The sequence below is a fragment of the Sus scrofa genome, chromosome 4 (assembly GCF_054392235.1).
Source record: "Sus scrofa isolate SSC_HxYL_T2T_F1_AM1 chromosome 4, Sscrofa_HxYL_maternal_Yorkshire_Landrace_v2.0, whole genome shotgun sequence".
In the NCBI taxonomy this organism is placed as follows: domain Eukaryota; kingdom Metazoa; phylum Chordata; class Mammalia; order Artiodactyla; family Suidae; genus Sus; species Sus scrofa.
In genome coordinates this window covers 57,360,650-57,504,828 of record NC_139386.1, presented here as the reverse complement: position 1 = coordinate 57,504,828, position 144,179 = coordinate 57,360,650, and the positions used below count along the sequence as shown (strand labels likewise).

Here is a 144,179-nt window from a genome sequence, read left to right as displayed (position 1 = left end):
TATAATAATACAACTAAAAAAATACATTTCAGGTAATCAAGAATTAGGGTATATATGTATAGGCAAATAAATCTTATAATTACAGCCATTAGTTATAGACACCAAGTGTGATTAGCCAAGAAATTTCTAGTGCAGATAATAGTAAGCTTTTATATTAAATAAACCTGTTTAAAAGAAAGAGGAAGTATCAACATATACAGGGTATTGATTTGGTTTTCTGGTATTCAAAATTGTGTATTTGTTATAAAATGTTTTTAATCATTTTTACTCTAAAACTCTGTCCATGCTGTTAGGATTCCTGTGGATGGTACATCAAGGCTAAGACGTTGGCAGTCACATGATAAGCGCTTAATCATGCAGTTGCTTTGGAGATTATTTTTTTTACTTTTTTTTTTTAAATTCAGTGTTTATTTCTAGGCTTTTTGAGGTATAATTGATAGATAACATTTTGTAGGTTTATGGAAGATAATATGATGACTTGATACAAAACATATTGTAAAATGATTACCATAATGACATATCTGTCATCTCACATAATTATCCCTTTTTGCTGCAGTGAGTACATTTAAGATCTACTCTCATAGCAAAATTCATGTGTACAATATTGAATTAACTTTTGTCACCACACCGAATGCAATAACTTTTATCTTATAACCTGAAGTTTGTACACTTTGACCAACATCTCCTATTTCCTTTGCCCTCCATTCTTGGCAACCATCAATCCACTTTCTATTTTTATAAGTTTAGCTCTTTAAGATTCCATATACTAGTGAAAACACACAGTATTTATCTTTCTCTGTCTGATTGATTTCACTTACTACAAAACCTTCAGGTTTCAGCAGTGCTTTCACAAATGGCAGGATTTTCTTCTTTGTATAGTTTCTTTTATTTGGGATATGTATACAAACAGATATATATGCATATATATTCCATTTTTGTAAGCTATTTATCCATCAATGGACACTTAAGTTGTCTGTGTTTTGGTGGTGTTAATAATGCTACAATGAATACATGAATAGGTGTGATATTTATTTGCATTTCTTTGATGATTAGTGGCATCCTTACAACTATCTGTTGGCAATTTGCATGTCTTTGTTATAAATATTCTATTTAGATCATTTGCCTATTTTTTTTGTCTTTTTCTTAGGGCCACACCCACAGCATATGGAGCTTCTCAGCCTAGGGGTCAAATCGGAGCTGCAGCCGCCAGTCTATGCCAGAGCCACAGCAATGCAGGATCTGAGCCACATCTGCAACCTACACCACAGCTTACAGCAACACCACATCCTTAAACCACTGGCTGAGGCCAGGGATCAAACCCACATCTTCATAGATGCTAGTCAGGTTCCTTAACCACTGAGCCACAATGGGAATGCGTTCATTTGCCTTTTTTTAACTGAATTATTTGAGGGCTATTTTTTGCTATTGAGTTACAGGAATTCCCTATATATTTTGGATATTAATCTCTGACTAGATATATGGTTTGTAAATACTTTTACCATTCTGTTGGTTGTGCTCTCATATTTTTTTTTCTTTTCAGAAGCTTTTTGGTTTGATGTGTTTCCACTTGTTTAATTTTAATTTTGATGCCTATGATTTTGGTGCCATATCCTAAAAAATCATTGCCAGGACTGATATCAAGGAGCTTCTCTCTATGTTTCCATCTAGGAGTCTTATAGTTTGAGGTCTTAGGTTTATATATATAATTCAGTTTTAGTTAATTACTTGTCTATTTATTTGTCTCTTTAGGGCTGCACCTGCACTATATGTAAGTTCCCAAGCTAGGTGTCAAATTGGAGCTATAGCTGATGGTCTATACCACAGATCCAAGTTGCATCTGTGACCTGCACCATAGCTCATGGCAATGCTGGATCCTTAACCAACTGAGTAAGGCCAGGGATAGAACCTATGTCCTCACAGATACTAGTTGTGTTCGTTACTGCTGAGCCACAACAAAAACTAGTTAATTTTTTAGAGTGGTGTAAGACAGAGTTCCAGTTTCACTCTTTTTTATTTGAAAATCCACTTATCCCCATGTTGTTTATTGAAGAGTCTATCCTTTACTTCTTGAGTATTCTTGGCTCCCTTTTCAAATATTAGCTGACTGTATATGCATGGATTTACTTTTGGACTTTTGATTATTTTCCCATTGATCTATGTATATGTTTTTATGCCAGAACCATACTCTTTTGATTATTATAGCTTTGTAATACATTTGAAATAAGGAAGCATTGTGCCCCTAGGATCCTTTCAAGATTGCTTTGGCTGCTTTTTGTTTATTTGTTTATTTGTTTCATATGAATATTAGGATTATCTTTTCTACTTTTTGCCATTAGGATAATGAAAGAGATTGCACTGAATGTATAAATGGATTTGTGTAGCATGTATATTTAACAATATCAGTTCTTCTGATCCATGAATATCAATTATCTTTCTATTTATTTCAATGTCCTTTAATCTTTCACCAATGTCATGGTTTTCAATGTATAGTTATTTTACTCACCATTAATTTATTCCTAAGTATTTACTGTTCTTTTGCAATCGTGAGAGATTGTTTTCTTTATTTCTTTTTCTTTTTCTTTTTCTATAGAATTATTTAATGCACGCTGACAGTAAAATGAATCAGCTTCTAAAGTTAAGACAAATCAGATGGGAGAGTCCTTATTTTATTGCTGTTTCCAAATATGTAGTCAACTGAGTCACTGAGATAAGAAATAAGTTTGGGTACTTTAACTTAGTGCAACTGTTCAGTTTCCCAAGGCAAAGAGCATGGTAGATTATATTTTACAAAAACAGCTTCAGCAGTATTTCTGGTCCCACGTGCTTTTCCAGAACAATGTCACTCCTTTATGAAGAGGTTCCATCTTTAGGATCTTTAGCTGCCTTTTCCTTTTTTTCAATGTGGATTTTTTTTAAGCTTTATTGAATTATAGTTGAATTACAAGGTTGTGATAATTTCTGCTGTACAGCAAAGTGATTCAGAAATATATATGTGTTTATATATGTGTATGTATACATAGATTGTGTGTGTCTGTGTATATATATATATACACATATACATTATTTTTCAGATTCTTTTCTGAATACTGGATAGAGTTCCCTGTGCTATATAGCAGCTCCATTCATTTCATATACCACGGTGCGCATATGCCAATCCCAAACCCTTCCCTCTACCTGCCTCCTTTGGTAACCATAAGTTTTTTTCAAAGTTTATGAGTCTCTTTCTATACTCCAAGTAAGTTTAATTTGTATCTTTTTGTCCTTTAGATTCCACATATAAGTGATATCATATGATGTTTTTATTTCTCAGTTTGACTTATTTCACTTAATATGATAATCTCTAGGTCCATCCATGATAATGCAAATAACATTATTTTGTTTTTTTCACTGCTAATGTATGGAAGCCCTATTGTTATTATATGTTGATTTTATATTCTGTGGGGTTTTTTTTTAATTTTCTATTAGTTCTAAAATTTTTAGTGGAGTCTTTAGGATTTTATGTACAACAAAGAAAACAGCAGAGTTAAGGAAATGAATCCTGTCCAAATTTTATGCCAAGATATTATCTTGGAGAATTCTGCTGAAGTGTTTAAAAAAATTAATCATCCCCATACTATGCAAATGATTTTGATGCACAGAAAATGGTGAAAAACTCTGAGGGGACTTAGTGGTGAGTTCACGACAGGACATGTCTGGACCATGAGTCCCCAGAACAGAGTCATACAGGTAAGTTCCATATATTTAGATGATCAATACTAACATTGAATTAGCATCTTGCCTTAGTGAATATATTCTATATAGAGGTGCAGTTCCCAGGAAAAAGCCTATTAGATGCTGCTCTCTTATATTTTTGTGATAAAAAATTGGTAAGTAAACAGCTTCAGTGAAACTAACTGCTTTTCAGTGAAAGTTATTGACCTCTACATCCACATTCCCAATGGCTGAATTATTTTTGAAATATTTAACAGAATGTGAAAATAATCCCCAGTTATCCATCAAGACCAACAATGACTGCCAGACTCTAGGTGATCTATAGATTAAGTAATAAACCCATAGATCAGAGAGTTCATGTGGAGGTTATTTCCAGACTCCAAATCTCTAAAGGAACATGACCATAGTTATAAATAAGATTAAATATATATAGCAATGTGAATGTATTCAGAGATCAGTTATTACATTAAGTATCTGAATGAGTCAACCTAAACCCCACTAGCTGCAAGTGGCTATTGAGCATTTGAAATGCAGCTAGTCTGCATTAGGATATATAATGATTTAAAACATACACCTTATTTTCAGGCTTACCATAAAAAAGAAAGAGAAAGAAAAAGAAAGGAAGAGAGGGAGGGAGAGGGGAAGAAAGGGAGGATGAAGAAGGATATAAAGACTATTTCAGTGATAGTTTATATATTGATTACATATTAAAATAGCAGTATTTTAGCTATAACAGTTCAGACAAAGTCTATTGTTAAAATTAACTTCACCTATTTACTTTTTTTTCAATAGTTATTTCCCCAATACAATTTTTTTTCTACTGTACAGTATGGTGACCCAGTTACACATACATATACACATTCTATTTTCTCACACTATCATGCTCCATCATAAGTGACTAGACATAGTTCCCAGTGCTACACAGCACGATCTCATTGCTAATCCATTCCAAAGGCAATCGTTTGTATCTATTAACTCCAAGTTCCCCAACCACCCTACTCCCTCCTCCTCCCCCTTGGCAACCACAAGTCTATTCCGCAAGTCCATGATTTTCTATTGTGTGGAAAGGTTCATTTGCACCTTATATCCCTGATATAAGTGATATCATATGATATTTGTATTTCTCTTTCTGACTTACTTCACTCAGTATGAAACTAGAACACATCCTCACACCATGCATGAAAATAAAATAAAAATGGCTTAAAACTTAAATATAAGACAAGACACCATCAAAATCCTGGAAGAGAACATAGGCAAAACATTCTCTGACATCAACCTTATGAATATTTCCTCAGGTCATTCTCCCAAAGCAACAGAAATAAGAGCAAAAATAAACCAGTGGGACCTAATCAAACTTGAAAAGCTTTTGCACAGCAAAGAAAACCAAAAAGAAAACAAAAAGATAATTTACAGAATGGGAGAAAATAGTTTAAAATGATGCACCTATTTACTTTTTAGTCAAATAAAAATGACATAAGTGACTTTCAATGTATTTCTACTGGACAGCAGAGACTTAGAGGCATTTGTCTCTAAATCAGAGATTTCCTCAGGGTTTGTCAAGTTTATCTAGCTTCTCTGCCCCCTCATCCACATCTGGTCTATGTATCCTAAATAGACTATCTTTTTAAGATTATATCTCTACTCAGATATTCAACATTAATTCTCAGGGGGTATATTGTTAGTTAAGCCAATAGAGTATGATTCATGTCAACTTTAAGCAACAACTATTTTATACCCCAGTGATAAAGTACAAATCAAACAAAATTCCAACTTAAGACTATAGAGAAAATTCAGTTAAAATCATTTTTTGAAAAAATTCTTAAAATACTAGCAAATACAATTGTGTCATATGACAAAAAAAACTATATAATATTTTCAAGTAATATTTCTATCACATTGGAAAAATGATTTTTATTAGGAAATATATTACAATTATGAAAATAATAAAAGTATTTAGTTTTATCATATTGTTAGTTATGAGAAAAATACAAAATTCAATGTATATTTCCTGATAAAGCTATAAAAATTAGAAATACATTACTTTCTTAGATAATAAAGATAATAAGCTTTATCTTAAAAAATGGTTCTAACATAATGGAAGTTGAAAAAATAGAAAATAAATGCAACAGAAATATTTTAGGATAAATAAATATTCAATAGCCGCTATATACAATTTTAATATAGAAATAACAATAGCTATCCTAAATTTTGACAATAACTCTTTCCATTCCTAAAAATAACAAAAATTTAATATATCAGAAAGATTTAAGGAGAAAGGTAAGAAAGTTTGGGTGAAACTAAGGATAAAAATTAAAAAAAATTTCCCAAGGGCTACATGTAAATATTTTCAATAAATAGAATATCAGATCTACTTATGAGTGGAAATATAGTGGAAACATATAAATTCTTTCCACAATATTTTGTAGGTTGATGGAAAATGTAATAAAAAATCCTTTAAAAAATGTTTAACCTGATTCTAAATTTCCTCTGGCAGAATAAATGCAGAAGACTATAAGAAATAAAGGTGCTATTGTAAGGAATTAAGCAGAGATTGTTCTTACTAGACATCAAAACACAAAGCCCCAGTAGTAAATTGGGTTTCTCTGGCAGATATAACTATTTTTCCTTCCAAACTTATTCTCTGACTCTTCATTAGCACTAGGAATTTTACTTAGGTACACCATTGTTCAGCTTAATTTGCATTTCACTTATCCTGTGGCTAGACTTCTCTCCTTGATTAGATGTGTCCAGTGAGTCTCAAGCAGAAGTGAAATGTAAAATTTCTGGGTTGTGCTCTTAAAAGGCCAGAATCTGAGCAGCTCTTCTTTTAAATAGTTGTCTTTCAATATGGAGCCGTTTACTAGGATGGCAGAGTAATAAAATAAGGAGCCTTCATATTCAGTATCATAGAGATGTCGTATCAGCTCTTAGATACTTATGCAAGGATTACTATATGAGAGAGCAAAACATCTCTCTTTTTAAAAAAATCACTATTACTTGGCCTTTATAACTTTGAAATAGGTTGAAGTTCTCATTGTGGTACAGAAGAAATGAATCTGGCTAGTATCTATGAGGATGTAGGTTTGATCCCTAGCCTCGCTAAGTGGGTCTTAGATCTGGCATAGCCCTGAGCTGTGGTATAGGTGACAGATACAGTTCGTATCTTGTGTTGCTGTGGCTGTGGCTTAGACCAGCTGCTGTAGCTCCAGTTTGACCCCTAGCCTGGGAACCTCCATATGATGCAGGTACAGCTCTAAAAAGCAATAAATAAATAAATGAATGAATAAATAAATAAATAAATAAATAAGAACTAGGTTAACTCAGAAGTTTAGTATATGATAAGACAGCCACAGACAAGTGGAGTAAGATGATTATTATATGAGACGGCGTATTTAAAATACGCTATTTGCTAAACAAGGAAGTTGCGTCCATATATCATAGCATAAACCAACTAAATTCAGATAGTTCAAAAGTTAAAACATAAAACAAGCAAGATAAAAGACAGTAAATATTCTTCATCTATCAAGAAAGGAAGAGGAGTTTAAATTTTAAATACATTAATATATATAAAAATTAAAATTTGTTATTAAAAATCATATGCAAAATAGAGACAGAGAAAATATAAATGTCCCAGCAATTATTATCTTTGCAGTATATAAATAGATGCACATGTTATTAAAACTCACATAAAAGGAGTCAAAATCCCTCTATAACCATCAATAGATATAAAAATCACCATTTGCAATAATTTCAAAAACATACCTTGGCCATTCTTCTATAATCTTTCTTTGGGAATAAAAATATAGTTCACATTAAGGATTATATAAAAGTATTGTTTGAACAGAAAGGAAAAGACAATTCTGGTTTTATAATTACCCAGATAACATGAAAATGGCATATCAGAAAACTAAAAAAAAAAATACAATACTAGAAATAGAACCTTAAAAGTGTTCACATTTTCAGAAAAAAAAGACAAAATGGTAATTGAGTGCTGTCTGCTGCATAAAATATATGATTTATTTTTATACAAATAAAATTGACATTCTATGTACTGCATTTTATCATTTATCATTTAGTATTCCTCTGGTTGTTTTTTAATTCCCTCATATATTAAAAATATCAACTGCATAGAAGAATATCATTATTTTCCCACCAGTGTATTAAGAGAATTCATATTTAAGCTAGGTCAATAAAGATTGTAAAATAACTTGTGCCAGAGTTATAGAATAGGAAAGCTTACCTGACTGTAGGACATTTTTTTCTATTAATATTGTCTTAAAAACAGGATATAGCTGAAGTTAATGCATTTCTAAAGTTGATATTGAAATTTTATGTTCATAATATCAGTAGCAAAATTATTCTTTGAGTAAAGTGATCAATATATTTCCAATAGGGACTTCCTGTCTTAGTGCAGTGGAAACAAATCCAACTAGGAATGAGATTGAGGGTTCGGTCCCTGGCCTCGTTCAGTGGGTTAAGGATCTGGTGTTGTGGTGAGCTGTGGTGTAGGTCGCAGATGTGGCTCGGATCTGGCATTGCTGTGGCTCTGGCGTAGGCTGGCGGCTGTGGCTCCGATTCAACCACCAGCCTCCACATGCCCTAAAAAAAAAGAAAGAAAGAAAGAAAGAAGAAAAAAGAAAAAATATATATGCATATATATATATATATATATTTCCAATAGAAAATATTTATGAAATGTCCAATGTCTTATACGCTTCAAGATCACTGTGTGGAAAAACGTTCTTTCTAACCTTAAAGCCAAACGAGAATGAATTTTATTGCTTTTAAAAAGGGACAAACAGGGTGTGCCCATTGTGGCACAGTGGTAACAAACCCAACTAATATCCATGAGGATGCAGTTTTAATCCCTGGCCTCACTCAATGGGTTCAGGATCCCACATTTCTGGGTCTGTGGTTTAGGCCTGAAGATGTAACTCTGATTCAACCGCTAGCCTGGGAACTTCCATGTGCCACAGGTGTGGCTCTAAAATAAGCAATAAATAAATAATTAATATAGTTTTTAAAGGTATAATTAAAAGAGACAAAAAATCAAAATATAATCAGAGAAGAGCAGTTTGTTTTCACTTGAAACAGATAACTAAATCAGACAAATGTTATAATTCAAGTTAGAGATTCATATATTAACACTCTTTTTAAGCAATATCTACTCCCACTCAATTGTATTTGACGAATAAATAGATGACTGAGGAAGTTCAGGAAGGAATAAGAGGTGCACAGTGGAGAAGAAAGACTGGGATTATTTTAACATCATCAGAACACTGAGAAAAGTAGAGAATTTGGCTCTATTTTTAACACTAGTAACTAGTAACTCTAGCAACTAGCCAGAGGGTGTTCTCTATGCTTTTTAGTGAGGAGGTATGGAGGTCTTGTAGAAGTAGGCAGAACCTTTTACCATTAACTTATAATGTTTTCTCGAAGGCATATAGATGAGTAACATTTTGCATCAGAACATCTCATCACTTACTGCTTGGGGGAAACCTTTTGCATTAATACAAAACATAATGTAAGTTTACTTTAGGGAGTTTCCTGGTGACCTAGTGGTTAATTGATCTGGTGCTGTAACGGCTGTGGTTTTGGTTAGTGCTGTGGTGTGGGTTTGATCCCTGACCCAGGCATTTCCACATGCCATGTTCATGGGCAAAACCAAAATTTAAAGTAAATTTCAAGCTTTATAGGATTGTCAGATGGGTAATCTGAGGACATTAATAATTCAAGAAAATATAATGACTTGGTCCAAAATTGCTTTTAAAATTACATACTTCTTGAAAAATTCTGAGTAACAAATAAATCTAGGTCAGTGTTCATTAGCAAACATTTTCTTGTATCATGCTGGTGTTGATTTCCTTGAGCATTATTCTACTAATTAGCAGCATTTCCACCTCAATGTTAATGATGTATAGAAAAATACATACATTGTTTTCTTGTCAGAAATACATTACCTATTATTTAACTTCAGCTAGTTATTTCCACTAACCAGTCTTACAAAAATCTGATATAATTTTCATTTACATACAGACTTATAAGAGCAGTTCTTAAATATTCTCCAAGGCCATAATATCAGTATAGTATCCAAACAAATGACTAAAGTTAGATAAATTAATACAAATAAAAAAATCAAACAATAACAAAATAACTCCAGGTCTCCTTTGGGACTCATTTACCCCTACTTCTTATCTTTTAGATAGGGTTTATACCCCATCTGTCTTTTCTTTCTTAAAATACAAATCTATAATGACCAAAAAAAAAAGATATTTTGCAATTAAAATAGTGCTGACTCTATAGCAAATAATTTATACTTCTTAACTATCAAATTATCTTGAGTAAGTAATTACTTGTTATATGCTTATTTCATCCATTAATATAGACTATAAAGGACTATATTGTTCCATATCACTAGAATATCTAAAGAGTGATGGATTTTATTAATTATCCTATATATGTTAATAAGATACAATACTCAGGATAGCAAAATCAAAATGGAAAATTAGTCAATATAAAAAAATGGAAAATTAGTCAATAGAAAAAAAAAAAGAACTATTATTTACCAGGCATAGAAAAAGGATCAAAAGTTTTAGCACATATTTTCAGGGAATATTTCATTAAATTCTCACAACCTCCCAATTAAATTAATCCACCAATATGTGGAGAATAAATATCTTGTCCATTATCACATAGCCAACACAAAGTAGAGCTGAGATTCAAACCTGCATTGATCAAAGTTCATACCCTCTATTCAATTATATATATATATACAGGAGAAATATCTATTTCCAAATGTATATGGAAATAGATACCAAATAAAGTACTTAAATCCTAAATAATAAATTAAATATAACATGTATGGCTAATAGTTTTTTTTAAAAGTTCTGCACTATTAAATTTATTTTGTAGGGAATTGAGTCTCATATAGACTCATAAGCACATAATTTAATTTTACCTTTAACTCATTATTTATATGTACTCAATTCTATTTTTTTAAGTTTCTTATTTGCTATAAAGAACTGTTATAAAATTCAGTCTTCTTAGATTGATAAGCACATTTCTTTTCACCTTCATTCAATGTTTGGATTACTAAGTCTTTACCACGTTCCATACAAATGTTATGATTTTTAATGGAAAAATTCTAGCTACATTTTGTTCCATTTAATTTATTATAGGCTAAGAAGGAATTTAACAACAATGGGAAAGGACATGATCTGTACATCTTTAAGTATCTTTGTGTGTCAAGTGTCCTTATTAAGAGTACTTGGCCTTATGCTCTGCTGCACCATGGGATCTGATAAATAGGATTCCATGAAAGCCATGGGAAGCCTACAATACAGACCACTTAAAAAAAAAAAAGTTCAGAGTGTCTCAAATCTCAGAAGCCAAAGCTTGGCTTAGGTATATCCATGACTGAGTATTCTAATGCACTTCATAAAACCACAGATTTTAGCATATTTTATAAATAATCAAATGGTTTTTCTCTGATGATACACACCAAATATAACATTTTATTGGATTAAGTAGTATGTATATCAAAAAATAATCTGAAAACCAAAGGATAGGCTTTGTGTGCAATAAATAGTCATTTTTTTCATGTAAAAGTCTTCAAAGGCAAACGTATATGTTAAATTTTAGATCGGGCAAGAGGTTACTTTTTTATGAGAAAATATTATTTTATATGCCCTGGGCATATTTTTTAACTTCAACAACATATATTACTACATTAACTTTCCTTAAAGTTACTCATGCATATGTAACAAATACATTGAACAAAATAAGACAAAATATTCTAGGAAATATATCATGCAATTATATAGTTTATCTCATTTTTAAATACAACTAAGTAAAGATAATTATATCATATTTAGTTTATATTCATTTAATGAGACAAACACCCGTCCATAAGAAATATATAGATAATTATTTGTCATTACACTAAATCATTAGAGATTATCACATCTCTCATCATGACTGTAACCTTGGAAATTGAATTATGGGCTTAAACTAAATTACAAAAATCTTCATCAACTAAGATTAAATGAGAGAAGAACAGAGAGTTTCAACCACTGTGAAGTGAGTTTATTCACCTAATATTTTAATTAAAAATTTGAAAAGCTACATGATAAGCCTAATAACACTCAGAAGCTACTGCCCAACCCCACAGATACTTGATATTTGTGAAAGCATTTCCACGTTGTCTGTTAACATAGCAGCTTCCATCATTAGTACTTGCACGTGACTTTTGAGTAATTCAAATGTTGGATTTTTGGGTGGGTAAGTTGGACATAACTAAATGAGAAGTCATGGAACCAAAAGGTAAAAAGAGGTCTCAAATTTCCCTACATCATAAGAAACAAAAAGACCCTTTTAAGCATTTATCAATAAATTGTTTTGGCCCTCATCCTGTGACAAAAATGGTAGATTCACATACTATTAATTATATTTATTGATAAATTAATTATATTTATTTTATTAATGGTAAATATCTAAGGAAAATACCCATACTTAGTGAGATTCAGAGTTAAAAAGAGGATCCTAATTTATATTTTTAGTTTTTTTTATCATTTTGATTTTTCTTAAACAATTTCAGCTAGAGATTATATTCCAAGAATACAAGAAGACTTATCTCTGTTTTTATTATAATTTTATTTGTATTATCAGTGTTAGTTTCTAGTGTTATATTCACTGAAAAAATTTATGACAGAATTTTTTATAATCACTAGTAAATTTTATGAAATACTTAGCTTCATAATAATTATATGGCCCTGGAGGGAGTGACCAAGATGGAGGAGAAGGAAAATGCTGTGTTTACCTCCTACCATAAGCACACCAAAACTGTAACTACTCACAGAGCAACTGGGAGATTGACCTGAATGGGAATGACCTGAAGATAAGCATAAAATTTCTACAGCTGAAAATATAAAGGAGCCACGACAAGACAGATGTGAATATCAGAGATGTCAAGACCCATAATCTGGTTAGACCATGCATGAACAGGAAGATACTTAAAATTGCAGAGGTTTTTAGCAAGCAGCAAGAGTCTGAGCCTCACATTGGACTCCACAGCCTAGGGGTCTTGTATTGGTAAGATAAGTGCCTGGATTATTTGATCTATCAAAAGATGAATGGATAAAGAAGATGTGGTGTAAATAAATGGAATACTACTCAGCTGTAAAAAATGAAATCTTGCCATTTGGGAAAACATAAATTGGCCTAGAGAGTGTTATGCTAAGTGAAATAAGTCAACAGAGAAATACAAATACGTTTAAGTATGATTTCACTTATATGTGGAATCTAAAATAAAAAAAATTGAGCAAATATACCCAAATGGAAACAGAGTCATCGACACAGAAAACAAATAAGTGCTTGCCAAAGGGGAGATATGTGGGAAGAATAGATAAATAGGTAAGGGAGATTAAGAGATACAAATTTTCAGTTATAAAATAAATTAGTCAAGTGTATGAAATTGATAAAAATCAAAATGTAATATCTTTGTATGATGAAAAATGAAGGCAGATGTATCATGGTGAATATTTTGCAATGTGCAAAAATATTGAATCACTATATTGCACACTGGGATTAACATGGTGTTGAGGGCCAGTTACCCTCCAAAATCGAACAAAAATACTTATAGAAAAAGAGAGCAGAAAAATGTTAAGAGTAAATTCTAAGTGTTGTCATCACAAGAAAAACATTGTTTTCTTTCTTTAATATTCCATTTATATGAAGCAATAGATGTTCATTAAAGCAATTGTGGTAATCATTTCATGGTGAATATAAGTCAAATTATTGCATTGTACACTTTAAACTTATATAGTGCTATATGTCAATTCTTTCTCAATAAAACTGAAAACAGAAAGATAGGTGATAAATAGTAGTATGACACTTAGCCTATTCATGTTCCATCAGAATAAAAACAAAAACTAAAATTAAACCGTTAGCTGCCACTAATAACATACAGCTCATGAATTCCTTTAAGATACCCCATAAATAGTATTTTTTTGTGTTATTTTGAAATTTGGACCCAGGTACTCAGTATTGTGAATTGTCTTTCAAATATGAATAAAGCCTAAACTTATTTTTTAGAAAAAAAAAAATATAGACACTTAAAATTAACTGGAGTGTTCTGAAAATCCTGGGGTTTGGAGATCACTATTCTGGACCCAAGACATACTGCCACTGCTTTATCCCTTCATTTATTGATAATTCATTCATTCAACAACTACATATCTTTTATGTAACAAGCATTATTCTAGGCACTGGGCAGAAGAAATGAAAAAAAAAAAAACTAAGATAATGTTCTCTCACAGAGCATTTATTCTTGTAGGGGGTATATATATACATATGTATATATATACACACACCAAATATCAAAATCCATATATATGTGTATGTATATGTATATACACACACACCAAATATCAAAATCCACAGAGAAACTAATACAAGGAAAGGATGCTAGGAATGCGAAAGAGAGTGCTATTTACATAAGAAGGCTGTGATGACTTCATTCATCAGGTGACATCTGAGCAGATCCTGAGTCAAGGAAAAGAGGGAGTTATGTGGTTCCTTGAAAATAGTGATTACATCGAGAGGGAATAAAATGCCAAGCCCTGATTGAATTTGATATGTTCTAGGAAAATCAAGAACAGTGGTCCCACCTGCCTTTGGGAGGCACTGCACTTCAGCAGAGCAGCCACCAGCACCTTCTGACCCCCGGAAGAGTTCTGTGGCCCAGAAGCACTGGGGCAAGCTCTGCCCAGCCACGGGAAGTCTGCCTTCATCACGGTGCAGACCTGCCAGTCCTGTCTGCCCTCAGGAAGTCCTTCTTTGCTTCAGAATCACCCTGCTATCCCTGCCCACTCTCAGGAGACACCCCACTGACTCAAAGAAAGCCAGGCCACACTGCCAGCCCTCAGGAAACACTCCACAGCATTGCCAGGGCAAAGCCTGCCCAGCCGCAGGCAGTGCATCTCCACCATGAAAAAGAAAATAACAAGCAAGATGAAGAAGCTCAGAAAACATTCCCAGTTAAACCAACAGGAGAATTCACCTAAAGCAGTCAACAATGAAACAGGGATTTGTAGTCTGACAGACTAGGAGTTCAAAAGGGAGATGGTGAAAATACTGAAGGAATTAAGGGAAGATACGAACAATAATTCAGACTCACTCAGAAAGGAACTAGAAAATATAAGGAGGAGCCAAGATAAACTAGAAAATTCATTTGCAGAGATATGAACTGAGCTAAGGACAGTAAAAACCAGAATGAATAATGCAGAAGAACAAATTACTGATGTGGAAGATAGAATAATGGAAATCACCCAAACAGGACAGCAGACAGAAAACCAAATGAAAAAACATGAAAGCAATATAAGAGACCTATGGAATAATATAAAGCAGGCCAATCTATGCATAATAGGAATTCCAGAAGGAGAAGAAAAAGATAGGGGGACTGAAAATATATTTGAAGAAATTATAGCTGGAAACTTCCCACATCTAAAGGATACTGATTTCAAGATACAGGAAGCACAGAGGGCCCCAAACAAGTTGAACCCAAATAGACCCACACCAAAACACATTATAATAAAAATGGCAAAAGTTAATATTAAAGAGAGGATACTGAAGGCAGCAAGAGAAAAGCAAAGTGTCAATTATAAGGGAACCTCCATAAGGCTATCAGCTGATTTCTCTACAGAAACTCTACAGGCCAGGAGGGAATGGCAAGAGATTTTTTTTTACTTTTTTTTTGTCTTTTTGTCGTTTGAGGGCCACACCGTGGCATATGGAGGTTCCCAGGCTAGGGGGTCTAACAGTACCTGGGAACCTCCCTATGCCACTGGCATGGCCCTCAAAGGACAAAAAGACAAAAAAAAAAAGTAAAAAAAAAATCTCTTGCCATTCCCTCCTGGCCTGTAGAATTTCTGTAGAGAAGAAATATTCAACCTGGAATACTCTATCCAGCAAGAGTATCATTTAAAATAGAAGGGGAAATAAATTTTTTTCCAACAAACAAAAACTAAAAGAATATAGCAATACAAAACCCATTCTAAAAGAAATATTGGAAGGGCTTCTCTAAATCAAAAAAGAAAAAAAAAGGAACTAGGATGGAGAAAACCAAATTCAGAGAGCATTCACTCAAATAAGCCAGCAAACAGATCTAATCATGAAGATGTTTAAAATAAAACAAAATTTAAAAAAAAGGGAGACATTAAATCATAAAATGTGGGCAAGGGAAATAAGGAAATAAATAGATTTTTTTAATCTTCTTTTTTAAATTCTATTATGGGAATGAAGTGTTTGAAACTACAGGACTATCAGGTTAAAACACACAATTGTAGGAAAGGGTTAACATACTTAAAAAATAGGGCAAGCACAAATCAAAACTAAACATTACATTCACAAAAAATGAAAAGAAAAACACTCAAACAGAAAATAATTGGAGACTATCCAACCAAAAAAAGAAAGGAAGAATGGATAATTATACAATCAACTGGAAAACATGGTTTAAAATGGCAATAAATAACCATCTATCAATTATCACCTTAAATGTCAAGGGACTGAATGTGCCAATCAAAAGACACAGAGTAGAAGATTGGACAAAAAAGCAAAAACATTCAATTTGCTGCCTACAAAAAACTCACCTTAGAGCGAAGAACACATACAGATTGAAAGTGAGGGGATGGGAAAAGATATTTCATGCCAACGGACAAGACAGGAAAGCAGGAGTTGTAATACTCATATCAGACAAAATGAACTTTAAAACGAAGGTCATAAAGAAAGACAAAGAAGGACGCTATTTAATGGTTAAAGGATCCATTAAAGAAGAGGATATTACAATCATCAATATATATGCCCCTAATATAGGAGCACCCAGATACCTACAACAAATACTAACAGACATAAAAGGAGAAACTGATGGGAATACAATCATAGCAGAAGACTTTAACACCCCACTCACATCAATGGACATATCCTCTAGACAGAAAACCAATAAAGCAACAGAGATTCTAAAGGAAACAATAGAAAAGTTAGACTTAATTGACATCTTCAGGACACTACATCCAAAAATATCAGAATAAACATTCTTCTCAAGTGCACATGGAACATTCTTAAGAATTGATCACATACTGGGGCACAAAGCTAACCTCAACAAATTTAGGAACATAGAAATTATTTCAAGTATCTTCTCTGAACACAATGGTATGAAACTAGAAATCAACCACAGGAAAATAAATGAGAAAAACCTACTACATGGAGACTAAAAAACATGCTACTAAAAAATGAATGGGTCAATGAGGAAATCAAAAAAGAAATTTAAAAATACCTCAAGACAAACAATAATGAAGGCACAACCTCTCAAAATCTATGGGATGCTACAAAAGCAGTGCTCAGAGGGAAATCCATAGCAATACAGGCCTTCCTCAAAAAAGAAGAAAGATCTTGAATTGATGACTTAACCCATCACCTAAATGAATTAGAAAAAGAAGAACAAGGGAGTTCCCGTCGTGGTACAGTGATTAACAAATCCGACTAGGAACCATGAGGTTGCGGGTTCGATCCCTGCCCTTGCTCAGTGGGTTAACGATCCAGCATTGCCGTGAACTATGGTGTATGTAGGTCGCAGACGCAGTTCAGATCCTGTGTTGCTGTGGCTCTGGTGTAGGCCAGCGGCTTCAGCTCCCATTAGACCCCTAGCCTGGGAACTTCCATATGCCGTGTGAGCGGCCCAGGAAATGGCAAGAAGACAAAAAAAAAAAAAAAAAGAAAAAGAAGAACAAGAAAAACCTAAAGTCAGCAGAAGGAAGGAAATTATAAAGATCAAAGAGGAAATCAATAAAGTAGAGATTCAAAAAACAATAGAGGAAATTAATAAAATCTAGAGCTGATTCTTTGAAAAGGTAAACAAAATTGACAAACCTCTGGCTTGACTCACCAAGAAGAGGAAAGAAATAACCCAAATAAACAAAACTAGAAATGAAAAAGAGAAGTCACAACAGATACTACAGAAATAAAAAAAAAAAAAAAAAAAAAAAAACAAGAGAATACTATGAACAATTACATGCCAACAAATTTGACAATCTGGAAGAGATGGACAACTTTCTAGACTCTTACAGCCTGCCAAAACTAAATCAAGAAGAAATAAACCAACTGAACAGACCAATCACTAGAAATGAAGTTGAATACCTCATAAAAAAAACTACCTACAAAAAAAAAACTCCCTACAAAAAAAAGCCCAGGACCATGTGCACAAGCAAATTCTACCAAACACATAAAGAGGATCTGGTGCCCATCCTCCTTAAACTTTTTCAAAAACTTGAGGAAGAATGAACACTCCCAATGACATTCTATGATGCACCATCACGCTAATTCCAAAACCAGACAAACATACCACCAAAAAAGAAAACTATCGGCCAATATCTTTGATGAATATAGACACAAAAATTCTCAACAAAATTTTAGCTAACTGAATCCAACAACATATAAAAAATATCTTACACCATGACCAGGTGGGATTCATCCCAGGTTCACAAGGATGGTTCAACATATGCAAATCAATCAACCTCATACACCACATTAACAAAAGAAAAGTCAAAAACCACATGATCATCTCAATAGATGCAGAAAAAGCATTTGACAAAGTCCAACATCTATTCATGATCAAAACTCTTGCCAAAGTGGGTATAGAGGGAACATTCCTGAACATAATCCACAAACCCACAGCAAATATAATACTCAATGGAGAAAAACTGAAAGCCTTCTCACTAAAATCTAGAACATGACAGGGATGCCCACTCTAACCGCTGCTATTCAACCTAGTTTTGGAAGTCCTAGCCACAGCAATTAGAGAAACAAAAGAAATAAAAGGCATCCAGATAGGAAGAGAAGAGATAAAAATGTCACTCTATGCACATGACATGATACTATACATAGAAAAGCCTAAGGACTCAACTCAAAAACTACTTGAACTGATTAAAAAATTCAGCAAGGTAGTAGGATATAAGATTAAGATTCAGAAATCAGTCACATTTCTGTATACTAACAATGAAATATTAGAAAAGGAATACAAAAATACAGTATCTTTTAACATTGCACCCCAAAATATCAAATACCTGGGAATAGACCTGGCCAAGGAGGTAAAGGACTTATATGCTGAGATCTATAAAACATTAATCAAAGAAATTAAAGAAGATGTAAAGAAATGGAAAGATATTCCATGTTCCTGGATTGGAAAAATTAATATTGACAAATGGCCATACTACCCAAATCAATCTACAGATTCAATGCAATCCCTATCCAGTTACCTATGACATTTTTCACCAATGCAATCCCTATCCAACTACCCATGACATTTTATATGGAACCATAAAAGACTGAGAATTGCCAAAGCAATTCTGAAGAACAAAATCCAATCAGGAGGCATAACTCTCCCAGACTCCAGGCAATATTACAAAGCCACAGTCATCAAGACAGTGTGGTACTGGTATCAAAACAGACAGACAGACCCATGGAACAGAATAGAGAATCCGGAAATAAACCCTGACACCTATGGTCAATTCATCTTTGACACACACACACACACACACACACATAAAATAAACACATCTTGACTAAAAAATAAAAATAAAGTCTATAGTTCATATTACATTTTCTTATTTGTGCTATATATTTCTGGGCTTCAGTAAATGCCTAATGATATGTACCCACCATTATATGATAATAAATCATCATTTCCAATTATTTCAAGTTTTAAATTTTATTTTTCTTTAGATTAGTTTTAAGAATTTATATTGGAGTTCCCTGTCATGGCTCAGTGGTTAACAAATCTGACTAGGAACCATGAGGTTGTGGGTTCGATCCCTGGCCTCACTCAGTGGGTTAAGGATCCAGCGTTGCCATGAGCTGTGCTGTAGGTCACAGCCATGGCTCGGATCCTGCTTGCTGTGGCTGTGGCGTAGGCCGGCAGCTACAGCTCCAATGAGACCCCTAGCCTGGGAACCTCCATATGCCACCGGTGCGGCCTAGAAAAGAAAAAAAAGACAAAAAGACAAACAAAAGAATTTATATTAACACACACACACTAATTATCAATAACAACACTAAAACTTTCCATTTTTATCAACCCTGAATTTTGCTCTCTATTAAAGTCTCATCAATAAGGGAAGATGTGAACTAAATAAGCCTGGCTCAAGACTGGATAGATACTTCTTTATATTGTGTCAATTGCTTGCAGGGACATACTTTGATCAGATGTCTCTAATCTTATATGCCTATATACATATACATGTGTATATATATATACACATGTGTGTGTGTGTATATATATATATATATATATTGTCTTTTTGCTTTTTGCTTCCAGCAGCATATGGAGGTTCCCAGGTTAGGGGTCTAATCAGAGGTGTAGCCGCCGGCCTACACCAGAGCCACAGCAATGTGGGATCCAAGCCACATCTGCGATCTACACCACAGCTCATGTGGCAATGTGGATCCTTAACCCACTGAGCAAGGCCAGGTATCAAACCCGCAACCTCATGGTTCCTAGCTGGATTTGTTAACCTCTGCGCCATGATGGGAACTCCAATCTATATATCTTTATGTCTATTTGTTGGAGTTCCACCCACCGGTTAGGTTGAGTACATATGCTCTAACTATAATTTATTCTCATTTCTCTTTTTTGTTTTATGTCTTTTTAGGCCTGCACCCACCCCCACATGGAGGTTCCCAGGTTAAGGTTGAATTGGAGCTGTTGTGCCTGGCCTGAGCCATGTCTGCGACCTACACTACAGTTCACAGCAACACTCCATCCTTAACCCACTGAGTGAAGCTGGGGATCAAACCTTCATCCTCATAGATACTAGTCAGATTCATTTCCCTTGAGCCAGGACAGGAACTCCTCATTCTCATTTCTTAAAACGGAGATGTTCTTGCTGTGAGTCTATTGGCTACATGAACAAAGAAGACATTAAAAAATATTCTCTGAATCTAAAACATCAGACAAAGCACAAATCTGATACTCTTCATTAAAACCGTTGTTTGCAACAAGTTCATTTTCATAATCTTGAGGCAAGCATATGGCATGTCATCCAAATAAAGGACAGATAATTAAGATGTGGAAGTCCAAAACTTAGAGAAGCTGATCCTTTCCCTAATTGGTCTCATTTATTCTGGTAAGGTCAGATATCACTGGACCCTTTGTTTTAAAAAATATGTGTGTGTATATATATATATATACACACATGTATATATTGTCTCAACTCAAATTCAAGGATCTATTATGAACAAAGACATATCTATTTTCCTATATCCTGTTTTTCTTGTAATCAATTAAAATGTATATTCAGTAAGACACTAAACAAGATATAGATGTGAAAACTAAGAATTTTTCACTGGTCAAGAATTCATTATACAAGAATATGTGTTGTTTCCATTTCAGATTATGTATGTTAATGGTTTATACCATATAAATGATTTTAATCATAAGTAGTCACAGCAATTATTAGTAAATAGAAATAAAGATTATTAGGTGTTTCTCATTATTATCACCCTTCAGCACAAACTCAAAACAGTATTAAGAAAACCAAGTCTTGTAGGCTTGAGAGTACTGATTTAAAAAATGAAAGAAAATATTTCTGCATTACTCTTTTCAAGGTATAGTACAATTTTATTGTTACTTATAAAGCCATTATGCTAAGTATTTGAGAGCATGGCTTTACATCTCAATTTAAATATATTGTCTAGTGCCCTAATTATAAGCTCTTAAGAGTTTTGAGTTTCACTTCTACAGGTGTCATGTGCCTGCTTTATTGGATGAAAGATCTCTGTGGAATGCTAGAGCGTCATCCTAGATGTAATATACAGCTTTTGTTTGGCTTTAGTCTGTTTTTGTTTGTTTGTTTTTTGTTTTGTTTTGAAGCTGCCTTGACTCAATTGCAAGGCTCTGTCTAAAGCCCATTAGTTCTGCTACTTGACCAGTCCACACTCATGACTTCCCCTGATAATGCTATCACAAACCAGACCATTATGTAATAATCCTAATTACCCCTGGATCCTGGTGTCAGATAACTAGGGTTTGCCTCTCCACCCTGGAGCCTCCAAAATTATTTAAATAGCCAATGCATAGGAAGCCTAGGAAACACAGGTAACCCAGTGTTGCTTGCCTTCCAAAGGTGCCCCTTACATCTCCAGCTAGCTGTTGCCCACTGTGTGGGCTGATTGGCAGCCTTCTCTGAGTTCTCTGCCTTTCACCTACTCAAGTGTCATGGAGTTTAGTCCTGCCATCAAAAAAATCTTTAAATCAGATTAAACACTAAGTTTTTTTCAAAAAAATTTTTCAAAATTCCAATGTGATGTTACTTCTCTTAATTTTTACTTTTATTGAAGTATAGTTGACGTACAATGTGTTAGTTTTAGGTGTATAACAAAGTGATTCAGTTTTTTTATACACACACACACACATACATATACGTATACATATGTACTCACTCTTTTCATATTCCTTTCCCGTATAGGTTATTACAAAAATAATGAATAAATTTCCCTGTGCTGTACAGTAAGTTCTTGTCAGTTATCTATTTTTATATGGAGTAGTGTGTACATGCTTATCCTAAACTCCTAATCTCCTAACTTATCCTTCTCCTCCACATTTCCCCTTTGGTAAGCTAAGTTTGATTTCAGAATTCATGAGACTGTTTCTGTTTTGTAAATAAGATTATACGTTTCACTTTTAGATATAATGTATAAGCTAGATATCTGTCTTTGTCTGACTTACTTCATTTAGTATGATAACTTCTAGGCCCATCCATGTTGCTGCAAATGGCATTATTTTATTCATTTTATGGCTGAGTAATATTCCATTGTACACATGTACCATGTCTTCTCTATCCATTCGGACGTTGATGAAAATTTATCTTGCTTCCATGTCTTGGCTATTGTAAATAGTGCAGCAATAAATATTATGGTGTATGTATCTTTTTGAATTATGGTTTTCTCCAGAGAAAAGCCCAGGTGTGGGATTACTAGATCATATGGTAGCTTTATTTTTAGTTTTTTAAGGGACGTTCCAATTTACATTCCCACCAACAGGATAGGATGGTTCCTTTATATCCATACCCTCTCTAGCTTTTATTGTTTATAGACATTTTAATGATGGCCATTCTGACTGCTGTGAGGTGATTCCTCATTTTAGTTTTGATTGTCACTTATCTAGTGCTTAGTTATTTTGAGCATCTTTTAATGTGCTTTTTGGCCATCTGTATGTCTTCTTTAGAAGAAATATCTATTTAGATCTTCTGCCTTTTTTATTGGGTACTTTGTATATTTTGGAAATTAATCCTTTGTCGGTCTCTCTCATTTTATAGGCTATTTTTTTAGGCTTCTATAAATTCTCTGCCCTTCACCTATTCAAGTGTCTTAAGGTTTTGTCCTGCCAACAAATGATCTTCAAATCTGGTGAAACACTAAAACGTCTTGCTTAAATTTTTGGACTACTGTTAATAGTGAGACTTTGGTAAAGTTATGTAATTTTTGATGTCTTTTTCACCATCTCTTCTCTGAGAGACATTAAGTAATTTCTTTCTTAAATATTTCATTCTTCTACCCTTTATGAAATCATTTTATGTTGAACAAGTACTTTCAATTTTTCTATCAAAGCAATTGTATGATTCTAATAATAGAAGGGAAAAAAAACAAATAACCATAAACTCTTGGACCATAATCAAAATTTCTTTGGAATAAAATCTTTAAAATAATGAGAATACACCACATTCATCCATGAGATAGCAGTTAATTTGCTCAAGTTTCGCTTTCATAGTCATATAAAATTAACGCCTCATAAAATAGCACCAGTTTAACCAATGACTTTGATTTGCTTCTAGGAATATTACAAAGGGACTACGAGAGTCTTTTTTCTTGTTTTTTTTTTTTTCTTTTTCTTTTTTTCTTGCTTATTAAATAAGTCTTCTGCAGATCTTCTTGTATTTTTCTTTAAAATATCTTGTGCAGGAGTTCCAGTAGTGGCTCAGCAGTAGTGAACCCAATAAATATCCATGAGGATGTGGATTCAATCCCTGGCCTCATTCAATGGATTAAGGATGCAGTGTTGCTGTGAGGTGTGGTGTAGGTCACAGATGCGGCTTGGATCCTACGTTGCTGTGGCTGTGGTGTACCAGAAGCTACAACTCTTATTCAACCCGTAGACTGGGAAATTCCATGTGCTAGATATGTGGTCTTGAAAAGACAAAAAAAAAAAAAAAAAATCTTGTGCAATATTATCATCAGCATCAAACCAACAAAGATATAGATGGTATATATGTTTGTTATTTTAAGTATTAAAACATTCAAAAAAGCTTTGACTCTTAAACCCTGGTTGATATCAGTATTTCAACAAAATTCGGTAGATGCAGCATTTGCTGTGAAGTGAATTGCAGTGAAAATAACACAAGTTTATTGAAAATTTTATTTACCCATAGTGCATATGGTTTAGGATCAACATTTTGTTAATATATCTATATATCAGTTTAGGTTTGACTTCTGCACGGTCTTTACCAATATTAACCATAGTGTAATGGTAATCTACTACCAAAGTCTGGGAAAATTTTTCAGGTAAGTATTTTACATTCAAATATATTGTTTAATATCCCCATGCCCTTCAATTTCCAAGAACTTATTACATAAAGTATTGATGAGAACTTGAATAAAATGAATATATAATTAAGAGGAGATTCTGAGCCTTAAATCAGCTTGTAGAGAAAGAACTGGCTGTATAAGTGCTGTGCAATATTTTACCTAATACTGAAGAGGTTGGGAGCCTAACATAAGAAGAATAAAACCATCTCCATGAGTAGCAGGATACCCAGTCAGAGCTCATGGATGCTCATACACTACATGCAAAAGTAAGAATGTTATATGGATAAAGGCAGTTGCGGAGCAGGAGATTAGTTCAAATTATACTTTATTTTTTCTTTGATATTTTTTAAAATAATTAACTGTAGGACATCAAAATTTGAAGTATTTTATAGAATTTGTTAAAATTTTTAGAATATATATTACTATAACAACATTTTATTTTTACTTTATAGTAAACTATTTCAATGCTTTTTAAGGAATATACAAACTAGATTGAAAAGCATTAATATTTAAGCGTCATTTACAAGTCTTTTTTTCCTGCAACCCCTCACCCAAGAAAATTATACCAGACAACATGATTTTTCTAAGGAATTCCACAGATGTCATAACACTAAGTTTTCTCACCAGCCTGTACACATTTCATCTCCTGCTTTTCCTTCTGTGAATTCATGTCATTCTCATTACTCCTACCTGATAAAATTGTAGTAATCATTTTTTGCAAAATTTAGTTTTCATCTAAAGCCTCTTTCATCCTATAAGATTAACTGCAGTATCGGTCCTTTTACCAGGCACAAGATAGGTAGTGGATAAATGCCTATAAAATCAATGAATCTACCCATTCCATGGATTTTGTTCATGTTACAAGTAGAATTAGAACATTGTATTATGATTTCAAGTATATACTTATAGTTGTCTCCAATATCTGTGCATACTGAGGGCTGAAGCTGTGACTTAAATGTTTCTGTCCTCCATGTTTATCAATGCTTAAGACAATAAGGCACTTAGTCTCAACAGATTTACTTTATAACAACTTGCATTTGTTTACTCAAAATTTCAGTGTCCCTCATCTTGATAATAGCTTTACATATAACTAAATGATCTTGTTATAAAAATCTGTAAACATCATAATATTTGATTTCAAGTTGAAAACTGACATGAGAGAAAAATTAAATTGTATTGATAACTAATCAGAGTTTGGTCAAAATATCTCTATTCTTCTCTTCTACTCAAAAACTTTGCAAATAATAGGTAAACAGCTCAGTTTATACATTATCCAGTATCAAATTCCTGTGAAAATAATCAGTAACTATCAGTTTTATAATATATGAAGCATTTTTAGCAAGTCTGTGAATGAATTAACCTGGACTGGTGAACAGTACCATATCATTACTGGCCAAACATCCTATTGAAATCATATTTTTCAAAGATAAAATTACGTCAGAATATTCTATAGATTATCTATCTAACCATTTTCCATTGATTTTTAACTCATGTTCTTCAGAGTATAGACTGCAGGAGGAAAAAAAATGTGTTTATCAGTTTATCTCATTATCTATCTCATCAAAGAATGTTGTAATTTACATTTCTCTTAATAATCTCTAGAAGATTATAACCAACTTGGATTATATTTTTTCTCTTTTCCATGTGTCTATGATGAATTTTTACTTCATTAGGTACATGCTTTCATAAAATATTTTGCATATATATTAAAACAAACACATCAAGTTTTCATTATAAATTGTTCAGTAGGAAAAATAGTATGTTTATTTTTCAACTCCAGTCTTTCAGGTCCAGTGAAATATTTAATTTGCATCAAATTAAGTGGTTTCCTATTAAAATTCATGCCATATTTCTCTAAAATATTTATAATTCCACATTTGACTTCTTGCATTATATAAGCTCTTTTTGATTTGTGTAAATACCTACTCTTCTTTTTATATTATTCTATTCAATCCACTCATGAATTTCTTCTGTCTTTCATATGTTTATCTATACAGTATACGTATATGTACATAAATCTTTTAGTTTTCTGCCTACCTTTCCTTTATAAGATCCATAATTTCAAATATCCATACTACCTCAGATCCTTTTAATATATATTTGACAGTAGGTAACCTCCAATTTGTTATTTGCAAGGTGACAGGTTTGAGCAACATAAGATATTTTAATACTTCCCATATTTCATCTGGAAAATTACTATAAACCTTATTTCGCATATGTAATCCATGTTATTCCAGAGGAGTTTATGAATATTGAGATAATTATAGACATCAACTCCTGCTGTACTGCATCACTTTTTCAATGTAGTCGAAACAATACAAGAATAAAATAAATTTTGAAACAATTTATATAAAATGTATATTTATATAAAATATAAAACAATATTTATTTATATAAAATTTATATAAATATAAAAACAATTTATACTTATATAAAACCAATATAGTCACTTCAAAATTCAATTTTGAATTAGGACTGAAAAAAATCATCACTTAATAAAATATTTAAAAGTAAGCCAAAGGACATTAGAAAAAGAAGAGATGCCATACAAATAATAAAAGATAATACTTTTCCTCCAATAATGAAATAACCTCGTTCCATTAATTAAAATGTATACAGTCTAGAGACCAGTATCTAGCTATTTGAGAATCCAAAAACTGAAGTGGCGACTGGAGAACTAGTTTGAAGAATATGATAAAAACACACCAAAGAGCACCTCTTTACTAAGGAGAGTTTTTGTATCTCATGTTCATAAGTTCTTTGCCTTAGATAGTACTGGCCATATACACTCTAATTTTGAATCTGTAGCCCAAGATTCTTTAAGGTGACCATTCCTTTTGGTAACACTTTTTTTCCCCTTAAAACTTTCAGCTTACTTAAGAATAAGCAGCCTGACACATTACAATAACTTCATTTTTAAGTAACAATTTAGTATCTTTTCCCTTATCCCAGGTTCAATTAACATTGTATATTCCATCTATTTCTTACATTTATAACCTTCTTTACTATCAAATCTATTTTTTTTTTTTGGTGTGCTTGTAAATAGATGAAGCAAGAAAAGCCTATAATAATCTCTTTTTAAACAACTGTGACCCATCCCCTCTGTTGTGTGAAATAATCTGAAAGGATGATATTAGTTCTTGGTTAGTCTTTTAATTATCTGAAAAACCTTAATTGAGGTTGTTAGCATTCCTAAAATTGACTGGCAAAAACAGCAAAACTGGATCAGTACTTACATTAATTACTAGTTAATTGATAACATAAAATATGTGTATTGGTGCTGAACAATGACATAAATTTTTTCCTTTCTTTCTCTCTTTTTTTTTTTTTTTTTTAACATTTTAGGGCCACACCCATGGCCTATGGAAGTTCCCAGGCTGGGGGTTGAATCAGAGCTGTAGCTGATGACCTACACCACAGCCACAGCCACATCAGTTCCAAGCTGCATCTGCAACAGCTAATGGCAATGCTGGATCCCTGACCCACTCGGCAAGTCCAGGTATTGAACCTGTGTCATGATTCTAGTCATTTTCGTTTCTGCTGTGCTGTGGAGGGAACCCTTGAAATAAATTGATTTCATTTGTGCTTGTACATTTTTTACTTCCTTTAGATTTTCATTTTCACAGGTTATAGTTACTATTCAGTCAATACTAATTTTAAATTTCAATGCGGTGCACTTAAAACCACTAAAATGTTGATATTTATCAGTAAATTATCTTTCATTCATGAAGCTACATAAATCGTACTATTTATACCCTGTAGGAATTAGAAAATTTTTTGGTATTCCTTACTTTCAGAGTATATTTTTGCTTTCAGATTGGTAGAATAAAACAACCATTTTTGTTTACCAGACAGAACACATTGTGACTAGGAAAATGTTGGCAATACTTTTAGTAGATGTCTAATGGGGGAAAGATTAAATCTGGTGAGTATCTGTCTCTTTAAGAGATAATTGTTTCTTTGATGTTTTTTCACCAAAAAAAGATAAAAAATATAAGAAATACAGATAAGGACAGCCTGAGAATGTAGGCGGATCTTTTCACAGTCTGGCCGAGCTTGTTGCAAATTTTCTGGGCTGCAGGGGCTCTTCCAGGGGGCTGGTGGTGCTGAGCAGCTATTCTGCGGGAGTGGGGCACCCCCTGGGGGCTTGGGCGGGTAGCAGGGCCACTGGAAACCCAAGAGGCTCCTCCCCAGGGCAGCCTGACTCAGAAAGACCATCTGAGATCTTTTCCTGACTCGGCCAGGCTTGTTGCAGCTTTTCTGGGCTGCAGGGGGTCCTGCCTGGAGCTGGCAGTCCTATGAACATCTCCTCAGAAAAGAAAATCATGGACTTGGAGAAGAGACTTGTGGCTGCCTGATGGGAGGGGGAGGGAGTGGGAGGGATCGGGAGCTTGGGCTTATCAGACACAACTTAGAATAGATTTACAAGGAGATCCTGCTGAATAGCATTGAGAACTATGTCTAGATACTCATGTTGCAACAGAACAAAGGGTGGGGGAAAAAATGTAATTGTAATGTATACATGTAAGGATAACCTGACCCCCTTGCTGTACAGTGGGAAAATAAAAAAATATATATATATTAAAAAAAAAAAGAAAAAAAGGAATACAGATAAGGAAACTTCAGAAAATTTTGGAAATAAATATGAATGATTGGGAATAAAACAGTTGTTTGATTATATTAAGGTCAGTAAATGCCTTTTGCTTTGGTGTTGCATTTTATAACCTACAAAAGCTGTTAGGAAAAATAATGTGTTGATATGTGCTTGAAAGGATTATGATACTTGAAACTTCTCTGAAAAGTATTAGACTTGTATTTTAAATGAATATTATACTTTTTAATATCTTCTAGAGCTTGGGATAAATTACTCTTTTTTTAATTCCTTGATAACTGACGATAAAAACTCATGCCAACTTATATCAAAAAGACAAAGCCAACAATTGAAGGTTGTAGACCAATGTTTTAGTATGAAATTAAATACTATACACTAAAAAAGGAAATTTCATGAGGTAATACATGTAACAAACCTTATTTTAGTAGTTATTTTGCAATATAAATATCAAATCATCACAGTGTACCTACCCCTTAACTGTACACAATGTTTGATGTCATACTTCAATAAAGATAAAAAACACACTCAAAACTTGTAATGTCACATATCAATTCTGTTTGCATTTGGTTCACCCAAGCAAATCAAGTGGCAACACTTAAAGAACATTTCACAGTGATAATAAAATTTATTACAATGCCCCTAATTTGAATTTGGTTAAAGAAACGTAGATTATATTATATTGTTATTTTGAAAGTTTTGAAACTTTGTAATCAAATAAACTAACATTTAACTACAGGTGAATTTGCTCTAATAGCAGAATATCAAATGGATTTTTTATTAACTAGAGGACATCTCATATAACCTTGCCATATTTTTCTATCATGTTCTGAAATGGATATTAAAATATGACTAGATATGTGAATGTGTTCAATTTTTAATGAAATTATGATATTTCTGCACTGTATCAATGTACATATACAGAGGCCATATTTGTTGATATCTAATGTATGCACCTATTTCTATCATAATTTTTAACTCACCATTTTTTTAAATTATTCCTTTCTTTTCTAAACTTTCCTTGGCTTGATAAAATGTTTTATTGCCTCTCCTACCTTTGAAAAAATCTTTTGCTCATTTTAAAGCTTATGATTTTCTTTACATTAGTTTTCTTTCTTTTATTAAAGAAAATATTTTTCCAGATAAATCTATTTTTAATGAAAGAGGCATATTGATGTACACATCTCTTCCTATGAATTAGATATTAGTCTCATCCTGAATTGGAAATTAGTATGGCTGAGGAGAGGTAAAAGAGGGGCTTGGAGAAAGTCATGAGGTATATGGATTTGTTTCTGTTCCATCGATCTATATGTCTGTCTTTGCACCAACACCAGACCATTTTGCTTACTGTACTTTGTAGTGTAGTCTGAAGTCTGGAAGTGTTAAAAAATCATACAAATTAACCTATAAACAAAATAGAAACATATCCAAAGACATAAAAAACAAATTTATGGTTACCCAAGGGGAGATGGGGGTGACAAATAAGGAATATGTATTAAAAAACACAAACTACTATAGATAAAATAGATGAGCAATGAGGATTTTCCTTAAAGCACAGAGAATTATATTCAATATATCCTAATAACTTATAATGGAATATGATCTGTAATAAATAAAGAAATAACTGAATCACTCTGCAATACACCTGAAACTGTAACCAAGCAGGGCCCTGTGAGATTGCTGGGCACAGAAGCCTTTAATTCCCCATTTCTTATTTTAAGGGAATAAGTTTCAGCCTCCTGGATGTTCCCTGAGTTCCAAAGGGTAGGTTCAAATAGTTGCTAATCACTGAAGGGAGTGGATACTGAGACAAGGGAGAAACAGTCTATAATCGACAGTGCAGCCTTGGGGCAGGGCCCTGGGTCCTCCTCAAGGGATACATATATATCTGAACTCTTCTGCAGAAATAAAACCCCCCAAAATGAAGGATGTTTACTAACTTGATGAAACATACTTCATTTCAGAAAAGAGGACCACCAGAACCAATCTCGGGGCTACTAAACACCAAGTTTGAAGAATGCAACTTGCACCTACACTGATCCTTATCTTCAGCCCTATTTTCCACTCTCAAACTATAAGACCATCTCCTATTCTCTTCCAAAGGAGGGCACAGTCTTTAAGGCACTATCCTTCTGTGGCCTCCTTTACCTGGCAAATCAATAAAAGCTATTTTTTCTCCTTCACCCAAAACTGTCTCCACATTTCTATTTGGCACCAGTGCACAGAGGCTGAATTTCAGCAACAGAACTAATGAAATATTATAAATCAGCTCTACCTCACTAAAAAAGAAGTCATGAAGAACATTGATCACAATCAGTGTAAATCTTTCCTGGAGGAGATTATGTTATCCTAGGCCTCAAATTTTCCTACAATGTTGGGATATAATATTCCACCAAGATTAAAAACTACTATTAGTACAATGGGACTAAAAAAATAACTAAAACAGAGCAAAAAGAATAAAAAGAGATGAACAACACAGTAAAATGCAATAGTGGGCTTATCAGACAGACATTGAAATAATTCATCATTTATAATACAAATAAAAGGTAATATTTGTATTCAGGAAAAAAATTATAATGAATTAAATAACTGAACCTAAGAGCCTAAGAGATGTAGTTTAGTTCATATTAAACACAATATAAGTAAATTAGTAAACAGGACTATATCAGAAAAAAATCTCTAGATCCTTGCAATGAGGAAAAGAGAGGTGTAAGACACAAAAAACTAAGTAACAGATAGAAAGGAAACTAAGTAACAGACAGAAAAGTTTTAAGAGAAGACCTTAAATAAACATAAAGATGCCCAAAAAGAAGAGGGAATGGGACAGAAGTGAAGTTTGAAGAAGTATTATCTGAAAAAGTTAAAAAAATGTGTAATATCAACACATATTAAAAAAAAAATCAATGAGAACCCCCCCAGAATAGTTTAAGATGTAGGCACACTGAGGCACCATAGGGTAAACATAATAAATTTCTAAAAATCAGAAACAAAACAATTCTATGCACAACAAAAAATACAAATTGCATTCAAGGAAGGAGATATGATCCTCCATAAACTTTTTAAAAAGGTTGAAGAAGAAGGAACACTCCCAAAGACATTCTAAGATGCCACCATCACCCTAATCCCAAAACCAGACAAACATACCACCAAAAAAGAAAACTATCAGCCAATATCTTTGATGAATATAGATGCAAAAATTCTCAACAAAATCTTAGCCAACCGAATCCAACAACATATCAACAAGATAATACACTATGACCAGGTAGGGTTCATCCCAGGTTCACAAGGATGGTTCAACATATGCAAATCAATCAACGTCATACACCACATTAACAAAAGTCAAAAACCACATGATCATCTCAATAGATGCAGAAAAAGTATTTGACAAAGTCCAACATCCACTCATGATCAAAACTCTTGCCAAAGTGGGTATAGAGGGAACATTCCTGAACATAATCAAAGCCATTTATGACAAACTCACAGCAAATATAATACTCAATGGAGACAAATTGAAAGCCTTCTCCCTAAAATCTAGAACATGACAGGGATGCCCACTCTTACCAAGACAGGGATGCCCACTCTCACCACTGCTATTCAACCTAGTTTTGGAAGTCCTAGCCACAGCAATTAGAGAAACAAAAGAAATAAAAGGCATCCAGATAGGAAGAGAAGAGATCAAACTGTCACTGTATGCAGATGACATGATACTATACATAGAAAACCCTAAGGACACAGCCCAAAAACTACTTGAACTGATTAAAAAATTCAGCAAGGTAGTAGGATATAAGATTAAGATTCAGAAATCAGTTGCATTTCTGTATACCAGCAATGAAATATTAGAAAAGGAATACAAAAGTATAATACCTTTTAAAATTGAACCTCAAAAAATCAAATACCTGGGAATAGACCTGGCCAAGGAGGTAAAGGACTTATATGCTGAGAACTATAAAACATTAATCAAGGAAATTAAAGAAGATGTAAAGAAATGGAAAGATATCACATGTTCCTGGATTGGAAAAATTAATATTGTAAAAATGGCCATGCTACCCAAAGCAATCTACAGAGTCAATGCAATCTCTATCAAATTACCCACGACATTTTTCACAGAACAAGAACAAACAATCCAAAAATTTATATGAAACCAAAAAAGACCCAGAATTGCCAAAGCAATCCTGAGAAACAAAATCCAATCAGGAGGCATAACTCTCCCAGACTCCAGGCAATATTACAAAGCCACAGTCATCAAGACAGTGTGGTACTGGTATCAAAACAGACAGATAGACCAATGGCACAGAATAGAGAACCCAGAAAGAAACCCAGACACCTATGGTCAATTAATCTTTGACAAGGGAGGCAAGAACATAAAATGGGAAAAAGAAAGTCTATTCAGCAAGCATTGCTGGGAAACCTGGACAGCTGCATGCAAAGCAATGAAACTAGAACACGCCCTCACACCATGCACCAAAATAAACTCAAAATAGCTGAAAGACGTAAATATATGACAGGACACCATCAAACTCCTAGAAGAGAACATAGGCAAAACACTCTCTGACATCAACATCATGAATATTTTCTCAGGTCAGTCTCCCAAAGCAACAGAAATAAGAGCAAAAATAAACCAATGGGACCTCATCAAACTGAAAAGCTTTTGCACAGCAAAGGAAACCAAAAAAAAAAAAAAAAACAAAAAGACAACTTACAGAATGGGAGAAAATCGTTTCAAATGATGCAAAGGACAAGGGCTTAAACTCTAAAATATATAATCAACTTATATAACTCAACAGCAAAAAAGCCAATCACCCAATGGAAAAATGGCCAAAAGACCTGAATAGACATTTCTCCAAAGAAGATATACAGATGGCCAACAAACACATGGAAAAATGCTCAACATCGCTGATTATTAGAGAAATGCAAATCAAAACTACCACGAGATACCACCTCACACCAGTCAGAATGACCATCATTAATAAGTCCACAAATAACAAGTGCTGGAGGGGCTGTGGAGAAAAGGGAACCCTCCTGCACTGTTGGTGGGAATGTAAACTGGTACAACCACTATGGAGAACAGTTTGGAGATACCTTAGAAATCTATCCATAGAACTTCCATATGACCCCGCAATCCCACTCTTGGGCATATGTCCGGACAAAACTCTACTTAAAAGAGACACATGAACCCGCATGTTCATTTCAGCACTATTCACAATAGCCAAGACATGGAAACAACCCAAATGTCCATCGACAGATGATTGGATTCGGAAGATGTAGTATATATACACAATGGAATACTACTCAGCCCTAAAAAAGAACGACATAATGCCATTTGCAGCAACATGGATGGAACTAGAGAATCTCATACTGAGTGAAATGAGTCAGAAAGACAAGACAATTACCATATGATATCACTTACAACTGGAATATAATATATGGCACAAATGAAATTTTCCACAGAAAAGAAAATCATGGACTTGGAAAATAGACTTGTGGCTTCCTGATGGGAGAGGGAGGAAGTGGGAGGGATCAGGAGCTTGGGGTTATTGAATACAACTTTGCATGAATTTACAAGGAGATCCTGCTGAATAGCATCTATAACTATGTCTTGATACTTATATTGCAACAGAACAAAGGGTGGGGGAAGAATATATACATGTAAGAGGAACTTAGTCCCCATGCTGTACAGTGGAAAAAAATTAATAAAACAAGAAATAAAAAGAATGATGGAGAAATGAATGTAATTTTAGAAAATTAAAAAAAAGAACTTGTCCCAAATTAGGTGAAAGTTCTTGTTGATATGTCATTCTAGGTGCTAACTTCTTGAATAAACCCCAATGATAATTAGTCTCTGGATCTTCTATCTTACTAGTTTTTTGTGACCTGGGAAATATTTTCTCTTATTGATTCTTCCCATATATAGAATATTATACTATTAAAATTATTCTATGAGTCATAAATGTGATCTATGTCTTGATGAAATAGATGTTTGGCCATCATCAGTTTTGTGGAAGTCTGGTTACACACTGGGCAATATAAGAGAAAACAAGCTTTTAAAATAGACAGGATATATGTAGCATAGCTAGTAAAATCATAGTCCAGCAGAGACACAAACATAAACAATTTGGAAACAAAGAACCAATTAAAACAATGATTAGTATAAGTAGTTATAATCCATTTTTAATGAACCATCAATTCTACAGGAATGCCAGCTGGAAAAGCTAAATTCTGGAAGGATTAGGTAGTGAGCAAACGATAAATAAATTACTGCCTGCCATATCAGTAAACAAGGGATGTCACTGGCATGAGTGATGGCAGCCACCTTCAGTGATAAATTGAGTCACTGTGCCTTGAAGGAACTCAGGAAGGAAAACAAGAATACCTGCCATCTAGCAGCCATCAGACTATAGCCACTCTAGACAATGCATCCTGAGGATGTGAAAAAACCCCAGATAGCTTAGGTTCATATCAAATGAATGATTTCAATGAGCCCATATCCTTGCATCTTCCCATACAGAGAAAATTGCTAAATTCCTTAACTTGAGATATCTAGTTTGCTTTTATCAACGGTAATATTTTTTTTCAATTGCCTGCCCTTTGTTGCAAAACTCCTGAAAATCCTAGGTTCCCCATCACTTCCTTGAAGAAGTTCTTCATGGTTACTTGAGAGGATGTCTCTCAGGGTTTAGGCCTCAGTTTTGTCTGTGGAATAAAACAGAAATCTCAGGGGGAAAAAAAAGTAATATAATTTGTCACCAACAGATCCACAATAGTTTTCAACAGACAAAAAAGTATTTTAATTGAGTGTTCAAGATGTAGGAACAAAAAAATACAATGTGTATGATAAATATATGGGTCCACCTAAAGTAATAAAACAATGCATTATACAACTCATGATTCCATGTCTGATATAGTCTATAAAGATGTATACAGTGAGCAGAGCAGGCATTCTGCACTGTTTATTTTCCAATTGGTACAAATGACGGGTCTTCACAGTTTCCAGGTATCATCTCTTTCTACTGAAGTCTAGGACTCATCTCTTTTTTTTTTTATGTATTGCCAAATGTCCCACTCTTGACTAATTTCATTTGTCTCACTACTGGCTAATCCTGTATGTTGCAATGCAAGTAAAGGCACAACAAGAAATACTACTTTTTTTCAGAACAAAGAGCATGGATGATTACTGCCATAATAAAAGTTCTGTATCCCTGTGTGTGCAGGTGTCTTCTGCTCTTCTTTACACATCCAATAGGAATTGGAGATCAGTTGGCACTATATACATATACACTCATGCTGCTTACTCTGCTATGAGTAACAAAGACTTTCATTTCTGACCCAAAGAGTTTTTTTTAAATAAATTTTATGTGAATATAGTTGACTTAAAATTTGTGTTAGTTTCAGGTATACATCAAAGTAAATCAGTTATGCATATTCACATATCTATTCCTTTTCAGATTATGTTTCCATATAGGTTATTACCTAGCATTGAAAAGGTAGGTCCTTGTAGAAATGAGAAAATTACAAATGGGAGATCCCACCAGTAAAGGCAAACATAAAACAAAAGTAGGAAATCCACAGACACATATGATATCAAAACCAGCAATCATGAGAAGAGGAGAGGATGAATAGAGAGGCTTGTTTTATTTGCCACCATCCTTGAAATAGTAACAGACTAACTTATTAACTTGAAAGTAGAATATTTGTGTTGACTCTTCTCAGATCTTAGCCATCTTCTTTTGAATTCTTTAGGACTTCATTGTGTTTCTAGAATGATACCGCTTTAAACACCTATGACACGATTTCCTTCCACCGTACCATCTGTACAGAGGGTAGGCAAAGGGTCCATGGACTTAGGGAGGAGTAGGCCTCTTGGTGCAATAATTGTGCTTTTCTTTTCAAGCACATAATACAATCAACTTGTGAGAGCACTATAGCACCATATAATTTGAAGGCAAGAGAGGAAATTGATCAGAAGAGCCTGCTGACATTGCCAAGCAACAATTCTTTTTTTTAAGATTTTTATTTTTTCTGTTATAGTTGATTTAAAATGTTCTATTAATTTCTGCTGTACAGCAAAGTGACCCAGTCACATATATGCACATTCTTTTTCTCGCACCATCTTCCATCATGTTTGCTTTGTCATTCTTGAAGACTCTCGGAAGATATAGGAATGGCCTCTCCTAACAGAATATCTGACATAAGGTGTGGAGTATGAAGAGAATTTGGTGTGATCTTCTGTGTTTCAGTGCTGGGGTCCATGGGGAAAATGATGCATTAAGCTTCTCTGACCATTTTCAGGATTTCTAAACCAGGGGTGGCACATGGGTCCGAGCATCAGTAGGCCAGTGGTGATGAATGGATTCTCACCCACAGCTCAAGCCCAAGGTTGCCTCGATCCTCCGGTCCAAGGTTCTAGACTATTGGTAGTCTAGAGCCCTGGGGATATCCTGTGTTTGACCTGAGTGAGGGTCATTGAAAATCAGTGAATCATATTGGTCTAGCAGCCCAGACTCTCCAGATTTTAGAACGAAATAGCACTTCAGCTGGCAAAAATGATATATACTCCAGGGCACCCTGTACCGACTGGATCTGGTTTTATGGGCCTGGGAAAACCTTGTAGACATGAATCCTGAAACTTGGGACATTTAATTGACCTTAGACACAGACATAGATGAGAAAGAACCCTGAAGGAGAAAAACTGAGATATGTGTTCCCTTGAGAACTGGTCCTGGCTTGAAGTGTTCCACCTGGAAGGCACTGCCAGGTCAGGTAAGTTCTAAGCAGAAAGGAAGCACTTAGACACAAAAGCCCATTGAGGCATATTTCAAGGCAAGAAACTCATATTCCTTGGTTTAAGAACAGTACTTTGAAAAAGCTAAATCCTCATTTTGTGCTGTGTGAAGTACTAAGACAACCATTAAAACTACAAGAAAAATATCAATAAATAGCATGATAGCATGTTGTTTAAAAATATTAGGTAAATATATAAAAATCAACTAAATGTCATTCAAAGTAGCTTCCTCTTAAAAGTACAAATTGGAGAACGAAATAATATGGGCTAAAGAATGTTCTTTTTCATAATTTTAGTTCATATTTTTTAAACTTTTATATGCATTTTATTAAAATATCAATTCAAAAGTTTGAATGTTCACATGAATAGTTTTTTTTTAATTGGAGTTGACTTACAATGTTGTGTTAATTTCAGGTATACACCAAAATAAATCAGCAATACATATATAAATATCCACCCTTTTTCAGATTATTTTCCCCTATAGATTATTAAAAAATATACAGTATGTCCTCTTTTCTATTTTATATAGAATATTGTGTATATGTTAATCCAAAACTCCTAATTTATCCCCACCACATGGTTGACCTTTTGTAACATACATTTGATTTCAAAATCTGTGAATTTTGAAATCTGTTTTGTAAATAAGTTCATTATATCATTTTTATTACATTCCACATATAAGTTAAATATGTGTCTTTATCTGACTTACTTCAATTAGAATGATAATTTCTAGGTGCATCCATGTTACTGAAAATGGTATTATTTCTTTTTTGTGGATGAGTAATATTCCATTGTACCACATCTTCTTTATCCATTATTCTGTCAATGTATATTTATGTTGCTTCCTTGTCTATGCTATTGCAAATAGTGTTGCAATGAACATTGGGGTGCATGTATCTTTTCAAATCATGGTTTTCTTTTGATATATGACCAGGAATAGGATTGCTGTATCATATGATAGTTCTATTTTTAGTTTTTGAAAGGACCTCCATACTGTTATCCATAGTGGCTGTACCACTTTACATTCCCACCATCACTGCAGGAGGCTTCCCTTTTCACCACACCCACTATAGCTTGTAGACGTTTCCCTGTTGGCCATTCTGCCTTGTGTGAGCTGGTACCTTATTGTAGTTTTGATTTGCATTTCTCTAATAATTAGCGATGTTGAGCATCTTCCCTTGTTCTTTTGATCACTCTCTGTCTAGAACTCTATGCATTTTTTATTGAGTTGTTTGGGGCTTTTTAGATACTGAGCTGTTTGTATATTTTGAAGATTAATCCCTTGTTGGTTGCTTCATTTGCAAAGATTTTCTCCCATTCCGTGGGTTGTTTTTTCATTTTTAAATAGTTTCCTTTGCTATGTAAAAGCTTTTAATTTTAATTAGGTCTCTTTTATTTTTTTATTTTCATTATTCAAGTAGGTGCATCCAAAATATATATTGCTCTGATTTATGTGAAAGAGGGTTCTGCCTATATATTCCTCCAGGATTTTTACAGTATCCAGTCTTTTGTTTAGGTCTTTAATCCATTTTTAGTTTATTTTTGTGTATGATGATAGAGAATTTCTAATTTCATTCTTGTATATGTAGCTGACCAGTTTTCCCAGCACCACTTATTGAAGAGACTATCTTTTCTCCATTTTATATTCTTGCCTCCTTTGTCATAGATTAGGTCTGCAGGTTTATCTCTGAACTTTCTACCCTGTTCCACTGATCTATATGCACATAAATACAATCTTAATTATTAACTGGTAGATATTCTTAAGCATAAGAGAGAAAATTTTTTGTCTTGCTTAATTGTCTTATTTTTAAAAGGAAAAAGTGAAATATTTCTGAGGTAGTATGTGAATCTGTATTTTTAAAAGGAAGGAAAGATTATAAGAGTTGCTTATAATGGCCATATTAAAAATGAATAAGCTTTATTTCAAAAACAATTGAAATAAACATGTGCAGATTTCATTGTGTCCAAATGTAAGATGACTCTACCAATTTTAAATTAATATTTAATAGGTCAATAATCAATAGATGTGCAAGAGGTGAGAAAACAGAGAGGAGAATTAACGGGAAGTCCAAGTTTGTAATACCCTATAATAAGAGAGTATGTTTATTTTTTGAGTAATACAAACTTTAACTGACATGAAACTTTTTAATGTAATTTGGAAGAGTTAAAGAAAATCTTTGGATAAATTAGAAGTTTTGAAAATGATAAGATGTATCTCACTTTACAAGGTATTTTTATTGTTATTCACAAAGGTCATTTTATTTGTGAAACATTCATATAACTAGCCTTCTCAATATCTTTCTTAGTTTTTATGCTCCATAAAATCTCTGCCATATTTTAAATCCCTTAAAACTGATCTGGCTTTGGTAAGAATCCATTATTTTGTACTTCTACTTTTTTTGCCAACTTTAATCTTGTTTTCATTACTAGAATCTAAATGGCCTATTTTTATTTTGTTTTCTTCTTTATACATTTCTTGCTTCAGTAATCTCCTTTCTCTTTTTTAATGGTCATCACTTCTAGGCAGATGACTCCCACAAGTATATTTAAAGCCTGAATAAAATCCCTGGTACACAAAAAAGTGTTCAATAATACCGTAGAATAAATAAAAATTTTTAATGAATTCAAATTACTGAGGTCTCTGCTGAGAGTTAATTCAAAATAACATATATGCCATAGGTAGAATCGATTCTGAGTGAATCATTTTCTTTATATCACAAAAGCTCTTTTTTATTTTATTTTTTTATCTATTTATTTTTTGGTCATTTTTAGGGATGCACCCTCAGAATATGGGGGTTCCCAGGCTAGGGGTTGAACCAGAGCTGTAGCCACCAGCCTACACTACAGCCACAGAAATGCTGGATCCTTAACCCACTGAGCAAGGCCAGGGATTGAACCCACATCCTCATGGATACTAGTCAGGTTCATTAACTGCTGAGCCACAATGGGAACTCCAGGCACTTTTTAAAAAGATTATTTTCTGTAACATTAAATTTGTCAATACTACTTCCTCTGATTTTGGGGGAATTGTTATAAAAATTAATTTGATTAAAAATTAACTATTACCATAGAAATGAGTAATAAAAGGGTATAGATATTTCTCACTGTTTTTCAGAATAAGAATTTTTCATTGCTTGAATTATCTGACTCGTAAAAAAAATGAAAGATATGTATTTATACTTTCATTTTTTAATATGTAGTAACCAGGTACTTAAAGAGGAATTACTTTTCAAAATTTGCAAAATTTAAGTGACAAAAACAAAATGAAGACTACCGTTAATTTTTCTTTTTTAACTATACCATACTGCTTCCTCTGATCTATAAAGAACAAGTTTCAAAAAGATTATTACATGAATAATGTACTAATTATCATTTTAAACTGTGAAATTTAATTACCAAATGTAATTAAAGACATATATTATTTTTGCCAATTTTTATCCTTATAATTAATTGCAAATTAGATATTTAATGTATAAATTATGTGAAAATTATGAAGCTCATTCTTCAATGCCTTTTCTTCTAAGAAAATCTCTGAATATTGATTAACTAAACATATCAATGAAATCTGTGATGGAAAATAAAAATCAAATAACTAACATTCATAGAAAAGTTAAACCACAAATCTATTTGTTGAGATCTATAAGCTGCTAAAAAGGAATGCATTCATCAGGATAGGTTAATATCTATAACATACAGTTCCAACTTCACAGTAGCTTCACTAATGTTGCAAGGTAGATTAGAAAGAATTTCAGCTCCTTGCAGTCAAGGGCAAGATACTTCCATCTTCTGGCACCACCAGTTTGTACATGGCCTCTAAACTGAACCATAAAATGGAAGAGAAAATAGCAGGCAAATGTAGACTCGGTCAGTACATGAATCAGAGGAGGAAATGGGTTTGACTAAGCACCAGCAGTCTGTCCTTCTACACTGGGGCAACCACATATACTCTTCATTCTTTGTTCCATTTATACAGCCCATTCACTCCTCCACAAGGGAGAAAACCTAAAATGGTTTAGGTAGCTGCACTTGGCCATGGCCCAAGATCTATCTCTGGGAGATTTTTCAGTTTACTACTAAGTAAAAAGTTTACTACTAAGTCAGAATGTGATACCTCTTTGTCTGATCAAACTACAATCTAAAGAGCCCCCATCAATTCTAATTATGTACAATGTACAAAGGGATAGGATAACTGATATAAAAAACTTCCACTTGGGAGTTCCCGTCTTCGCTCAGTGGCTAACGAATCCAACTAGGAACCATGAGGTTGAGGGTTCGATCCCTGGCCTTGCTCAGCGGGTTATGGATCCGGCGTTGCTGAGACCTGTGGTGTAGGTTGCAGATGCTGCTCCGATTCCGCGTTGCTGTGGCTGCAGTGCAGGCCGACGGCTATGGCTCTGATTAGACCCCTAGCCTGGGAACCTCCATATGCCGCAGGAGTGGCCCAAGAAATGGCAAAAAGACAAAAACAAAACAAAACGAAAAAACTTCCACTTAGAGAGAAGGCAATGGTAATTGCTGGGATCTTGAGAGGTGAGCATCAGGTCCCTGACCTGGTGGGGAAGTGGGGTCCCCTGATTAGTTCTGATTCTACTCTTAGAAGGGAATACTTCTTTTTCATTTTTTTCATGAATCCTAGCACTGATATTTAGGGAAATGAGTGAGCCTTCCTTGATCAATTTTGAAATGGTTCTTGGGTGGTGTAGATTTTTTTTAAATCATTGGATTTTATATGGAATGATTGACCAGTGGGGACCTGCCATATAGCTCAGAGAACTCTACCCAATATCCTGTGATAATTCATATGGGAAAAGAATCTGAAAGAGATTGGCTGTGTGTATATGCATAACTGAATCACTTCGTTGTGCAGCAGAAATTATCACAACTTTGTAAATAAAATATTCTTCAGTAAGACTTCAAAAATGAAAGAAAAAAAAATATCAGAACTTTAGCAATTGAACTCATAGTTCCTTAACAACATAATTCCCCCAAGTGCTTAAGGGGCTTCCAATCTATTTGTTTCTAGTCAGTTTTCAGTGTTCAAATTCTAGTCAGTTCTCAGTTCTCTGCATCATTTCATTGCATCCTTGCCCAATATTTATCTCTATTAGCTTAATGGCTGCTACCTTGAGGCTATCTAGTTTGAGCGGAAAACTGAAAATCTGGATTTTAATAGGCCTTTGCTGTTTTCTCAAACTTATTTCCTTTTCCTTTGCTTAAAAACACACAAATTTTCTAAGACTTTAATGCCACAAATTCCCATGCTACTTTATCCTCTGGTTTCCTTTCTCTTTATTATTGCACTGTGTCTAACAGTCTCAGAACTTATCTCCTTCTTGCCAAATATAGCTAATAATTGTCAACACACACAACAACATTAATTCTTTTCAACCACTCCCCCTAGAGCTCCTGGCATGGGCTTTCTTCCAAATTGTTGCAGGTGATGTTGTCACAAAGAGTTTTGCCTCAATATAACATGGATTATTGATTTTCCAGCTTTTAAAATCAGTTTTTTTCTAGAAGTTTGAAGTTACTAGATGCAAACTGTTAAATTTAGAATGGATAAACAATAAGGTGCTACTGTATAGCACAGGGAAATATACCCAATCTCCTGGGATAGACCATGCTGGAAAATAATATAAAAAATGCATATACATATATATATATATATATATATATATATATATGACTGAGTCACTTTCATGTACAGCAGCAATTATAAATCAACCATATTTTACTGAAAAAATATATAAATTAAAAAATAAAATCAGTTTCTTCTCTCACATTTCTGATCACAGTTAATGTCATGCAGTCAATCTTTTTGTTACAGTAAGACGCTATTTCTAGTATCAAAATTCCATCAGTCAGGGTATGTTAAACATCTACAGTAACTCCTAAACCTCATTGGCTCAGCCAGTAACTTGCTCATGCAACAAATCACTGTGCTTGGCAGGGGAGTTCTGCTCCTACAGTCATTTAGATATCCCAGCTCCTTCTATCCTGTAGAACCACTATCTTTAATATGCGATGCTCAAGATCATTATAGGATGTGAAGAGAACAGTGCACAGCAGATTTTCATGGGTCAGGCCTGGGTTCAATTTTGCCAACATTTTATTAGTCAGTACTCTGTCCTATGACCCCAATATTATTTAGGAGGAATGGGCAAGATGACTGATGTTTGTGCATGGGAATAAAAAGAAAAAATTGTATACCAATGAACAATAGGAAACATTTCCATGAAGGAATCTTAGAATCTGTTTCATATTAGGTATTAAAAAGTCATTTGGTGACTTCAGTAGATAAAATAAAAAAAAAAATTCAGGAGTTTCCTTTGTGGCTTAGAGGGTTAAAGATCAAGTGTTGTCAGTGCTGTGCCTCTGGTTACAGCTGTGGTATGGGTTCACTCTCTGGCCCAGGAACTTCCACATGCTATGGGCACAGCCAAAAAAAGTACAAAAAATATCAAAAAATCTTTAAAAAAATAAATAAATAGAATCAGGAATTTTATAAGTTGTACCTTGTCACTTTCGTAAATTTATTTACTTGGAGGTTCTATAAAGTATGTCTTCTTCCTAGCTTGCCTTTTCTTATTGGGCATTTTAGCAGTGCTACCAGGACCCTCTGGAATTCAGGTCAGAGTACTCTGGCATTCTGTAGGACTGAATTCTAGCATTACCTGTGTGACTTGTCTTTTAGGATTCCCTTTCTGAGTAAAAGGTACAACAGTCCACTCAAATGCCTAAGAGAAAATTAGTGTCTTTTTTCTTGCCCTTTCTGTTTATATATGTCAAATCTTATTAATTATTAGGTCCTTTTAAAAATATTATAATTAATTTACAATGTTCTGTCAATTTCTGCTGTACATCAAAATGACCAAATTATGCATGTACATATATATCTATATATATATGTCTATACATTCTTTTTTCTCACATAATCCTCCATCATGTCCCATCACAAGTCACTGGATATTGTTCCCTGTACTATACAGCAGGATTTCATTGCTTATTCACTCCTTGCATGTACTAATACTACACTCCCAGCCCATCTAGTTCTTTCCCCCCTCCCCTTGGCAACCAGAAGTCTCTATATCCATGTGTTTGCTTCTTTTCTGTAGATAGGATCTTTTGTGCCATATATTAGATACCAGATATAAGTGATATCATATGGTAGTTATCTTTCTCTTTCTGACTTACCTCATTTAATATAAAAATCTCTAGTTGCATCCATGTTGCTGCAAAGGGCATTATTTCATTTTTTTTTTTTTTAATGGCTGAGTAGTGTTCCATTGTGTATATGTACCATGTCTTCTTAATACATTCATCTGTCTATTGACACTTAGGTTGTTTTAATGTCTTGACTACTGTGAAAACTGCTGCAATGAACATAAGGGTGCATGTTATCTTTTTGAGTGAAAGCTTTGGACTTTATTATTCCTCACTAATAGCACTTGAAAAGACTGACTTTTCTTATCCTTAGTGCTATATCCTCCAAAGTAATTTCTATGAGTTCAGCCTCCACTCCTTATTAAATAGGCAAATAGGATCACAAAACTCCTCTGCCTCAAGTTGAATAATATACTATTTAACACAACATTCACATTGTTTTCATGTGGCCAGACCCTAATGCCCTTTTTCTTTTTCATTATCACTCCCCAAATTATGTTCCAACCTCTGACTATTGTTTCTGGAGATTGACTTTCCTGACTCTTCCTTTTTTTATGCCCACAGAAACATTTCTTTTTCCATATTTCTATACTGTATTTTCCTTGTCTTCTTGTTTGTCTCCTCAATAAAACTTGCCAGATCCTTAGGAACAACAGCAGTGTTTTGTTTATCCTTTCATTGCAAATCCTTAATATATTCCCAAGCACACTGAAGACACTCAGTATTCTTTTCTGAATGATTGAATGGAAACAGATAATAGCTCCTAAGCACTTTCTATCTCACCCCTATGAGTCACCCAAGTAGTACAGGGACTAGTGGACACCTTCCTAACACAGGAGTCTATAAACATACTCAAAATGCACTGAATGCACTGTTGCCTTATTCACATAGCACAGAAATAAGATTTAAGTACTCTAGAGTCTCAGGAGTGTTTTAAAGTATATATTTGGACATCATACTAGGAAGTATCTCTATTAGTGTGTGACAAATATCTGCTGAAATAGAAACTACATGCCAGTATCTGTTGGCAGCAGAGAGACACTTTTATTTTCCTTTATCTATCTTTACTGAAAAGAGGGGATTGAGATGGGAGATCTTCAATAGCTTGAAAGAAAACAGATTTCTCTGTCTTCCTTTTTTTCTCTTCTCCCTAAAAATTATTGGTGCAAATTATTAAAAATAATTTAATTTTATATAATTATTTAATTTTTAAAAATTATTAGAGGCTAGGAGCATGTGGAATATGCAACTCTGGGTATTACACATGGTAGGCATGCAGCCTACATTTCTGGAGGAGAGGTATATTAATAAAGAAATATTATAGCAAAAAAAAAAAAAAAAAAAAAACAACAAAAAAAGCAATGATTCTGAGGTTAGTTCTCAAGATTCCTTCTGGCTAGTCTTGTTTCATGCAAGTTCCTGAATCCACACTTACTATCAACACAAACCAGGAGAAAAAATAATACAAAGCCAAAGCACAAATTAAGGTTCATTAATTCAGCAAGTGAGTTAGAATTAGTAGAGTCAAATAAGCATCACAGGTGATTTTAATGTAGTTGATTTAAATTGTATTTTAAATATACTGGTGTCACATACACAGCATAGGAATGGAGTTATACCTGTGGAAATGCAATATCTTAATTACTATTTTCTTTGCCTTTGGGAAAATACACATATAACTACACCTTAAATGCCCTTTTAGGCTTATCTTTATTTGTGGCTTGGAAGTATTCTAAGTAAATTGATTACAAAACACTTTATGAGCAACCGTATATAGGTTATGATTCTTTATCGACAGATCCGAGTTAGCTATTTTTCCACCAAAATCTGCCACGGAGGAAAGGCACGTTTCTCATTTAACTTGGACAAAAGATTTAGATTTTGTCTCAACAAAGACTAAGAAGGGGTCGTAATTATACCAAATAAAATCTCTTGCCCCACAAAGGCCAGCTTCAGAGAAGCAGAGCTAAGTAGGACCAATTAATATTATCTTCTCTATCAACCAATATAGAGCAAGTTACACTTCTTATCAGCCAGGGATTCTGAGGTACTGATTATGAATTGCCTTTTCTTTTTCTTACTTTATCTAAATGGGACAATTCGATCATTTTGTTTCTCCTTTTTAGTAAGACAGCAGACAAAAAAGGAGTAAAACATGTTCTTCCTTACCTTTTTTCAATTTCACACAGAAAATTATGTATATCTATTAAATATTATTTTTCAGAGTCTCAAATTAAGGTGTGAATCACCAAGACAAGGATCCATTAGTTACCAAATACCTCATTATAATTTTTTTTATTCTTCTCCCTTTAGTAAGTTAAAATGGGATAATAAATTAACAAGTGCCTGAATTAATACATGGTTAATTATCAAGCATGAGATCTGCAGATCAAATTACCCTTGGTAAGTATTTACTGGTGAAATATGAGTGTGGATTTGCAGTCAGTTCCTTTATTCACAATTTCATCTTTTCTGAGCTAAATGAAAAGAAATTGTAAAGTTTACTTACAAGCACATGAATTCCAATAAGTTATGTTAATGTTCAACATTTTTTCCTTGATCCTTAAAAAAGCTTTGAATAATTCATACAATTAAATGAAGGTGAAGTGAATGAGCAGTCTCAAGTCTGTTTTCCTACTTCATTCATTTATTCTTCAAACATTTCTTGAGAAATTTCTATGTGGCAAACGTGATAGCAGATTTAGTGGTACAGGGATCAACCAGGTATGGATTATCTTCATGAGATTTCAGTTCAGTGAATACTCACCATGAAACAGTGAATGAAATGAAGTTAAATAAGTAATACAAGAAGCACTTTTGAATTCCTTCTTTTTCTAGTTTCTATGGTGAGGTTTTAATATATTTTAATTGAATTTTTATACAGATAAATATAGGTTCACACACAGTTGTAAAAAATATTACAGAGAGTTCTCTTGTACAATTTGCCCAGTTCCTCCGAGGGTAATAATTTACACATTCGCAGTATATTACAACCAGTATACTGAGATTAATATAATCCATCAATGTTACACAGATTTCAACAATTTCACTTACACTCATTGTGTGTTAATTAAATTTCATAGAATTTAATCCCAATTTTAGGTTCATATAGATTCTAAACAATGGTAATAGCACAAGGATCCTTCCTATTACCCTTTGTCACTTCATCCACTTCCCACCCACCCTCCATCCATTCCTAGCAAACAAAAATCTGTTTACCACATCTATAATTTTGTCATTACAAGGACATTATATAATGGAATCCTTTCACATAGCATGCTTCCCTTGAGAGCCTTCCGAGTTTTGTGTTATTTCCTTTCAATTGCAGATTGATGTTATGGATATACCACAGTTTCCTTAACCATCCACCAGTTTTAGGATATTTAGATTAAGTATTGGTCTATTACAAACAACATAAACAAGAAAAAAAAAACTTCTACAAACATTCCTGTGTAGGATTTTTTTGGGCAAAAATGTCTGTATTTCTAGGATAAATACCTAAGATTACAATTTGATTACTAAGTGTGTTTACTTTTTTGAAAGAAACTGTCAATTTTCAAGTGGCTTCATCATTTAATAGTCCCAATACCAATGTATGAGTGACCAGTTTCTCTGCATCACCACTAGCATTTGGCACTGCCGTTATTTTTTATTCTTGCTATTCTGATAGATTTGAAGTGATACCTCATTGCAGTTCTGTTTGCATTTTCCTTTTTACTAATAATATTAAAAATTTTTTTTGGTATGCTCATTTAGTCTTCTTCAGTTAAATGTCTGTGTATGTATTTTACTCTTTGCTAACTGAATATTTTGGTGTTAAATTTTGAGAGCGAAAAAAAAAAAAAAAATGGAGTTCCTGTCGTGGCGCAGTGGTTAACGAATCTGACTAGGAACCATGAGGTTGAGGGTTCGATCCCTGCCCTTGCTCAGTGGGTTAAGGATCTGGCATTGCTGTGAGCTGTGGTATAGGTCGCAGACGCGGATGGGATCTCGTGTTGCTGTGGCTCTGGCATAGGCTGGCAGCTACAGCTCCGATTAGACCCCTAGCCTGGGAACCTCCATATGCCTCTTGGAGCGGCCCAAGAAATGGCAAAAAGACAAAAAGAAGAAAAAAAGTTTTAGAGTTTTCGTAAATTTTTGTGGATTTTCTAAATAAACAATCACATCATCCAGATAATTTAATTTCCTTTTCAGTCTACATGCCTTTTATTTTATTTATGCCCTACTGAAGTGGCTATTTGGATAAAAGTTTGAATAAAAGTGTTGAGAGCGGACCTTCTTTGTTCCTGACCTTAGGAGGAAAGCATTCAACTGTCACCCTTAAGTATAATATTAGCTGCAGGGATATTCTTTTTAATGCTTTTTCTTGAGTCGAGGTTCTTTTATTTGGGGTGCTGGAATTTGTCCAATGATTTTCTATATTGAATAATAAAATCATATGATCTTTCTTCCTTGTCTTATTAGTACAATAGATTAATTTGACTTTTGAATGTTGAACAATCATTGCATTCTTGATCATCTGTATTATTCTCTTTATACATTGCTACATTCTGTTTCCTAATATATTTCTGAGGATTTTCCATGTAATTTCAAAAGAGATACTGTTTTGTTTGGTTTTTGTACTGCTTTTGTCTGGTCTTAATAATTCTTCCCTCCTAAAATGGTTTGGTAAATTTTCCATCCTCTTCTATTTTCTGGAAGACATTGTATACATTGTAAATTCTATTTTAAAAGTTAGCTAGTTTGGGCCATCAAATCCAACTGAATCTGAGATTTTTTAGGGAATATTTACATTACAGATTACATTTTTTTATGGTTGTAGGACTACTTTATTGCCTTTATCATCTTTATTGAGTTTTGGTATTTTGCAGACTTTGAGAAATTGTCCATTTTTTCTGTTATCAAGTTTAAGAGTATCAAATTGTTCCCAGTATACCCTTGCTATTATTGTAACGACTTATGGATTTGTAGTTACATCTTATATTTCACACTTAATATTGGTAATTTATGTCACTGACTATCACATCTTCTCTTTATTTTTGTCAGTCTTGACAGAGTCATCAATTGTGTTGATTTTTCTAAAAGAATTAGATTTTTGTTTTATCAATACCTCTATTTTATTATTTTCACTTTTATTGATTTTTTTATCTTTATCATTTTCTTGTTTCTACTTGCCCTGGATGTATCTTACTCTTCCTTTTCTAGTTTTTTTTTTTTTTTGAAGTAGAAGTATATTATTGATTTGAAATTTTTATTTATTTCTAGTGAAAGCATTTATTGCTATAGATTTCCCTCTTTAGAACCACTTTAGCTACATTCAATATTATTTTTTATTTCATTTTTTAAAGTTTCTGTGGTTTAAATTTTCTGTGAGATTTTTGTTCACAGATTGATAATTTTGCAGTGCATTATTTAATTTCTAATATTTTTGAAATTTTCCTATTGTGTTACATTATTGATTTGTACTTTGATTTAGTAAATAAGAAATGAACAGATGATGACATAAGATAAAGGGGAAAATACCATATTTTTCTCTCTATCCTTCCCCAGATGTTTGTATTACTCTTTTTAACTAACATTGGCAGTAGTTAATTTGATTATAATTTTAGGAAAATGAAGTAGGAACATGAAGTAAATTGGCTCTGGAATCCCTAAGACTGATAATTATTTTACAGGTGAAGTTTTTGAAATTTCTGAATGTTAAGAAATAAAATTTCAGTTTTCATAAAGAAAATGCTTTTATTCTTAGAACAGTAATTCTGAATACAAAAGATTTTTATTGTTATCCTGAAAGGGATAAGATAATAGAAAGTAAGTACAAATAAAGCTCAGATTATTCTCAATTCATGAAAAATAAACTGCTCTTGACAAAAAGTATACATTCTATAGAATTATCCTTAAGTTTGCTTAAATTTTAAACCCAGGAAAAGCATAAAATTAGTCCTTAAGTGGAAGTCTATTAGTTAAATAGTTAAATTTGTAGTTGGATATTTTTTAACAGAATCTACTGATTGTTATTTGTTACAGCTGCAAGATCTAGCAAAGGCTCTTAGGGCATGAAATATGATAGAAGCCAGCAATATGTAATTTATATAGAAAATATTTCTGGACAAGACAAGTAGAAGGATGTTTACAGAGGTGATCTTGCATGACAGTAATATATCTTAAAGTGTTTTAGATTCACAGCAATTTCTTCTCATTTCAAATACTCCATTTTTACTCTAGTGCTTATTTTAAAACATCATCAAGCTTTTCAGTGCTTAAAAAAGCTAAAGAATACTAAGGTAAGACTGTAACACTTCAGAATACATTATTTTTTAGCCAGATGTGTTATCAACATAGTACCAACAAAATAATGTCCAAATGAAATTTTGCTTCTATGTTGTGAGGTGAATGCTGCAAATGAATTCTAGAGAAATATGACCTATTTACAATAAGAATTAATACATTAATCAAGGAATAATTAACTTAAATTTGCATCAAGGGGCTTGGAAAGTACTCAGATACTCTATATGAATAAGCCTCTGTTATGTAACCTACTGAATTCATACCATTTCCCTGAAATATAAGGAGAACATTTTATTTTTAAATGCTGTTTTGCATATAGCACGTATTTTAAAAACATATATTGATTTTAAGGTATTTTTCTTTATTCTAAAATAGATATCTTCTCCCCATCTTATTATTTGTTGGCCTGAAAAATAGATGGAAAAATTTTATCTCAAGGTCAAACACACAGCTTCAATTTTTTAAAATACTACCTCATGTTGTTATTACTACTATAGATTTGTGCTTTTTTTTGTAACTGAAAGAAATTTGAATGACAATTATAATCAGCCTCAAAAGGATTTTATAGCAAATAGCTATTGAACCTGCCATAATTTGATGGTATTGGAAGACGACAGAGATGTGGTGTGGCCAATGATTGGCAGCGATAAATGGCAGCTCCTGGCCAGGCATTCCATCATGTCAAGAACTCCTGCAGAAAGTAGGCAACAAAATCAACAATCACTTTTACATGTTCAGTACTTTATCATTCAAAGACATCTCTCAAAGTACCTTACAAGACTGTACAATGACTCAGAGAAACAGCTGGCAATGCCAAGTAGGCAAACGAAAGCTAAATAGGAGGGGTGGGGGGAGTAATACATATGGATTTGATTGAGGAGGGCAGAACACCTTTGATTTGGAGGAAAAGATGTTAACTAGTCAAGACCTGAAGTCCCATCATGGGATGTTTGCTCAATGATCATTTCGGTTGAACTATACAAATAACACAGTTCTTAGGTTTAGCAGAGATAGCCCAGAAAAACAAGCAGAAGAAAAAATTTTATTACTCGTTTTTTTCTGGGGTTTTTTTGTGTTTTTTTAGGTGAGAGAGAAGGTAAAAGAAAATAAGTCACCTAGAAAATTTTATAACCACTTTAAATTGGTTATTCTGGAACAAAAGCTGGAGATTTTAAAGATAACAAACAAAACAAGAGTAAAAACCATGGCCTATGCCCTTATTTACATGTAGAGATAAAATAAGATGGCTAAGGGCATCTATTAAAGTACATATTCCCCCCAGAAGGTATTTAGTAATTATACATTTTACTGGTGACAAAGAATATACTTCTGTTTTCATAGTTCCAAATTAAGAAACTTAAATTCAAAGCTATCCAAAAGAGCAAATCAATGGCTCAGCCTTTAGACTTTTTGTGCTTGCTTTAGTGCAAGATTTCTCAATCTAGCTGCTATTGACATTTGAGACAAACCATTGTTGAGTGGGGGAGTTGAAAACTTCCCTATAGATTGTAGGATGTTTAGCAAAATCTCTGGCCTTTTCCCATTAGATGCCAGTAATAAAAACTGTCTGGAGATATTGTCAAATAGTTTTGGGGAGGAAAAGGGGCTGCAACATTTCCCTCTGTTGAGAAACCACTGCTTTATTGTCCTAGGAGATTTGTTTTGTTGAGTTATCTCTTCTGACATCCGGATCATAAGAGTTGCTGCTGACTTTGCCAAGTCTTTAATATGGACAATTTTATCAGCACATTTAACTTCTCTAACACCACGCTATGATTGCCAACTTCCCAGTGTGCTGCCTCACCTGGACATCAGGACTGCAAAGGCGAAATTAACATTTCCATTGTTGATTATGGATTCCCCAAGGACAACCTGGGCCTTGGCACATAGGACTTAAGCAATAGCTATAAGTAGGTATTCAGTGAATTAATTACCTTCTTTGTCATATGTAATGAATTCCAGTACAAAAATTAAGAACATAGAATGGACAAAATAGTTTGTAAATGTAGGATGTATGTATTTGTTTTATATAGAGAAATTCCTTAAGGCTCTGATAAGCAGCACAGCAACTAAAAGGTAATGCATGGTTATGTAAAGGCTGAGTATAATGGCTAAATTTATCATCTCTGCTTCCTAAGCATAAACATCATATTATCCTCCTGAGGCAAGGAGGTATTAACTCAGGCCTCCAAAATTAAATAATTTCAATAAAAATAGATTGGTCATACTCATGCCATTAGAGAATGTAGGAGTATACTGTTATAGTCATATTAACCTCTTTTATAGTGAAACTCAAAGCATCACTGTGGGGCCAGTCAAATCATTTTATCAAGATTATAAAACATGGTCCAGAGGGAAGTGTTATCAGTTTAATGTAAGCTTGCAAGTAAAAAATTATAGAACTATATGTCTTCTGTGAGGCCTTAATTTCTTTGGTTTGTTTAGGGATAAGAAAAAAAAAAAAAAAGAATGAATAGCACACTTTTTCTCTTATAAAAATGTAAAGAACAACTACACAATATAATGCTTTATTTTGAAATTGGACTTCCATTACAGTTAACCGCTATGAACGCTTTATTTTTCTATAGACCTATTTTCCTTGGGTTGAATGAAATTTTAAGATAAGAAAGGATTTTTTGTGTGTCTTTTGATGGTAACTGAAAAAGATTTCTCTGGTACAGTATATTCTCTCAAGGATTACCCTCTTTATCCTAGCTTAACTTTAGGCAGGTAAATTTATGCCGTTTATTTTTTTGTACCTTCTGATAGTTCTTCAAAGGTTGTGTGGCTAACCCATATCATTAGAACAATGTATTTTCCCTGTAATATTTGTGGGCTATCTCTTACCATTTTTATTGTATTTATCTTTATCTTTTTTTGGGTTAATTGAAAAACTGCCTTAGGCTGGCTAAAACAAGCATTCTATCTTTAAAATAAAATTGTTTAGCATTAAATAATTTACTAATTTGTTTTTCTCTTAATTTTTACTTAGTCAGTAGTTACTTAACTCCAAAAAGCATCTTATGCCTTTGTACCATTTTATAGCTAAAGCATTTAGGCAGTTGTCTCTCATTTATTATATAAAAAAATTCCTTTTATTTTTTTCAAGACATAATTTATGGAACACATATGGAGATATAATGTTATTTTGTACAAAGATATATTAAATATAGCCTTTGTCTCTTAGGTGGTTATATCTACTGGTTTATCTGATAATAAACATATAAATTTAATGGCATGTATTTACTAAACATTCAAATATACCAGGCACTACTGCTAATGTTTGATATTTGTTAACAAACCTGGAGAATGTGGTAGCCACTGCAGCATTACCTTTCTCCTACATTAGAAGATAGGAATTATTAATAATGGTCATATATCATTTAGCTTTGGCCAGACAGAAAGTTTTAGCTCTTTGGTCTAATAAGGGCTCCTTGAAAGTTCATAAAAGCATCAATTAAATGCCAATAGCTGGCCTTCCATCCACAGTCTAATGGATTACCTGAAACTATTATTATCTCTATAGTCTATAGAGACTGAAATATGGGGATTCTTAGTTATTCAGAAAGTATACTGTCTATTTATGTATTCACATGTATTTCCTAAGTTTATTATCTATGCCAAGCAGATATAGTAATGTTATGTTTAAAGTGACTAGAATATGTGAATAAAAATTATGTTCAAGCAGACCACTATTAGGAAAAAAATTGTGGGAGCCACAAAAAAAGAAAAAAAAAAAAACTGGAAGCACAAAGAAGGGAGTAATGTCATGGCAGAGCCAGGGGGAACTTCACAAAAGTGGTGATATTAAACAGAGATATGAAAAATATGGATGAAATTCACTAGATGGGAAAGAGAACATGAAGATATAGAATGAATGAAATTACAATAAGTTCATGACCAGGTTTGGCAAAGAAAAGTAAAAGAGTATAGGAAGAATTATAGGGTATAAAGCCCTAAATATAGTGAACATTTAGAATGAAAAAATCATTTGAATTTTTCTGCATCAATAATGGGGAGTTATACAAAATTCCAGACAAAGAAAGTAGCTTGATCAAATCAGTGTTTTAGAAATATAAAGTGTGGTAGGTGTTCAGTTAGAAATCAAATGGGTTAGAGAAGAAAAGTAAAGAAGGCTGACAATTAAAAGGTAACACTAACATTTGTTACTTGTCCATCCAGTATTCTTGGCTCCCCCATCTTAATAACACCCTGTCATTCCACTGAGGCACCTCTCATCCCTTCTGGAACAAACAGGTGATTTATATGAAATTCCTCCCTGCCTCAGGTCCTCAGTAGACTCTGACTAGTATAAGCCCCATATTCTCTTGCATTCACTATTTCTGAGAAAGGCTATGCCCCAAGCTTAAGTTAGTAAGTACATGGTGCTTCCCTAATCTGTGATTGGTTCTTCAAGATCAACTCCAAATTACTCAGGAGTTTTGTGCAATTATTGTTTGAAGCAGGTTGTTCCCTCCCTCTTTCTCTCTCTCTCTTTTTCTCCCTCTCTCTCAGTGTGAAAAAGGAAATATACAACCTTTCACCCTAAGTATAAATCTAATTTCTAGATGAGCTCAGGGTCATGAGAACTGCTTAAGAACTGAGTTAACGGCTTCATCAGCCTATATCTGAAGTTTGACACTCTGCAAAACATTTTGTGAGCTATTTTCTTGTAAATAATAGTTCCACATAGTTTTTAAAGTATTGCCATAATCTTGAGATATGTTATGAGTTCAGAGACAAGATAGACCAATAGTGCAGAGATTCAAGTATTTAGGCCAGCTGTCTCAATATACAATAGTCAAATCTTGAGTTTGCAAATAAATATATATACAAATATTATCTTACTAACTTAAATATTTTCACTGAAGTATGACTTCTAGTGACTACACTGAATAAAGGAATACATTTCATCGAAACTTTTTAAAGTAGTGTAAGACCGAAGGACAACACCTAGACATTCATGTAACATACAAGATATATACAAACACACAGATACACATAAAATAAAGCCCAGGGCAGCCTTAAATCTATTGAATATTGTCTCTATGTTCTGTTGTTCAAGCATATCAGCACTAGTGATCTTGGCTTTGCATAAAGTTATTATTTTGATCCAAAACTACCTTTCCAATAGGCTTTTTCTTCTGAGGCTTTTAAGACACCAGTATTTTTAATTTTAGTTAAGAATGTCAAAGAGCATACACTGTACATTAAGTTCCAACTACAGAGAGCAATTTTAGAGGAGACAGGTCCAAAAATGAATAAATATAGATACAAATTGGTGACAATTATTATAATAAAAACAAAGTGTTTCAGAAAGATATCTAATTAACACAAATTTGTGATATCTTCCCTTGAACCCAACCTCAGAGATGCTACAGATGGAAAAGATGGTTCAATAGATACCAGAAATCAACTCAGAAAACTGAGAAAACCTTGGGATGCAAGAGGCAACTAAATCTTAGAGTGGAACGAATTGGATTCTAAAGTGGGGTGGACAAGGCATTCAGTGAAGGCATTCTCCCAGCATTTACCTGGATGCATGGCAGAGTATTCAGTTGTTTCTTCTGCATATGAAAGCAGTGGGGTCTGCAGACTGTGGTGGAATATCATCAAGGTACCGCTAAGGGTGGGAAGAAAACATTACATTTATACCTGATTGTTCTCAATAATTTTCTCACCCTCTCTTTCCTCCCAGGTCTAGGCCAAGTAAATCAAAAGAGAGGGACAACAATTGGAAAGTACAATGGTTTCCTAAAAGGTAAACTTCTCTGAGCAATGGCACTAACTAGAAGTTTGCTGACTCCAGATAATAAGAGTACACGCTCTTCACACCAAAATGAACTCTGCCATCGCAATAAAAAAACAAGCAGCAAACAAACAAAAACTAGAGAGCTTTCTATAATGGGAAATTATAATCATGCCAAGCAATATTAAGCGCTGGTAGGAGTCAGGAAAACAAATCAAAATGCATACACTCTTGTTGGGACTACAAACTAATGGTGCTGTATTTAGAGAGGAATCTGGAAATAATTGGTGAAATTAAGGATGTGGAAAGGAAAATCATGGACATGGAGAAAAGACTTGTGGTTGCCCAGAGGGAGGGGAGGGAGTGCAAGGGACTGGGAATTTGGGGTTAATAGATGCAAACTATTGCCTTTAGAACAGCTATACAATGAGATCCTGCTGTATAGCCCTGGGAACTATAACTAGTCACTTATGATGGAGCATAATAATGTGAGAAAAAAGGAATGTATATGTATATGTGTGACTGGGTCACCTTGCTGTACAGTAGAATATTGACAGAACGCTCTAAACCAGCTATACTGGAAAAAAAAAATAATTATTAAAAAAATAAAAGAAAAAAAAAGGATGTGTATATCCTGTGAAATAGCATCTTACTCATTATTTCAAACACATCGCAATCGACAAATGTATGAGGTGTTCATCATTATTACAATTTTTATAGCACCAAAAAAGTTGTAGATGTGTATATATATATATATATATATACATATATTTTATTTACTTATTTGCTTAATGCTTAGCTCCTAGGTTACCTACACACCTAAGAGATTAGAGATTAGATAGATAAAAGTAAAGCCTTAGAATTACATATGGAACCATCAATATGGTTATGTTTAAAAGTAACTTTTAAAGAAGAACGTACATTTGAGTAGCTGAATAGAGTAGCACCTTACCATTTAAATAAATTTAAAACATACAAACAGCATCTTATGTATTTTAAAAGATATATTGCAGTTGAATTGGCAGGACATATCATCCATATATTGAAATGGACATTCATAAGGGGGGAAAGGAATAAAAGTTGGCATAGATAGATGATGATAAGAACAATAAAATATCGTGTCACGTATGATTACATCAACTGTGTGCACTTAAGCCCAAAGAATCAAGCTAAAAGCAAAATCAAAACCAAAGCTTAAGGTAAAGCCCAAGATCTTTGGGAAGTAGTTATTGCGATATCCTTGCAATATAGGGAAGGGTTTACTGAATTCTTGGATTTTCTTCCGAATGAGCAGGAAAAATCTACATGACTTTAATCAAACAGAGAAATATTATGTGCTAAGGACTGAATCACAGGAACTAACATATCTGACTTTCAGCTAGGTGTTTAGTGAAGGCAGTACTGCAATGCAATATTCTAACCATCTGAAGTTAACAATGACGGCATGCTCAAGGGCATGGTCCCAGTAGGACTGCCTGCACTCACACAACAGTTAGAAGCTCAGGGGTCCAGAGGCCATTCATACTTCTGACCAACTGGCTACAGATTCACTGCTTCCCTGACCCTTTCAAGTTTGATAATTCTCTAAAATGACACACAGAGCTCAGGAAAAGTGCTATACTTGCAATTACTTTTATAATAGAGTACCAATCAATACCAGTCAGCGAGTGATAAGTATTTCTAAGAAGAATTGTGATATGAGTGGCTTACTGGAAGTTGGAATAGACTGGGGAGACTGGTGACATACCTCCCAGTGAGTAGAATTAAAGTTAGTACAATTATAGTGAGATAAAATGTACTAACAAGAGGCATCAAAAGAAGAGATTGGCAGTTCCTGGCGTGGCGCAGCAGAAACGAATCCCACTAGAGACCATGAGGTTGCCTTGATCTGTGGTTTAAGGTCACAGACACGGCTCGGATCTGGCGTTGCTATAGTTGTGGTATAGGCCAGCAGCTACAGCTCCAATTAGACCCTTAGCCTGGGAACCTCCACATGTTGCTGGTGTGGCCCTAAAAAGAAAAAAAGACAAAAAAAAAAAAAGAGAAGAGGTTGAATACTAGAGACATTTAAGGAAAAGAATCAGAAATTCAAGACACTCTGATTTAAGGATAATACTGAATTTCCATTGCTTAGGGACCATTCGACTTCACATCGAAGTGCAGGTTTGTTCTAAAAAGAAGTTTACGGAGGTCCACTTGTGGCACAGCAGGTTAAGGACCTGATGTTGTCACTGAAGTGGCCAAGGTAGCTGCTGGGTTGCCGGTTTCATTCCTGGCCCAGGAACTTCCGCATACTGTGTCTGTGGCCAAAAAAATAAAGCAGTTTATGCATAGGTCATAAAAGTATTTGTTCCATAAGTATATGAGCAAAGTTAAACACTTTGCACTAGTGATTTAGAAAATATGCTTGGACTTTGGAGTGTTACCTTGCCAAAAGAGTTTTGCTATAGGAATATCTGGGCAAAGGGCAGTACATTTAACAATGATTTTTTTTTCCCTGTGTGATTAGGACACTGCTGAGGGAGCCTCCTCTTGGCATTCTGCTTCCTATTCAGACAGCTTTAGCTTCTCTCTGTTGCCTGCTTCTGCAGAGGGACAGGCTTTATGGGTAAAAGAAAATCACATACTAGATATAAGTGACCACTGGAAGCATAGCATAATGATTTTTGAGCAGAACCACAAGATTCATTTTAGCTGCTTATAGACAGCAGTTTATACTCAAGAGTTCTGCAGAAAAAGCAACATTGTTGCTCCTTCTTAGAATTCTTTAGCAAGACAATAACACCTCACCACCAAAGATGGAAAGAAAGGAATTCTTCCCAGACTAAAAGGAAAATCTAGGATTTGAATTGTTTTGAGGAATAACTTGAGCACTGGAAGGATAGTTTTCCTTTTTCAAAACTGTTAAGAAGATAAATAATGCCCTTAGCGTATAACAGCTGCAGCCGCCTATGTTGAGAATGAATGAGTTATACAGCTTTGGAGTGCAAATGCGTGTTTATTAGAGATCAGCACAAAAATGAGAATGTTCCAAGAGCCAGACGCTGGCAAGGGCCCTGAGAGAAAGGGTAAGATTTCCTTTGGGAATAAACTGATAACAAATATGTGGGGATGGTGGGGAATCCTAGCATTAATATCTTTAATACATGTTGTCATGTTCTCACTTTTACAAGCTAAGGACACAAGGGTAGATGCCGGCAAATCAATGTTCTGTGCTCATTTCATTTCACACCATCTCTACTTCATGTAAGTGAAAAAAATGAGATTATCTAACAGTAGCATTTTAACTCAAAAATCAATAATTAAGAAAAATTATATAGAGATGGACTTTAAAGTTCGGAACATGTTTTCAGATATCTTTGTAAAGGCTTCGTTTGTTCCTGAGCCTGAAACTACATTGTAAGAAACAAAGAGTCTCCCTCGGAGGCTGCAATACAAGCTTGCCCTCAGAATTTTCTAAGATAAAGGCAACAAGATAAAGCCCCTACTTTTCCTGCCTTGTTCCTTCCTATCGTTTCATCTTGAGCCTTGATAACACTGAGCAACTGTATTGATTACCCATTCTCTTTAAACGTTCTTTTCCAGGACTTTAACCATGGATTGTAGCAATGGAGAGAAAATAGAATCTTCAATACCAGTTCAATGCGGGGTGTGAGAGTATTAAATCCACTAGAAGTCATTTTTCATGATTTCTATTAAATTTTTGAGAGCACTCTTAGTTGCTACTACCAAAGCATACCTTTCTGTTAACAAAAATAGACACATAGAAAGGAAAATGAACCTTTTTTCATAGTCTGATCAAATATTATATTCTATAAAAGGTATTTACTGATTTGTATATTGTAGGCAAAATTGACACAATCATGATTTGGGACCTATTTTTGTATATATTACAAATATTTTCATAGATTTGATATTTGACCTTAGATAATTAATCATCTAACTGCACATTAGAAGGGAAAAAAGAACTATATGAACAATGGATGGCAGACTTTCTGTTTCAGAACAAAAACTGAGCAAGATCGTTTCTACTATCTTTGGAATTGAGCATTCAATTTCAATGTCATCAGCATTTTATAACTTAGTTTAAATTTCTTTATATTCTCCAAACATATCATGCACATTATCATTGTACCTTTACTTATGATTCTATCCATCTACAGGACAGCCTTTCTGTCTGGTGCAACTCTATCAAGATCTAGATCAAATCTCATCTATTAACTGTGGGTTTCCTTCTTACCAATCTTTTTTTTTTTTTTTTTGCTTTTTAGGGCCACACTCACAGCATATGGAGGCACCCGGGCTAGGGATCTAATTGGAGCTACAGCTACCAGTCTACGCCACAGCCACAGAAACGAGGGAACCAAGCCGTGTCTGCAAGCTGCACCACAGCTCACGGCAACGCCAGATCCTTAACCCACTGAGAGAGGCCAGAGATCGAACCTGCATCCTGAGCTACAAAGGGAACTCCTGTTCTTACCAGTCTTATCTCCAACTTTTAATATATAACAATTAAAGAATGTTGTTTGCTATTTCAAGAAAGAAAAGGTACCTACTTGAGACCTAGCTATACGATGCATCTTATCATTCTTATACCTGAGGCTCTGAAAGTTTCATGTGGTTACATAAGTTGCCCATGATGACACACAGAGGAAACAGTAGGGCCAAAATGTGAATTGATACAAAACAGAGCAAGCTTATGCGCCTCACATCTACAAGAAGATCATTTTATTTAGCCCTATCTCAGGTAACTAATCACGTCTGCTTTGCTCTTATACTGTCTGTTGGTTAAAAGTTATTCATAGGCTTGTTTCTCAGTCTCTCTCTCTCTCTCTTCTCTCCAACTCTTAAACCTGGAAGTTTAAGTTAACTTGATCCTTTTTTAGAAGATGACAAGAGAGTACTCCGTTACTGTCCTCTTTAGACCACCTTGAACTCAAAAGATAAAAGTGTGATAAGATTGATGTTCAGCTTTGAAATGAAAGCTTTTAATAGAAATGTGGGGACGTAAAAGGCCCCCCAACTCTTTTTTTTTGAAATTTTCTTTTCTTTTCTTTTCTTTTTCCCCCCAACTCTTTTATAATAAAATCCAGTCAAGATTGTCTTAATTTCCACCATTTCTGTATTTTTTGGGAATCCCAAATCTCCTGAATAATAAAATAATTTGTTGATTTTCTTTGCCAACGTACCTTATTTTCACATTTCCCTCAAGGAGGGAGTAAAGTTGATTGGCATTATGAATTACTACATTCCTTTTCCAAATATCATCTAAAAGTATTTGAATCTGGCCACTATTCCTAACATATGTGCTATTCGATAACCCTCAAATGTACTTGTCTCCATCTTCTATTATATACCCTTTATCATGTTATTGAGGTTCTACTGATTTTTACATCCTCAGAATATAACGTAGTGACTGAAAGATAAATGTATGAATAAATGCAACTGGAATAGAAGTAGAAGAATCATCAGGTCAAATTAATAAATTATAAATTCTAGTAAATTACTTATTAAGTGTATAGAGGAAGTGTAATATAATGATGTGTTCCATATGTGTCAAGATGATCTAGTTTCCTTCAGAAAGGTATCTTTAAATAGATTTTCCACTAAAAGTGAGGATGAACTGAATACTATATTGTCCCTCCTTTGTTCTGCTGTGACCAGTTGTAATTATTTGAAACATATGGATAGAATAAGGGGTACAGTGCAAAATCATGGAACAGAATGTTTGTCTCATATGGTGGATAAACCCCTGACCTTGGCCTCATTAACACAGGCTCTAATGAGCTGAGATAATGGGCCCAGATTGTTATACCAGCAGGGATCAAACCTAATTTAATTCAGCTATTCCTTGATACCATAGAGAGGATTTTTAAGAGTAAGACATCAGGTATGTAAGACATCAGAAATTTTTCAAGATTTCTTACACAGTCCATATTCACGTTCCGGTGATTGGGCCTATTAAGTAAACCTCAGCTGAGTAATCACTTTATACTTACTCATTTTAAGTGGGTTACTGAGCTGCTGCCATAAATAGTATCAACAGATTTTTGGTTAGTTGGTCAGGTGCCAACAGAACAAGGAAAAAGACAAGTCTTAACAATATAGGAGACAAGTAGAATTGTCTTGTTCAGAATTCTGATTTTGGAAACATAATTCACTTAAGAGGACAAAGTATAAAACTCAGTGACTTAGACCTTTCTCAGCTTCCTTCAAGTAGCATAAAACTCCAAAATATTTTGATCCAATGATATGTGTGTGTGTGATATAACATATCTATGTTGATATGTATGATCTATTTATATGTATTGTATATATATGCCATATATATACAATACATAAGATATGTGTTGTCATATGTTCTAAAGGGAGAATGTGGCATGCTACCAAGTTCTGCAAAACTCAAGTCTCCTCTGTCATTATTGGCTCTATGCACATTCTACCCGTATTTCTCAGTGATATCCATGGATAGTCTGTCATGTGCTCAATTTCCCTAGACTACCCAAACTATCTTTGACTTGCCATGATAAAGATCAAGCTTTCTTTCTATTGCATCCTTTGCTATAGAACTGCAAATAGTCTATGTCCATTCCCATAATATGAGATCACTGGCATATGGTAATGCAGGAGCGTGGAAGTTTTACCCACCTCTCCTTATTAAAGTTGAATTAGAGCTGCTTCATTAAGCCTCCGATTTAAGATTTGCATGTTTTCTTTCTTTTTTCTTATGTCTCCTCTTAACATTGGAATCGTATATGAATTAATGGAGATAAGGATATAGTAATATAATGGTGAACGAAGAAGAATATTTAGAAATATTATTTAAATTATTTTACACCTTAAAAAATTAACATGGGAAATCAAATCCCCTACTAGACTATATATGAAGATTATGGGAACCAAGAACCTTGATAAAATTTTGACTCTTTTATGGTAAATTAGCCACTGCATTTCATCTTGCAACACTATCATCTTATGTATTTTTGCATTGGGAAGAATTAAAACCATATGCAAAGGTCTCAAAGGCCTTGTCTTTTCTCAGATATCCCTTTCTTCCTAACCTTTTGTTCAAGATTGCCAAAACTCATCTTTTCCTGAGCAAGGACTAATGAGAGTTGGTTATGGAAATATTCCAGAAGACCAAGTGAAAACACTTAAAAATTATCCACTATTTCTAACCTATTTCACCATTTCCCAAGTATTGGAAATTCAACAGTGGAGTGTGACCTGCCTCCTATTGTCTATACAAACCACAAACAAACATCCTTCGATTGTGGTCAGGATAATATGAACATTTATTTTTAATCCTTAGGCAGAGGAAATAAACTAATACACAATATGAATAAAATTTAAGTCTATGGTTTTTACATTTCATTTAATAAGAAATGAGTTTCTCTCTTTCAGCTTCTTAAAATTTCTGGCTCACAGCGATTAAAAGAGTGAAAGGCCAGCCTGGATCAAAAAGTCTGCCACTACATTAAATACATTCCTGCACAGATGTTTATGAAAGCATGTGAATCTCTTTGCTTATAGAAGTTTAATTTTGAAAACACATTGATAGTATGAGAAATTAAAACCATTTTTGAAGTATGCTTGATTAAATGAGTAAATTAATTTATTTTACCATTTGCTATTAAAATCCATCCATAAGATTAGTTGATTCCTATTTCTCCCTGATTAACCAAGACCTTAGGGTTTAGAAAGAACCATAAACCAGGAGCTCAGCTTTTCTAAAATTTTCACAAAAAGGGTCTCCATATCTTATGCTAAGCCCATAACCAAAATCATTGTCATTTCAAGAAAAAAAGTTAATTGTAGCTCCCTAAGAGAAAGTTAGGGTAATAGCATCAAAAAATGAAATATCCAAGGGTTTGGGGAACAAGAAATACAAAAGATACAGTAACTCTTGATATTAATATAACATTCTACCATAATCAATATTTTCTCGAGTCCTTTACCCACTTGTAGTGTAGCCTCCCACCATAACCTTTTAAAAACGTAGCAGACTACGACTAAGGAAAAAAGAAACCAGTGTCTGCATAGCAATATATTTTTGTTTTATTTTAACAGCTTTATTGAGGTATGATTGACATACAATAAAATGTTTACATGTTTAATGTATACGATTTCATGAATTTGACGTGTGCTTGTTATCAACCATACACCATCACTAAAATAAAGGTAATAAACACTTCCATCATCTATAAAATTTTTCTTGTGTCCCTTTGTGTGTGTTTTCGTTTGTCTATTTTTGTTTGTGGTAAGAACGCTTAACATGAGATTTACACTTTTAAAATTTTGAGTAGACAGCCACTTCCTGGATATCATGCCCTGTTTCCCAAGCCATTTCCAGCTAATGCTCTGCAACTCTAACTCTAATACAGACAGTAGTAAATATAGAGTCAACACTTAGTAGATTTTGGAATCTTTGAGACTCTCCTTCACAAGACAAAATGGAAATATTGTACATACATAAATATACTGCTTATAATGATGTGTGGGTGTTTATTTTCTTACTTGGCAAAGGCCCCCTGTGGCTCATATTAAAATGCAAATTTTTTTTTGGTCTTTTGTCATTTTAGGGCCACACCCATGGCTTATGAAAGTTCCCAGGCTACGGGTTGAATTGGAGTTATAGCTTCTGGCCTACACCACAGCCAGAGCAACATGGGATCCGAGCCACATCTGCAACCTACATCATAGCTCACGGCAACCCCAGATCCTTAACACACTGAGTGAAGCAGTGTGGACCGAACCTGCATCCTCATGAATGCTAGTCGGGTTCGTTAACCACTGAGCCATGATGGGAACTCCACAATGAACAATTATAATGGGGTAATTAAAAATAAACACAACATACTAAGTGAAGTAAGTCAGAAAGAGACAAATACCATATGATATCACTTCTATGTGGAATCTAAAATATGGCACAAATCAAACTATCTACAAAATAGAGTCATGGACATAGAGGACAGACTCATGTTTACCATGGGGAGTGGATGGTGGAAGTGGGATGGATGGGAAACTTGTGGCTGGTAGATACAAATTATTACATTTAGAATGGATAAGCAATGAGGTCCTACTCTACAGCACAGGGAACTACATCCAATCTCTTGGGGTAGAATATGATGGAAGATAGTATGAGAAAAAAAGTATGTATATGTATAACTGGGTCACTCTGCTGTGCAGCAGAAATTGTCACAACACTGTAAATCAACTATACTCTAATAAAAATAAAATAAAATTTTAAAAATGAAAAAATAAACACAACAGAAATAAGCATTTGAAAGCAGATACCCCATTTATGTGGAATACTGTCAAGTATTATGTTCAATACTAGTGGTAGTTCTAATCTTAACAAATCCAAAAGACTGATTTAACAGAAAAGAGAAAATTAGAGAGATAACAGAAAATAATTTGAAATTCTAGATATGAAACTATCACAATTATTATTCTTCTTGTATATTTTAGTTCTGGTCACTAATATCTTACAACTTTTGTTTTCTTCTCCTTTACTATATTCTGCATTCTAATCCTAAATAGAACCCTCTCAAATTTGCATGTGAAATATTTAATAAGGTAAAATTTCTGAGGCATTTCTGGCTAAGGAAATTTATGGTGCTCCACAGGAAGTCATGAGGTCATGCAAGAGAAGTGGATATAAAGGCTAGGCAGCATCTCTATTTTTGACTATAAAGCCTATGTATATTAAAAATGGAGACCCAAAAATAGAGCCATTTTTCCACTTTGGGTGCACAAAGACATGGCAAAAGATCTCAGTTTGCCACTTTTTGGTTCTAGGGCCATTTGCATTTTCTCCATACTATTGTCTCTAGACTGAATGAAGGCAATATCATAACACATCATTTTCCTAAATGATGTAAAAATGTGTGTGTGTGTTTGTGGGTGTGTGTATATTTGTTTGTGTGTATCTGTGTGTTGGGGGTATGGGGTATATTTGAGAATTTAAGAGATGTAGTGAATCAATACTCAATATAGATCAATAGAATCTATACTCCACACAATTTTTATATAATATTGAAAATCAGATCTTATGAGAATGATGTATAATTTTCCGTTTTATCTTGGTTGATTTTCATAAATCCAAATAATTTTGGCAAACTTCACTTTAAAATGCTTCATTATTGCTGTGTAGCACTGAGAACTATGTCTAGTTACTTATGACGGATCATGATAATGGGAGAAAAAAGAATGTATACATGTATGTGTAACTGGATCACCATGCTGTACAGTAGAAAAAAAAATTGTATTGGGGAAATAACAATAAAAAATAAATAAATAAAATGAAATGCTTCATTAGGTATATTTTTCTTTTATAACCAGTGTGACTATTTTTATATTTAATTATATGCTTTATTTAATGAAAATTAATTGCTTCTACTGCCTTTATAAACATAAGCTCCTTATAGGCATTTTGCAGTTTACTACTCAGTGTATTCTAATACACACGTTTTCTTATTTCAGAGAACACCCAAAGACAAAAATAAATAAGACTGTTTATTTTTCCTTGTTTGCTCCTGTTTAGACACTCCAGCTCTGTGAATCCCTAATACTGCGAGTTAGACTAGGAAAGCTGACTGTGCAGATGTTGCTGATATTTTACACATTAGGATAATCTCCACAGTCAAGAGGAGCTAAAGTGTTAATGCAATTAAATTCTTAATTTCAAGTCTAAATATTTTACTTCCCTATAGTAAATCCTGCTTATTAAGTATGTGGCCACATATGGTAGAAATAATCCCCTCTAATCTAAGGTTCTCTAGGGTCATTTCTTGACCTTTTTTAATGATGATAATCAAAATATTGTCATAGGTAAAAACCATGCATTCCTACATTATTATTACTGGAGTGGCTCAATAATTAGTAACTTTATAATATTTATCAAAGTGATAAAATCACTGTTAAGAATTAGTAAAATAAGGGGAGTTCCCGTCGTGGCGCAGTGGTTAACGAATCCGACTAGGAACCATGAGGTTGCGGGTTCAGTCCCTGCCCTTGCTCAGTGGGTTAACGATCCGGCGTTTCTGTGAGCTGTGGTGTAGGTTGCAGACGCGGCTCGGATCACGCGTTGCTGTGGCTCTGGCGTAGGCCGGTGGCTACAGCTCCGATTCAACCCCTAGCCTGGGAACCTCCATATGCCGCGGGAGCGGCCCAAGAAATAGCAACAACAACAACAACAAAAAAAAAAAAGACAAAAAAAAAAAAAAAAAAAAAAAAGAATTAGTAAAATAAGGCACAAGTTCTGAAATGACCCACATGTACATGCATTAATACACACACAATTTATATATTATAGTCTATAATTTACAGACTTACTATTCAGTGTGATACCAATTTCCTAACTGATGTAATCAAAAGAATAGGTGGTTTACTTGAGGGAAGGGGTGGTGTTCAAGATTGGATTCTCTAAAATAGAAGATTCTTGGATTCTAATTTGAGTGTTCTATTATGTTCTTGCCTAAATTGTCTGCCCTCACTTCTCTGAGGTTATTATCATATTGTTTTAAACACTTAACATGACCTGCTGAGTATTTCTTGGCCTCTTTTTTGTCTACTTGTAAAGAAAATTTTACTACTTATAATGTTGAGGCTCTGTGTCTTTAACTGCTTTTATGTCATTTCCAGCAACTGAACTATTTTCTCCTGGGTTAAGTATTTTAAACCTTGTTTCAAAAAAAAAATCAAAACTTTTTTTGAAGCATGAATGGACCTTGAAGATACTATGCTAAGTGAAATAAGACAGAGAAAGAAAATACTATATAGTCTTACTTACATATGGAATTTCAAAACATATGAATCTTATGAAATAGAAAAAAAAGATCAAATTAGTGGTTACTAAAGGTGGAGTTTCTGGGTGGGGGAGGATTGGAAGAAGGTGGTCAAAAGCTAAAAGCTTCCAGTTATCAGATAAATAAACACTAAGAATGTAATGTACCATATGGTGATTAGAGTTGACATTGCTATGATATATATGAAAATTGTTAAGAAAATAAATCCTATGAATTCTCAGCATAGGGAGATTTTTTTTATGTTTTTTTTTATTCCTTCTATATGAGAAGATGGATGTTAACTTAACCTAATGTGGTAATTATTCTAAATATAATATGTTATCCTAGATGAGATCCTGGAACTGAAAAAGATCATCAGGTAAATGCTAAACTAATGCAAATAAACTATGGAGTTTAGTTGATAATGTATCAAAGCTGTTTTGTTAATGGGACAAATGTGGTTCAATGTGTTAAGGCTCCAGTGTTGTCACTGCTGCAACTCCCTCTGGTCACTACTGTATCACAGATTCAAACCCTGGCCCTGGGAACTTCCACATGCCATGGGTACAGCCAGAAAGAAAAAAAAAAAAAGTCACAAATGTATCATAGTCATGCAAAACTGTAATAATAGGAGAAACTGGGTACAGGTTATATATGAGTTCTTTGTATTTTCTTCTCAATTTTACGGTAAAGACAAAAAGAAAATAGTCTATTTAAAGCAACAACAACAAAAAAAATATTCATTCTCCCAAGACTGCCCTCAACAGGTCATCACATCCTCCCCTGCTGCCCTTGCACAGCAAGGTGACACTTCCTATATCATCCTGTAGAGCATCATGCAGTTTTCTTAGTGAGCAACACAGGTAAGATCTTCAAGTGTACTGTGTGGGAAATAATTGGAAAGGGCTGAGTTTCAGTTATTTACCATCAAAGTTTTCGATGTCACCTAATTTTACTGTAATCACATTCTTGCTTCACAACTAAATCCACAAAGTATGTGAAAATTCGACAAGTGATTCTGGTTCAAATAAAAGCACAAGTTGGCTCCAGCACACCACAGTTTGGGAGTGTGTGTGTGTGTGTGTGTGTGTGTGTGTGTATGGTGGGGGTGGAAGGTGTTTACATTTGAATAAATTCTTAGTAAGTGATTTTTAAACAAACAACTAAATATCGTGACATAAAATTTTAATTGTAAGGAGCTTCTAAGATTTAAATGCTTGTATAAGAAAGCTTACAATGATTAATCCATTTAATTCCAAAAGCAATTACCAGGCACTGCCATTGGTAAGGTATCCCCCAATTTCAGTGAGGAGAGAGAAAGGGGGAGAAAGAGATAGGCAGATAAATAAAGCAGTATCTTTAGCCTCAAATAAATTGTTTCTCCAAAAGGAGAGACAGACATGAACTTGGAGAGAAAAATGATATGGAGAAGAAATATAGAGAGCCACAATTTTCCTATTTCAAAACAGAGATGACAAGCATGATCTGACCTCCTGGGCCATATGTAACATTGTTCAGGACATGACACCTTCAGCGAAGAAGCACTAAAGAGGAATCAATTCACTGAAGTTTGATGTAAGCACTCCCTGCCTCATATATTATTTCCCTTTTCTCCTCATATTACCTATTTTCCTTTCTACGCATTCCCTCGCACAAAGCAGTGCCTCATCAAATTTCACCTCTACCCCTGATCTCTGGCATAATCACATGAAACTACACACAGAGGTCAAACGTAAATTATCTGTACTTCCTGGATCAGTTTTCATGGAAATAGGTACCTGAAAGAATATTTGCATTACCTTGTTTTTTTCCAGTTTGTCCAAAACCTATTAAGGTCTACTTTCAGAATTTGGTGGTAAGTCTTTTTGCCATGATTAAAGATAATTCAGGAAGTATCTTATTGAAACTAAAGTGCACACACAAATAGTGTGGCAAGAGGGGACATATAGAAAATCTCCTAAAAAGAAGTAAACTAGAGCTACCTCAAAAGAATTAGGACAATAGCATACACAGTATACTCTGTCTGCCTTAAAGTAGAGGGCTGTGTTTCACCTCTGTGCCTAGTTCAGATCAGCAATTTCAGTTTTATTTTTATTTTTTTTTTGTTTTTTCTAGGACCGCACCTGTGGCATATGGAGGTTCCCAGGCTAGGGGTCTAATCAGAGCTGGAGCCAATGGCCTACGCCAGATGCACAGCAACACTGGATCCTAGCCGTGTCTGTGACCTACACCACAGCTCACATCAACACCAGATCCCCAACCCACCGAGCAAGGCCAGGGATCGAACCCTCAACCTCATGGTTCCTAGTTGGATTCATTAACCACTGAGCCACAACAGGAACTCCCAGACCAGCAATTTCAGAATAGGGCTCTACTTGAAACAAATTTTGCTGCTTGGATTGACTGGCCCAACATACAGTTACTCGGTACACACACACACACACACACACACACACACACACACACACACGTTTATAAAAAAAGTTAAGGTAATTTTTTTCTTGCTTTCTATGGCTTGCAAATGAAAAAATGCACTACAAAATAGCATTTGATAACTACACTTGGATCCGTAAAACCATAAATAAATGTAAGGAAGTGATTACTATAAAAGTCAGGATAGTGGTCACTCTGGGTCTGAGCCGAAATGGTGACCTACACCAGCAGCTTGAGGCAATGCTGGATCCTTAACCCACTGAGAAAGGCCAGGGATGGAACTTGAATCCTAATGGCTATTGTTCAGCTTTTTAACCCACAGATCCACAATGGGAGCTCCAAGAAAGTTCTTAAGCTATAACTTAAGCAATGTTACTAGAAAATTAGAATCCAAAGTCAGGCAAAGTAGACTCACAACGTATTCATTCTTCATTCATTCACTCATTCAGCAATTGTTTATTAATAATGTCCATGTCATATGTCAGCTAGGAGGTAAGTGCTGTGGATACCCCAGAGGGATAGCCATTGTCATAAAACAGGGTTAGAAAGTCCCTCTCTAACGTGTTCAGTTTCCCCTTGGGGCATCACTAATTATATCTTCATAATTTGTTTTTGTTGTTGTTCACTCTTACAAGTGCAATGGTATAACTGAGGAATTATATGGTTGCCCTACATCCAGGTCTTAACAGGAAGTGTAGATCATTATACTTGAAGTCAGAAGTCAGAGTATATTTTAAGAAAGAGTAGAATGATGCTTCATGTTTAAAAATTATTCTCTGAGCTCAGGAGTTCCCGTCGTGGCTCAGTGGTAAATGAATCCAACTAGGAACCATGAGGTTGGCCTTGCTCAGTGGGTTAAGGATCTGGCATTGCCCTGAGCTGTGGTGTAGGTTCCAGATATGGCTCAGATCCCACGTTGCTGTGGCTCTGGCGTAGGCCGGCGGCTAAAGCTCCGATTGGACCCCTAGCCTGGGAACCTCCATATGCCATGGGAGCAGCCCAAGACACAGCAAAAAGACCAAAAAAAAAAATTATTCTCTGAGCTATAGGGATAGCCTTATAGAGAAGGAAAGGGTAGAAATAAGAGTTGGAAGGCTATATAAGAAATTTACAAATCTGTCATGGATTCTAAAAGAAATAGAAGATTCGCTTTCTGCCTTGTGGGAGTTAACAGTGTGTTCACTGAAACATAATGAAATTTTTTTTTTAAAAAAGAAACTTAAATAGGTTGTAATAGAAGTTTTAGCATACATTTCTGTCATGATAAGGAGTTCTAGGAAAACATGGTATTTTTGAAATCTCTTTGGCAGCTCGTACAGATATTTCCCATCTTGATTTATGAAGTTGGTCTTTGCTCTGCATTTGTGGGAACTGATCCATGTCAATATAATACCTATTAATGTTTGATTAATTGTCCTCATTATAGATACTAACTATTCTGGAGTCAGCACCTCTTCATCCTAGAGATTATTTAATGGCGCTGAGACCAAAAGTGACCTGTCCCTTTATTGCTACAATAGAATTTATCTCAATTTGATACCTCTTAGACTACCCAGAGTCTTTTCTTTTTTTTCCTTTTTTTTTTTTTTAGGGTCGCACCCGTGGCATATGGAGGTTCCCAGGCTAGGGGTCTAATCAGAGCTACAGCTGCCAGCCTATGCCACAGCCACAGCAGTGCCAGATCCGAGCCACGTCTGTGACCTACACCACAGCTCACAACAAAGCCGGATCCTTAACACACTGAATGAGGTCAAGCATCGAACCCACAACCTCAGGGTTCCTAGTCGGATTCACTTCCGCTGCTCCACGATGGGAGTCTTTTCTTAAAACTCTTTCTAGACCCCCTCCTCAGTCACAGTTTGATAGTTAACTGCACTGAATTCGAGCCACTTTTCCTCTGTCCAAAAACAGAAAGTGTTCAATGAAGACACTTCAGGATCTTTTTTTTTTTTCTTTTTCTTTTTTTGATCCTGTTCCATTCCTGTTCTTGCCCCTTGTTCTTACTTTTGCTTTCTGATAACTAGTCTTAGAGAGTCGAGCCTTTGCTTTCAGCAGTGTTTCTCAGGTCAGGTCCCTGCAAAACTCTACAGCCAGTATTTGATCAAGGTGTACTTCTCACCTGCTCCAAACTATGTATCTGGTTTGAAATTAAGCAAAGTGTGAGCTCACTATACATATTCCATATGTATATAAATCATATAATAATGAGAAGTCAATCTTTGCATATATGGAATAGAAAACATATATCTTTAAAAATCCAATGTAAGAATTTCCAAGTTAGAATAAACAATCCCCAATATCAGGTGGTTTGACTTTTATGATTTTTCGCCTTTATGATGGTGCAAAATCAATATGCATTCACTAGTAAACTTGCTTTAAATTTTGAATTTTGAGCTTTCCCAGACTAGGGGCATGGGATAGGATACTCACGATGCTGGATAAGGAGAGCAAGCTTCAGATCCACCAGCCATGTGATCACTAGTGTAAACAGTGATATTCTGTTTTTCCCTTTCAAGACAATATCCAATGAATTACACAAGTTATTCAACACTTAATTATAAAATAGTCTTTGTGTTAGATGATTTTGTTTAACTGTAGGGCACCATAAATTTTCTATGCTAAGCTATGATTTGCAGGTTAGGTGTATTAAATGCATTTTGACTGAAAGTATTGTTGATTCAAGATGGGTTTAAGGGATGTAACCGCATCATAAGTTGAAGAAGATCTGTAGTGAAAATTAAAAGAAGAAATGGAACAGTACCCATAAACCAGAAAATGTTTGCAGAAGAAGATGCTGGCAGTGAAATCTACTTCAACAGGCTTTCTGTTTAATGATTATTCATCTCCTTACTTCTCTTTCCCAATAAACTTCTATCTGCTTTAGGATGAAACTCTAGTTACTAAAAATCACAGAATTTGGAATATAGTAGGACATTGATACATACATATTAGATGAAAGACAGGAAAGAAAGCTAAAAGGAAAGAGAATCACTCCTCATAATATATTTTCCTGTGCTCTGATAATCTTCATCCTATAAATTCCATACTATAAACCACACTGTAATATAAAGTTTCTACTAGGCTGCAGTGAGGGACAGGGATCACAATTGCTTTGTTCACAGTTGCATCTCCTCTTAACACAAGATCTGTACCCAATAAATATTTAGTGAGTGAATGTGTCTATATAGATTGGTATAGAAGGCAATACATAAATGTTAATTCTTATGAAAACCCATTTAGAGGAGAATAAAGAAATCAAATTAGATTCACTTCATTTCCATTGACTGAATTCTTAAAATATAACTCAATGTATCAAGGAAAATTTTAAGCATATAGACTAGAGTCCTTGTATTTTACTCACTTAAGTGAAAATTTTTGACAGAAGGCTTGAATTCTATTCCACTGTGTATGATTAAAAAATCATATTGAAGTATAGCTTTACAGAACAATGAGAGTGATGGGCACAATTTATGGTTTTACATTTTTTTCTCTCCCTTTTTTATGGCCACATCTGCAGCATATGGAAGTTCCCAGGCTAGGGGTCGAATTGGAGCTGCAGCTGCAGGTCTATGTACAACCACAGTAATGCCAGATCCTTAACCCACTGAGCAAGGTCAGAGGTCAGAGATTGAACCCACATCCTCATTGACAGTATGTTGGGTTCTTAACCTGCTAAGCCATAATGGGAATTCCTAATTTTACATTTTAATACAGTTTAAAGATGGAAGATATATTCTTGTTGTGGCTCAGCAGGTTAAGAACCTGATTAGTATCCATGAGGGTGCAGATTTGATCTCTGGCCTTGCTCCATGGGTTTAGGACATGGCATTACCACAAACTGTGGTGTAGGTCATGGATGCAACTCCGATCTGGTGTTGTCCTGTCTGTGGTGTAGGCCAGCAGCTACAGCTCTGTTTCAACCCCTAACCTGGGAACTTCCATATGCTGTGGGTAAGGCCCTAAAAAGTCAAATAAATAAATAATGTAAGATATTTATAGACTACCTATAGCCATTAATATACCGCATTCTTCAAATGTGGTTTTGGAAATTAACTAGTCTTTACAGTTTTCCAAAGATTAAAAACAGTATATAACTTACTATAGTTATGAAATGCAATGATGGATGAGATTGCTTAATAAAGGAAACACATTCTAAGTTTCTTGAGGAAAGGTTTTATTCCTCATACAAGAAAACATGCAGTCTCCCATAATTTTCAGCATATGTTCTCTTTGTAGCTCAATAATCTTTAAACAGTGTTAAATTGAAGACAATGAGATAAGCAAGAGCATCCAGTAAATACATGTCAGATCTATTCATTAGAAACAATTTTTCTATTTTTTACCCTTTTATATTGGACTACTAGCCTTTGGTTTTGGGGACAGCCAACTAAAGGGAAAAATTGGTCATGTATGCTGTATCTGCATTTTCTTTGCAAAACTAGTGTCTTCTATTTAAATCTACTTTACTCTGAAATGGTTCCTGCATCTTCTTTGTATTTTAAAACCTCACAATTTTGAGAACTTAGAGAACAGTGAGTTGGTGAAATGTCCCACAATTTGGATATGTTTGATGTTTCTTAATTATTATATTCAAGTTATGTGTTTCTGGCTAAAGCAACATCAAAATGGTATTTGATTGTTATCTATGTATCAGGAAGGTAACAATGCCAGTTAATTCTATTCCTAGTGATATTGCACTTGATCTATTGGTGAAAGTAGTATCTGCCAGATTTCTCCTTTGTGACGTTATTATTTTCTCAGTGACATTAATAATTAATTTTTGAGGGGACAAATTGAGCCAGCAAAATTATCTTGTATCTCATCAAACTTTCACCTACACATTTCAGTATCCATCAGTGATTATTAACATAAGTTGATATAAGCATTTAATATATTTTTGTGCCCAAGACTAAAATTTTATAAATGAGAGTACAATAAAAGTGTGGATTTAAAATAAAATAGTGATGGTATATAAATGCAATATAATGGTAATCTTTTAAAAAAATGATGCTCTGATGTCTTAGCAGGTAATAGATGAGCTAACAATTGAATGACAAGCAGGACACATCAAAGAAAATCTAGGAGCAGTGATTTCTAAGGAAAGAGAACAGCAAGAACAAAAGCACTATGAAAGGAAAGATATTGGCATGTTCATCCTATAGAAAGAAAGTCATTGGATGAACCATGGGGATGTAGGAGAAACAAGGAAAAAAATACAATGAGAGATGCAGGCAGGTCAGATCATGGGAGGCAGACATTGTAGGTCTTGGTAACAATTATGAATTTTATGCTAAATGTCATAAATGAGCACTGGAGTAGAGAAATATGGACAGTATTTAACTGTTTTTTCTGTATTTCCATATATATGCATTCTAGTACTAATGTATTTATTTGGAAAGTTTTTCCTAAATTGCCCCTAAATACCCATTTTACTGATGGATCTATCTTAACTTTAGGAAAATATTTCTTTAAGTTTAGAGACTAGCACTATCCATAACCATTAAGAATTGACAAATTTGTGTATTATATTTTGATCTATAAAAATCAGTAAGCATTCAGAGAACAAATATGTTCCTCGATTAAATAATCAGTGATGCAGGTGTAGGTAATAGCAAACAATAATTGAAAAAAAAAAGAGATAAGACAAAACCTTCAGAACACTCACTTTTAAAAAACCTTTCTATTCTAGATTTGACAGTGTCTGGTAATTTTACCGTTCTTTTTTTAAGTTTCTCCAGAGACACATATATTACATATTAGTTAATATAAGACGAAGAATGACAGTTTCCCATATATCCTAATAGCTATCATGCTTTCCTGGGTCAGCCAAGGTGAGTCTTTGCTCATCCATCATATGCTTTGCAAATCTAGGACATCGTCTCTTCACTAAAACTTTGGTGTTCACTCTTCTCTGGTGATCACATATTTCACAATTAATTGGAGGGATATTATCAGCTTAAGTGAAATTTTAGAATTTCTGGTCTGGTGGACCATCCCAGGAGAAAAGAAAGCATGTCATATTGTACAAATAGCTTTGTAATTATTTTGATTTACCATAGCACAACCTTTATAGCATGTAGCAATTACTGAGCATGACCACAAAATAATGTCCTCTTTTCCCACAGTTCTTCCAGCATAAATTAGACTAGAAAGCCTAGAGTTATCATAACCTGGTGTATAAATGTAATAAGTTCTGATATCAAATTTCCATAAAATTACATGGTATACTACAATATATTGTATATTCAAACTTCTTTTCAAAACAAGGTCAATCTTCAGGGATTTTTGCTCTTTTCGTTTTAGCAATAACCTACATATTACAAAAGAGTAAAAAATCACACCGTTTAGCAGCATAATTTAGAGCTTATATCCCAAGAGAAAATACACCAGGGATCCATAGATTTTTCACATATATGAAAACTTTGTTTTTCTAATTAAGAATTCAGAATGCTTCATTGAAATACGACTCCTGAGCAAAAAGAAAATAAAGGAAACATTGCTAAGCATGAGCTGGACAACGGTGGAAATTCTCAGAAAATATTACCAAAATCCCATTATTTGACTTATTTATACTGGGCTGCAGAAAAAAAAAATCATTGTAGGTGATTCTGTGAAAGGTAATCATGCCTTATCAGCAAAGCAGAGAGAGTTAGGCAGATCCAGTTCTAAAAGAAAAGTCTGATTTTCTGAACTTCTAGTTGGAAAGCTAACTTGGTTATATCTACAAACGGAACTCTTCCATACTAGCAAAATAAATAATATCTACAATGTAGGGAGGACCATTATGTGCATCAAGGATCCTAGCCTCCCACATTTTCTAAAAATATCAGTCACCTGGAGGAAAATTCCATTTGGCATTGCATGGAGACGAAAGCATGCCAGAGAGTCAAAGTAACACTTTAACTCCTACAAATTTGTGTAGAATAGTTGGAAAACTATTAAAAAGGCTTGGATCCAGATCCTGATTCTTCCACTAGCCAAAGGTGAAAGCTCAAGCAAATGACTCATCATATAATGTGAGGTTCAAAATAACCAACTCATTGTTTGTGATACAGACTGAATGCAATGATGCATAAAATGTTCTTGCAAGTCAGTATATGTTCAATTTAATGTTGTCTTCCTGGTGTACCTTATCATCTTATGCTTTACTAACATAATGGGAGAAACCAGCACATCGAATTCTGATTTAATTTGATATTTACTGGGTGCTCACCATGGCAAGGTCCATATTAAACTGTAAAGATAGATAAATGTGGGAAGAAGAATAAAAATAAAATATTATCTCTGAAATCTACAAAATACCACACTCAAGGTAAATTTCATATAACACATTTATGATTGCTAACCTTTCTCAATGTAATAGAGTATTAGTGCCCTTCTAGATTTGTCTGTGTATTCATGAACTTTGACCAACAATATTTCAATTCCACATACATGTTTTCCCTACTTGTAACAAGGTTTGTAATAATAAGTACAAGAATTCTGAAATCGGACTGACTTTAAATAAAATCCTGCATCTTAAGTGCTGATGACCTTGGGCAGTTTCCTCAGTTTCTGATTCCATTAATTGGGGCATATTTATATAATTTTTGGTATTGAGATAATGTATACAAAGTCTTTAGAAAAGTGTGAACACACAGTAAGTGCTCAATAAATATTGGTTAGTGTTATTATTATTATGGTTATTTTTAAAAGGACATAGTAAGGAAGAGAATGTATACATTTGCTAGGGTAATACCCAGTAAGATTTTCAATATATAAGCTTCATTTACTTTTCTCAAGAACTAGAAAAAAAATTCTCAGAATTTTTCCAATATAACATTATATTATTTTGGGCAGAGAGAGCACTGCAGAATAACATCACAAAGGAAACTATAAGCATTTTTCCCTAGAAATTATTCATCAAGTATTAGTAGAACTCGATAAAGTAGTACCTACCTAATTACTGAAAGGTTTATGTCATAGAAAGATAGGAATAAAAAGAAAATAAAAGACTAAATGTGGGAGTTCCTGTCGTGGCACAGTGGTTAACAAATCCGACTAGGAACCATGAGGTTGCGGTTTCGATCCCTGGCCTTGCTTAGTGGGTTAAGGGTCAAGCTCTTATTCAATGTGTGGTTATCTACATTTTTTCATTTATTTTTCCATTGGCTCTTTGGACCATTTTGCATGTCAAGGAGTAGAATCAAAGACTAACAAATTTGTCAGATTCTTTTTTTCCCTACTGTGAGTAACATTACACTTAGCTGTGGTGTAGGTTGCAGACACGGCTCAGATCCGGCATTGCTGTGGCTCTGGCGGCTACTGCTGGCCGCTACACCTCCGATTAGACCCCTAGCCTGGGAACCTCAATATGCTGTGGGAGTGGGCCTAGAAAAGGTAAAAAGACAAACTAAATGCGACAGTTGTAGCAAAATTCTTCCAAGTTTTTTAAATAAGCAGTAATATTTTACAAATAATATTCATTTTTATAACCAGTAAAACCTATTAGCTCTGACTATGGAAGAAAAGCAAAAAAATAACATTATAAAGGATTGAATAATGGAAATTGAAGTTTCCTTTAGCACTTGGAAATATGCTTAGCAATAGTAATTAAATGTTTATATTTACTTGTTATTGAAAAGAACTTTCATGATCTAGGTTGTTTTCACAACATTCCTATGTGATAATAATAAAGTTACGGAAAGCTGAGTTACTCCACAGAAACAGCTAGTAGCTGATGGATTTGGTGCTTGAATTCAACCCTTCTAGTAATTATTCCATTTTTTCATGGTAGTGCTATCAGACTGTTGCATTTCCTGTCATAGGAAAATAAGATGTAGGATCAAAATATAGGGTTATTTTTGTTTCCTGTTCTAATAATTTATCCTGAATGCACTTTGATATTTCAATCATTGCATATTTTTTTCTTGAATTAATACATAGGTGCTTTTCTGCAGAGTTTAAGGGAGTTTACAGGAATAGAAGTGGCTGATAAGACGTTTAAGTATATTTACTGTATCTCAAAATAATTCTGTATATTATAATAAAAATACATATTCTTTCATTGGCAGGCTAATACATTAGTAAGGATAAGTCAGAAAAACTTCTTTTGTCAACTCTGAATATACAAGAATATTGCTTGTCTGATTTCAAATTAATCTGGTCATGTAGCATTGACCCTCAGAACACAATGCAAAGTGTAGTTTTTCTCCCAGAAAATTTTCTGAGTTTCAAAACATGCCAGAATTATCCCTGATAGTCTGTGATTAACAGAGCTCAAGCACTTAGCCAAGAAGACTTCTTATCTATATTTTATTCTGGCCAATTTAAACTCAGGTGTTAGAGCTAACAAAGCCCTCTGAAACTAAGTTATGGATGAGGTTCTCAGTTTTGTAGATAACCCCAAGGGCTAGATAATGACACAGCTAAACTATTATTGGCCCACCTTTCTCCAGCTATAATCTGTGCTGCCTACATGTAGAGAGAGTTTCTGGCACCATTAATTGTATCTTATTTCCAAAAATATTCTTTTTGGAATATTCAACACAGCTGGAAGCAAGATGTAATGTCACAATGTCAGAGAAGTCATAATAAGTTCTATTCTAAAGTGTATGCCATGTCAAGACTAAAGTTAAAAGGACAGGAAGTTAAATGTTCTTAATAGAGCACTATATCTTTGCAGCTATGTTATGTGCCATCAGCTTTTCTCAGGCAGAAAGAAAAAAATGAGCTGTGTTTTGTTCACCTTTCAATAATAGCACTCACCCATGGAACCACATTAATGTATGTGGTAAACCCCATTGCTTTCATGGAACACTGTCTCACAGTTACCCAAGCTCTTATTCAATGTGTGGTTATCTACATTTTTTCATTTATTTTTCCATTGGCTCTTTGGACCATTTTGCATGTCAAGGAGTAGAATCAAAGACTAACAAATTTGTCAGATTCTTTTTTTCCCTACTGTGAGTAACATTAAAAGGACTGATAGATGAAAAGAATGGAACTCTTGGAGGTATTTTTGGTGACCTGATACAAGTTTTTTAAGACAGAGAAACCCCTTTATGCTCAAAGAAACAGAATTTTTCTTCATATTAACAATAAAGGATCCTAAAAGTAAAATTTTCCTGTTCTTGTGCTTATAATAGAAGAAAGATAATTTAAATTAGCTTCATCTTGTAATATATGTAATGGTGTTTTATTACAGAAATATAAAGTGCTCATATTTGCTTAATACAGAATTATAGCATTTAGTTAAAAATCAGACACCAGGAAGTTCTTTGTTGCAGAGTGAGTTGAGAATACAGCATTGCCACAACTGTGGTGCATGTCTCAATTGAAGCATGGGTTTGATTCTAGCCTGGGAACTTCCACATGCTGTGGGTACAGCCAAAAATAAATAAATTAATTAATAAAAATAAAAACTAGGACTGAATTTAAGAAAGTAAGTTTAGGTTATAATGCCTGATGAAATAGCAAGATCATCATAACTGAACTAAAAAGTGTATCTGAATTCCCACCTGCAACCACGAAGATCAGATTCGATCTGTATATCCCACAGATATTTAAACTCAACAAACAGCAAGTACCTTTGCTGATGAACCTCATCTTTTGGTATTCTCCATTTTAAATCATGGCACCCTTATCCATCCTAAAGTCCGAATTAGAAACACAAAACCATTCTTTGCTCTTCTCTCTACCTTTTTTTTCATACTTGTTCATTGAATCATCCTGATGAATTTACAAAACTTTTTTTCAGAAATAAAACCCATTCTTTCACCCTTCTCTATATTAACTCTGCATTTCATAATTTGTAAACTTATGTAATCTGTTTGCTTTCATTCTGCTCCCCCAGACATCTACTGAAAATGTGGATCTAATTAGTCATTCTCCCTCAAACAATACCCACAAGGCTACTCATTGCCTAAAGGCAAATCCTGCTCTTAATGTTCGCTGTGTCAGTGCATCTCAAGTGTATCTACTATAAAATCAGACCCCACCAGGTATCTTCCATGCAAGTCATGCTGTCCATAAAAGGCCGTATTATTGAAGGTCTAACCACCACTTTTTCTTGGTTGTAGTAGCAGATTAAGAGAAATATACAGTGGTGGATAATGGATGGTGTTAAAATTGAATGTTAAAGGTTGTCTTTGTCCATTCAAGCAAATATCACAAAATCATACAGACTGGGTAGTTTATAAGCAACTAAAATGTATAGCCTACAGTTCTGAAGACTGTAAGTCCAAGATTAGAGTGCCAGGTTTGTCAGATTCTCCTCCTAGTTTCAGACTTCTCACTGCATCCTTAAAAGGCTGAAGAGGTGAGAGAGCTTTCTGAGGCTTCTTTTACAAGAACATTAATCTCACTTTTAAGGCTCTAGCCTCATAATTTATCACCTCTCAAAGAACCCACCTACTAATACCAGCACATTTTGGGGGTTAGGATTTTAACATTTGAACTTTGGAGGACATAGACATTCAGAATTTAAAAGGGGTCTGGGAAACGACATTACAAGAAGATTGAGATAAAAAAATAAAAGAATACATTCATCTCCTGTCAAGATGGTAAATTAGGAAATGCTACCATCTCTCTCTCCTCAAAGTTAATCTTAGAAAAACTGTTGAAAAAGTGGGTATGAAGAAATAATAAAACACTGTGAGAAATCTAAGATTCATGGTGTTAGATGATGAACAGAGCCTGGAAGGTAAGGTAGTGGGAAGGAAGGGGTATATTGGGAAAAGGTAGTTTTAGTTTGCTATGCTTTTCCCTTTTATTGCCTTGAGATAAAAATTAATTTTATCTTTATCAAAAAAATTGCCTTCCCTAAAGAATTGCTTTTGTTCTGCAATTGCTTGAAATAATTTTTACTTACTTTTTATTATAGAAATTAGATATATGTAATATCCTAGATCTGAAGTGCTGACGAAGAGGAAGGGCAATATTGGATCAGCACAAAAATTTATTAACATGAAATATTCATAAGTACAGGTGAGAATTGATCAGTTGCTGCCAAAAAAATTACCTCTCTACTCATTTTTCTCAAAATTCTCAACTAGACGTCCATAAGTGATGAACTACTAGGTGGATTGTGCTACCATTGTAAACAGACAGAAACAATATATATTATCCAGTAGTTTTCAGATACTGGCTAAGAAGCAGTGGAGAACACTGATGTTTGAGAGAAAGTGTCCCAAAGAGAAGAGCCAGACAACTGCCCAGCTAAATCTTTGAAGGCAACTTCCAGGCAACTATACAGGAGGTGGAACCAAACAACCTGATAGTTTCATTGGATTAATGAGAATAGATATTCAAAGAGACTGATGTAACTAGAAGTTGTGGAGCAGGGTCATAGTGAGGAGATGGAAACACAGAGAGTATAAGATCCCAATATCCGCAGGTGAAAACTCTCAAGGATTTAGCTGAGTAATGATCTCTACGTACTTGAGAAAGAGTAAGACCGTTAGAAAGCTTTAGGTCAAATAACTCCTAGAGCTCACAAATAACTTGAAGTAATCAATGTTCTCAATGACCAAAATGGAGGAAATTTGTAATACCTGTAAGGGGATATGAGATGTATTTCTCAAAATATATTACCTTATTAGTGGAGCAAAACTAATACAGGAATAAATGATGCTCTGGACTGTGCATACTAAGACCTTAAGCAAAGCTCAAAAGGACCAAATTTATCTGTGAGTCACTTAACTGTACATCACCAAAATTTAATACTGTTTAAAGAAATAGGTCAAATTCTAGTACCAAAAAATGCAAGATTCACAATTTCTGCCACTCAACTTTAAAATTATTAGACATGCAGTGAAGCAGGTAATTTTTATTACAAGCAAGAGTAAAATTGTTCATACATACGAAAGATATTGGATTTAGTAGATAAGATCCTTCAACAGAATATAAGGACATCTATCTCTCTATAAATAATATGCTCAAATATATAAAACACTATTCTTCACCAAAGAATTTGACAATATAGAATATCTTAGTTCTAAAGTTCTGATTGGAATGGGCAATATCTAAGTAGCATAAAATTTAAGAGGAAATAAGTATGAACAGGGAAGATAAGACATGAAGTGGTATAATATCTGTTTAATTGGAGCTCTCAGAAATGGGATGGTAGAAAAATTTTTGCCAAAATGATTAAAAATTTATCATTCAATAAAAATTATTAACTCATAGATACTATAAGCTCCACAAAAAAAAATCAGAAAAAATATAAAGAAGTTATAACAAAATTGCTTGAAACCAGTGATAAAAACTTAAAAGCTTCCAGAAAGAAAAAAAGACTTCATATGCAAAGGAACAAAACTAAAAATTATAATATGCTCCTTGTTAGATTGTGTGCAGTTAGAAGACAATGGAATAGGATTTTAAGTACTGATAATAGGGAAAAAAAATATGTCAAACTAAAAACCAGAGAAAATACTTCTGTGAATAAAGACCAAAAAGATTCTGAGTTAACTATTTCTTCCAAATTCTGCTTCCACCAAAGTTTGCTCAGTAACATGTTGACTGAAAGATGTAGCTTGGTTAAAACAAAGATGAATGATTAGCAGGAATTTTGTTGTATACAGGTCACTCTATACTGAGATTTGCATCAATTCTTTTTCTTAAATCATGTTGACTATTAGAGACAAGGACCTCATCTTAAATATTTTCATAAGACACATTACCAGGCTGAGTAGAAGTTTTTCCCAGGAGACACTAACAGGCCAATAAGTAGACAATTGAAGACTAATACCATTTCAAAAAATAATTCAAAAGAAAATCAACACAAGGGAGGACATATATCAAGAGACAGAGAAAAGAAGATTTATAATTAGAAATAAATGTAATAAGAGTTCCCATTGAGATGCAGTGAGTTAATAACAAACTAGTATCCATGAGGATATGTGTTCAATCCCTGACTTCACTCATTGGGTCAAGGATCTGGTATTGCCACAAGCTCTGATGTAGGTTGCAGATGTGAATGGGATCTGTCATTGCTGTGGCTGCATTGTAGGCCATCAGCAGAAGCTCCAATTTGACCCCTAGCCTGGGAGCTTCCATATGCCATAGATGTGGCCTTAAAAAGAAATATATATATACATATATCAAGAAATAAATATATCAAGAAATAAACTGGTGCAAGCACTGTGAAAAACAGTATGGAGATACCTCTGAAAATTGAAAATAAAATTACCATGGGCATCTATCCAGAGAAAACTATGACTTGAAAATATACATGTGCTCCAATGTTCATTGCAGCAAAATTCACAATAACCAAGACATGGAAACAACCTAAAAGTTAATCAACAGAGGAGTAGATAAAGAGGTGGTACATGTACACAATAGAGTATTATTCACCATGAAAAGGAAAAAAATAATTGCATTTGCAACAACATGGACAGAAATTATCATGCTAAGTGAAGTTAGTCATACAGTAAGATGCCAAGATCATATGCTATTGCTTATATGTGGAATCTAAAAAAAGGACAAAATGAACTTTGCAGAACAGATACTGACTCATAGGCTTTGAAAAACATATGGTTTCCAAAGACAACAGGTTTGGAGGGTGGGGGGATGTGCTGGGGGTTTGGGATGGAAATACTATAAAATTGGGTTGCGATGATTGTCATACAAATATAAATGTAATACAATTAATTAATGTAAATAAAATTATGAAAAAATAAACTAAATCAAGCTTAAAAGAAAAAAAGGTATAACATATATAAAAAACAGAGGATATAAAAAAGTAGAATCAATTACCTGGTCAATGATTTCCTAGAGGAAGAGAAGGAGAGGGTAGTGGTGGTGAAAGAAGAATTTTATTTAAAAAAAAAAAAAGGAGTTCCCATTTTGGCTCACTGGGATAAGAACCCAACATAGTGTCCGTGAAGATGCAGATTCGATCCCTGGCCACACTTTGTGTGTTAAGGATACAGTTGCTGCGAGATGCGGTGTAGGTCATAGATGTGGCTTGGATTCTGTGTTGCTGTGGCTGTGGTGTAGGCTGGCAGCTGCATTTCTGATTTTCCCTCCAGCCCAGGAACTTCCATATAAAAAGGTACAAATCTCCATAATTAACCAGAAAAAAAAATAAATGTAACAACAGTTAAAATGTGGGATTAAATGATTGCTCTGTTTATCAGATGGTTAAACTAAGGGATTATGAGTCATCAAAGATGAGAAAAGATGTTATTTTATCTGATATTTCAAGGATTGAAATAATATTCTAACAAATGATATTATGAATTACCAGTAGATCATAAAATTTAAAAAAGATATCTGCTATCCACATATGTTTTTCAAGGTACATGAGTTTCTAAATGTGAGTATCTAGGTATTTATCATTTTTTGCCTTGATGGGAAAACTATCTGACTCAAATATTCTGAAGCAGACAGGTATTAATTGTAATTCTTAGAAAAACTGGAAACCTGCCTGTTATGTCCAGTGTCTTACACAATGCTTGAGTCCTAGTAGGCAGTAAAAAATGTTTGTTATTAAAAATTAAAATTATATATTTCTTATGTCAGAATAATTACACAAATAATTTAAAAAATAAATGAGCTAAATAATTATAGATCCAGATCATTGGTTAATGAGTGTCTGCAGGATAGTTACCAAAACATTGAACATTTATATTAATGTATTACATTCTAATCCATGTTAAGGCCAGAACAGAATGTAATTGTCACTTAGATTCACTTACAGGCAATTCTACAATGTATTATCCTACTTCAATATATTTTGGTATAAAAGCTCATCTATCTGCCTATACTTTCAAAATATAGTGTTGTTTTTCTATATTCATTAATAATTATTTCTTACTGAATATTACTATCTTCTATAGAAATCCCACAAAAATGATTTGGTCTTTCTTAAAATATAATTTATCCATGGGGTTCTAGATATTAATCACATTGCAAGATTTCTTTTCTTCCATTTCGTCTCTTTCTTCTGTCTTAGACTGATTTGCCATAAAATAGTATTTGCCAAACTATTTTAAACTTTATGTTTACTGTTTTCTGTCACAGTTCAACAAAGTTAAATATTTGGTATATGGGGGCAGGTGGGAAATAGGGACCTGAGAAGACTTTATGATAGAAAAGGTTGTGAAAGGGTATTAAACTTGGCTAGTAGAATTAGCCAGTTAAAGATGAAAATCCAGAAAAAATGTGCAGATTACTGAAAACTAGAGAACAGGAAGAGAACTTGAGGTAAGAGTCAAAATAAGGAGAAAAAATCTTCAAAACTGGGAAATAGATTATATTCTTTTCCCAGGATTGTAAGGAGATGGTCAATGGTATTGGGAGATTTGACCAGGTAGAGTTAATCAAACTACTATCAAATTGGACATGTTCCACTTCTGGTGGTCCTGGTAATAGTTATGGTTTTATAAAGATTTCTATGTAATGAGATAACCATATGAATTAAATAAACAACATTGAGAGAGCTCCACAATGGGAGACGATATGAGAAGGAATTTAGGTATGGTATGCAGCAAACAAAGAGAATATCGTGAAAGAAAAAACATGTTTCTGAATAATTATTTTTAAAATGAATTTGTAACTACAAGCTTCAGATTAAAAAGCAGAAAGTTTCTGCTACCCAATGACCTTCTTCTAGCACCGACCCTCATTAAAGTCAGTGTTAATTAGTATAGCTTATAGTAATTTAAATGAGTTATTGCCTAATCTATTCCACAAGATGGCTGCTTAAAGTGGAATTCAGGAAATCAGGGAGCAGGAACTGCTCCAGATAGGAGGGTGAGAGTTACAAATAAACCTGCTGCTTGGTTTGTCCTCTTTGTCACTAAAATCTTGGATCTGGGTTCATTGAGGTGAAGAGAAGAAAAGGATTCAACATAAAGAATATTGGTTGTTATTGTATATAATATTCACAATTTATTTGTGAAAAATTAAACTCAACAATGAAAAACTAAAAAAAAAAATAGATGAGCAAATAAAATCTATTATGCTTACTTGCTTTTCCCAAACACATGCCATCAATTAATAACTTTTTCTTGATGAAAAAAATCTAACTTCCAATAACAGAACTCTCTCAAACCTCACAGGAAAGAAGAGAAAGTCCTTAAGTTTAAAGGATATCATTTGAAGCAAAATAGGAAGTCAGAGAACTGGGGATAATGCTATTAGGCAATTTTTTTTCAATATAGATAAGATTACATTCAATTGAATAGCTAACCCATCAATCACAAGTAAAAAAGATACAAATGAAGACTTTATCATATTTTAAACTCACATAAAGTTGATGAACAATATGGTTATTGAAGCAGTTTAACAGATTTCACTTAGTGAAAGAACATAAGCATTAAGTTTATATTTTCAGCGTGCCTATCAAACATTATAAAAAATACTTTTTGGCATAAATAGGTGGCATGGGGAGACAACGTTCTCTTAGCATGTTTTTTAATAGTTTTCAGACAGCTCATGTTAGGAAATATCAATTTGAGCTGTGCTTACCATTTATTATGAGTCAGTCACTAATCAGTGTGTTAAAAATGCTCTCCCATAAAATGAAATCTGAACATTGCTTCCATCTTGTTTATGAAAAGGTGAATTGATTTTTTTTAAAACATACACATTTCATTTGGAGAACCTTTACTGTCAAGTGAATATAAAACATTTTTCTCCAAATAAGAAAAATTAACAGAAAATCTTTAACAGTTCCAGCACAATGATTTATGTCTGTTCTTTCAGAAAATAATTAAAAAAAACACTTCCCTAAATTGAAGTTGAAACTTGCACATGTGAAATTTGACATAATTTTAATTTTTTACAGTACAAAACCCAAGATCCTTATGAAGTCACTATAAATTGTATAGAAACAAGTTCTGAGGGGAAACACATATACACACAAACATATAAATATACATGTATTTTTAAATAGATTATTTTCAGTATGTACTTTCCCTTAATAAAAAGCATGTACACTCTTTATTACCTTCATCTATGGTCCATTAAGGAGTGAGGAATGAGGTTTTGGGAATTTACAAACTTAGAATTTTTAGGCTTAACTCTCGTAAATCTAAGCATTTAAATAATCACTTTTCTACATTACTACCTTCTTTCTCTCACCTCTTACCTTGTAACATGTTTCAGTATCCCCTATGTAAAAATCCAATATCATTCCATTCTGTGCCCTTTTCAAGATCAATTTTCCTACCACTTTCACTTCCAAATTTATTGAAATAAATATATATATAAAATTCATTCATTCTAGTTCCTCCTCAATATCTTTGTTGTCCCTGCCTCTTCACTGAAAGCTCTCCATTTGCAGTCTGATACAATGTCCTATTTCCTGAATTCCTAGGTGCTATCTTGTTTCAATGCTCTTTGACCTTTAAGTAACTAGTGACAATTTCTTCTGGATCAACAATTCTTTTGCCTCAAAAACAATATTGTCCTTTCTAGTTTTCCTCTCACTTTCAGAACATTTAATACCCTTAACTGGTTTATTTTTGTTTGTTCATCACCAATGACTTGGTTCTTTTTCTGATATACTTTATGCTAAACCAGAATATACCATAGTCTCACACTTTATCAATAGATCTGAGTATTTACTTTCTGGTGTTGGAAGAGGAAGATCTCCATATTTCCACTACAGTGCTAAAAGCCCCACACCACTTTTCCCTGCTAGGTTACAAGCAGAACCGAAGGCTTTCTTGGCTTTGGCTCAAGAGATACAAATAGAAAAGAATGGAGAGACTAGGAAAAAGGCCTATAGTCTAGTCACCATCTTCCCAGAATCTCTTTGCTTTACTCATAGTGAAAGTTCTCTAGCAGACTTTTCTGTTTTACAACAGTTTCTTCGACTCCTCTACATTCTCCAGAGGGATGCGAGCAATGCATTTCTGAAGGAAAAGGAGGGGAGAGGAGTAGGGAGAGAGGAAAGAAGAGGGAGGGCAGGGCAGAGGAGGAAAGGGGGAGCAAAGGAGGAGAAAAAGATCATAAAAGTTGCCACCCTCTGTGGAGAAAAGGGAACCCTCCTGCACTGCTGGTGGGAATGTAAACTGGTACAGCCACTACGGAGAACAGTCTGGAGATACCTTAGAAATCTATACATAGAACTTCCATATGACCCCGCAATCCCACTCTTGGGCATCTATCTGGACAAAACTCTACTTAAAAGAGACACATGCACCTGCAAGTTCATTGCAGCACTATTCACAATAGCCAGGACATGGAAACAACCCAAATGTCCATCAACAGAGGATTGGATTCGGAAGAGGTGGTATATATACACAATGGAATACTACTCAGCCCTAAAAAAGAACGACATAATGCCATTTGCAGCAACATGGATGGAACTAGAGACTCTCCTCCTGAGTGAAATGAGCCAGAAAGACAAAGACAAATACCATATGATATCACTTATAACTGGAATCTAATATCCAGCACAAATGAACATCTCCTCAGAAAAGAAAATCATGGACTTGGAGAAGAGACTTGTGGCTGCCTGATGGGAGGGGGAGGGAGTGGGAGGGATCGGGAGCTTGGACTTATCAGACACAACTTAGGATACAAGGAGATCCTGCTGAATAGCATTGAGAACTTTGTCTAGATACTCATGTTGCAACAGAAGAAAGGGTGGGGAAAAAAAATGTAATTGTAATGTATACATGTAAGGATAACCTGACCCCCTTGCTGTACAGTGGGAAAGTAAAAAAAAATTTAAAAAATAAATTAAATAAAATTAAATTAAATTAAAACAAACAAAAAAAGTTGCCACCCTCTGTTCCTCATATCAAAGACCTGAATCAGTTGCCTACTGCTAAAAGAACAGGAAAAGCAAAAGTCCATTAAGTTTCAAGGTATGTAACTTATCTCTTGAATTCTGGCTCATCTTACACATATCCTTTACCATCTTCTCTCCCATGTCTTCTTATTCCTTTTGCTCTTCCAGTTGCTTCATTACTGTTTTGCCTTAACAGATTTTTCCTTTTCTTCTCTCAACCTAAAAAGTCCCCCAAAGACACCTGTCTTGTCTTTTACTCTCCTTATCGCTACAAGAAATCATTACCCACAGGTCTCTATGTGTTTTCATGGTATTCACTTTAAATAGATATTCAGTATATACTTAGTGAATGAATTAATGAATGCATACTTAAAGCAAATAGAGACAATATTTTGAATTTGATATGGAAGTTTATTACCATTACATTTTCTAAGTGGGATATAAACAAAGCTTTTCCAATTCTATTTTAAAATAGTCACCAAACCTGACTCACATATAATTCAAATAAAAGTGTCAAAGTCAAGCATTATTGCAATTTTGTCTTTGAAAGGCCAGGTTCCGTGAAGTGATAAGAATTTGACAAAATATTTAAACACATATAGTTAACTTTCTATCAATTTCTATGCAATATTAATTGAACTTTCAAGTTCAATGCTTGAAGTAAACATTCATTTTTAAAATAATAATATAGTATGAACCATTGTTTTAAATAACTGATCTACTTGTGAAATAAAATAAGAACTTCTCATAATTATATAATACTGCTGGTGAGGGAAATTTTTCATTGGCATCCAATATTTACCGACAGATACTAAAACCATTTGACATGTTAGAGCTATACCCAGAAAACAAAGTATATCTGAGTAAAAGTCACAATAAAGAACAATCTTCCACTTTAATAAATTGTTAACTTAGGGAAATTTTGTTATTCTTTCTCTTGCCAAGAGATTAGGAAAGAATTCATTAAATACTGGATTTGAGCTCTGGGAGCAGTCATCAACTCAGCAACATTTTTGCTGAGTCATCAAAATACATACAGTTAAAAGCATTAATTTCCCCTTAAAAGTATTCTTGAAAGCTGTGCTGTTTCAGAAACAGAAGCAAAGTCAGCTGAAAAAGTACAGTAGAATTCACCTCTAAGTGGAAATATATTTAAAAAATCAATTTTAAGTAAAGTGTTTTTATTTATTGTAGGACAGAATTTAATCCAGCTACATTTTTGTTAAGGAAATTTAATATATTGCTCAACCCTACATATATTTCATGTTGAAATGTTAGTCCTGTTTTTACTGTTTGAACTGTTGGAACTAATCCTTTGTCTCAGAGGGTTTAGCTAATGCAGTCCAAAACCCTGACTTGCAATATATTGTAAGAAATAACTTTAAAAAGACAAGGCAGCCAAACCTGCAAAGTTGTTCCTCACTGCAAATTCAGAAGCTATCCACACCTGATATAAAAAATTAATCAAAACACTATTTGTACTAAAAGGAATGAGCCCCTTCTTTTTTTTCCTCTCTCTCTCTTTATGGACACCCCTGGGACATATGGACATTCCCAGAGTGCTAGGGGTTCAATTAGAGCTGCACCTGAGGCCTACACACTCAGAACATATGTAATCAGAGTGTTTAGTTTGCAATAAGGATGTTCATTAATTTTATAAAAATGGTGGTCTTTTCCTTTTATCTTCTAATTACCCTGTGAATTTTTGAGAAAGAACATTTCACTCCTCCCTCTGTGACAAGAAGTTTATTTTTTATTTATTTCTGGGGGGCCTACACCAAGGCATATGGAAGTTCCTGGTGCCAGGGATCAAAACCACAGCACAGCAGCAACCTGAGATGCCGTAGTGAAGTGCTGTATCCTTAACTTGCTGCATCATAAGAAAACTCCTGTGACAAGAAATTTACAAACTACTATTGTTACCATAAATTTTAAAATATCTTCAGGTATTAACCAACAATAGGTATTGAATTTCTAATAATTCAGCTTGGCAAACTGAAAATTTATAAAAAGCAAAAATGTTTTCTAGATTTTAACTTTTCAAAAGCCTACCTTTGATTATAAACCAAATGTATTTTTTGAGATTATCTTAAATTTATACACTTTTCTGATTTTTACAGAAAACATGTTTCATCAGCATAATTTTAAAAGTGCTTCTTTCAAACATTTATCAGTTATCCAGCCTGATGTGGAATGAGTTATCTTGAGGTGCATTCCACACCTATTGGAATGGAGAAAAGTAGACTTCTTTTTCTCACACTGAGATTTTATCTAAAATAGACTTCTGTTTCTCATAGAGACTTTATACTTCATAGGAAAATGGAACTTATACCCAGCTGAGAGAGTACGACAATCCATACCTGAATTTACAAAGGGCAAATTACAATATGGAATAAAATTGTCAGTTCCTTCTTTGACTGGCTTTCAGAACATGTACAATAAACACAGAAAATGCTACCTAGTGCTGCTAATGATGAAAAGATGACAAGGATCTCATGTTTCTCTGCAGGCTAGCTCTTAATGTTCAGAAAATTTGCAAAGAGATAGATTTAGAATGAAAGGAATACAAAATGAGAAAATATCAGTTGTATAAAAAAACTTTGTTCATCATTTTATCTCTCAATTTCCACACTTGCAATTAAATTAATATTTTTGCTTAGGGAAATAGATTTTTTTAAATACAGAACTTTTTTTAATCTCTGGACTATTTTTTTTTTCTCTCCGATACCCATGTAAAATAAATATTTTTTAAGTAAATACTTAGAAAGATATTTTAATATTTTGTATTATCATGTTCAAAACTATTCCATATTCTATAATTTACTTGTTTTCAAAACTTGGTATTAGTATTTTATATCATTTCAAACGTGGCAGTGTGAAGCAGATACTCATTTTTTCATTTTTTTTACCATTTCTGGTTACCAAAGTTTGGAAAACCTGTTCATGTTTATGTGTTATGTGTTAATGAGCTTTTATGTGATAGACCATGATAACAAACCACCCTCAAAATCTCAGCAGCTTACAACAACAAAAAATTATGTCCTACTAATGTCAGCTTTTATTTGGCCTTGGCTGTGACTCTGCCTCAGGATGTGGCTCTGTTCTATGCTTTAAGGTGCCAGGAGTCCATTCCAAATATCATCTTCATTCCAGGATTTAGAATGACGGAGCAGCTTCTATTTCAATCACACTCTTCTAATGGAACAGGAAAAATGTAAGAGAACTAGCGTAAGCACTCAGTTTCTAGACTATATACTTATATATGGCATAGGTTGTATCCATTCAAATATCAATGGCCAATGTAAGTTAAATGGCCAAATTCAAAAGTAGTGTCATGGGAATGTACACCTACTAATTCACTTGGCCATGATCCTGAATGTACAATACTATTTCAAAGAAGGGAAAAGTGGAGACACTGAAAACAATGTAATCAATGACAAGCCATATATATTCTTTTTTGAGAAATGACTGCTCCTGACCTGCTTATATCCTTTTGGCCTTTTCACCTTTTTTATTTTTATCTATTCTGTATACTAATATTTTGCTGTTTTTGTATTTTATTTGTTTTTTTGCATTACTGGCAGTTTATTTTGATGGAAAAAGTCTTTAACATGAGACATAATATTTCATAATAATTTATTTTACCATTTATATGTTTAATATTCCATTCGCTAGCTTTAGCTTATAAATAGATGTTCTTATAGATTCTTCAAGAAATTACAGAATCATCTTTAAATTAAAATTCATAAAATTGGTACATATTTTTGTGTATAACATCAGGTAAAGTTAAAATTCCATTTTATTTCTCATAAATAATAAGCATCTTATCATAATTTATTAATAAGGCTATCATTTTTCCTCTGCACTGAAAGGTTAAAACTTCTAACCAAGAAGCTGTCTTTCAAAAATGAAGAAAAGGTAGAGTTTTTAAATCATGAAAACTGAATCACCACTAGACTGCCTTATGGGAATACTAAAGGGGGATTTCAGTTTGAAGCAAAAATATGGTAATTAGCAACATGAAAAACATTGAAATTATAAATCTCATTTTAAGTATATAGTAAAATTCAAAATGCTCTAATACTGTAATGATGGTGGGTGAATCACTTTTAACTTTAGTATAAATTTTAAAAGACAAAGGTATTAAATAAAAATAACTGTAATAAATTATTAAAGAATCTATAACTTAAAATATTGTGACATCAATAACATAAAATGACAGGGAGAAAAATAAAAGTGTAGAGTTTTTTGATGTGATCAAAGTTAAGTATTCAACTTAAAATGGTCTACTATAGCTATAACATGAGTTGCATAAGCCTGATGATAATCACAAAGAAAAAATCTGGGGTATATACAAATTTCTACTATCTGTACTACATACAAAATATAAGGAGAAAATAATCAAAATACATCAGCACAAAAACTACTAAATTATATAGGGAAACAGCAAGAGAAGAAGAATGGAACAAGGAAATAAAAAATAGAAAAATTTTAACATAATGGCAATGGTAATTTCCTAACTGTCAATAATTGCTTTAAATATAAATGGATTAAAATTTCTAATTAAGCTATACAGAGTGGCTTAACTGTTATTTTAAAAACAAGATCCAATTATATATAACATATAAATGACTTATTTAGCTTTAAGCACACTCAGAAGCTGAAAACAAAGGGATTGAAAAAGGATAAATGTTAAACAAAAGAGAGCAGGTTTAGCTATATTTATATAAGACAGAACAGATTTTAGGTCAAAACTGTCACAAGGGATGAAGTGGTCAAAAAGATATTCATCAAGAAGGTATAACAATTATAAACCTATGTTTATGCAAAATATAAGTATGTATATGAGCACCTAGTATATAAAGTAAATATTAACCAGACTAAGGGGAGCAGTATACTGCAATACAATAATGGTAGGGGACTTCAGTACCCCACTTTCAACTATAAGTAGGTCATCCAAACAGAAAATCCATACAGAGACCTCAGACTTGAACCTCATTACAGACCAAATAGAACTAAAAACATATACATTCCATCTAATAGCAGTCACTTTTTTCTCAAGTGCATGTGGAACATTCTTCAAGATAGACTATGTGTTAGGCCTGAAAACAAATGTTAACAAATTCAAAAGTTTTAAATCCTTTATAATACCTTTTCCAATAGTAATGGTAAAACCTAGATATCAATATCAGTAAGAAATTTGGAAAATTTACAAGTATGTGGAAAATAAAACATACACTCCTGAACAACCAACATTTCAAAAGAGAAATCAAAAGTGAAATTGAAAAATATGTTAAGACAAATGAAAGGAGATAAAACATACCTAAACTTATGTAATGAAGTAGAAACTGTTCGAAGAAGGAAGTTTATAACAATGGATGCTTATATTAAGATAAAGTAAATATCTCAAATAAACAACCTATCTTTATGCCTCAAGGAACTGTCCAAAGAAGAACAAACTGAGCCCAAAGTCAGCAAAAAGAAGGGATAAATATTAGAACAAAAATAAACAAAAGAGAAACTAGAAAGTGAAAAGAAGAGATCAAAGAAACTAAGAATTCATTTTTTAAAAGATAAACAAAATTGACCATTACTTAGCCAGACTGAAAAAGAACAAAAGAAAGAAAGAAAGAAAGAAAATCCAAAGGAAAAAACATATAATTGAAAAAGAAGTCATACAACTAATAATCACCAAAATTCAAAAGATCTTGAGACTGCTATGAATAAGTATATACAACTATACTGAGTAACCTAGAAAAACTGAGAAATTCCTAGAGGTGTATAACCTGTCTAGACAGAATCATGAGGAAATAGAAAATTTAAAAAGAACAATAATGAGTGAGATTTATTCACTTATCAAAAACATTACAACAAAGAAAAATCTCAGGACCACATGGCTTCCCTGGTAAATTCTATCAAACATTTAAAGAAGAAATAATTTCAGGAGTTCCCATTGTGGTACAGGGAAAATGAATCCAACTAGGAACCATGAGGTTGTGGTTTCAATCCATGGCCCTGCTCAGTGGGTTAAGGATCTGGTGTTGCTGTGGGCTGTGGTGTAGGTTGCAGATGCAGCTCAGATTCTATGTTGCTCTGGCTGTGGCATAGGCCAGCAGCTGCAGCTCCAATTAGACCTCTAGCCTGGGAACTTCTATATGCCATGGGTGCAGCCCTAAAAAGACAAAAGACCAAAAAAAAAGAAAAAAGAAAACGAAAAGAAATAATTTCAATCCTTTGCAGATTTGTACAAAATACCAAATAGGAGGGAAATCTTAGAAACTTATTTTATAAAGCTAGTACCAACCTGATATCCAAAGCCAGACAAGGACATTTCAAAAAAAGAAAATGACCACTGATGAACATAGAAATATCTCAACAAAATATAGTAAGCAAAATTCAAAATCATATTTAAAGTATTATACACTGTAGTCAATGGGATTTATTCATGGGATTCATGAATGTGATACACCACATTAAAAAAATGAAGAAGAATAATTTGATCATCTCAATAGATTCAGAAAAAAAATTGACCAAAAATATGCTTCAACTTAATAACAGCCATATATGTAAAACTCACAGATAATTTAGATTCAAAGGTGAGAGGCTGAAAGTTTTTCCTTTAGGAACAGAAATGAGAAAATAATATTCATTCATGCACTTCTCTTCAACAATGCACTGGAAAAAAAATTAGCCAGAACAATCAGGCAAGAAAAACAATAAAGGATATAAAATTTGGAAAGGAAAAATTAAACTGTCTCTATTTGTAGATTACCCTCTATGGAGAAAAACCCAAATACTCCACCAATAAAATGTTAGAACTAATAAACAAATTTAGAAATATGGCATACACTATACACTATAATGAAATTAAGAAAACCACCCTATTGATTATAGCATCAAAAATAACAAAATATGAATAAATATGACAATGGATCAGGAAAATCTTTAGGATCTAAGTATTAAGATCCTAATACTTAGGAATAAATATAACCATGGATATAGAAGACCTATTAAACATGAAGAAATAAATTGAAAATGACAAATAAGTGGAATGATAGCTTGTGTTCATAGATTGGAAGGCAATATTTTTAATTTTCATATGCTCAAAAGTAATCTACAGATTCACAGCAATCCCTGTCAAAATCTCAATGGTATTTTTTACAGAATTTTTTTAAATCATCAAATTACTATAGAATTAAAATAGACCCCAAATAACCAAAGAACTCTGGAGCAAGAAGAACAAAGCTGAATATGTGTTTCCTGCTTTCAAGGTTGGTTAAAAACCTACAACATTCAAAATACATTAGTACTGGCATTAAAAGAAAAAAAAAATAAAAGACAAAGACAAGTGGAAAAAAGAAACAGACACTACACTTAAACCCATACATATATGGTCAACTAATCTTCAATAAGCGTGCCAAGAACATAATACTGGTAAGTGATCACCTCTTCAATAAATGTGAAAATTGGATACCTACATGAAAAGAACAAAATTGTACTCTTGTATTTCACCATACCAAAAAAAGTCAACTCAAAATTGATTATAGACTTAAATGTAATCTAAAACTTTTTATAAAATTCCTAGATGAAAACATAAGGAAAAAACTCCATTTCAGTGGTCCTGGCAATGATTTCTTAACTATGACACTAAAACTACAGGCAACAGAAGATAAAGTATACAGGTGGGATTCCATTAAATTTAAAATTTCTGCTCAACAAATTGCCAACAAAATAGAAAGAAAATTATTGAATAGGAGGAAATATTTTTAAACTATATATCTGATTACATATTGATATCCAAAATGCATTGGGAACTCTGCAACTCAAAAACAAAAAAAAAATCCCCAGATCTCCAAAACCAAAAATAAATAAATAAATAAATAAAAATGGTCAAATGACCTGAGTAAACATTAATGTAAAGAAGATGACATACAAATGGCCAACTGGTATACAAAAAGGTCTTAAATCATTAAATATCAGATAAACTCAAATCAAAATCACAGTGAGATATTACCTTACACCTATTAAGATGGCTATGATTAAAAAAAAAAAAAGATAAGAACTGTTGCTGAGAATGTGAAGAGAAAGGAAATCTAGTGCACTGCTGGTAGGAATGTAAAGTGGTACTGCCATTATAGAAAACAATATGGACATTACTCAGAAATTTAAAAATAGACTTGTGACCCAGAAATCCTGGTTTTGTGTACTGATACAGAAGTGTTGAATTCAAGTTCTTAAAGAGATATCTGCACTCTCCTGTTCATTGACACATTGTAACAGTGCTCAAGATTTGGAAACAATGTTAATGTCCATTAAAGTATGAATTTAAAAATGCAATGGCCTATTATCCAATCTTTAAAAAGAAAATCTTGCTAATTGCAACTATGTGGATGGACCAGAAAACATCATGCTAAGTGAAATAAGCCAGACACAGAAAGATAAATACTGTATGGTCTCAACTTTGGAATAAAATATAGCTAAACTTATAGAATCAGAGCCTGGAATATTGGTTGCCAAGGGTAGGGGAGGCAGGGAGAAGGGGACATGAGGATGTAATGGTCAAAGGGTGCAAAGTTTTGGTTCCACAATATAAGTATATTATGGAGATCTACTATGCTACAGAGTGCCTAGAGCTAGCTTAATGTATTGTACACTTAAAATTTTCCAAATTTTAACTAAAATTAAATAGTTAAAAAATAAATAGTTAAACAAGCACTAAAAAATAAATAGTTAAACAAGCAAAGAAACAAGTAAATAAAAGGGATGGTGATGGATAGGTTTAAAACTAAATAGTATTGTTAGATTCACAGGTATACACTTAAGCTCAAACTCATTGAGTCATAAACATTAAATATGTACATCTTTTTCAATGTCAGTCATATCCCAATAGAGGGGCTTAAGTTTTTTTCATCGATAAGATCACATCAAAAAGAAATTTTAAAAATGTAATCATCTGAAGAGATACCGAGAGAAGCATATGGCAAAATCCAGAATTTATTTATTCTTTTTTTTGAAAAAGACATCAACAGCAAAACAGTGCTAGAAAGGAACTTCACCAAACTGAGGAAGTTTATATGGGAAAATCTCACAGCTGACATTACTTACTTGGTGTGAAACTAATATTCCTGCCTTATGGTTAAGAAAATAGCCAATTCCCCACGTCTACTCAGCATGGAAGGCCACACCAGTGTAAAAAGGCAATACAGAAGAGTAAATTTTATAAAAATGGGGAACAATTGAATATCTTTATACACAGTCGATGTGATAGTTACACAGAAAATATTTAGAAAATAATAAAAAATCAGAATAAATCATAAACAATGCCCCAGAATAAAAATTCACCAAAGTCTACTTGTAAGTACTGGCAGCAAAGATTTTGAAAATAAACATTTTTAAAGTATTCTTTAGAAGAAATTCTGAAAATGTATACCACATAATAAATTTAACATAAATAATGCAGTGAAAAACTGATACTCTCAATAAAAGAGGGGAATAACATTATTTACATTTCAATACATTAAATGAGATTTCTTCAGAAACTAAGGTGTAGATTGATAATTAAAACACAATATCAATATTTTTAATTTTTTGTAGAAATTGTCAATATATACTCTAAGTTGAATCTGGAAATACAAAGAAAAGTTAAATTGGGAAATAATCAGACATAAGGAGAACAGATAAGATCTGATTTCAAGAATTACTATAAAGCTGCAGAAAACATGGAAAATGTCTTATCAGGATGAGTGGAAATCAGTGGAAAGAAATGCAGATTCCAGAAAAAAATGTGCAGATAGAGAGATAGATAATAGACATTTGACCCTTGAACAACTCAGAGTTAGGGGCACTGACCTCAGCATAATTAAAATTCCAAGTACTGGAGAGGATCAAGATGTTGGAGAAGTAAGACTTTGCGCTCACCTTCTCCCACAAACACATAAAAAAAAAAAAAATCTACACGTAGAACAATTCACAGACAACATCTACTGAACACTGTAAGAAGAATTTAAACCTCCAAAAAGGGCAAGAAAACTTCCACATAACTGGATAGAACAAAGAATAAAAAGAGCAAGAGAGAAGAGGAAAAGGACGGGACTAGTATTCACGAGAGGGAGTTACGAAGAGAAAAGGAAACAATACTCTAGGAAGCCACCTAACCAATGGGGAGATTAGCAAAACAGAAGAATATCAAAGTCACAGAAAAAAGTGCAGCAGCTGGACTGAGTAGGGCAAAGCAGAGTGAGAGCCACACGAATCATCTGCACCACCAACCAGGACACCACAGCTTGAGAGTCTCATGAGGGGGCTGAGCACTGAGACTCAGGTTCCAGAAGTCAGTTCCAGGGAGAAGACTAAGATTAGATGTGTGGAGACAGCCTGAGGAGCTAGAGAGGAGAGCATTATGGGCTGGGGATAAGAAGACCATGGCCAAGGGAACCAGAGGAAGTCTGGGCCCATAGGAGAAGCAAGGCACCATTGTTGGGGAGGCTGAGAGGAGGAGTGGCAGACCACCATAGGAATTTCCCTACACAGTCTCAGGCTCTCAGAGATCAAGTCACCTCTAGTACAGGCTAGTAGGGGTGGGGGGCAAGAGGCCATTTGCTTGGGCTACTGGAGACCTGATGCTTCTCGTGTGGTCAATGGGTGGCTGGGTACCTCTTATGTGGGCTAAGGGTAGTGGGGGCCTAAGCATGACTCAGTGTCTCTTGCACATTCTATAGGTTCTGGGGCCAAAGCACAGAAGTTGTCTCAGAAACCAGAAGGAGGAGTGGCATGCCACTATCTGGATCGGTGAATAGGCTCCACTTGTGGATCCAGTCACCTCATAGGTTGGCAAAAAAGAGGGCACTGCAACTGAGCACCACCTGTTGTTGCTCTCACTCCCCTGAGAGCACAGCCAATCTGCTGCTGCCATGCCAAATGCTTTAGGCAGTGCCTGCATGCTCATTCACTGTCATTTCTCAGGAACCTGCAACCAGGAGCAGCCTGTGCAGCACCTCCTGCCTGGGCTAAGCAGGATGCAGTGTTTCTTATATGGTCTACAGGTAGCAAAGGCAAACCAGTGCAATTATCTCTGGGCATGGCCCGCCACCATCAGGGGGCATGGCCCACCACCATTAGGGGACCACTTACTGCCACAATCACCTCAGAGTGTACCACAGAGGAGAGTATTGTGACCAAAGACCACCTGTTGTTGCTCTCACTCCCCTGGGAACACAACTGCCCTGTTGCTACCACTGCCAAATGCTCTGGGCACTTCCTAACACTGCCTGAGTCTCATTACCACTTTCCACAGCCCTACAAATAGGAGTACCCTGTTCCACCTTCCTGTAGGTCCTTGCTACTGCCAAGAGCTCAGCAACCATACACGGACAACTAGCCCCACCCACTGCCTCCTTCTCCCTGGAAACACACTCAGCACCTTGGGGATAACAACCTGGCCACAGCCAAAGAAAGAGACAGCAAATATCCAAACTTTCATGCCAAAAATAAATTGTAACCCCCACAAAATATAAAGGAGGGTTCTTGCATAGAAAAAGCCCACCAAGACTACAGTTTGGTTTCCCTAAACTTACAAAATAAGAAAAATATAAGCAAGATGAAGAAGTTCAGGAACCATTCCGAGTTAAAACAACAGGAGAATTCATGTGAAGCAGCAAACAATGAAACAGAACTCTGCCATCTGACAGACAACTGAGTTCAAAAGGGAGATAGTGAAAATACTGAAGGAATTAAGGGTGAATTTGTAGGAATTAAGAGCAGATATAAACAGCAATGCAGATTACTTTAGAAAGGAACTAGGAAATATAAAGAGGAACTAAGAAAAATTAGAAAATTCATTTGCAGAGATGCAAACTGAACCAAAGTCACTAAAGAACAGAATGAATAATGCAGAGGAATGAATTAGTGACGTAAAAGACAGAATAATAGAAATAACTCAATCAGGACAGCAGACAGAAAACCAAATGAAAAACACGAAGGCAATATAAGGAATCTATGGTATAATATAAAGCAGGTGAATCTACACAAAAGAGGAATTACAGAAGGAGAAAAAGAAAAGGGGATTGAAAATATAGTTGAAGAAATTATGTCTGAAAATGTTCCATATCTAAAGGAAACTGATATCAAGATACAGGAAGCACAGAGGGCCCCAAACAAGTTGAACCCAAATAGGACCACACCAAGGCTTATTATACTAAAAAAGGCAAAAGGCAAAGATAAAGACAGGACTCTAAAGGCAGCAAGAGAAACACAAATCATTAATTATAAAGGAACCCCCATAAGCCTATCAACTGATTCCCTACAGAAATACTACAGGTCAGAAGAGAGTGGAAAGATATATTCAAAGTTCTAAAAGGGAGAAATTTTCAGCATAGAACACTCTACCCAGTAAGAATATCATTTGAAATAGAAAGCAAAAATAACGATATTCTCCAACAAGCATAAGATAAAAGAGTACAGCAGTACTAAACCCATTCTAAAAGAGAGAAAAGTCTTCTCTAAATAAAAAAGTGAGAAGAAATAGGATGGAGGAAATCACAATTTGAAAGCAATCAATTAAATAAGCCAGTATACAGATCTAAAAGGGGAAAACAAACAAACAAACAAAAACTACTGTAAAAGTGACAAAAAACACAAGGAACAGCAAAAGATGTTAAATAAGGACTTCAAAATCATATAATGTAGGGAAGGAAAGTAAGAAAATCTAGACACTTTTTTTTAATAATGTGTTTGAGTGTATATGACTATCAGACTAAAGCAAGCAGATATAGGAAGGGGTTAACATACTTAAAAAACAGGGCAACCACAAAAAAAAACTGAACATTACTTTCACAAAAACTAAAAAGAAAAGTACTCAAGCATAAAAGAATGGAAATCATCCAACCAAAAAAAGAAAGGAAGAAACACAGAATCAACTGGAAAACAATGTTTAAAATGGCAATGAATACACATTTATCAATAATTACCTTAAATGCCAATGGACTAAATGCTCTAATCGAAAGACACAGAGTGGCAGATTGGATAAAAAAGCAAAAGTCTACAATATGCTGTCTACAAGAAACTCACTTTAGGCCAAAGGACCCATATAGATTGAAAGTGAGAGGATGGGAAAAGATATTTCATGCCAATGGAAAGCAGGAGCTGCAATACTCATATCAGACAAAATATACTCTAAAATGAAGGCCATAAAGAAAGACAAAGAAGGACAATGTTTAATATAAAAGGATCCATTCAAGAAGAGGAAATTACAATTGTCAACATATATGTCCCTAATATAGAAGCACCCAGATACATATAACAAATAATAACAGATATAAAAGGAGAATACAATTGGTGGGAGTACAATAATAGCAAGAGATTTTAATACCACACTCACATCGATGGATGGATCTCTAGACAGAAAATCAATAATGCAACAAAGATCCTAAATGACATAATACAAAAGTTATATTTCATTGACATTTTCAGGACATTACATCCCAAAAAATCAGGCTATATATTCTTCTCAAGTGCACATAGAACATTCTCAAAGACTGATCACATACTGGGGCACAAAAATAACATCAATAAATTTAAGAATATAGAAATTATTTCAAGTATCTTCTCTGACAACAATGACATGAAAATAAAAATTAACCACAGGAGAAGAAATGATAAAAAACTAACTATATAGAGACTAAACAACATGCTACTAAAAAACCAATAGGTCAATGAGGAAATCAAGAAGGAAATTAAAAAAATACCTCAAGACAAATGATAATGAAGACACAGCCATTAAAAATCTATGGGATGCCATGAAAGCAGTGCTTAGAGGGAAATTCATAGCAATACAGGCCTTCCCCATAAAAGAAGAAAAATCTCAAATCAGCAACTTAACCCACCATCTAAATTAATTAGAAAACAAAGAACAAACAAAACCTAAAGTCAGCAGAAGGAAGGAAATCACAAAGATCAGAGAGGAAATCAATAAAATAGAGATTCAACAAACAACAGAAAAAAATCAATAAAACCAAGAGCTGGTTTTTTGAAAGGGTACACAAAATTGACAAACCTCTGGTCAGACTCACCAAGAAGGGGGAGAAAAAAAAACAAAATAAAATAAGAAATGAAGGAGGCAAAATCTCAATGGATACTACAGAAAAACATACAACATAAGAGAACACTATGAACAATTACATACCAATATATCTGACAACCTAGAAGAAATAAACAAATTTCTAGAGTCTTACAGCCCACCAAAACTGAATTAAAAAGAAATAAACTGAATAAACAGGTCACTAGAAATAAAACTGAATATGTCATAAAAACAAGCCATACAAACAAAAGTCCAGGACCAGATGGCTTCACAGGAGAATTCTACTAAACATACACAGAAGAATTATACCCAACCTTCCTAAAATTTTCCAAAACGTTGAAGACATTCTATCAAGCCACCATCACCCTTATACCAAAACCAGACAGAGATACTAACAAAAAAGAAAAGTATAGGCCAATATATTTGTTTAATATAGATGCAAAAATTCTCAACAAAATTTTAGCCAACTGAATCCAACAACATATAAAAACATCATACACCACAACCACATGGGACCCATCCCAGGTTCAGAAGGATGGTTCAATGTATGCCAATCAATCAACATCATACACCACATTAGCAAAAGAAAAGTCAAAAACCACATGATTTTCTCCGTAGATGAAGAAAAAAACATTTGACAAAGCCCAATATCCATTCATGATTAAAACTCTTACCAAAATGGGTATAGAGGAAGCGTAACATAATAAAATCATTTATGACAAACACACTTCCAATATGATACTCAATGGAGAAAAGCTGAAAGCTGTCCCACTAACATCTGGAACAAGACAAGGATGACCACTATCACCATTTTTATTCAACATAGTATTAGAAATCCTAGCTGCAGCAATCGGACAAAAAAAAAAAAAAAAAAAAAGAAAGAAAGAAAAAAGAAAGAAAAGGTATCCAAGTTGGCAGAGAAGTGGTAAAATTGTCTCTGTATGCAGATGACATGATACTATATAGAGAAAACCCTAAGTAATCCACACAAAAACTACTCAAATTGAGCAACAAATTCAGCAAATAGCAGGGTATAAGATAAACATACAAAAATTGGTTGCATTTCTGCATGCTAAATGAAATATTAGAAATGGTATATAAAAACACAATACCTTTTAAAATCACACCCCCCAAAATTAAAACCCTGGGAATAAACCTAACTAAGGTGGTGAAAGACTTATGCTGAGAACTATAAAACATTAATCAAGGAAATTAAAGAGGATTCGAAGAAATGGAAAGATATTTAATGCTCCTGGGTTGGAAAAATTAATATTGTAAAAATGGCCATGTTACCCAAAGCAATCTACAGATCTAAGGCAATCCTATCAAATTACCCATGACATTCTTCACAGAACTAGAACAAATAATCCAAACTTTATATGGAACCACAAAAGACCCAGAATTGCCAAAACAATCCTAAGGAACAAAACCAAGCAGGAGGCATAACTCTCCCAGACGTCAGGCAATATTACAATGCCACAGTCATCAAGACAGTGTGGTACTGGTACCAAAACAGACATACAGATCAATGGAACATAACCGGGAAAACAGAAATAAATCCAGACACCTATGGTCAATTAATTTCCGACAAAGGAGGCAAGAATATAAAATGGGAGAAAGTCTTTTCAGAAAGTGGTGCTGGGAAAACTGGAGTGCTGCATGTAAATAAATCAAACTGGAATAAAACCTCACACCATACACAAAAATAAACTCCAAATAGCTTAAAGACTTAAACATAAGGCAAGACACCATCAAACATCTAGAAGAGAATGTAGGCAAAACATTCTCTGACATCAGCCTTCCAAATGTTTTCTTAGATCAGGATCCTGAGGCAACAGAAATACAAGCAAAAATAAACCAATGGGACCTCACCAAACTGACAAGGGCTTAATCTCTAAAATATACAAGCAACATATACAACTCAACAGCACAAAAACCAACAACCTAATTGAAAAATGGGCAAAAGACCTGAATAGACATTTCTCCAAAGAAGATATACATATGGCCAACAAGCACATGAAAAAATGCTCAATATCACTGATTACTAGAGAAATTCACATCAAAACTACTATGAGGTACCACCTCACACTGCTGAGAAAGGCCTTCACTAACAAGTCCAAAATAACAAATGCTGGAGAGGGTGTGGAGAAAAGGGAACCCTCCTGCACTGTTGGTGGGAATGTAAATTTCTACAAGCACTATGGAAATCAGTATGGAGGTATCTCAGAAAACTAAATATAGAACTACTATAAGACCCAGCAATCCCTTCTTGGGCATATATCCAGACAAATCTTTCCTTGAAACAGATACATGCACCTGCATGTTCATAGTCACACTATTAACAATAGTCAAGACATGAAACAACCTAAATGTCCATCAACAGATGAATGGATTAAGAAGCTGTATACATACACAGTGGAATACTACTCAACCATGAAAAATAACAAAATAATGCCATTTGCAGCAACATGGAAGAAACTAGAGACTCTCATACTAAATGAAGTAATTCAGAAAGAGAAAGACAAATGCCATATGATATTGCTTTTATCCGGAATCTAACGTATGACACAAATGAACCTCTGCACAGAAAAGAAAGTCATGGACTTGGAGAACAGACTTATGCCGGGGGGCGGGGGGAAGGGGACAGGGAGGGAGTGGGATGGACTGGGAATTTGGGGTTAATAGATGCAAACTATTGCATTTGGAATAGCTAAGCAATGGGATCCTGCTGTATAGCACTGGAACTATATCTAGTCACTTGTGATGGAGCAAGATGGACGACAATGCGAGAAAAGGAATATATTTATGTATGTGTGACTGGGTGTCTTTTCTATACAGTAGAAAACTGACAGAACAATGTAAACCAACTATAATGGGGAAATAAAAATCAAAAAAAACCTCCAAGTACTGCTATCTCTGCCTCAAAAACAAAGGAATTGAAAATTACTCACCCAAGTACAGGTGAAGTTCAGATAGAATCAGGACTCACACCCTAGTTCATTTGATTCCATGCATTGTGATTTCTAATCACAACAAAATTTCCCCACACTTAATTAATTTAAAGATCCATAAAATAAAATCATAGGTACTAGGAAGTTCTCTGGTGGCTCAGCAGGTTAATAACCTGCCATTGTCACTGCTGTGGCACAGGTTCCATCCCTGGCCCAGGAACCTCCACATGCTGTGGGTGTGGCCAAAGAAAAGGGAGGGATAAAAAATTATGGGTACTATATTTATTGAAAAAAACTTGTGCATAAGTGGACCCATGTAATTCAAACCTCTGTTATTTGAGTCAGTTGTATATATATTTTAAAATATACAAAAATATAGATTAACAATATATACACACATACACACAAAAACACACCCTGCATGTAGATCATATATGTAATATATACATCTATATGAACATACAGGTATATTCAACTGACATATAAGTATATATGATATAGATGTTATATGATATAGATGTGATGCATGTGTGATATATGTTATATCAGAAAAGTTCTATGGGGAGTTCCTGTCATGTCTCAGTGGTTAACAAATCTGACTAGGAACCATGAGGTTACAGGTTTGATCCCTGGCCTTGCTCATTGGGTTATGGATCCGGCCTTGCCATGAGCTGTGGTGTAGGCCAGCAGCAACAGCTTCAATTAGACCCCTAGCCTGGGAACCACCATATGCTGCAGGCACAGCCCTAGAGAAAAAAGACAAAATAATAATAATAATAATAAAATAAAATAAAATTCTATGAGAAAAATAGAAAATCTGCTACAAGAACTGAATAATTCTGTGGATAAAACTGAAAGTTAATTCTTCACAGAAATGCAGATGTTGTTTTAAGTACATCATAGATTGAAAGTTAAAAGCTAAACCTAGAAAGATTTTCAAAGTGAATGTAGGTGTTAAGAACCAGGATTGTCACTGCTGTATCTCTGGTTCCTGTTGTGGCATTGTACAGGTTCAATCCCTGGCCCAGGAACCTCCACATGCTTCAGATGTGGCCAAAATAAAAAAGAGTAAATGTAGGTTATATAAACATATTCAGCTGCTTGGAAGGGGCAAAAATGTTTTTAAGATTACATGTAGGCAACTATTAAAGAGCAACTATAAAAAAAAAGATGAACTTTCTTCCTTAAACTTTATAAAAAGAAGAAAATACAGAAATCTAAAGAACTATTAATGGAATAAAAAGGGTAGTCAAAATCTGGGAGAAAAATATTCCCAATGCATGTATCTGACAGTCATCTTCTATATAAGAGTTCTCTGGTGGTTCAGCAGTTTTAAGGATTGTCACTGCTATGGCTCAGGTTACTGCTGTGGTATTTGTTCAATCCCTGGACCCAGAATTTCTGAAAAACAAGTAAGCAAAAAGAATCTGCCAAAATATATAAGAAGATCTGCCAAAGAAATAAATTACACTTACCAAAAAGAAATATGAACATAATATATAAGCGCAATAAAAGATTTTTAAGAAGACGTGATATATATACATCATGGAATACTACTCAGCCATGAAAAGTAATAAAATAATGCCATTTGCAGCAACATGGATGGAACTAGACACTCTCATGCTAAGTGAAGTAAGTCAGAAAGCGAAAGACAAATACCATACAATATCATTTATATCTGGAATCTAAAGTATGGCACAAAAGAACCTATCTACAGAAAAAAAAAAAAAAAACTAACTCATGGATGTGGAGAATAGACTTATGGTTGCCAAGGGGGAGGAGAAGGGAGTGGGATGGACTGGGAGTTTGGGGTTAATAGATGCAAACTATTGCATTTGGAGTGGATAAGCAATGAAACCCGCTGTATAGCATAGGGAATTATATCTAGTCACTTTGCTGTACAGCAAAAATTGCCAGAATATTATAAATCAACTATAAATTTTTTTAAAGAAATTTTAGAATGATTACAATTAAAGTTAAAACCAAAATGAGTTACCACTTTAATATAGACCTGGATGGCTAAAATTAAAAAGACAGTTAGCAAAAACCATGAGAATTTAGAGCAACTCTCTATATTGAAATTACTCATGTTTGGATATGTTTGATAGATTCTTATACAGTTAATCTTATACCCATGGTCCTTTCTACTTTCACTCTATCTCCCAGAATCAGGTTCAATTTTGTTACTTTGCTTCACTAGAGAGCATTTGCTGCACATCACTTCTGTTTTGTGTGTGTTTAGCCTAGAAAATTTAACTTGAAAGGAATATTGTCTTTATGTCTAAAAGGGGAGAATTTACTTAGGATTAAATTTTGGGCAATTGAATTCTGCATTTGGTTTTTAAAGTGAAAAGTTATGTCCTTATCTCAAATGCCAGTGACAGTGTGCTAAGTATTGGTTGCCATTATCTTGAAGGCTCAAATTAATCCAGATATTTTTGAAAATTTTGAACCATGAGAATCACAAGTAAATGAAGGTAGGTAGACTTAATTACAGTTTTGAGTGACTGGCTTTTGCAAAACCTTTTTTCAATGTAAAATGTTGACCCTATCAAACAAATCTAGATGTTTAGAGATTCCATTATATTGCTAATAGTTTATGGTGTGATATGTCAATATTATAAATATCCTATGTTTGAGTTCAATGGCCTAGGTTTGGGTTCAATATTAATTTCATGTATTTATTCAGTTATACCCTTTACTATTACTTTCAACAGTGAAGTATTTACATATTAAATAGGAAAGATATGTATATATTCATATTACAAAATTGTTAGTAAAATAATTTTAAAATAATTTTTTTGTTTGTTTTATAAGACTGCACCTGCATCATGTGGAAGTTACCAGGCTAGGGGTTGAATCAGAGCTGCAGTTGAGACCTATGCCACAGCCACAGCAATGTGGGATCCAAGCTGGGTCTATAACCTACACTATAGCTCACGGCAATATCAGATCCTTAACCCAGTGAGTGTGGTCAGGGATTGAACGTGCATCCTCATGGATACTAGTTGGGTTCGTAACCAGCTAAACTGGAGGGAACTCCTAAATTAATTATTTAGGAAGAAACAAAAACAAGGTGCTTCAAAGTTTCAGGAGACAATTTAGTTTCCAGTGAAATAATTTGAGTTGCTGGTAAAATAAAAATAAATGTTTAAATTTAAAAGAAAATATTCAACTTAAGGAAATAACATATTCTTAAATGACATACAGCTGATGGTCTAAGCTATTTTTAACTATATATTTGACTTGTCAAATATAAAACATTTATAAATGACTTATCAAATATAAAACATTTGATAAATGACATCAAATGTATTATAAATGTTTTCCCTGACTCTGCAAAGAAAACAGAATGTTTATTACAAAACTAGTCAGCAAGATTATTGAAATTAAATACATCTCAAGAACCAGTGAATAATTTTTCTAGGAGAAAATAGGGCTCTCATTTACAGTTAAGATGAGTCCGGAGAGAGAGAAATCCTATGTTTTTTGTTGGAATACTTGGACTTGATATTTTACTTAAAGCATAGGATATTCATTTAAAAGGAGGATACAGTGTCATTCTTTAAAATTTTCTTCAGGTATACTTTAAGGAAAATACATGCAAAGTGTCTGGTACAAATTCTGACATGGCACAGAAACTTGGTAAACATGAGGATTAGTATATTTATAATATTAAAGTCATAATAATATTTATTTTAAAACACACTATTTTGCTTTTCCTGAGTATGTAAACATAAAACTATAGAAAGTAAGGAAATCTTTAGTTATACTCCAACGTTTGCGTTATTGTTCATGTTGCTTTTTTATTCTCAACACTCCTTCTCTAATCCCCCCAATATTTCTATAAGTCATAAAACATAGCTACTCTTCAACACAAATCTTACCTTCACAACAAACATTTCTCAGTTCTCATTAAACATTTCTCTTTTCTAAACTTCTAACTCATATTTTTTATAGTTATTTGCATACATGCCTGCCTCACTGGTGAAATAATGCATATTCCTGCTGGAAATTAATATTGAACTCAAACATAGGAATTTTGTAATATTAATTTAACACAACAGAAACTATTAGGAATATAATTGGAATTTCTCAACATCTAGATTTGTTGGATAGAGGCTGCTTATTTAAGGGGTCGATTATTCATATTAATAAGGTGTTTTTAAAAGCCAGTCACTCAAAACTGTAAGTAACTCTGTATGCCTTGATTTTCTTGCAGTTCTAATGATTCAGTTGAATTAGCTCTCTAGACAGATCTTCCTGAGGTCTACTAAAATATGGACCTCATTGGCCAGTAATTGATAATTTTCTTATAACTACAAGTAAAGGATAGGAAATATGCTCTTTATTCTGAACATAATTGTTCTGAACTAAATAATGTATTTTATTCACTAAAGAAGAAGAGAAAAACAGCGTGTTAAGAATCTGGTATTGTCACTGCTGTGGCTCCGGTTAGAGCTGTGCCATGGTTTCAATCACTGGATTGGAAACTTCCACAAGTGCAAGTGCCCTCCCCCCACCGCCCCCCGACAAAAAGAAGAAGAAGGAGGAGAAGGAGGGGAAGAAGAAAAGGAAAATGGGTATTGGAAGACAATCACTCTAAATGGTGACGAATACAATGAAATTTTAGGACAATGGTTTCTAACATTTTGGTTTTGATCACCAGAAATACTTTTTAACAGTAAGTAGTAAATAACCCCAATTGTGACATAAATAGTTACTGATAATGTGGATACATTTGTTTATAAGTACACTTGAATAAATTTTCAACTCCTCAAACATCTGAAATCAACAGTGTAGTCAATCAACACAAGAAAATTGTTCAACTATCCCACTGACACAGAACTGTTAAAAAAATAAATAAATGATTTAATTAATGTTGATTAAGCTTAAATAACGGTATCTACAAGAGAAGAAAAAATTTAATTTTGTGGATTGTAGGACATCATTTGTAACAAGGCTGTACCTCAAGGTTACATCACAATATAACTTTGTAGAAAGGCAGCCAAGTGTACAGATCATGAAATTGTAACGCTTTAAATTATCTTTATTGGAAAGAATTTTTAATAGATTTTATCGAAATATAGTTGACATAAATATGTGTTATTTTCAGGTGTATAGCAAATTAACTCAGTTATACATGTACATGTATCCATTCCTTTCAGATTCTTTTCCTATATAGATATAGATTATTACACAGTGTTAAGTAGATTTCCCTGTGCTATACAGTGGGTCTTGTTACTGATCTATTTTATGCATAGAAGTGTATATATGTTAATCACAACCTCCTAATTTATCTCTCCCCACTACAACATTTCCCCTTTGGTAACCATAAGTTTGTTTTTGAAATATTTGAGTCTGTTTTGTAAGTTCTTTTAAATCATTTTTATTATTTTCACATAGAAATTATCATATTAAGTGAAGTAAGTCAGAGAAAGACAAATATCATATGAGATCACTATATGTAGAAATTTTAATTTAAAAGAAAGTTGGAGTCTAGAAAAAAATTTAATATAATCTGAGTTATAATCCTCCTAATTCAAGCTCTAAACATTATCAACATTTTCATGAGATTTTATCACTCATGTTAATATGATTTCAGTAATAGGTGGCCCCAGGGATGGCATGAAAATAAATCCTAATTATGTTACAACTATAATACTCATTTATATTGAATGGATTTAAAGATTTCAAGAACAGGAGTCACCGTTGTGGCTAAGCGGTTAATGAACCTGACTAGTACCTATGAGGACACAGAGGGTCCTGGCCTTGCTCAGAGGGTTAAGAATCCAGCGTTGCCATGAGCTTTGGTGTAGGTCGCAGATGCAGCTCTGATTCTGCGTTGCTGTGGCTGTGGTGCAGGCCAGCAGCTTCAGTTCCAATTGGATACCTAGCCTGGGAACCTCCATATGCTGCAGGTGTGGCCCTAAAAAGACAAAAAAAAAATTTTTCAAAAACAAAAAATACTGTATTTCTATGTGTTTTTACTGCCACTGAATTTCCTAAAGAAATTTATTTCACACTGCTGCAAGAATTCAGGCCACTGTTTTCATTAACTAGAATTTAAATGTTACTAAATAAACTGAAATTCCACAACCATAAAAAAATGTTTTTTCTAATAAAGGAAAAGTAGTAATCCTGGTAACACTACAATTGTTATCATTTATAAGAAAACAATTTTTACTTTATCAGCATATTTCAACAGGTATCCTATTAATCCTGACTACATGGAAAAGATCTCGGAAGTGAGTAGTCTGTTCCCCTTTTTAGAGAAAAAGGTTGTGAACTCTAAATGTTGCCCTTAGTTGATTAACTTCATTATTTTCTGCTGTAATTTGAGCTTTCCAGATGCAACTGGAGTCCAATAATCAAGATGTCAGTCACAATATGTTTCTTTTAAAACAATTGCTATATACAGCATTTGAAATTTTTAAGTAGGGTAGATGCAGTAATATATAATTAAGGAACTTAAGGCTTTTCCTAGATCATAAAATTATGCTTGACTTATTTTCTGGATAGGTCAAGAACAATAACAATTAAATTGCCTCTCCCAGGACCCATGGTAGGCCTGATAATTAGAAGAAAAAAAAAATGTTTTTAGTATTATAAAGACAACATGTGCAGGAAAGCAGACCACTTACTAATTTAGAACTTTTCTAGCTATTGAAAAATATATTCCTCTGTCCTTGTTAAAGTGACTCAAAACTCTTTGCATCTTTGCAACAACAACAAAAGTTAATTAATTCTACTGTCTACTTATGCTGAATTTCAACAGTAATCCCTGAATTTGACGTCACTGAAATTTACTTCCTTCACGAAATCTACTATCTCTCTGTAACGAAAATGAAAATTACAAAGCATAGATCTGAGCATAAAACTTCAATGGTTTCATTGTTAAGAATGATACCTAACTCTCTAACATGTAGCAGATGGGCCCTGGCTACACCTTCAGCTTCATTTCCCACACTTCACTCCAGCAACACCAAAATACTTCTAATACCTATAATACATTGTACTGTCAAAATTCTTGCACTTCGTATTTGTTATTTCTTTTGCCTTGGGTACATCATAATTCCTATTTAAAACAGCGATTGGGCATTATAAGACTTTTTGGCATATAAATGAAATAATGAATTTTTCATTTATATCTCGATTTAAAAGGAAGAAACATCAGTAAATTTGCATTCATAGTATACTTGAGAGACTAGGCTTTGAGATACCATTTTTTCTCCCTGTAAGTTTAAATTTTAAAAGTGATGAGGTTAAATCTTTAAGTGAAAACCTCAATGCAAAATTAAGGGATTAAACTAGTTAGCAAACTCTTAATTACCCAAAGTTGTTACCTAAATTTAGACTAAGACTAAAATATTAAATTTAGCCTAAAAATATTTTGTGTTCAGGTAAATATCTACTTATTCTATTGGTGAGTTACGAATGTTTGATTTAATATGCTGCCAACAGTATTCCAGTTTCATTATGTAAAACTGAAGTCCTGGTGATGTAATGGAAGGAAATTAGCAGGTCAAAAACCCAGCAAGCATGTGATAAATGTGATTTTACTCCAGATTTAGAGAAATACTGTTTTCATAGAAACCATACATTTTGACAACATTCCTGCAATTGCCCCTCCCTTGACCTTCTGATTATGGTAATCACAAATCTGATCTCTTTTTCTATTTCTATGAGGTGTTTTTTTTTTTTTTTTTAGATTCTCTGTATAAGTGAGGTCATATAGTGTTTGACTTTCTTGTCTGACTTATTTCACTTAGCGTAATGCATTCAAGAACAATCCATGTTGTCCCAAGTGGTAGGATTCCCTCTTTTTAATGGGTAAATAATATTCCATTGAATAGAGATAACAAGATTTCTTTATTCATTCATCCATGGATGGACATGGTTGTTTCCATATCTTGGCTACTGTATATAATGCTGCTATGAACAGGGGGGTGTTCAGTTCCAGAAGTACAATTGCTGGACCACATAATGCTTCTATTTTGAATTTTTTGAGGCTCTTTCATACTTTTTTCTACAGTGGCTGTACCACTTTATAATCCTACCACCAGTGCACAGTGTTCCCTTTTTCTCACATCCATGCCAACATTTGTTATCGCTAGTCATTCTGGTGATGAATAGTCTAAGAGGTATGAAGTGATAACTCGTTTTAATTTGTGTTTCCTTATGAGTAGTGATGTTGAGCATCTTGTCATATACCAGTTGGCCTTTTATATGTCTTCTTTGAATAAAGGTCAATTCATGTACTTTGCCATTTTTAATTGAGTTATTTGGGTTTTATTTGCCACTGAGTCTTATGAGTACTTATATATTTTGAATATTAACTCCTTATCAGATATATGATTTGCAAATATTATTTCCAATTCCCACAGGTTATCTTTTCTCTTTGCTAGTGGTTTCTTTTGCTGTGTAGAATATTTTTAATTTGATACAGTCCCACTTGTTTATTTTTATTTTGTTGTTTGTGCTTTTATTGTTATATCTAACAAATTACTTCTAAAGCATATGTCAAGGAGCTTTGTTCCTGTTTTCTTCTAGGAGTTTCATGGTTTCACATATTCCGTGTGAGTCTTTAACTTTAATCCCTTTTGAGTTAATTTTTGTGAATAATATAAGCTATGAGTCCAGTTTCATGCTTTTCATGTGAATGTCCAATTATCCCAGAACCATTTATTGAAGAGATTGTCTTTTCTCCATTGAGTAGTCTAGCTCCCTTGCCAAATTGTTGACCAAATATACTTGGGTTTATTTATGGACTCTCAGTTTTATTTCATTAGTCTGTTTGTTTTTGTGCCAGCACCATAGTGTCTTAATGACATATATTTATCATATAGCTTGAAATACAGAATTTTGATATCTCCTGCTTTATTTGTCTTTCTCAGAATATATTTGGCCCTTCATGTTTCTGTGATTCCATATAAATCTTAGAAGTTGGTTATTTTTTTGTTTTACTTCTGTTAAAATTCTATCAGAATTTTGATAAAGATTGCATCTAATTCATAGATAGCTTTTGGTAATATTGACCTTTTAAAAATATTAATTCTTCCAATCCATGAATACAGGATATTTTTCTGTCTATTTGTACCTTTGAATTTTCATTGACATATTTCAACTTTCAGAATAGAGAACTTTCACCTCCATAGTTAAAATTTTTCCTAAGTATTTTATTGTTTTGACGCTACTGTAAATGGGATTGATTTATTTTTTTGTCTTCTTTTCAGAAATTTAACTTTTAGTGTATCAGCAGAAATGTCATCATTTTGGAAAAAGTCAATCAACATATCTGAGCTTGTTTTTGATTGTATTGAGGGGATAATAATATTCCCTTTGTAAGATTGTTATAAGGATTCTATTTAATAGACATGTTCAGAAATCAGATGAAGGCAAACCTTTCCTGTAATTCTCTTTATCTTTGACTTTTATTTTTCACTAATGGCAAAATTTATTCTTTCCAATTAAACATATTTGTGTTTAAAACAAAGTTTTCTTTGAAGGCTTCCTCCTTTTAAAGTGTCTGTCCTGTCCTTTTTCTTTTATGGCAGCTAGAGGGAAGGCTTCCATTTCCAAGTGGGTACCTGCTCACTCCCCCTGAGTTCTAGTTAAAGTGTCTAATTCTACTTGCCTACATCCTTTGGTCCCTACAGGGATTTGTTCCTTAGACTGAGTTTTTTTTTTTTTTTTTCCCCTTTTTTTTCCATTGTTGTTACTGTTCTCCACTTCAGTAGAGCCTAGTCCAGCAGGTCACTGGATGTCCTATACCTTACATGCTACTAGATAGTTTACACTTGGGCACAGACATCTCTAATTTCTGTAGACTCTCCATTGGCTACAGTTGGGATAGCGCTGTATCCTTCAGTCACCTCCTTACAAATCTATGGCATTTATTGTCCACTAATCCCTTCTCCTTGGGAGCCCTGGTGCAACATTCTATCACTTTCTCTACACTGAGAATGTATAACCCAATGATGTTTTTCCCAGGCCCATCTACTTAGTACCTTTCATAACTATTGATGTTCTGTCATAAATATGTCATATAAGTGTCAAGACAAAACTATGAACATTTTGTGGAAAGTTTGCAATGTTTCAAGACACTAAAATTCACTACCTAACCCCATAAATCTACCTGGATATTTCTACCATCTGCTCTTAACCCTTAACCTGAAGGATATCAAAACCCATGAGTCTAAATTTTTGTTTTCTTTCTTATTTCCTTAGATCTTTCCCAGAACTTTTCCAAGGGAGCAAAAATATCTTCTGTGTCAAATTATTTACCTCTCCAACATTATGGTTTACATGTTCATCCTCCTTTCATGTTCTGGTTCTTAATATTTAAAATCTGAATTTGAAGAATTCCAGGAAAACATTTCTCTATCTCCTTTTAATGAAGTTTCAAGACCATTATTTTATTAAAATTTAAATATGTATATACGAAAACCAAAACCAAAGAAATTTTTATTTAGAATACCATTCCACTTTCCAGTCTCCATGGGAATAAACTACAGCCTAATGGCCTTATCTCACCAGGAAAATGTCCTGAAATGGTGGAAAAAATTTCCAGAGTGGAAAACAATTTAGATGTTATCTTAAAATACTTCTTTGCTATACCCTTAAGAAACACAGCACATCTGGCATATTGAACATCTCTAATAAGTTCAAATTTAATTACTATTAACTCTAATTATAATATACATATGTTAATAATATAAATTATATAAACATGCATTTAAATATACATGTGCATTTAAAATATGCATTTAAATCATCATATACAATTATACATGATTAACAGTTTAGATATAATGGTTTATATTGAGCTCACAAAATAGTCTTTACTACATTTGTTAACTCTATAAATCTTATTCTTCTGATAAAGCAGAGTAACTTTTCAAGTTTTCCCTTGATTGAAACTACAGGCATATAATCTATGTTGAATTGTCATTCATAAGTGTGAGACAGCAGAAAAATAATTACCCTTCACTGTGCAACAGGAACAGACTGAAGACAGATGCTGACCCTGGGATTTAACAAGACTTTGTCTTGGCCCTGAGGATAGAAAAGTTTAGATACATCAAGTTGATATTGCTGCATAAAGAGTTATCTTTATTTTTTAAGATCATGTTTAAAACATAAACATTCCTGTCATTAATGAAAATAAAAGTCAAAGATAAAGAGAATTATAGGAAAGAAAGGATTGCCTTCATCTGATTTCTGAATGTATGTTATTAAATAGAATCCTTTTAACAATCTTACAAAGGGAATGTTATCACCCCTCAATAATACAACCAAAAACAAACTTGTTGCTGTAGAAATTCTAGGATATCTCATAAAGAGTTAAAAGAGCATTTGCATTTTTGTTCAGTCATATATGTTGACACTTAAGTAGACTACATTTAAAGATTGTATTGATGTATTAACAAGGGATTGGAGATCCTGTGGAGGCTCAGTGGTAATAAACCTAACTAGGAATCATGAGGATGCTGGTTGGATCCCTGGCCTTGCTCAGTGGGTTAAGGATCCAGTGTTGCTATGAGCTGTGGTGTAGGTGGCAGATATGGCTCAGATTTTATGTCCTATGGCTGTGGCAATAGCTGGCAGCTGTACTCCAATTGGACCCCTAGCCTGTTAACTTTCATATTCCACATGTGCAGCCCTAAAAGGCAAAATAAACAAATGAACAAACAAACAAACCCAAAGGATTAATCTCTAAAATGTACAAGCAGCTTATACAGCTCAAAATCAAAAAAATAAAAAAAAAAAAACTCTTGGGGTTTTGGGATTGTCATATATACAATAATGCAATAATATATTTAACAGATGGTCAACCAGGACATGCTATATAGCACAGGGAATTCTACTCAATATTCTGTGTTAACTTTTAGGGTAAAATAATATGAAAAAGAATGGATATGTGTATGTATATAACTGAATCACTGTTGTAGAGCAGAAACTATCACAACATTATAAATCAACTGTACTTCAATAAAGCTTTTTTAAAAAAAATGGAAAAAAAAATTTAAATGAACATAAGATACAAATAGATATTTCTCCAAAGGGGACATTCAGAAGGCCAAAGTCATATGAAAAGATACACAATATCACTAATTATTATAGAAATGCAAATCAAAACTGCAATGAGGTATCACTATACACCAGTCAGAATGGCCAATACCAAAAATTTACAAGTAATAAATGCTAATGAGGATGTGCAGAAAAAAGAACCCTCCTTCACTGTTGGTAGGAATGTAAATTGGTACAATCACATGTAAAACAGTATGGAGTTTTCTTAAGAAAACTAACACTAGGAGTTCCCGTCGTGGCGAAGTGGTTAATGAATCTGACTAGGAACTATGAACTATGAGGTTGCAGATTCGATCCCTGCCCTTGCTCAGTGGGTTAACGATGCGGCATTGCCATGAGCTGTGGTGTAGGTCACAGACACCGCTCAGATCCCGCGTTGCTGTGGCTCTGGCGTAGGCTGGCAGCTACAGCTCCGATTAGACCCCTAATCTGGGAACCTCCATATGCCGCGGGAGCGGCCCCAGAAATGGCAAAAAAAAAAAAAAAAAAAGAAAAGAAAACTAACAATACAGCTACCATGGGGTTCTGCAATCCCCTTCCTGGGCATGTATCCAGAGAAAAATATGATGAGAAAAAATACATGCACCCCAATGTTCATACCAGCACTATTTACAATAGCTAAAATAAGAGAGCGAACTAAATATCCACTAAAGATGAATGGATAAAGATTTATATATATATATAATGGACTATTACTCAGCCATAAAAAGAATAAAATAATTCCATTTGCAGCAACATGGATAGACCTAGAGATTATCATACTAAGTGAAATAGGAGAGAGAAGGACAAATGTCATATGATATCACTTATATGTAGACTCTAATAAAATGATATAAATGAACTTGCTTACAAAATAGAAAAAGACTCACAGATATAGAAAACAAATTTATGGTTACCAAAGGGGAGATAGGGGAAGGATAAATTGGAGGTTTGGGCTGTACAGCAGAAATTATCTCAAGATAGTAAATCAACTATACTAAAACTTTATAAAACTATTAAAACTAAAAAAGGAAAAAAATAAGTGTTTGGGATTAAAATATATACATTATCATATAAAAATAGATTACTAACAAGGATAACCAATGACCTACTGTCTAGCATGGGGAACTATATTCAATATCTTGTAGTAATCTGTAACCCAAAAAGAATGTAAAAAGATATATAAAATACATATATGTTTGTATGAAACTGAATCACTTTGCTATGCACCTGAAACTAGCATAACATTGTAAATCAAGTACATTTCAACAATTTTTTAAAAAATATTATTAATGTAGCACATTTTTCAAATGGGCTTTCAAAATTCTTTATTATAAGTAGTTGACTACACACCTAACCAGTGTGACTTGTGCTATCAGTTATGTCTAATGTGTTTTCTAATACTTTTCTGGAATTTCGATCAGTCATTTCAATGAGAATACCATTATATGCTATTGGAGGCTTGATTCTCTGAATTATTTACTCTCCAAAATGTTATACAGCCAAGAAATTCTCCAAAGATAGAATATTTATTGCTAGGAACCTTCATAGATATAGACATAGTAAGGTAGATGAGGTGTATTTCTTTTTTTAAAAGGACAACCTAATGAGGACTAATAAACCATTTTTTAAAGACTAAAGCAAACATAAATATCATAACAGAGCTGTGGGAGTGTTGCAACAAGCTTACAGGGAATAGTACAGAGATGGTAAGGAATGCTACATGAGGGACGTAATTTTTTAAAATAATAACACCAGGAGTTCCCGTCGTGGCGCAGTGGTTAACGAATCCGACTAGGAACCATGAGGTTGCGGGTTCGGTCCCTGCCCTTGCTCAGTGGATTAATGATCCGGCGTTGCCGTGAGCTGTGGTGTAGGTTGCAGACGCGGCTCGGATCCAGCGTTGCTGTGGCTCTGGCGTAGGCCAGTAGCTACAGCTCCGATTAGACCCCTAGCCTGGGAACCTCCATATGCCGTGGGAGCGGCCCAAAGAAATAGCAAAAAGACAAAAAAAAAAAATAATAATAATAATAATAATAACACCATCATTACTGAGGTAAATTTACATAAAATTTTAATTCAGAAATTTGAAGTAAACAAGGGAATGATTTTTGACAATTGTACCTAATCATGTGGATAGAACTCACACTGACATAGAATATTTATTTATATCATTTCCAATAGAAAAATAAAAACCTGGTTTTTTTTCAGTCAATCCCTTCTCCTCAGTCTTCATAAATATTGAATTGATTTTTTGTCCCAATAATTTTGTCTCAGGGAATTCCATAAAAGTGGAGTCACGTAGCGTACCATTTTTTGTGGTTGTTTCTTTTACTTGGCATAATTATCTTGAGATTTGCATATATTATTACATGAATAAGTTCATTTTTCTGTTTCTCAGTGGTATTTCATCCTGTAAGATATGGCAATGTTTATCCTTTCAAAATCTGATGGACATTTGGATTATTTTTTATTTAAAGATACGTAAATGAAGTTTTTAGGCATTGATATTACTCTGACTTGTATTAATTGTTTGATCATTGAATTATTTTTGTTCACATTTGTCAGAAGAATTTTGTTATTTCAATATTTATTATGCCATTGTATATGTTATACAACAGTTTCTTGAATAGTTCATTATCTTAGAAATTCTCACAAAATTTTGTTAAATTAAGAAGGCAGGAGTTCCCGTCGTGGCTCAGTGGTTAGCCAATCCGACTAGGAACCATGAGGTTGCAGGTTCGATCCCTCCCCTTGCTCAATGGGTTAACAATCCGGCGTTTCCGTGAGCTGTGGTGTAGGTTGCAGACGCAGCTCGGATCCAGCGTTGCTGTGGCTCCGGCGTAGGCTGGCAGCTACGGCTCCGATTAGACCCCTAGCCTGGGAACCTCCATGTGCCGCGGAAGTGGCCCTAGAAATGGCAAAAAGACAAAAAAAAAAAAAAGAAGAAGGCAATTTACAAAACTACTATGCATGCATATAGTTATATAAATATTTTTGTATATTTATTTTTATTTATATAAATATATATTTACATATTACATTGTGGTGTGAATTCAGTCTATATAGACAAGAGTAAAACAAAAGGTTATTTGTATTTTCTAACTGATATTTTATGAAATTACTTTTTCTAAATATTTTCCATATTTTTAATAACATATAAATTAAGGGATAAAAGCAAAAGTAAAATTAGAAACTATTTAAAATTAGAAATAATAGCCTTGTATTTATTATATTGTGTTCAAAATTCTATCACTTCCTAAAGTTCATTTACAAAACAATATGTCTTTTGCCAAATGAATGTTATGATATATTGAAAGTCTTTTTAATTTTTTGATGTTTACAATGTAAATTAACATAGTCAAACTTCTAGGAGCTTTTACAGGACTTATAAACAGCATTCTCAAAACTATTTTTGGGTTGAGCCCTACATCTACTATACATGATTGGGAAACTTATTTTGTACTATGGTACATGTATCAATCAGGTACATAAATTAGTAGAAATGCCTCTTGTGCTTGTAATGGGAGGGGATAAAAATTGTGTTAATGAGAATTTGAAAAAAATGAATAAATTAATACCATTTGCTGCCATGGTAATAAATCTCTTTTGAGAATTTATCATTTGAATTTTCAAAGTTATTTCTTTTTTTTTTCTTTTTACAGCCCCACTTTTGGCATATGGAAGTTTGCATTGAATCTGAGCCACATCTGTCACCTATGCCACAGTTTATGGCAACGCCAGATCTTTAACCTACTGAGCAAGGCCAGGAATTGAACCCATATTCTCACAAAGCCAATGTCAGGTCCTTAACCTCCAAGCCACAACAGGAACTCCTTAAATTCATTTCAAAATTATCAGAAAAGCAAGGTCTAGATCCATAATATTATTTTATTTTTATCACCCTTTGCTAAGTAACATTAAACTCTGCTGAGTTTGAAATATATCTACCAATGTAATTTAATGTATGTGTTCCTAAGCTACAAGATAAAAGAGAAAATATAAATGGGTTAATATATCAAACATTAAATCTAGACTTTTCAGTGTAGATCTGCAAGACCATTTCTTCAAAAAAGTAACTGCATAGAAATTAAGTTCTAATAGAGTAATAAAAAAATTTAAGTTAGAGGCTAAACAAGAAGACAAAGTGTGTCTATAATACACTGTTTATCTTCTAATCAATTTTCATTTGCCTCAACATTTATCAGATGGAATTAAACACTTCCCATGCTTATGTATATGATAGATCTATCAATCTATTAAATGAGACCCTCAGAAGAGGATTTGCTTTGGTTTATCAAAACTCTCAAAGTGTCTCTCATTGATCTAATCAGTTATTTATGCCTCAATTTTTAAGATGGATTAAATTGTATTTTAAGAGTGTAAGGTTCACTGAATAAAATGCCAAATGGCCCATATTGCATTCTGTCTTTTCACACAGTCATCCTTTAGATTATAAGTGTGGTTTCAAAAAGTTTCTGTCCACTATGAAGCTTTTAGAGATGGAAAGAAAAAAATCCCCCAGTTGTCATTAGTCCCATCTATCATCATTACCAACCACATATCTCTGACAAGGAAACTTATCTATTGATTTAAATGCTAAATAGGGACATGAGGAAACAACTGTCCCTTGTAGCATATGAATGTCATTCCATTTAGCGATTAAGAAAACGGAGTTTATTCAGACAGATCTCATTAACACATGTACTCTAACCTGAAATCTTTCTGTTATTCCCTGATCATGAGTACAGTTCATTAATCAAAGAGTAAATGACTTAAATGTATACAAATGTACATAAGATAGTAAAAATGATGCTTTGTTAACATATTCAAAAAAAGTGTATGAGAGCTTGCTATGGAATATATAAAATACCCAAAATAAAGAACAAAGTGTTGCCTATTTCATTGTTGTTGAAGACACTTGGTAATGACAGTAAGGGAGAAAAGGCTGCTACATGATTAATACTTTTTATATTTCACTGCGTCAAAAATAAACTTTTTGATACCTGAGTCAGAGCCAACTACCTACTTCTTGAATTGTCCCTGTTATTCTGGATGGAAGCGGAGGAAGTGTGGAACTAGGTGATTTACTACCACTCCCAGCAGACATTCATTTGATGGTACTCCTTCTTTTACTGCATTCCCTTATTGAAGAGCTTTGAATGTATATATTGGGAAAATATCAGTACTTATGTCTTGGGGGATAAATTAGGAGTTTGGGATAAACAAACACACAAAACTATAAATAAAATGGATAAACAAGAACCTACTCTATCAGACAGGAAATTATATTCAACATCTTATATTAACCTACAATGGAAAAAAAAGTCTGAAAAAGAACATATATAAATGCACACATGTATGTATATCTGAGTCACGTTGCTGTACACCTGAAACTATCACAACACTGTAAATCAGTCATACTTCAATTTTTAAAAAAATTATATATTTTTTTCTCCTATACTTCACCTGTTAAAGGGAAGTTTACAAATTTACATCATTCATTTAAAATCTTTAATGACAGAGTTCCCATTGTGGCGCAGCAGAAAAGAATCCAACTAGGAACCATGAGGTTGCAGGTTCAATTCCTGGCCTCGCTCAGTGGGTTAAGTATCCAACATTGTCAAGAACTGTAGTGTAGTTTGCAGACACAGCTTGGATCTGGCATTTCTGTGGCTGTGGCTGTGGTGTAGGCTGGCAGCTGTAACTCTGATTCGACCCCTAGCCTGGGAACCTCCATATGCCATGGGTGCAGCCCTTAAAAAAAAAGCAAAAAAAAAAAATCTTGAATGATATGTGTCAATAATTTATAGGAATTAAAATGATTTTTATTTTTGACAATAAATCATTATTTTAATATTTTGGTTCTTTAGTTTATTCGGCCTTGCCTCAGGTCTGGTCTAAAACTTTATCTCATCAAAGCTGTATTTTGAAACCTTATTCACTTGAAAACCATTCTTACCAGCTTCTTAGGTTTCTTTTTTTTAAATAAAATACTGTGTGACTTTCAGGTTGCATAATTTCATATCAATTTGTAAATTATGTTTTATCAAATATTCTGATATTGTTTTCTTTTCCTTTAGGGTGTTTAAGTAAATAGGTTACTGTGGTAACAAAACCTTTACATTTTTTTAAAACTCTGTTACTAATTTTAACTCTGGATTATATCAAATAAGTGTTAAATCATATACTGAAAAATGTAGAAATATTTATTGCCATAGCCCATTGAATTTTTAATTGAATTTGAATTGTTAGCTGTTTAACCATTTTAAGCTTGATCTTGTAGTTTTCTTTCTTTAGTTTATTTGTTTTGGCTTTTGCTTCTATGCTACATTAACTTGCTGTGTGACAATTTTACTATAATATTATAATAAAGACTGGGAAGATTTTCATGTGTGCAATGTCCATTGCAGTTTGCAATGTATTTCCCTCTGGTTCCTAGTGATCAAGCTTTCTATACTTTGTCACAAAAAGTGTGAATTGCAAGTGATTATTTTGGAGAATATTAAAATAAGAGTTCATGGTGTATTACTGTTGATTCACTTTGAATTAAAATATTTATGTTTCAGAGAAAAAAACATACTGTATAGCCTGAAGTTTAAACTCTGTTACTCTTATTTTAAAAAATAATAATTTATATAATGTATGGAAAATGGGATATTCTCAAATTGAATAAAGTTTTTATCCATTGAAGTACTAGTGTTTTATCTCTATCTCACTATATTGATCAGAATCACCTACATGTAATAAAATGTCTGTTCTGTTCTTGCCTGTCTCTTATGGATCAGTCCACTTCCCTTCTTTCTGCTTGGAATTTTGAAATCAATACTGCCCTTTTGTAAATGGTTTCTAAAGAACATCAATACTGTATTCATGGGTATCAGCAGCTAATCAAACAGCTAATCCTTAGATCTAGGATTTCTACATCCTTTTTGTACACGAAACCCTATAATATATTTTGTGACATATATTTCTGTCTTTTCCCTACACTCCCCACCTTGACTTTGTTATTCCATTCAGAAATGTGGAATCATGATTCTGAGCTGGCATTTCACTGATATATCATTACACTTTGCTTTAAACCTCCTCGATGTCACATTTTATTAAATTAAAGGAAGATATAGATGTTAAAAATGTACTATGTGCCAGATCTTATGCTCAGTAATGGGAAAAACATTGCCCTAATCAGCAGCTACATACATAATGGATAAATGTGTCAGTCAGTATTGGTCAACAAACGCCAAGAAAATGAGAGTCCCCTCGTCAGGATTGAAGACCAGTGGGACCCAGACCTGACTCAGACGAGACACTATCTTTGGTTAGGGTAGGGACAGCCACTGCGTATGCTATTGGAGCAGCAGATCAAGAGTGCACTGGAATTCAGACTAGCATGCCCGGACTGTCCAGTGTACTCCCCAGCCTGCATCTGGCACCCACTCCAGCCCCTCTTGCACCTGCACTGTTCCTCTGGAGTGAAGATACCAATTCTGGGAGTGGGGAAAGCACACACTTGGAACAGACCAGCTCAGACCCGACCCTTGGGACTTCTGCTTCAATACCATAGGACCTGCCCCTGCCCCTAATATGGCCCTGTTAGCCATGAATGGAGAATGGGCCTCTGGCTCTAGCCTCTCCATCTCCAGCCTCACACCACCCACCAAGGTGATAGCTGCCAGCACACCCTAGAGGAAGACATGACTCGTGCTCACTTCAGATCCAGTTTTCCCAGAAAGCCATTTGGTACATGCAGACTGCAAAGGGGTGCTCCCACACGAGGACACCCTTCAAAACTTCATACTAATTTCACAGAGACAGGGTAAGTTAAGCCAAATGAGAAGATGGAAGATTTCTTTCTGAGGAAGTATAAGGAAAAAAAAACTTAGAAAAAAAATTATGAAATAGAAATTAATAATTTACCAGATCAAGTGTTCAAAGCATTTGCAATAAAAACGCTAACAGAACTAGAGAAAATTATAGATGAATACAGAGAGAATTTTAACAAGGAACTATAAAACATAAACAAGAACAAGTGAGAGTTTAAGATTATAATAAAAGAAAAAAAACTAGAAGATATAGAACATGTAAGTTACATGGAAGATAGAATAATGAAAATCATCCATTTAGAACAGAAAAGAGAAAAACATTTTTTTTTAAAAAGTGGAATATAGCAATGTGAAAGAATAAATTTAATAACAAAATGAAAGAAAATATTCCTAAAACAGAAGAAACAATTGAGTCTTTAGTCTTTCCTATAGAAATGAGTTATAGAAAATATTTGAAAACAGAGAACCAAAAAGAAGCTTGTCAGTCATGAAATAACAAAGCAAAAGCAAAACATTCGATTTAAAAATCCTAGAACATTATGTGTATATTATGTATATATTATAACCACAAAACAAAAACAGTCACAGGATTGATAAGATTTTAAAATTTGTTTTTCTTTTTCTGTTCAAAACAGATGATTTTCTATCTTCCAAATCACTTGTGTGTTCCTCTGTATCATGTAACGGCTGCTAAATCCTTATAGTTTTTTTTTTTTTTTTCATTTCAGTTATTATATTTTTTCAAATCTCACTGGTTCTTTTTTTAGGTTTTATAATTCTTTGTTAATTTTTTTTTTCCATCAGCGAGAGTGATTTTTCAGCTTATGTCTCCTGAAATTTTGTATTCCAAAAAACAATTCTGTTTGCATTTCACTGGCCTGTTTTGGCCATGGCCATACCTAACTGCATAGAAGGCCGGGAAAAGTAGTCTTTAAACCGGATATTTTTACCACTTTAAATACAAGATTTCTATTACTAAGGAGAAAATAAACAGTGGCTATAGGATGGCAACCAGCAATTTGTGCTAAATCGTATCTTTGTATTTCTTTTAGATACAAAAGAAATGTTTGAGATATGATCTCCATCTTATGTTACAAGTATTTAAAATCAGGTATCAATACTATGACTTTTCCCTGCAATTACCTGATTTGTAAAAATAGAGTTTATATATTTTAATTGCAGGCAATTTTTTTTTTTCTTCTCTTGAGCCTCCATAGGTGTCTAGTTATTTTTTTTCTCTTGAATTCTACCTGCTCTGGTCATTAGCAGCATTTTCCTTGAAACTTGAGATTTGCAACCCAACCCAACCCACCAAATTTGCCCTCCATGTTAACCATTTATTCCACCATTGCTGACCTTAACTTGTATCTTAGGTACCCAGGAATGTAGTTTTTAAAAAGTGGCTTATTGCCTATTTGACATCTACTGAAAAAGACTCAGAACTCTTATTGGAAGTAAATCTTTTTGTATCCAGCATGTACTTCTACCTATATCTGTGCAGAGACAGAATATTACATATTGTAGAATCAGTTATTGGTTTTTACAAAAGGAAGAAAAAAAAAACCTTCTGGGATAAATAACAAAGGTTTGTTTTTAGTGGAATACATAGAAATAAATAAATTAGGACTTCCTTTTAAAAATGTTCAATGTTACCTGGAGCTGATATTCTTAATGAAAATTATTTATAAATCTGGATAAAAATATATAAAAAAAATCAAGCTAAGTCATTGAAGAACTGGCAAGATAGTAAACAACTGTCCCAAATCTGAATTTCAAGATAACTGTTAACAGGATTTTTACATAATGATTATTAAAATTCCAGTTGTAAGGGGAAAAATGTGTTTTGTAATTAGTTTTATTTTCCCTTTTAGCAAGCTTCACTGGCCAGATGCTTGATTTTTTTTTTTTTTTTTTTTTTTTACTTTAGGGCCACACCTGCTGCATATGGAAGTTCCCAGGGTAGTGTCAAATCAGAATTGCAGCTACTGGCCTATGCCACAGCCACAGCAACATGGATCTGAGCCACATTTGTGACCTACACCTCAGCTCACAATGTCAGATCATTAAACTACTGAGCAGGGCCAGGGATTGAACCCACATCCTCATGGATACTAGTTGGTTCATTACCACTGAGCCACAATGGGAACCCCAGATGCTTGATTTTATTTCCCACCTAATAATATCCTATCAGGGTGCTATTAGGTGAATTGCAGACATTCTCTATGTCTTAGTTTCTATATCCATAAACTGTTGATTGAAAAACTACTTGCCTTATAGAGTTTTAAGATAATTAAGTCAATTCACTTAAAGAATGATCCCTAGCCCTTAGTAAATGCTCAATTATTTTAGCTATTCATCAGTTGGAGGTACATATAACATACAAAATTTAAAGCAATCTCAAATTCCAATTGTTTCAGCGTAAGATAGAGCATGAATACATGTCAACATCCATGTCTATATGCATACTTATGTGAATGCAACATTTTTTCTGAAGTTACAACATGTCTGAAACTATATAGGGATTTGCCTGCCCCCACCACCTATGAAATCCAGGTTCTCTAGTGTCGGGAGACATGTTTCTACAATATTTTCTTAGCCTCTTTTCTTCTATTTTTTTATGCTGAAAACTCCATTTTGTCCTGCTATACTTTACCCCATATTCCTGCTTGAAAAACAGTCACAATGCTGGTAAATGACTTAGGCTTAAAAAAGACCAAAAGGCATAAGTTATTCATGCGGTCAGCTGAATGAGGACATGATGCATTGGTCTAGGCATGCTGAACCTGTGCAGATAGGCATGCCATTTACATAGCATGATATGTCCTGTTAAAATAAGAGAAAGAGGAACCTCATGGCCCCAAAGGGTTTATGATCAGTCATTAGCAGGATATGCATCAGCAAAGAGAAGAGGTGTAAACCTAGGCATGCAGAGTTGCCACTTGCATTTTGCCTTTTGTGTTTGTGGAAGCACAATGATGATTCTCTAGATGCTATGCATAGATAGCTAATGCCAATCTTCCTCAAACGCTAATGATTGTTAAATGCCTAAACATCAGAATAAAAGCTTAACCATCCACCAGCTGTGACTTTTAAAATATTAAAAAGAACTTTTAAAATAATAAAAACTATATCCTGTACCTATAGACCCCTCCTCATTTGACTTAATCCTAAAGAGCACAATAAAAGCACTGTGATTTCTTGAGGCAGCACTCTTGGTCCCTGAGACCTTGAGTTTCCTGGTTCCCACCTTTAATTAAGATAAATGTCTCTGTGTCTTGTTTTATGTTAACTTTTTTCTTAAGTTCCACAGCACCCATTCTTCAGCCTTCACCTGCCGATCTGGTCTCAGCACTCTAGAATTCACCTTCTTAGCAATGAGTCTCCAAAATTCCAATCCCACTCTAACTCTCTTGCAAGCTTGAGTCTCTGCCAGTTGAAGCACACATTCTCTCTAACTAGGAAACAGCACTTCTTTCTAAGCTACTAATGCCAAACCTTTTCATAATTATTATAAACATATGATGTACCATTTTTTGACTTAAGAATCAAAAAGAATAAGGAATTTAACTAATCACAAAAAATCAATAAAATTACTTAAAACACACTTCTCATTCAGCAACCTGTCCTTCTGCTTCTATATACCTGTGGGTTCTATATATTTTGATGTATGGAATTTGGACTATATGATAAACTAGAATAGAAATAATACATTAAATTTCTATCTGGTTTGATTTGATATAAATGTTATAGTATCATTTGATATCATTTCTAGAATTGAAAAAACATATGAAAACAAGATAGCTCCGTCTTTAAAGTGGCTGGCTTTGATTTAGTGTTATACTACTATTTTGTTTTATGAGTTCTGTAATATCAGCCTATTTGGTTCATAATGAATACATGATGAATAATTCATAACATGTAAAAATTAATCAAGGAAATTTGATTTTACAGATGTTTTTCTTAAAAAAAGGACAAAGACTCCATATATATCATGAGACGTATTTTTAAAATAACATTGAATTTTCTGTTAAAATTAAGTCTAAAATGCAATATAGTCTTTAAGATCAAAAGCAATTCTCTAAGTAAAAGCATTTATCTAAATGGGTGCAATATAACAATGTATAGGTTTATGCACAAAATTCAACATAATCATGGACAATCTTACTCTGCTTCTTTTTCCATCTAATTTCAAATCATACTAAAAAATAAATCAGTTAAACTGATGACTTTTATAAGGTACTGATTTCCTTAGAGAAATAGCACCAATTCTTGTAAATTATGTAACCTTGGAAATGTGCAATTGTGATTTGTAATGTGGGTATTTATGAGTATACTGTCATAGTATTCAAAATTCCCTAATCTTACTACTATACTCTTGTTCTAACCACAGTGAAAATTCTTTTGATAACCCTAAGGGTTAACTAAATAACATATTCTCAACTAACTTTCATTCACTTAATGTGCCTTATTAGACATGGCAGAAATCTAGCATTTTTGTTCCTGTTTATTCTTTTTCTTTTCTTTTTTTGGCTTTTTAAGGATGCACCTGTGGTATATGGAAGTTACCAGATTAGGGGTCAAATCAGAGCTATATCTGTGGCCTACGCTACAACTCACGGCAATGTCGGATCTTTAACCCACTGAATGAGGCCAGGGATTGAACCCACATCCTCATGGATGCTAGTCAGATTCATTTCCACTGAGCCACAACAGGAACTCTGCTCTTTCCTCTTAAAAAGTACCACCCACACCTTCCTGTTTCACTTTCCAGGGTTTCAATTACCTGCAATCAACCATGTTCTGAAAATATTAAGTGGAAAATTCCAGAACTAAGCAATACATGTTTTAAATTGCATGACTTTGTGAGTAGTGTGATGAAACCTTTTGCCATCCTACTCTGAATCACCCTGGATTTGAATCATCCTATTGCCTAGCATGTCCCTCTGCTAATCAGGTGGTAGCCCTCTTCCTCAGATTCTCTGCTGCACGACAGCAGTGCTTGTGTTCAAATAACCCTTATTTTACTTAATAAAAGCCTCAAAGCTCGAGAATAGGAGGCTGGCAATTTGGATATGCCAGAGAATCTGTAAAGTGCTTCCTGAAATGAAGAGATGAAAGTTATTCACTTAATAAGAAAAGCAAAAAATCACATGCTGAGTTTGCTAAGATCTAACTTAAGTTAATCTTTCATCAGTGAGATTGTGAAGAAGGGAAAAGAAAGTTGTCCTAGTTTTATGGTCGTACCTTAAACTTCCTCAAACTATCTTAAATGTTGAGGTCGTACGTACCTCAAACTACCTCAAATGTTGTGAACACAGTGCATGAGTGTTTATAGCAAAGGTGGAAAAGACATTACATTTGAGTAATAAGATATTTTAAGAGATATACCACATTCACATAACTTTTATTACAATATAACTTTTATTACAATAAGTTTTATAATTGTTCTATTTTACTTAGTTATTTTTATTAATCTCTTACTATGGCTAATTTATAAATTAAACTTTTACTTTAGGTCGTTATGTATGAGAAAAACATAGTATATAGATGGAGTTCAGTACCATCTGTGCTTCCACACATCCTCTGAGGGTCTTGTACTGTATTCCTCCATGGAAAAGGGAGAACTACTATACTGTTTTCTTCTAACCTCAGTGAAAAATGGCATTGAAAGCTTCAGGTCTCTTAAGGTGATATGAAAGAGGTTGAATTAATGTACTGATTTTTCTGCAAAAGGTTGGTTCCCATTCACATGGAATAGGTAGATCTTTCAAATTGATGAGGTTACCTTCAGAGCTTTTCATCTATGACTGGAAATGTCCCATTAGTGAAGGATATAAATAGAATTCTCTATGTCAATCATCTACCTATCCTATGAGGTAAAAATGGAAATGAAGTTGACAAGAAATGGAGATGTCTTCATAGAACTGACTCTGAAAGGGGTATGGCATGTGATAGATCTGAAGAAAGATCCTCAAACCCAGGAAACTACTTAGGAAAAGGATAGTTCCCTGTCCTCTGATAATGCAATTTTTTATAGTCTATCCCCTGTATCTTTTTCTTTACATATAATGTTTTTTTTTTTCATACCATACCCTGAGTCTGAAGCAGAATTGAGCCCGTTATTTTCTAAATGATATTTGAAAGGACTAACGTTTAGTACATTCTAAATAAATATAAAAGGCATCAGATTCAGTTGTATAATAAATATTGCATGTCTTAACTTTGTTCTTAACCCAGAGGCAGCATTTTGTTGGACTGATAGGAAAATCCAACTCAGGCAGTAGGAGAGCATATCTGCACTCTCCAGGACCTACAAAGACCTAGGAGGTTTACATTTCTGCTTAGTAAATGGAGGAAGGATCTCTAATATCAGTGGAACATGGTCATCATGAATCTTCTTATCTAAGCCCTCCCAGTCTCCTGTCCTTTGGTTTATGTCCTTATTTCCATCACAAATGGAAAACAGAAATTCTGAGAATGGAATTCTGATGCCTGAAGTCTAGCTTCCCACTGACACAATATAGCCCTCCTTTCAAGGTCTCTCTCATCCAACCACTCTCAAGACTACTCAGGTTCCAGGAAACCACAGCCATGTTATCTCCTTATCATTTATTGAGATAAAACTCTTATCTTTTCTGATTTTCAATATCATATTTAATGGACTTATAATACAATAAAAGCCAATTTTTACCTCAGTGCTTTTTCTAAGTGGGATACACTCTTTTGTCAATTATACTTCTGCCACTAAATAGCAAGCCCAGGAATTATTATTATTTGAAGGGTCACAGATATTTGCTTCATGCATTGGATGGCCAGAGCTTCCAAAGACTACAGCAAGTAGATGCAGTAATTGGTGATGCAACACTCTGATCAGCCATCAGTCAACCAATAAGACTCCTCTTTTCATACTATGTGACATCAACTCAAACTCAACACAAATCTTAAGGCTAACCAATGGTGTTTGATTATACTTTGTATTATATGGCATATAAATAGTTGGCTGTGTTGATGACAGCTAAAAGGCAATAATCTCTTCTCTGATTATACCATCTATAGGTTTAACCACTTATCTCAGGATAACACTACAGAGTTAGACTAAATATTTTATTTTTATGTAATTCATCCACTGGCAAATAGTCTCATAGTCTGTAATCCACTGGCCTTAGGATATAGAGAGGGCAGAGTGAAGGATAAAGGCTCAAAAACACCATGAGTTACTTCATAAAACTCTTTTTAAAAAAATTTGTCTATTCATGTGCTATCTTTTCTTTTTTGGATCAGATATCAATTCCTTACACATTATCGAAAAATAATATAAGACATATAACCAGGACCATCATTTCAGGACAATTATTTAAGTCATTTCTTTTCCTCACACTATCATATACATTCACAAATCCAAGGATTTCTATGATATGCACCCTTTATATTAAGCACATTAAAAGTGATTTTAAGCCATGTGAATGCCATTTAGAGAAATAAAATCATTTTTTTTTTTGCCCTCAAATTACTTATTTCTCTGTGGGTTAACACATATTTGGCATATTAGAAGAACATCTAGATTTTGATAAATTTTAATAGTCTATATAGTGAATTTGCTTTCAGTGAAACATAGGCCACCAACTTCATATTGACATTTGCTTTTTGTTTCTATGTGGGTTTGTTTTAATTATCCAAGAGTAGTTATGAGGAAGCCTGATTTTAAATATCAAAGACTCCATTAACAATTAACAAAAGAGTGTATCCCACTGAGAAAAAGCACTGAGGTAAAAATTGGCTTTCATTATATTATAAGTCCATTAAATATGATATTGAAAATAAGAAAAGTATTAAAGATTTCAATTTTTACTTATTTGTAAAGAATTATTATAATATCTCAAGTTAAAAATGAAGTATTACAACTATAACAGAATTTTTACCATTTATTAAGACAATATGGAAGATGAGCTCACATCACCCTTTAAAAGGGAATCTATTCTGATAAACTTTAATAGGCATATCTTATTGAGGGAAAGACAACATGACCTCTGAAACAATTCAGATCTATTAAACTGTAATCCGTTAGAGTTCTTTGAAGGGAAAATCCTATTAAGAACAATAAGAAGAAAATGTAGGGAAAAACATTAATCTAAACATATTTAAGTATATTTATAGTTTAATACAAATGTCACAATATTCTACACCAAAGACTACAAAAAACATAGTAATGGAGTTGTGGAACACTGTTTCATTGTGGCTAAACACACGTCTTAAATATAAGGCTCAAGAAAACCATAAGTAGATAATTGATTTCATGACCTAAAGAAGCATAAATGAGAGAGAGGACAAGATGGCGGAGGAGTAGGGGGACACGATCGCCCTCTCCCACAAACACAACAAAAAAAAGCACATCTACAGAATAAATGACTCGCACAGAACAGCAACCAATCGCTGGCAGTGGAACCTAAACTCCAATAACTGCAAGAAGTTCATGACATTACTGGGCAGATCGGGAGAAAAGAGGAGAGTGAGAGAAGGTGAATCCAAGCAGGACGAGCGCTCCCGAAAGGGAACTGAGGAGGAGAAAGGGATCCCGCACCCTGGAAAGTCACCTACTCAGGGGAAAGATCAAATGAACCAGAGGAATCTCCAGATGCAGAGAAGAGTGTAGCAGTAAGTTGGAGTACTGAAAAGCCGATCAAGAACCGAATGAACCATCTGAACTACGGGCACAGTCACCAAAAATTGAGACGCCTGGGTGGGGGCTGGGCACTGAGTCCTCAGCTCCAGAGGTTAGTCCCCAGGAAAGGGCCGGGGGATGCCTGGGTGGGGGCTAGGCACCGAGACCTCGGCTCCAGAGGTTAGTCCCCGGGAACGGGCTGGGGGTGCGGGGCAGAGCAGAGACTGCTTGGGAGGTCTGGAAACCAGTCTGTCAAGTTTGACTGGGCAGAGACTGCCTGGGAGACTAGAAAACAAAGCTGTCGCAGAGGAAGGGAGCAATACTCTAGGGGCAGGGAAGTGGAAAGCCACATCAGAGGGAACCTGGGAGAAGAGCCTGGTCTGCGCCCCTGCTGGGGAGGGGAGAGAAGAAGGGGTGGGTCCCCATAGAATACTCCCCACACCACAGCAAGCTTACAGGCCCGCTAGCTAGCAGAAAGCTCTGCTTCCCAGTGCATCCTCTCCCCCCAACCCCCGCCACCCCCTACTCTCTCGCCGGACCTGGGGCTGCCTGCCATCCAGGAGGGCTGGCCTCAACAATTGCCTGAAGCCTACCACCACAGGGGCTGTCCCTGCACAGGCCTGCTTGCCCTTTGGAGGGGCTACACTTCCGCAGAGCAGCACCAAACAGCATCAGCCCCCGAGAAAAGGCCTGCAGCCCAGATAACCTAGAACAAGCCTAGCCAGGCCGTGAATAGATCTACCTAATTCTTGGACGGTTTTTCTGAGTCGGGCTGCCCTGGGGAGGAGCCTCTTGGGTTTCTAGCAGCCCTGCTACCCGCCAAAGTCCCCAGGGGGTGCCAAGACCTAGTGGATCATCTGCATAGGAATGCCAGCTCAAGGCAGGACCCCCTGCAGCCCAGAAAAGCTGCAACAAGCCTGGCCGAGTCGGGAAAAGATCACAAACAGTTTTTCTGAGTCAGGCTGCCCTGGGGAGGAGCCTCCGGGGTTTCCAGTGGCCCTGCTACCCACCCAAGCCCCCAGGGGGTGCCGAGACCTACCGGATCAGCTGCATAGGACTGCCAGCTCCAGGCAGGACCCCTGCAGCCCAGAAAAGCTGCAACAAGCTTGGCCAGACTGTGAAAAGATCCGCCTACATTCGCAGGCCGTCCTTCTGAGTTGGGCTGCCCTAGGGAAGAGCCTCTTAGGTTCTCAGTGACCCAGATAGCTGCTCCAGCCCCCAGGGGATGCTGCACTCCTGAGGAACAGCTGCCCAACACCGCCAACCCCCTGCAAGAACCCCACAGCCTAAAAACACCAGAGCAATCTCTGCGTGACCAAGTGAAATATGCTACCAGCGTGGTGTGGACCTCCCAGTCCTGCCTGCCCTCAGGAAGTCCTCCTTTGCTTCAAAGAAACACTGTTAGCCCCATCAACACTCCAGAAAAGCCACACTGCCTCAAAAAAGATTGACCAACAACACCAGCCCTCAGGAAATATTCCACAGCAGTGACAAGGCAAACACTGCCCAATCACGGAGAGTACAACTCCCTCAGGAGAAAGAAAACAACAAGCAAGATGAAGAAGCTGAGAAACCACCCCAGGTCAAACCAACAGGAGAACTCACCTAAAACAGTCAACAATGAAACAGATCTCTGCAGTCTGACAGATCTGGAGTTCAAAAGAGAAACAGTGAAAATACAGAAGGAATTAAGAGAAGATATGAACAGTAATGCAGATACCCTCAGAAAGGAACTAGAAAATATAAGGAGGAGCCAAGAAAAACTAGAACATTCATTTGAAGAGATGCAAACTGAACTAGGGGCAGTAAAAACCAGAATGAATAATGCAGAAGAACGAATCAGTGATATGAAAGATAGAACAATGGAAATCACCCAATCTGGACAGCAGACAGAAAACCGAATCAAAAAACTGGAAAGCAATATAAGAGACCTATGGGTTAATATAAAGCAGGCCAATCTACGCATAATAGGAATTCCAGAAGGAGTAGAAAAAGATAAGGGGATGGAAAATATATTTGAAGAATTTATCAATGGAAACTTCCCAAATCTAAAGGATACTGGATTCAAGATACAAGAAGCACAGAGGGCCCCAAACAAACTGAACCCAAACAGACCCACACCAAGACACATCATAATAAAAATGGCAAAAGTTAGTGATAAAGAGAGGGTCCTAAAGGCAGCAAGAGAAAAACAGAATGTTACCTACAAGGGAACCCCCATAAGAATATCAGCCGATTTCTCTACAGAAACACTACAGGCCAGGAGGGAATGGTAAGAGATATTTAAAGTGCTAAAAGGAAAAAATATGCCACCTAGAATACTCTATCCAACAAGAATATCATTTAAAATAGAAGGGGAAATAAAAATTTTTCCCAACAAACAAAAACTTAAAGAATACAGCAACACAAAACCCAGGTTAAAGGAAATATTGAAAGGGCTTCTCTAAACCAAAAAGAAAGGAAGGAAAGGGAAGAAAAAAGAAAAGAAAAAAAAAAAAAAGAAGAAGAAGAAGAGGAAGAACTAGGACTGAGGAAACCGCAATCAGAGAGCAGTCACTCAAATAAGCCAGCATACAGATTTAATCATGAACATGCTTCAAACAAAATAAAATTAAAAAGAAAAAAATAAAAAAGAGTCATCAAAACCATAAAATGTGGGCAAGGGATGTTAGGAAGAAAATAACCGTTTTGGTTTGTATGTATGTCTCTCTTCTTAATTTTAATATAGTAATGAAGTGTTTGAACTCACAGGACAATCAGGCTAAAACACACAATTATGGGAAGGGGTTAGCATACTTAAAAAACAGGGCAACCACAAGCCAAAACCAAATATTGCATTTGCAAAAAATGAAAAAAAAATACACTCAAGCAGATAATAACAGGAGACCATCCAACCAAAAAAAAAAAAAAAAAAAAAGGAAGAATGGAGAACCATAGAATCAACTGGAACACGAGGTTCAAATGGCAATAAATAATCATCTATCAATTATCACCTTAAATGTCAATGGACTGAATGCCCCAATCAAAAGACACAGGGAGGCTGAGTGGATAAAAAGGCAAAAACCTTCAATATGCTGCCTACAAGAAACTCACCTTAGGACAAAAGATACATATAGATTGAAAGTGAAAGGCTGGGGAAAAGTATTTCACGCCAATAGACATGACAGAAAAGCAGGAGTCGCAATGCTCTTATCAGACAAAATAGACTTTAAAACAAAAGACATAAAGAAAGACAAAGAAGGACACTATTTAATGATTAAGGGATCCATCCAAGGAGAGGATGTTACTATCGTCAACATATATGCCCCAAATATAGGAGCACCCAGATACATATAACAAATATTAACAGACATAAAGGGAGATATTGATGAGAATACAATCATAGTAGGAGACCTTAATACCCCCCTCACATCAATGGACAGATCCTCTAGACAGAAAACCAATAAAGCAACAGAGATCCTAAAGGAAACAATAGAAAAGTTAGACTTCATTGATATCTTCAGGACACTACATCCAAAAAAAGCAGAATACACATTCTTCTCAAATGCTCATGGAACATTCTCAAGAATTGACCACATATTGGGACATAAAGCGAATCTCAATAAATTTAGGAGCATAGAAATTATCTCAAGTATCTTCTCTGACCACAATGCCATGAAATTAGAAATCAACCATGGGAAAAGCAAAAGAAAAAACCTACTACATGGAGACTAAACAACATGCCACTAAAAAACCAATGGGTCAATGAGGAAATCAAGAAGGAAATTAAAAACTACCTTGAAACAAATGATAATGAAGACACAACCTCTCAAAATCTATGGGATGCTGCGAAAGCAGTGCTCAGAGGGAAATTTATAGCAATACAGGCCTTTCTCAAAAAAGAAGAAAGATCCCAAATTGACAACTTAACCCTCCACCTAAACGAATTAGAAAAACAACAAAAAAGACCTAAAGTCAGCAGAAGGAAGGAAATTATAGAGATCAAAGAAGAAATCAATAAAATAGAGACTGAAAAAACAATAGAGAAAATTAATAAAACTAAGAGCTGGTTCTTTGAAAAGGTGAACAAAATTGACAAACCCCTGGCTAGACTCACTAAAAAGAGGAGAGAAAGAACCCAAATCACCAAAATTATAAATGAAAAAGGAGAAATCACAATGGATACAGCAGAAATACAAAAAACCATAAGAGAATACTATGAACAACTATATGGCAACAAGTTTGACAATCTGGAAGAAATGGACAATTTTCTAGAATCTTACAGCCTGCCAAAACTGAATCAAGTAGAAACAGACCAACTGAACAGACCGACCACTAGAAATGAAATTGAAGAGGTCATAGAAACACTCCCTACAAATAAAAGTCCAGGACCAGATGGCTTCACAGGTGAATTTTATCAAACATATAAATGGGAATTGGTGCCCATCCTCCTTAAACTCTTTCAAAAGGTTGAAGAAGAAGGAATACTCCCAAAGACATTCTATGAGGCCACCATCACCCTCATTCCAAAACCAGGCAGAGATACCACCAAAAAAGAAAACTATCGCCCAATATCATTGATGAATATAGATGCAAAAATTCTCAACAAAATCTTAGCCAACCGAATCCAGCAACATACCAAAAAAATTATACACCATGACCAGGTTGGGTTCATCCCAGGTTCACAAGGATGGTTCAACATATGCAAATCAATCAGCATCATACACCACATTAACAAAAAAAAAGTCAAAAATCATATGATCATCTCAATAGACGCAGAAAACGCATTTGACAAAGTCCAACATCCATTCATGATCAAGACCCTCGCCAAAGTGGGTATAGAGGGAACATTCCTGAATATAATCAAAGCCATTTATGATAAACCCACAGCAAATATGATCCTCAATGGGGAAAAACTGAAAGCCTTCTCACTCAAATCTGGAACAAGACAGGGATGCCCACTCTCACCACTGCTCTTCAACATCGTTTTGGAAGTCCTGGCCACAGCAATTAGACAAACAAAAGAAATAAAAGGCATCCATATAGGAAGAGAAGAGATCAAACTGTCACTGTATGCAGATGACATGATTCTATACCTAGAAAACCCTAAGGACTCAACTCCAAAACTCCTTGAACTGATTAATAAATTCAGCAAAGTGGCAGGATATAAGATTAACATTCAGAAGTCAGTTGCATTTCTGTATACCAGCAATGAAACATTAGAAAAGGAATACAAAAATATGATACCTTTTAAAATTGCACCTCACAAAATCAAATACCTCGGAATACACCTGACCAAGGAGGTAAAGGACCTATATGCCGAGAACTATAAAACTTTAATCAAAGAAATCAAAGAAGATGTAAAGAAATGGAAAGATATTCCATGTTCCTGGATTGGAAAAATCAATATTGTGAAAATGGCCATCCTACCCAAAGCAATCTACAGAGTCAATGCAATCCCTATCAAATTACCCATGACATTTTTCACAGAACTAGAACAAACAATCCAGACATTTATATGGAACCACAAAAGACCCAGAATCGCCAAAGCAATCCTGAGAAACAAAAACCAAGCAGGAGGCATAACTCTCCCAGACTTCAAGAAATACTACAAAGCCACAGTCATCAAAACAGTGTGGTACTGGTATCAAAACAGACAGACAGACCAATGGAACAGAAGAGAGAACCCGGAAATAAACTCTGACACCTATGGTCAATTAATCTTTGACAAGGGAGGCAAGAACATAAAATGGGAAAAAGAAAGTCTTTTCAGCAAGCATTGCTGGGAAACCTGGACAGCTGCATGCAAAGCAATGAAACTAGAACACGCCCTCACACCATGCACAAAAATAAACTCCAAATGGCTGAAAGACTTAAATATACGACAGGACACCATCAAACTCCTAGAAGAAAACATAGGCAAAACACTCTCTGACATCAACATCATGAATATTTTCTCAGGGCAGTCTCCCAAAGCAATAGAAATTAGAGCAAAAATAAACCCATGGGACCTCATCAAACTGAAAAGCTTTTGCACAGCAAAGGAAACCCAAAAGAAAACAAAAAGACAACTTACAGAATGGGAGAAAATAGTTTCAAATGATGCAACTGACAAGGGCTTAATCTCTAGAATATATAAACAACTTATACAACCCAACAGCAAAAAAGCCAGTCAATCAATGGAAAAATGGGCAAAAGACCTGAATAGACATTTCTCCAAAGAAGATATACAGATGGCCAACAAACACATGAAAAAATGCTCAACATCGCTGATTATAAGAGAAATGCAAATCAAAACGACCATGAGATACCACCTCACACCAGTCAGAATGGCCATCATTAATAAATCCACCAATAACAAGTGCTGGAAGGGCTGTGGAAAAAAGGGAACCCTCCTGCACTGCTGGTGGGAATGTAAACTGGTACAGCCACTACGGAGAACAGTTTGGAGATACCTTAGAAATCTATACATAGAACTTCCATATGACCCCGCAGTCCCACTCTTGGGCATCTATCCGGACAAAGCTCTACTTAAAAGAGCCACTTGCACCAGCATGTTCATTGCAGCACTATTCACAATAGCCAGGACATGGAAACAACCCAAATGTCCATCGACAGATGATTGGATTCGGAAGAGGTGGTATATATACACAATGGAATACTACTCAGCCATAAAAAAGGATGACATAATGCCATTTGTAGCAACATGGGTGGAACTAGAGAATCTCATACTGAGTGAAATGAGCCAGAAAGACAAATACCACTGGAATCTAATATCCAGCACAAATGAACATCTCCTCAGAAGAGAAAATCATGGACTTGGAGAAGAGACTTGTGGCTGCCTGATGGGATGGGGAGGGAGTGGGAGGGATCGGGAGCTTGGGCTTATCAGACACAACCTAGAATAGATTTACAAGGAGATCCCGCTGAATAGCATTGAGAACTATGTCTAGAAACTCATGTTGCAACAGAACAAAGGGTGGGGGAAAAAATGTAATTGTAATGTATACATGTAAGGATAACCTGACCCCCTTGCTGTACAGTGGGAAAATAAAAAAATTATATAAAAAAATAGAAGCATAAATTAACTAGTAAGGCTGAATGTGGACAAGTAAAAGTCATTCAGACTATTAAAAAAACTATGATTTATTAGAGCACTTCCTATATATATGAGCATATGAGTGTGTATATATACATTTACATGTATGTATGTGCATATATGCATATATAATTTTATAAAAACATTACAGAATTTTAAAAGTACTGATGTATGAGGTTTAAGTGGTATCTGAGCACTTCTCTGCACCATCTATTAATATTCCACCCAATTCCAAATGGAGATACAGATCATGGCAAAAATTCACAAAAAAATAGCAAGGCTGATAGACAACCAAAAATAAGTATCAGAGTAAAATTCTTCAATTAACACTAATATATATGAAGTTAAGCTAATAAAATCCTACAATATCTTCATCCTAAAGAAGAAAGGCCAGTCTGAAAATATGCAATGAGGACAAATTATTTTCAGCATTTGATAATATCCATCTGAATATGTAAAAGGAAAACTATCTAACAAAATATAATCCTAACAAAAATCATAATAGGATTTAAGATATTTTTCAGTACTTGAGAGAAAAAAAACAAGGCTAAAAATCAATAATGTGAATAATATAATAATGTGAATAATATAATTATTCAATATAATTTGATCTATGATTATTAAAGTTATTCTCTTATTA

At 34.2% G+C, this 144,179-nt stretch overlaps 1 long non-coding RNA gene across 1 annotated transcript; it reads right to left on the bottom strand.

Moving 5' to 3' along the window:
- Positions 1-50,795: 50,795 nt before the first annotated feature.
- LOC146403814 (uncharacterized) lies at positions 50,796-137,734 on the bottom strand. Its single transcript, XR_014844988.1, has 4 exons — positions 137,501-137,734; positions 118,894-118,965; positions 56,717-56,805; positions 50,796-51,873 (listed from the first exon to the last, which is right to left on the bottom strand). It is a non-coding gene; the product is annotated as an uncharacterized LOC146403814 (long non-coding RNA).
- Between the last annotated feature and the right edge of the window lie 6,445 nt (positions 137,735-144,179).